The sequence below is a fragment of the Pinus tabuliformis genome, chromosome J (assembly GCF_031772625.1).
Source record: "Pinus tabuliformis cultivar Carrire ecotype Pingquan chromosome J, CPIR1, whole genome shotgun sequence".
Lineage (NCBI taxonomy): Eukaryota > Viridiplantae > Streptophyta > Pinopsida > Pinales > Pinaceae > Pinus > Pinus tabuliformis.
Window position 1 is genome coordinate 562,817,885 of NC_142295.1, and position 144,179 is coordinate 562,962,063.

Sequence of the window (144,179 nt, forward strand, 5' to 3'; positions counted from 1 at the left end):
AATAAAATGGAGAGAATTTTATCTCTAATGTTAGTTGGGATTTTATGTGTAGGCTCATGTTGGCTTGGCCTATAATACATGACCCTTGGTGGAGAATGACACCACTTATGAAACCTATAATTAAAGGTGAAATGGAGGTCATTAAGCATCCACAAGGGAAATGTCATCAAGAGAAGACTTCACAAGAAGACTGCAAACTTCAAAAGGAGTCGAATTAGCATGGAGAGGAGGACGTGTTTGGTTTGTTGTCTTGTGATCTAGCTGTTGAGTTAGTGAAGGTCTATTTGTGGTAATTTTGGGCATGACTATGTTCCATAAGTTTTGTGATAATATATGTGGTAACCGAGATAATTTTTATGCTTGAAGAGAGGTTCGATAACCTTGTTTGAGGTGGTATGCTAGGACGAGTTCTTCTCTAAGAGCAGTGAAGGAATATAGGTCTAGATGGGAGAAAATCACAATGTGTGAGGGACTATTTTGTGACTAAAGTAACCCTAGCTATGAGGGTCGTATAGGGTTGTGAATTAGGCCCAAAAGTTCAAATGGATCCTTAGGATCTCTGTTAATTTCTCAAGGAGGTATTTTTTTGGTCTTATGGTTGTCGAAATTTCTAATTGTGGTTCTTTGTCCATATGTGTTTTGGACAACAATTTATATGCCCTATAGTTACAATGATTTTATGATATAAGATCATTATTTTCTGGGTTCCAAGTGTGCCCTAATTGATGTGATTTTGTGTAACAAGTCATTGTTAAGTGGGTTGTCCTAGGAAGCCTCAAAGTAAAATCATCTTGGTGTGCAAGAAGATTATTCTAAGGATAGTTTATGCAAGCCCTAAGTACAGTCACCTTGCTGGAGCAAGTGGACAGTTAGTGGTTAGTTTGATTAAGCCTAAGTTCAAACATCTTGGGGTAGCAAGAATTTTTTTAGAAGGCAGTGGAAGAAGAACTTATGTTTAGTCACCTTTGGAGCAACTAAGGGATTGGCAGGCGAAATATTGTTCAACTAAAGATGCAAGAAATTATGGAGTATCAGAAGTACTTGTGAGTAGCAGTAGAAGTGGAAAATGACTTGCTAGGTGTTCAAGGTACATGGCCTGAAAGGCTTGGTGTGAACATTCATTTAGAAAGTAAGTCAAGTGTGTCTTATTCAAGGGTATATTGGTTGTCATACATTGCTTACATCAATCCCTAGTTGTTATTGCATCAGGGCTAATTGAAAGGGACATGATCCCTGGTATGAAAGTCTTATGTTTGTTGTGTTAAATTTGTAATACAAGTTTTGTGTTTGTTAAAATTATCTTATGTACTATATTGATTCACTATTATACATTTTCTATTGTGAAAAATTCTTGTGTTGTATCATTTTAGTGTCTTTGTGATCATGTTTTATACATAGCTGGATTCTGGAGTGCCAAGGAAAAATCAACACATGAAAGCATCCAAGAAAGTTGCTTCAAATCTAAAAGGATGTTTGCTACCTTCTAAATCCATCTATTCACTTTGAGCTATTTATCTTCTCAATAAAATCTCTAGATTTCCTTCCACAAGAATTCCTTCACCTCAATTAAGCTTGTCCCTGGTGATCATGCACACTCATGAACCAAACTGTAAAATCACTCTGATACCATTTGATCCAAGAAATTTTTGTAAATGAATTTGGTTCAAAAATCATTCAAGTGTGTTTTCATGTTATATCACCATTTAATTGCATTAACATAATAAAATTTTGAAGAACTTGGAGGAATTGTAGAAAACGTAAACAAGACAATAACACAAGTAAAATTCACAAGAGATTTGATAGCAAAGTTCGTCCAATGTATGGACTACGTCTCTGGTCCCTTGATCTTTAGTGAGGAGGCCACTTTTAGTAGCTTAAAATGTCTTAAAAAATACAAATGAGCCTCTAGATGGCTACAATAGCTTTTGCTCAGACTTAGGAACCTGCCATAATAGACGACTCAGAAAAAGGTTGAGTAGATCTCTTGAAAATGGCCTCCAAAGTTTAATGACTTTCATCGGTTTGTAGGCTTTTGTCAACCATAAAATCCTAAGATGCCAAGAGCACGTTAATCACATAACACAATAACGCATCCACAAGATCCCAAGTTATTGTTGTTATATTAATTTGATACTGGTTACATTGATACATGAGTGACCGCACTAGTTTTGGTCACGTACATGATTGGTTGCATCAGTTTGAAACCTTTAACGTGACAAGGACTTCCATATCTTCAATATGCATTAGACTAACCATGTCATAATACAAATAGGTGAGCATATTATATCAAGTAACATCATTCAATGGAATTGGTAAGGAAATTTAGTGATTTGTCCTTGGTCCTTGGTTTGAGTCACACAAGTCAACAAATAATAATAGTAATTTTATATATGTGGTCCATTTTGTCTAACATTTAGCTGACCACCAGTGGCCATCACTAGATATTCTATTAAGATGCACCTAGAAAAATATCTTTCATAAAATATTTAACTTGGTATATAGTTGTATATGATTGTTTTGGGTTTTAGGGCTCATTATTAGCCCAAATTTGATTCTGAAAGAAGTTTGATGTTCAAGAATCAGAGACAAATGTAACTAGAAATATGTGAAGTTCGTTTGACACTATTTTAATGGATAGAATATATTGGATATATTTTTGAGAATCTATGAACAAGATATATTAACTTTTATATGTGGTGAAAATAAAGTTCCAAGAAGGCATTTGAGTGGCCAGATTGTTGAGCTAGTTGAAGCAGAGTATGAGAAACAACAATGTTTACAGTTTTCAATAGTGACGATGTTTGTAGGTTGATGGAGTTTATGGTTCAAATAATAGTGCTTGCAGGTTGCAACGATAGTATGTGCCATTTGAGATGGTGGTATAGGTTGTGACAATCTCTTTATATGAAGATGTGGTCATATATGATGACAGTGGATCCAATTTGAAAATGAGATGAAATAGAGGTCCATAAGGAATTTGAAGAAGGAGGCGGGTGCCTCCACTGAGGATAGAGCCTCAATTAGGTTGCAACCTAGAGCAGGTTGAATCTGACTCATTCTCAAGGTTGGAGCCTCAATCAAGTTGGAGCCTAACCACTACTGAGGTTGGAGCCTAGAGCAAGTTGAAGCCTACTCATTCTTGAGGTTGGACCCTCAATCAGGTTGTAGCATACCATGAGTAGTTTCTTTCAATTTCAAGGTTGTTACCTCAATAAAGTTGTAGCCTACCATAAGTGGCAACGTGCAATCCTTGGGGGTAGTTGCCTCTAGTAGGTCAAAGCCTACAAATTGATGTAAATAAATTCAAGATAAAGAAGAAGAAGATTGTTGGTTTTCTCTCGAATGGGTTTCCACCTAAAAATTTATGTCTCTTTGTGATGTGATGGATTTTTGTTATATTTCTTATATGATGACGCATTATTATAACTAATGACATAATGTTTATGGTTCATTGTTAGATGGATGTATGATTGTGAAATTGTGGAATTGACCTCACACTGATTCACCCCCCCCCCCCCCCCCCCCCCAGTGTGACCTTTGGGATAACTTCCTACCACCGCCCCACTTGACCACTGGGTAGGGGAATGTGGCAACACATCCCCACAAATGGTACAAGTTGGTAGAAGAGAGCCTTATGGGATGTAATTTATGTCATGCCAAACAATGTATGCGATAAAGGGAATGAAGGGGGTGTGTAGTGTGAAGGTTAAGTTTGTTAGTCGATAATCAATGGAAAAGGAGGGGATGATCTCCCAAAACATACCTATAGACAGACTGGATTATTCGCTAAATTTAAGTAATCAGGTGATTCACCAAGGGTAGGTATGCCAACGAATGGAGATTGGTTAGAACCTTTGTGCGATGGATGGTAAAATCACGAGGTGTATATTTTCCATGCAGGAGGCATAGGCAGCTCGTTAATGGTATTAACTTAGAAGTGATGCAAGGTATGGTGCTACAGAGGGTGGCAGGTTGGATAATAAAAGGAGAATGTATAAATTTTAATGGAGTAATCATGAGGGTGCTGGAAAGGAGAGGCCAAATCTGAATCTAGTGTAGCTGCATTGCAAGGGGGGGCATCTCTAGGTGTTGAACACATAGTCTCAAGGGGGAGTGGGAGGCTAGTAGCCTCACACCTACTCATTGAGGGGAAAAAACAAAAGACAATGGCCTAGATGAAGGGGTGGTTCCGGAGCCAGTTGTATATCCTCAATACACGTCCCCTAGGTAACTAACATTCTCCCAGTTGTTGTAATTTAGCTTTGCAGTGTCATTGTCATTATTTTATCTGTGGGTTCAAGAATTGTTGATGTTAGAAGGGATAACAGGGGTAGAGCAGAACTAGATAGCTCACTCCTAGGCAATCTTCTTTAGCAGGCACTAGTTACAAATATTTGCTTGAAGACCCTTAGAATACACTTGGAATTATCTAGGAATAAAATCTTGGTTCCTCAAGGTTTAGAAGGGAGGGATTATCTTTTTCATTCCTTCCATCCTATAAGAGTGGTGTTGGAGGGAAGGGTGTGGGAAAACGTTTGAATTATATTTCTAGGTGGTTAATAGGACTTAGGTTTGGGGTCAAGGGCCTGAGACTAATCACAAGGTGCTTCGGGGAATTTGACTGGGTGAAAAAGGTTTGTATATGCCAACAAGTGGGAGCTAGACACAAATTACGATCACCCCCTACACTCTGGAAGGCTAGTGGACATGGCATATGGTCACAATATTAGATCTTCACCATAGAAGCACCCTTGGAAGGAGAAAAATGAAACCACATTGTCACAAAACTCAAGGTGTGGAACTGTCTAGTATGGAAAATTGTAATACTAGTATCCTTTCTTAGTTGGCACTGTTCAATCGTACTCAGAAAAGGAGGTCCCAAATCCCAGCATGCTCTTTAGCAAGTAGCACCACTATGCCATGAGAAAGGGGTTTTGCAACCTTAACATCACTACGCAGATGAGGTAACAACCACCTCCAAGACGGGGTGGAAGCAACCACAACTTGATACAGGGATCAAATCCCTTAACATGTATAGGAAGAACTACACCGTGTGGAACAAGAAGCAGGTAAAAAAAGTGCAAAAATCCTAGATGCAATGGTTAGGGTAGAATGGGAATCTTCGGCCCCATATATTGGCCAGATGCAAACCCAAACAAGTCAATATATGTAGGTTGTCAATATATATGGAAACTAAATTTTCTCTTGGATTAAGTGATTATGGATGACCAAGAAGTGAGAGGAGATATGATCTGGGCATTGGATCATCTTCATGGGTATTTGAAATGTAATGATTGTAGATTTAACAAGATGGACCGAACACTGGGTTGAATTGAACGACACTTGGGACTCCTGTCGGCGTCACCACAACCCCTTGGAGATCAAGTAAGCCCAAAACGAGTATCTGGTTCAAACTCAGAACCAATTCCTTGAGTTTATAATGTATTTTGTCTTTGTCTTTCTTTTGTTCACATCATGTGTTTGGGAGCACATGGCTATAAGTTCTAGTATAATCATGATTTGTTTCAACTAAGTTATGATATGTAGTTCTTTGTTGACCCTTTGAAGGGTACAATTTTAGGTTTGGTCTATCCTCCCCCCCTTCGGCCTCCCAAGGAAGAGCCCTGGACATATTTTGAAGTACCTTTGATGTAGAAATATTCCTTGTAGTAATAGAAATTCACCTTACAAATAAATAAATGAAGAAATAAATAATTCTCTAGAAAAATTATTCTTTTTATAATCTCATATATTCATCTAATGTCATTTGTTATTTGATCATTTGCATGGTTATTTTATACTTGTATTAGTAAATGTGAAAAAGTGAACATATATCCACATGACATTTTTTTTTTTTATAATTTGCATGGTAATTTCATAATTAGACTACGTAAATGTGAAAAGGTAAATTTATTCACACGATGCCATTTATTATTTCATAATTTGTATGGTAGTTTTATAATTGCATTAGGTAAATGTGAAAAAGGTAAACATAGATTTAGTGATGCAGTGTAGTTAATATTGGAAATTCCATCCATTGATATAAAGGAAACAACTATAACATACCTACATCTTTCATTTATGACCATAAGGTAAATATTTAGATTAAAAAAAAAATCTATGTTTAAATGGGAAAATATCTATCAACATAGTTAACTAAAACAATCTATTTAGAAGAAATAATTTTGCATAAGCACTCTACAACATAGTATGGGGGTGATGCTCTAGAGGTATAAATGTTTGTAAACATTTACATGTAGGCTCAATTAATAAATAATAAAAAATTAAAACTAAGATAGAGTCCAGTATGAGGGATATGTTGTAGTGTTAGTAAATGAATGTAAACATTTAGATGTTGGCTCAATTAATAATAAAAATTAAAAAGTAATCAGATTAATAAGATTAATTTTGTTATAATGTAATTTTGTTTATATTAATAAAATTACGAACCATCTTTTTGATAAAAGAAAATCATAATATACATATCACATTAAAATTATATAACATATAAGTAGTAGCTATAAATTAAGATCCATTTTATCACATAAATTAAAATAATCATTATGTAACCATAACCATATTTAAATTTAACTAATAAGTGCATAAAAACTCAATACTTACAATAATCATACATGATAACAATATTCTTAACCACGAATATTCATTTCCATTTTATCGTGGATATTATTAGCTTGTAAATAAACTTTGTGACAATATCGATACTAATGCCCAAAAATTTTAACTCATTGCACAATCAAAATATTTTATAAATATTTTATTTTATAAATTTTTTAATTAAATATAATTGCAAAAAATGTTATAATTACTTTTGAGATATATCTAAACCTTCTATCCCCCATTACTATAAAAAAATATTCCGTGGGTATTTTATAGTAATTAAATCAATATTTTAATCAAATTAAACACGAATATTTTTATATAGAGATGTAAAATTTATAAATATAATGGTATTATTAAAAAAAATATAAATCCATTTTAAAGTGTAAATTTATTTTCAAGTTATATTTTCAAAAAAAATTGCATCTTGAAAAATTTGATCTCTTGACTTATAATAAATCCCAAATTAAAATAAAACCATAGTTATTTTATTTATCGTATAAATAATTACCCTAACATAAAATATTTTTTAATATTATAACATAATTAGTTGAAATAGTACACTTAATATCAAACTTGAATTAACACACTTAACCTACATTTTTTGGGGATTGTTTATGAATATTAACCTCTAAAAATCGTTCCCAGGATTGCACACTCTGTGAATTACACGTATTATATCATGGAATCCCCCTCAAAAAAATGCACCATAAGAATCGTTTTGAAATTAAAAAAAAAAAGAGGCACTTTGAGAATTCTACCAAACATGTTATGAATTGTAAGTATTATATGCGGAAGCTAACTCAAACAAATTCATTATTGAATTTATATTTAAATATAAAGTTTTCGTTTTGAAAATTATATAAAAAGAATGCACTTTGAGAATTGTACCAAACACGTTATGAATTATAAGTATTATATCATAACCTAATTCAAAAAAATTATTATTGAATTTATATTTAAATATATATTTTTTTAGATTTTAAGGTATGTTTAAAAAATAAGTGCTATATTTTTAGTTAGTTTTTACTACTTATTTTAAATATAATTAAAATAGATGGAAAGGCTTGCACACATTAATAATAAATAATTAGATGTTCAAAGGTGGTTGATAAGAAAAATAAGCATGTTGTGAGGGTGTAGGGTCATTGATAATTAAATATTGGTTGAAAACGGTAAACAACAAATATATGCAAGTCAATATGTGCTAGAAAATATATGCCTAATAACAAATATGCAAGTTGTCAAATGTTAGATGGTTGTCCAAAAGAAAAATATGCTAGTTGTGAAGTATTAATAAAATGTTTACATTGACCTAAGAACATGGATATCCAAGTCAATAGCTAAATATATGGTTGGAAACATTGTCATCTATATTAACATGGATTGGATTTTGTCTCTAATATAACTATGTCCATTCCATTGGAGGAGATAGTATACATACTATTGGATTTTGTCTCTAATATAACTATGTCCATTCCATTGGAGGAGATAGTATACATACTTCCTTTTTTATAATATTCATCTTAATATTTTTAAAATGTGTATGTATTTATTTTATGTTTAAAAACGTATCTAATGTATCATTTTTTTAAGATTTGAATAAAATTAATAGGATATTTTTGGCGACCATTTTTATCTTATGTGGATGTCGTTCACTATGCTAACAAGATTCAAATTTAGCATATAACTATTTGTATATGAATGTGCGTTAATCATAGTTCTATTACAAATTATTTATTTCCAACCTAAATAAGTGTTAATACATTTTTTATAATATTAAAAATTGTAAAACTATAAACGTTTAGTATTAAATGTTATTAAAAAATGTTTTTATATAAATGATTAAATAATTAATGGTAAAGATTAACTTGACTTTATATCATGAAATACAAATTTAATTTATCAAATAATGATTTTTTTAATAGTTCTTGATTCTGTGTTCAATAAAAACTTTAAAAATGGGGTACGAGATTTTTATGAGATTTATTTTAAAACAAAAATAAATACCTTAAATCCATTTACTATAAGAGTCTAAAATTAATTCTTTTAATTATTAAAGTTGTGATTTTTTTTATTGAAAGATTGTGGCATTGTACTTAGAAAATAAATTCATTAGAGCATTACATGACAACTCTCCATTTACCTTTCCAATCGTCATTAACTTTTTCAAAAGTATGTTTTCAATTGTCATTTCAAGGTGAATATATTTTATAAAAAGAGTCAATTCACTGGGTACAAAGGATTTGGAAAGGAAAGGTGAAAGACTTATGTTATCACCAATGTTATACAACTAGCGTTGCCTTGGTACAAAGGCATTAAAGACGACACATTGTTAAGGTGGCAGTGAACCATGCAATTCTTTTTTTAAGAACCAATAGCCCTCACAAGATGTAATATAATAAGGTTTTATGACCTGACCACAAGTACATTATCATTATTGCAATAGTTTATTAAACTAGGCAATCAACAATAACATGTTCAATTTAATAGCCAATTAAATGACAGATAAATAAATTAAATTATTTTTAGAAAATAATAAATTTCAAAGTGAAATGTTCAACCATAGAAATTTTGCAAAAAAAATGGTCAAACCCAAACTAATACGAGTTTGACCAAAAACTCAATGCAATATCCATTCCCTACAATAGAGATGATAATAATAATAATAATATTGTAAATATAGATTAATATATTTTGCAAAATCTTATAAATGTATCTTATTTAGTAGTTATGACAATTTTATGAAAATAAATATGGTTAAAGGTGACCCAAAAAAATAATAATACATAATATTATAAGTACTAGTTAGACATTTGTATTACACCTACCACCGTCATAAGTGAGATGCCTAAACCTGGTAACAAAGAAGAGATTTTAGTTGTGTAATAGTTTGGTATTGTTGTGTATCAAAATCGTTTAAACAAAGAAATGAAGTGGCAATGTCATAATAATGATGGTAAATTGTATCATCATATTTAGCACTATAGGAAATTACGATGTATAGTCCAGCTTGACAAATCCACATATTTTTCAACTTTTCGATGTTTATCACATAATATCATCGTCACTCCTTTAAGACACTGCCGTCAAAATTAAATAAACAAGGCCACTTCACGAAAGTAGGACACATTAGTTATTATGTTGCAGGCTCTACATAACTAGAATTGACACCACACAAAGTAGATACACTAGTTATTAGCAATTGCTCCTAAAGGTGCAAAGATACACCAAAGGCATAGAATATTTGGGAAGATCATCTTGTCAAAAATAGCACTCAGTGCTAAATACATGCTCATAACTAAATTCTAAGTTCATAATTAAATTTTAGAATTGGAAAACAGTTAGATAATTTCAAAAAGTCTTTAAATAATACAAATACTCATAAATTTTTATTTATAAAATTTACAACTCAATCAATTTAATTACATTCAAAATAATGACTCAAAAAAAAATCTAAATATTATAATCAAAATGTAGAGTTTTAAAATAGTAATCAAGATTTTCACAATTTTACATACCAATATTTCCCAAACAAATAGTTGCAATTCATGCAAACTTTCATTTCTATTATAAGCTTAAACCAAAAATTCTTCATGTTAGCTTAATTTGGAAAACAAAACATAAATTCTTCATGATAGCTTAATCTAAGAAACAAATAAAGGTTGAACCTTATCTTTAATTTGGTTCTACAACTCAACAACACAAACACACTGGAGACATATGTTTTCAACCAACAAGTTAACCCCAACATAAGCAATAGAACATCAACTTCTCAACGTCTATTATCATTGTGATGAAAAATCTGTCACAAGATCTAAATGTAAGGAATCTAAGTTATTTCTTCTAGATATCCCCCCATTATGATTAGTTGAGGAAAATTCTAGAGAAATGCATCTCCAAGCTATATCTAACTGATGCAGGAGCATCTGGTCGACAGGGTGAGGAACGAGAGAGGGCGAACAAAATTTCTGAAGAAGATTGGGAGTGAGACACAGTTCACTGAACGGACAGCAAGTCTGTCAAATTTTTATGTTTTTGTTTTATTTCTTCCATGGTCAACTACACTATTAACTTTCTGTTATTTTAAATTTCTGTTCATTATATTCAAAATATTGTAATAGATTCTAGTTAGAGATGATAATAGTAGGTTAGGGTCAGTAGGTGCTTGACAACGAATCCCTATGGTAAAAAGGCAGGCAAAGTAAACTAATTGATAGCCAAGAAAATCATGCCTATGGTAACTGTAAAACAAACTGTAATTGAATAACTACCAGCAGTTAACAAACTGCCTAAAAACATTGTATAAAGAGACAAACAAGATAACCCAGAGGGGTTCAGCGACGGAGCATTTACATGAGAATAATAGAATACACATTTTATTTCCTTCATCTTATTCAGTGCACAAGCAAACAAACTGTTCATTTACAAATGTCCTCAGTAACAAAAACCTGTATATACAGTGCTGTGTAACTATTTCATTCTTTTATATCAACAGTGTTTACAGTATCCAAGAAGCTATGAACTGGCAGAGAAGAAAGTGAACAAAAGGCGGAAAGAACCAGCACCCTCAAAGGGTCGAACCAGACAACCACACTAACCGGGTAAGCAACCAGAATTCCCAGTGAACGAGTCTAACTATCATTTAAATATTACATTGTATTCTTCTGCTTAAAAATTACATAGACTGTGCATCGAGGTGTAGCCAAACAGGGTTACAACCGACTCATAAACCCTCCTACATTGCGGCCAAGGGTTTGACAAACCCAGAAAGTCCAGACCCAACGAAAAGACAGACATGTCATACAACAAACGACTGCAATCGTGACCAGGACCAAGAACCACTACAAGAAAGTAAAACGAGAGTAAGACTACCCGGAGGAAATCGACGGAAGCCACTGTGCAGTTACGGGAGCCGGCCACACCTGTACAAAACAGAGAAGGTGGGAGGTCAGGGTTACCTTCCCACAAAACCCTCGCACGGGAAATTGGCACCATAAGACTGCAAATGTAAACCCTGAGTGTGTAGAAAGAAGAACGAGCATACCTGATAGCGTGCCGGAGCAGTAGGCCAACAGAACCCCGAAACAGAGACCCCTGTCCACAGAGGGGCTGCAAATCGTTAGCCACGGTGCAAACGGAGGAGAAGAAACTATAGCAGGGAACCGTGACATACCTTGTCCAGAGAGCGAGCGCCGGAGAAGAACGAAGCTGGAGTTTCCATTGACCTGTGCGACTAACGAACTGGGCGGACGAAGCATTATTTCACCATAGCCATCAACCACAGATTTGTCAAGAAGGCCAGACCAGACAGTAACCACAAAAGCGAACCAGAGACAGTTCTTACGGGCACGAAAACGAAATGAACGCACGGTGAAACCATAGCAGCTTACCAATAAAACCAGAAGCCGAATAGACCCACACAGTAACGACAAGGCATAGCTGAACGACTTCATAGCACCACAGAACCGGCGGAAATCCAAAGGGGTTTCATCACAGACCGAAACGACTCAGAGGCAGAGCCAAAAACAATACAGAGACCTTTGCAACCAAGCGTCGAGCCAAAACAACACAGAGACCTTTGCAGCCAAACGTCGAAGGCAAGAATGACCATAGAGGCGCGAACCGGGTAACCAAAAAGTGAGGTAGGGTTTGGCAAGTTCGAGGAGGACAGTTGTCCAACGGAGGATCAACACCAAGTACAGCAAGTTGATTGTTAATTAAACCAAAATCACTTTTCAATTACCATAATATACGAACCAGTTCAATAGCATAAGTCCACCTAAGCGGAGGCAAGTGGTGACCACGTGGGCTGGCCCCATCACTAACACAAACTACATCTATTAAAATGCCCACTTAAGAACCCCCATATGTGTAATCTGAAATTCCCCTCCATACTTTTTGGTGAATTATAATTCCCTTGATATTATATTTCCTTGGACATGTCAAAATAGTGAAATTGGTTATTTAAATTGAATGTAACAACACCAATAATTTCATCCATCATTAAATAGTAAAAAAAATATATTATTAATTCAATACTATACATAATTTAAAATAAAAGTATTGTAAAATATCTTGATAAAATATGAGAATGTAAAATTCCAAATAGAAAGATCTTTCATCAAATAAAATAAGAGATTGTGATATTTAAACCTGATTACAATCTATTTCAATGACTTATATACTCACTTCAAAAAAGTGCATAAATACACATTGAAACTTTTCAATGTCAGTTCACTGCATATAACCATCTCTAACTCTGTAAAACTCACAAATAAGAATCACTAAAACATTATTTTTGACCATTTATCCATTCAATACCATCCAATTTGTATTAAATATTCACCATCCAATTTGTATTAAATATTCATCTTAATTTGTAATTGGTTTCTGGAAAAACATTAGTGGCTTTAAAACATCCAATGACTTACCCTCCCATAAAAATCATGATCATGAAATCCCATTAAATGGAACTAGTGTTCAAATTGGCAAAATCATGATCAAGAAATCCCATTAATCTATGGAACTAATGTTCAAATTGGCACCTTTACTGTAATTGATTTACATGGAAATATGAAACCTAAAAAAACAAATGAAACACAAAAGAAGTCAGATACATCTGCTACATGTCCTAGAACCAACCCTTCCTCCTTGATGGTCACAGATTTAAAGAAAAAACATGTGTCTGTAATTCATAGGAATTTCTATTGCGTAGTAGAAGCCTCAAGAACATCGTCGATCTCAGTGTGCACTAAAAATAACAAACAAAATCCTTTCACTTTCTTCCGCCTTGTGAATAAATACGAATGATTTGTTGTGGGCATTTTAATTGACTCGTATTCTCTGAACTTCTTTGTATTTTTTGGAATTGTTTATACTGCCCGTTGCTATAAAATAAAGACACGTGTATGGATATTCGTACTTTGCAGATATTTTTTCACCGTATTTGGCTCTGCTTGCAGAATGGGATCATCGGTTGGACGGTTTTTGATCCATGCCATAGCTCTTGCATGGCTATGGTTAAACATTTCTGCTATTACGCAGGCTTCCATGTGATGCATACCATTAACTCAACCAACTCAAGCGTTGAACAGCGGTATCGGACAACCTACCATTTTCAACCTCAAAAGAACTAGATGAATGATTTGTATATTCCATCCTATTCAAATTTGATTTCACATTTAAGTATTTTGTTTTGGGATTTAAATAGATCTTCTAACTCTCTTTTCGTTTGTAGAGCTAAGGACAGAACTTTCAAATACAGTTAAGAAATGGAAATTCTTTCAAAACAAAAGGATTTGAGTACAAATACAGAAATGCCAGCCTACCTAATGGCATGTAACTCTGTTGAATCACTACAGTAGACTTATCATACTGTCCAAAACAAACACTAAATTTTCTATATGATAATAATAATAAAATTTAGAACTCCAGCATCTTAGAGTTTAAAAGAAATACTGAAATACTAGTCCAATGAGCCCTCGCAACATTGTTGCTTAATTAATTTAACAATGAAGCATACACAGGATCACTTTTAAAATTCTAAACAAGATACTGAGAACTTCAAATCTTGTTTTGAAACATAAAAGTGATAGGTTCGTCAAAGCCCGGAAGGCTTCAATATCAGCCCCAGATGAATAAAATTCCTATGGTACTATCGAGTGCCAGTTTTCCTCAAATCTGGTCAATCATTCCACGATTTCAAAAACTAAGAACCGCCAAATGATTATGGAGATAAATCGGTGAAATACAGAGTTTCCAAAAAGAAAACAAGGTATAAAACGGAGAACGATGAACAAAGGTGGTAATTATTGAGAGCGTGAATGCAACGACCCAGCTGCACGAGTTCTGTATCGACTTAGTTCTCATCATCAAAGTTTGAAGGTCCCCAACAGGTTCTGTTCGCCATTAGCTAACTAAGCCATACAAAACTTCTGCATTTTTATGGTGAATGTGTGCTATAGGCACCTACTGTGGATTCAATAACTAGACTCTTTCCATGACCACTAACTTTGCGGCACCTTTTGCGTATTTCAATTATGATACTTATAGCGGATTTCAACAAACCAACGGTAACACAGTGAAACTCAAGGTTTCGAGACTCTGAGGAATATTATGATTATGATAAATCAGACTGTGTGATAAGCCAAATTCTCTTTTGACATTCTAAAAAAAATCAATTATAGAGCAGAGTATCTGATTGACCGAATAGTACTTAAAAATGGCAGTTAATTGGTATATTTATGAGGTTACAGAATTGGACATATACTTTGCATTGACTCTTTCCTTTTTCATTTTCAAATGCCAGTGCTACAAAATATTTCCAAAAGTGCAATGATTCTGAACTTATGCAGATAAAGTATCACAATAAGTTCACATTTATATATGGATTGCCCAAAGTTTATTATTTTCTAAAAACCTATATCACATGAGTATTTCAATATTTCAAACCAAGGAAGCTTTATTATTCTCTTAAATCGCTATCATTGGGAGTATTTCAATATTGCAAACAATAGGCAAATCCCGTTATTAACGTAGAATAACTTGTGATCTTAAAAATGTTGGTACCAATAAATATCGAGGTGAATTATTCTGTATCTTGGTTTAATCATGTAATTTTGTTTCTACATAGGCACAACTTCAGTGCTTCCAAATATTAAATTAGGTTTACAAATTTAATCACTGGACCCATTTGCATAAATTGGAGATTTTGAGAGAGGGTCTCAAGGTACAAAGGAATTTGAAAGGGCTCTGGAATGTTTGTAGTTGTATTTGATTCACGAAGATGGGGATAGTGCCATTGGGCATGTTAACTGCGCAGACGAGAGGCCAGTTTTCGTGTTGGGAAATGTTGGACGTGGCATCAATTAACTGTGCAGACGAGAGGCCAGTTTTCTTGTTGGGAAACGTTGGACGTGGCATCAATTGCATAATATTCTCCTCACTGAGTGCAGTCGTCTCGACTCAACGTTGCCCACATATTAAAATGGAGTCAAATCAACCCTCGAAAATAATGACAACTGTTTTTCTAATCAACCGTAGAAAATGAAAAGGTAGACTAAAGTCGGTGGTGTTCTTTAATTATGTTGTAGGTGGTATGAAGTCATCATTACAGAATAAGAACAATATGAAAAGAACCATCAAATGTTAAATAAATTAAATTAATATATTTAAAAAAATAAATGATTTTTGCTTTACAATGTAAACATTATATGTTACAATTCAATTTTTTCAATCAAAGCAAATTAATGGATGGTCAACACAATATCTATTATGTTATACTTGCCAACAACTGGATAATAAGAAGTAAGATGTACTAGAATATAATAATTCATTCATTCATTATTTGTTTTAACAACAGTGAGTACTTTTCTATTAAATCTGCATTCGTATGCGACAAAATACTCAGGTAATTTATAATTAAATTACATCAATGGGTGTCAAATTCAATAGTTGCAAACAACCAACCCATGCCCAATTTCCACTACTAACTACAAAAACAACAATACTCTAATTATTCTAATAGTATAGACCTCACAAAATTGTAATATAACAAGAAGGGTGTAGTAGAAACCAACCATTACGCTTGCAAATTATTCATCAGGATCTATCAGGAGATTTAAGTCAAAGCCTGAGCTCTTGTCTTCTTTCTCAGGTTAGCCACCTAAAACTGGAGGTCTTCTATCATGCTTCAGTGTGCCCTGACCTCATCCTCCAAGTGAGCAATTTTTTTTCTCTTAGTTTCAATGATGTCCACATTTTAGTGGCCACATCGTTTTGTCTATGTAGCAGAACTTGGAGGTCAAAGATTTCAGCCCTCATCTTTGCATGCTCACTAATGCATTTGTCATAGACCGAGGAAATCAAGGGTGCAGAGAGAGGGTACGTCCTATACATGGAAAAATTCTTTAAATTACTTCTCACCACCATGCCTGAACAAGCATGGTGACAACCCCAAGAACCAGAAGCCATGGAAACAGAGCACCACTCTAGAGAAACACAAAAATAGAAGGGAGGTAGAGGAACTTGATTGGTTCCTTGACACTTTATTTTCCCATTAAGCTCCTCTTCACTAGGCCAATTTTCCTGCAGAGACCACTGAGATCGAATCACAGAGCTGGGAACTGGAGCTTATAAGAAACTCAAAGAGTGGGAAAATTGAAGCAACTTTGAAGAATTTCAACCCGTGAAGCTCTCTGGGTGAAGCAAAAAAACCCTAGTAGAGAGGCACAACCCAGAACTAGTAAAACTTCTTCTCGAGTACATGTCTCGCCTGACTTCCCCTCATTGAGAGAGTGAAACCAGATCCTAGCTAGTCTCATACTAGACCTATAATGAATCATCAGAATGGGAAAATTATAACAACGCAAGATTGATTTAAAGAAATTACCATGCGTGTGCCTGTGTGGTGATGCAGAGAGGAGCCCAAACCACCAAGATCCCAAGGCGGCTCCATTATTATTCTGTTAAGTACAGGTATTTCCTCCTCACGCAACTTGTATCTCAAATGGTTGGGTTGTCTAATCTGATCCAGGGAGAGTAAATGCAGAGCACAAGTTGAGGGAGTTCGCATGAGGTACCATTGAAGATGTTTGAGATAAAACTTGGATGATGGAGAGGACATGAATGATCACACACTTAGCAATATATTTGGCTTGGGAAATGTCACATGGGGACTGGAATGAGTGCCTCGCATCATGGTGAGAGGGGAGGGAAACATCATGCAAACGAGCGGGGAGGAGAAGTGGGTTGATGTCATGGAGTGACAAGGCAGCAGGATGGAGGGGAATGATAAATGCACCTTGTGGGGTGGTATTATAACCAGTTTGTTCCTTTTACGGGTGGGACTAGGAGAGGGGAAGTTAGAGTGGGACACCATGGGAACTATTTAGTGGATGGGTGAAAAACCAGTAGGCCCATTGACTTCTATTTTCCCTTCTTTCAAGTGGTAGGCCTTGTTTTCCAATAGATCGGCCTATGAGTTAAGGTTCCTTAAAATATGCAAAGTATGAGAGTTGGTGAATGCGAGGAGAATATCTTGAGCTTGTTGTTGCATCTGTTTTAGATTATTATCTTGAGCAGGGGAGTTTTTCCATAAATGCCTTATGAAAAGAAAGGAATCCCCTAGGATTGTGATGTCACTAATTCCCCTCTTCTGGGCTAAGAGGAGCTGCAGGTGGAGACCATAAACCTTTGCTTGATTTTTTGTCTTTCTTCCTAAGCCTGAAGCATACTTGTCAATTAATATTCCTTCGAGATTGCAAAGAATCCCTCCCCATTTTGTCACCCCTAAATTCATTTTTATTACTTTAGGTTAGCACCCATGGGAAATTTGAACCAGTGACCTATCACAAGGAGTACCTTAATAGTAATCCCATTCACCATCAATCCAGAACACCATAAGAAATTAATTAATTTATTATTAAGAATATATATAATTTTAATTCATTATTAAGTGTATATTTAGATATAATGATTTTTTCTTATATTTTAGGGTACACTCTTGAGTAGAATGTAGTAGAATAAAATTAACAATAAACCTATAAACCTATTTTAAATGAATTCCATCCCTAATCAATAAATTGGTTGCCCTCCAAGTAGTTCGTGATTTTTATATTAGATATATCACCCTTGTGACTGTCAATTCAAGTATCAAAATCAGTCACACATAACTATTTGACGAGAATTATAATTATGAAAGGTACTTATTTTAAGTTTCTTAAAGTAAAAATAATTTCAAAATTGTAAATTTTGGTTATAATTTTTTACTAAAAGATTAAATATCGATATTTTATTCATTTAAAATTATTGATGTAATAATAATTATTGTAAAAGTAATGTAATAATAATAATAATAATAAAATAAATAACTATAGTTTATAATTAAGCCGATATTCTTTTTATTATGAGGTTCTTCCTCATGAAACTATAGCATATTCGTCTTAGAAAGAATATACCAATTCGACGGTGGTTATTGACTTGAGTTATTGAATCAAAGTTTAAAAAAGGACCCAAGGATGAAGCCGATATTTCTTCCCCTTAACCACTTGAATTCCCCACTTTCTATGGCTGGGAGTGATCAACTGTGGTGGCCTTAGTGGTGTTCCAGAATTATAGTTGCCGACTCATCCATCTCTTAACTCTTCTGCTTTACACTATTAGAACCCAATATGTCTTGTAACATTACCATAGTGCTATATGAGAGCTTTAACTCACCGGAACTTCATTTGCAAAGACATTACAAATCACCGAGTTCTGATGTCCTTAGACCTTCTGCGCTTAGCTCCTCCCTGCATTTCTCATCATAGGACCACTGCCTATGACCTTCCAGTGCCTATGATTATAGGTGCCAGGGCATTTTTTTCCCGCCAAGGGATATTTCTCCTTTGTTAAGTGCTTTATGCCCTGAGTCCTTTAAATGCTTCTCAACCATGTGCTAGCCTAATATCGGAGCCCCCTTATAAGAAGTTTCCAATTGCCAACTGTTATAAAGTGTCGACATCTTCAACCTCTGATATGACGACCTCCGATATGATGACAACATATTCAATGTGGCACCTTGTGAGTGGTGTCACGTGTCACCTAGATTTGACCCCTTAGACCCCTCAAAACGTCGAAACTACTTGCCACATGTCCTGTCGTACTGTCATGTCAAGTTGACGTCAGATACCATTGTAGCTTTATTGAAACCAATCATATGCTACCATTTGTAGCTTATTAGAACCAACCATATGTTTCCACGTGTCCCGCTAGAGGACAGAGAAAAGGGCCCATCAACCTTTTGTTTTGCGATGAAATCCTTTGTTAATATTTATTGGCACTCCTCGACGCTTTTTAACTCTATTGTCACTTTATTCATATTGCAACTTTTTAAAGGTTGTCACCTTAAGAAGTTCTGATTTTCCAACCTTTCAATGTGTCAATGCTGCAATATTGTGATGCGCCGATGTACCTGATGCTCCGATGTTGCAATCATCGATATGCTGAACCTCTTATATGTGATGCGTTGATATGTAGGACCTTCGACATCCTGACCTCCAATATGCTGATATTGTGATCTTCAACCTCCAATATGCGACCTCCAATATGACATCATCATATTCCACATGGAACCTCGTGAGTGGTGCCACATGTCACCTAGATTTGTCCCCTTAGGCCCATCAAAACACCAAAACTTCCTGCCACGTGTCCTACTGTATTGCCATGTCATGCTGATGTTAGATGCCACTGTAGTAAAAACTACCTGCCACGTGTCCTGTCATACCGACATGTCATGCTGACGTCAGATACCATTACAGCTTTATCGGAACCAATCATATGTTGCCATGTGTCTTTATCAGATCCAATCATATGCTGCAATTTGTATCTTCTTGGAACCAATCATATGCTGCCACGTGTCCCACTAGAGGAGAGAGAAAAGGGCCCGTCAACCTTTGGTTTTGTGATGAAATCCTTTTTTAATCTTTATTGGCACTCCTCGACGGTTTTTAACACTATCGGTACTTTATACATATCACAAATTTTTAAAGCTTGTCATCTTAAGAAGTTCTGATTTGTCGAACTTCCGATGTGTCGATGCTCCGATATTGCAATATGTCAATGTATCTGATGCTCTGATGTTGCGATCACCGATATGCTAGACCTATGATATGCAATGTGCCAATATACAGGACCTCCGACATCTTGACCTCCGATATGCTGGTATTGCAATCTTCAACATCTGATATGCCGACCTTCAATATGATGTCATCATATTCCACGTGACACCTTGTGAGTGGTGCCATGTGTCACCCAAATTTGTCCCCTTAGGCCCCTCAAAACGCCAAAACTTCCTGCCACGTGTCCTACTGTACCACCACATCATGCTAACGTCAGATGCTACTGTAGCTTTATCAGAACCAATCATATGTTGCCATGTGTCTTTATCGGAGCCATTCATATGCTTCCATGTGTAGCTTATTGAAACCAATCATATGCTGCCACGTGTCCTGCTAGAGGAGAAAGAAAAGGGCTTGTTAACCTTTGGTTTTACGATGACATCCTTTGTTAATATTTATCAGTGCTCCCCGTTAGTTTTTAACATTATTGGAACTTTATACTTATCACAAATTTTTAAAGGTTGTCACCTTAAGAAGTTTTGATTCGCCAACCTTCTGATGTATTGATTCTTTGATATTGAAATGTGTCGATGTACCTGATTCTTCGACGTTGCAATTTCCATTATGTTGGACCTCTTATATGTGATGCGTCGATATGCAGGACCTTCGATATCCTGACCTCTGATATGTGATGCGTCGATATGCAGGACCTTCGATATCCTGACCTCTGATATGCTGATATTACGATCTCCAACCTCTGATATGTTGACCTCCAATATGACGTCATCATATTACATGTGTCACCTCATGAGTGGAGCCACCTATCACCCAGATTTATTCCCTTAGGCCCCTCAAAACACCAAAACTTCCTGCCACGTGTCTTGCATACCACCACGTCATGCTGACGTTAGATGCCACTGTAGCTTTATCAAACTAGTCATATGTTGCCATGTGTCTTTATCGGAGCCATTCATATGCTGCTATGTGTATCTTATCGAAACCAATCATATGCTGCCATGAGTCCCACTAGAGGAGAGATAAAAGGGCCCATCAACCTTTGGTTTTGTGATGAAATCATTTGTTAATCCTTATTGGTTCTCCTGCGGCAGTTTTTAACGCTATCAGCACTTTATGCATATCACAACTTTTCAAAGGCTGTCATCTTAGGAAGTTTTGATTCTTCGATTCGCCTACCTTCCAATGTGTCTATGCTCTGATATTGCTTTATTCCCTAGGTCCTTTAAACACTTCCCAACCATGTTCCAACCCAATATCATAGCCCCCTTAGCGGAAGTTTCCAATCGCCACTTTATAATATACGTTTATTGAAAATAACCACATTAATATGATGGATCGGACTTTGAGTTTTAGAGATTTCCAAAAGGATTCTTCTCATGTCAAAGTCTCAATGCCCAAAAGCTCCAATATATATTTAATCAATATGCCACATTGTTTAATGATTAAGGCTTAAAGCCTATGCACACATCTTGGTCTCGGGGGCTATTTTATTCATTAATCTAATTAATGGACCAACTATGTGCATTTATTCTGACTTTATTCTCACTTGCAAGAAGATCTCTATCATTAGTAGCACCAAGCTCTATGTCATATATCATTACTCTCATTTATTTCTCCCTCTTCTTAGTTGGTGGACAGACGTGTGCTCTATTTAGCCTCTTCACCTTGATCTATTCTGTTTCTTTTTAGGTTGAAATTTTTGTTGCTTCTGTTGTGTTGTTGTTTCCCTCTTGATGTTTCTGGTGCACGCCTTTCTGCTACTGCCTTCCACAGATACGTGTCCCAGAATTCCATTAACAAGTAGGTGAGAATCGAGAACGCGCTAACCATATCGCCTTGTAAAATTAGATTCCAAGTATTAATGTTGTCATGTTGTATATATAGCTTTCTTTTTGCATGTTTCTACTATAAGAAGAATATCTCTATGGCAAGGTGTATCGGCATATCGGAGCGGGAGGTTATATCACTATCGAAGATCGGAGGGAGTGTTGTATGAGAGTTTTTAAAAGCTTGTTCAGTCGAAACTTTCCTATAACTTTTGAACCTATTGGGAGCGGGAGTAATGATGTGGAAGGTAGGTCCTCCCATCGGCTATATGGCTGGATTTTAGATTTTGATTAATTTTTAATATTTTCCATAAGCCATATAAATATGAGTTCAGACTTTGAATATTTTTAATATAGCTTTGATGCTATGTGTGTGTCTATGTGTGTCTGTGCCACTTGTTTTAAGCCTTCGACTATGACCACTTTTTAAATGTGAAAGGTTTAAATCCACTTTTAAACATTAAGCCATTACATAATAAAAGGCTTGGTCTTGGGAGCTATGAAATGCATGATACAAAATAAAAAATAATATTTACAAAAAAGTAATTATTTACAAAGAGACAAATTTATAACATAAAAGTTAAAATACATTATATATGGCCAAAGTAGTGAAAAACATCTAATTTTCAATTAGGCATTATTTGCAAACCAAATGTCCAAATGAGATCAAATGAGTTTTGATAGAAAAACAAATTGAACTCATCAGAACAATCTGATTTCTCAATAGTCAAATAGTAATATGACCAATCATTCAGTTAAAGAGTCCCCATAATGAGAATTAAGTGAATAATAGAGGGGGGTGTTTTTTACCACAACATGGTCTTAAAAAAAAAACTAACCTAAATTAACAAAATGAATGTTTTTAGATATTCTTCTTATAGTTGGTAAGTTGTTAATTAGAAATCCCCAAGAACAATCGAAGTGAGGATTCAAAGAACCTCTGTTGCTTCCCAATAAGTAGAGGTAAGGACTCCTTAGAGAATTACTCTTTTTTTCCAGGAAATGTAGTTATTCAAGTTAATTTCATTGATATTCTCTGGAAATGAAATTAGGTTGTTGTTACACAACTTCAATGTAAAGTCATATGGAACACAAAATAATATCGACTCTTAGATAAGTCAAATTCATGTTCCCTCAATGAAATGCAAAGCCTTGCAGGAATACTATTTGAGAAAAAAAATATAACATTTATATTAGTCAAAGTTGGTAACCAACTTGCCACATAAATCTAAGAACTTACTCCTTGCTTGGGTTTTACACCTCTGTTGTCATTAAAAGCTAATTTGAATTAGCTACTTAACCAATATTACTTTTATCATTTAAGGTAATTACTTCCAGTTTTACTTATTAATCTATATTACTAACATTAGAAAATTGTGAAAGCATGTCAACTCAATAAAACCCAGGTACATTTACTTAATAGGCTTATAATTTACATTATATTAGTGTAATATGTATGAAATACATACCTTAGGGTTATAGTTTAACTTTCATTTATTCCTGTATTATACACTTGTTGTGTAAAATGATAACTAGTCCCATTATACTAGTCAGAACCACCACTTAAATAGATATAGATCTAAGTCACAAATATTTACTTCATGGATTTCCCCAAATGTTGATCGAGACATTTTTCCCGATCAACACTGCCGAATAAAACAAATATGTGCTGACAATGTTTTCCAATGTTTTATCTAGAAAGATTCAGTCTGATGTATCATTAACAGTAAGATCTTCCATTTTGTAGTCATATCAACATGTCTTTGCACCCTTCTGGTGAAAATGCTAGTTATATTTTAATATTAATAAAATTAATCATAGTTTAAGATACTGTTTGATTTTTTTTTAAATAACAATTTTAGGTGATGTGAAAGCACACTATATAAATATATTCTAAGAGTTACAAGTAATTAAATATCTAATTAAATTGTATTATATACATTATTAAAATTGTAATTAAGTGACTAAAGTATGTATATATATATATATATATATATATATATATATATATATATATATATATATATATATATTGAGCAACCTTACTCATCTTGTGAAGGTTGAATAAATATATTTTGATATGTAATTTTAAATTAATTATGCATTGTATGTAAATGTATAATGAGTTGTTAATAGTGAAAAGAGTGGCAATCAGATTAAGTTCAATACATTTAGGTCTTGGATCCATTTATTTATTTTTCATATTAAATTTTATTAGTTGTTTTAAATATTTAAATTTAAAATTAATTAAATCTTAAACCATTTCTTGTGCAACATAATAAGGATAAAAAGAAAGGAAGGGTAGGTCTAAAGGTTCAAGTGTACATCCTCCATTGCAACATATACCTTCACATTACTTGACGAAAGAAAAGAAACACATCTAAGAACAAAAACATGTGTTATATGGAGAAGTGATAACCATGATGTGTTCATTTCAAAAGATGTCAAATTCCTTGATAAATAGGTTAGAAAGGGAATAGGGATGTGTTACAATACATGCATAGGGAGGTACTAAAGTATATGCATATTTATTAATCGAAAATATCACTATTGGGATCACCAATGACATTTATAAAAAATCAAGATCGATCATGGATACTTTGTAGTATTAATCAAAATTTAAACAAAGATACAGTAAGAAATTAATACCTATCAGCTAGAATTGATGATCTCTTCAATCAAATGGAAGGGATAAGGTGTTTCCCATTGGAATATCATCAATTGAGAATAAATAAAGAGGTTGCTTCTATGACAACATTGAAGATTCATTTTGGTAATTATGAATCTATGGTGTACCCTTTGGGTTGAAAAATATAGTTGGTGTATTTATGAGTCTAATAAATGAAGTATTTCAACAATATATTGACAAGTTTATGCAAGTGTTTTTGGATGATATCTTAATATTTTAGGAGATCAAGGGAGCATAAGGAATAGTTAAGGAAAATATTGAAATGTCTTAAGGAATTATATGGTAAACTCTTTAAATGTTCATTTTATGAATGGAAGATTCATTAATCGAGATATATTATTTGAAGAGAAGGAATCATGGTGGATTCCTATGGAATGGGTATTTCCCACTATGTATATGAAGCCCATAACTTTATGGGCTTGGAGAAATTTTATTGAAGGATTTTCAAAGAGCATGAATCCTATTATTGAATTATACTAGAAGAATAAGAATTTTTTTGTGGATGGAAGGATGTGAGGAAGAATAACTTAAAGAATTATTGAAAACTACTCTTATTAGAAGTATTAAGAATGTATTAAGATTTCTATTATGTATGGATGCTTCAAAAGGAGGATTAGGTGGAGTACTAGTTAATAAGGTAGGGTGATTACCTATGTTTTGAGAAATATTTGATTGCATGAAGTAAATTATGTAACGCGTGATTTGGAAGTTGCAAAAATGGTTCATGCATTAATAATTTGCAAACATTACTTAGTTGGAAGAAAATTTAAGTTAAAAATAGGCCATCATGGACTTTAATGTATATTTACGAAAACTAATGTGTATGCTAGATGAAAGAGATGATCAAAATCATTGAGTAAAATTTTGACATATCATTCATTAAAGGAATACTAATTAGAGTGTTAGATGCTTTAATTTCAAAAAGCATGTATTCTCACAATTTTTCCATTAAAGACATTACTAAAAATTATAAAGAATTTATGCTAGAAGAAAAATTGTATAAGGAAGGTAAGTTGCAATTAGAAAATGAAGTGATCAAAATTCTACAATATGAAGGACATACCATAGATGAAGATGACTTGTTAGGATTTTTTGAAGAATTTACATACCATCAAATGATGAAATATTGATAATCTAGGAGAAAGAAAATTTACATGGATTTAAAACTATTTCTCCCTTGGAAGAGCTAGATTCCTTAAATGTCAATGAGTGAAGGATAAGCATTTACATCCAATGGAACTAATGCAATCGTATGCAACACTTGATTCAAAATGGGAAGTAATTTCAATGAGTTTTATAGTAGGTTTTCCTATGACATCAAGAAGATACAATTCTATCTTTGTGGTAATAGACACTTCAACTAAAATTGTGCATTTTATTCTAGTAAATAATGCTTATTAAGCACCAAATATTGCAAGAGTGTTCATCAATGAGATAATATGACTTCATAGAATTCCAAGGAAGATAAATTTGGATTATGGATTATTATTTATAGGAATTTTTTGGACACATTTTCAAGAGGCATTGGGAATGCAACTTAATTTCAATTTAGTGTAACATCCAAAAACTAATGGAAACTAAAAAATAAATTACAAATTAGAATACATGTTCCACATGTACATAACACATTAGATAGAAACTTTAGGTAGGATTTCTACTAATTTTTGAATCTCTATAATAATAGTTATTAAAGCTCAACTAATATGGGACCATTTGAATCTTTGTATGGTGGATCTTGTGGTACACAACTTAGTTGGGATATTCTATATGATAGAGTCCTGTTTGGACTAGACTTAGTCCAAGAAATGGAATAACAATTGAAAGTGAGTAAAGGCATGTTAAAAGAAGTACAAGACAAACATTGGAGTTATGCAAATGCACATGGAATCAAAAAAATTGACAAAGTTGGGGATAACTTATTTTTGTGAGTAAGACTACAAAAGAGCTCAATTAAACTTGGAAAGGAAGCTATGTGTCATCATGGTATGTGGGACCTCTTATAGCAAAATCTAGCACCCTAGTGTAAAGCCTCACTAGGCAACCTAGATCAAGTGCACCAATGGGGGTGTATTCATTGTCATCTCAACAACGACTACCCTCATTTTAGTGATAGACAAAATCCAACACAAGGTAGGATTCCCTAGAAAATATTATAGATCAAATAATGCAATTACTTTAAGCTCAATACCCTTTGAGGTTTCAACAATAATTTCCACCCAAGGATAAGAATAGGAATTAGAGTTTAGGATGAATTAAAGAGAAAATTCAATATTTGAATTCATAGGTTTACATGCTCAATCTAAAGGCTTAGGTCAACCAATCAGGGCTCAAATAGATTCCTAAACACATGTAATCAGGAAATTACACTTGGTTGTCATCAACTAGATCTTTACATCAAAACTTCAATAGTACAATAATTTTTACAAAGAAATAATTTTAGCCATAGAAACTATGATTATAAAATGTAAAATGGGATAAAATTATGAATAAATAAGAGAGCAAATTATAGCAATTTTATATCTCTAAAAAAATGTCTAACAAAATTAATAACCTAAACATTAACCCTAATTAATGGTTGGAAATTGCATATAAAATGTGCTTTTTACTTGTCCAATCAAAGCCTAAACTACTCCTAACCCTAGGACATCAATGTTATAAATCAATAAATGCTAAAAATGTATGTTTTGTTGAAAATAATTTTTTATCACACTAGAGGAAATTTTAGGGGGCTAAATTTTGCAAATGGACTAATTTTACATGGTTTTTTTTCCAAAAAGTGATTCATTGATCTCTATTTTTTCTAAAAATGATTCACCCAAATTTTATAGGGTAAAATTGTTTTATCTTAAAAAATTCCAAAAATTTATAAAGATTATATAAAATCATCAAATTTTATTACTTTCACAAAAATATTGTCAAACATTTTATAGTTTGATTATTAGGGACTTGTAAGATTTGCCAAGATTTCTACACTTTAAGATAAATTTACATCCTTAGAATTTTCCTTGTATCACACAAAATGGTCACCCAGCCAAAATTATTAGGTGAATCCAAATACACCATGTTAGTATGGGTTTTACACATTAAAACCCACTTTCACCTAATGCAATAGCCTAAGGAACCATTTTTCTTAATGTATTTCCATTAATTTACCCATTTACATGAGAATAACCCATAGATTCATTAATTTTATGTTATTATCATAATTTTACCTATTTATGTGAAAATGATCTAATTATTTCAATGATTTCATTTATTCCCATAGAAATAAGTTATTAAATCATTTATTTATTAATTATTTCAAAATATGCTAAACATTCTCATGAAAATAATTTATTAAATCATTATTTATTATTTCCAACTAATTTACTCTTGCAACTTAAAATAATTTAATAAATCATTTATTTATTAATTATTTCTAACTATTTTACCCAATCAAATGGAAATATTTTAATAAATCATTTATTTATGGATTATTTTCATTAATTAACTCAATAAATCATTAATTTTTAGTTAGTTATCCAACTAAAGGTCATTAACCAATAATTTTGACATTTTTCTCTCATAAAAAATAAGAAAATTACCAAATTAATTAGATCTTGATTTAGTGCAACAAATATTTTTCTTTAATATTTGACCTCATCAGATCTAGCTAGCATTTTATTATAAATAGGAGAGATTTTTCTCTTCATTTCACCATGACCATTATCATCATCCTCGTTATAATATAATGAGAATTGAGCTTTCTCCAATAGTGAGCTCAAGATTTTTCTTTTTATTTTTTATATTTGTCCCATCTACTCATTTGGGAGAGAGGAACCATTGTCTTGTAGGTACATAATTTGTCGCAAACCCTCCCAAGGAGGTGGCCCACCAATCATAGCTATGATGTCTCTCCACAAGTGTCAAGAATTTAATAAAATCCATCCTTGGGTAGATTGGTAATGCTACATATTCTATGTAGAGAAATTTTGTGTTTTCTTTATAGTTAAGATATGTAATAAGTCCATATGAATGTGGAGCAATTTTTACATTTTGGAATCTCTAAATCTAATTTAATTGTTGGACTATTTGTAACCCATAAAGTAGCTTTTTTAATAACACTTGTTGCAGAAAGACACCAACAAACTAGTGAACAAACTGGGGATCAAAACATTTCATGTCCTAGGTTGTGATCTATAAGGATTTCTCACCTCTTTCCCCCATTCATTATTTCCATTTTTTATAATTTTGGATTACTCTGGTACTTGTTTGCCCTTTTGAATGTCTTTTAGGTCACAGTGCATGGATAATCAATAGACAACAATCCCTAAAAAGTGGAATTTTTTGGCACCCAATGAACTTTTTGGGCCTTTTTCTACACTTACAATGCACTTATAAGGCCATTTCTACACTCACAGTGCACTAAAATGTCAAAAAACTACATCAACTGAATTTTCCATAAATGTTTTTTTGGTTTTTATGGTTGTTTGTCTGTTGTAGGATTTAAGGATTCTTTTTCACAGTAATACCATCACAACCCTAGATAATTTTAGCTCCAAAATATCTAGGAGAAGAAAGAGATTCTTAGAGGGATTCTAGTACTTCCTTGTCAAGTTAGATTTTGGGGGTTTGTTATGAAACCAACTCACAAAAAGATAGAAAAGATAGATCAACACCTTAGAATTCAGCCTCTTCGAGGGGGAAACCTCCTTTACATTACACAAATGAACAATTCTTAGATGATACAAATGACAAGACCTCCTTTCTGTATATAGGAGTCTAAGGGGTCATAATATAATCAGAGCCGACATAACAATAATAATGTAAGGGCACAACAATAACAATAGTGGGCTTCTATGGGGCACGATAGTAACAATATGGGGACTACATGGGTACAACAATATAATAAGGGGGTTGTACTAATAACAATAAGGGGTTACACTATTAGTATAGGGGCCTAACATGCCCCTCTCCTTCAAAAAGTGTTATCCTCAATGCTTGAGTAGTTCTTGATGCTTCTATATAAAATTTTGTCCTCGCATGTTGAATCTTTAGCAGGTAAGTTCTTCCACTTGATGAGATACTCTGAAATTGATCGATTTCGTAGCTGTCAGGTTCTTGTTTCTGTGACTACTCCAGGTTCCAATATGATTTTTCCTTGCTCTTCAAGTTCTAGCCATATTGTTTGAATTGGGATTTTTTGCAAATTTTGAATGAGTGGCCACACTTCTTCATCCTTCTTCCATTCATCCCTTACTTCGTTTATCTAATCTGGTTGGATAATAGAAATAGCACAAAACAATGCTTCCACATCCTCATCCTTTCTCGAGAGTGCATTTGCAACAAAATTTTGCTTCCCTTTTCTATAGATGATGTCAAAGTCATAACCCGACATATTTGTGACCCATTTTTTCTATTCTTCTAAGGATAATATTTGTTCTAAAAAGTATTTAAGACTATCATGTTCCATTTTTACCTTGAAATGTCTTCCCATTGGGTAAGGTCGCCATTTCTTAACTGCATGTAGTATTGCCAACATTTCCTTCTCACTTGAGATGTAGCTGTAAAAATACCCAATGACCTACATCAAAACATTTTTCATTGTGATGTTTATCTACCTGTCTTTTCATTCGATTCTGCACCAAAGTGGCGTTATCCTTTAAAATTTGGAGAACTTGTTGTTGATGCTCGATGTGATCTTTCACTGCTTGAACCTTTTTCTTCTTGATATGTCCTTCTATCTTTAGAGTTTGAAGAGTGGTAATTTCTTCCAATGCTTTACAAGATATGGTTGGATTCATTTCTTGATGCTTGATGTGATATTTCACTTCTTGAGCATTTTTCTTCTTGATATGTCCTTCTATCTTGATATTTTGAGGAGTGGTAATTTCTTCCAATGATTTACAAGGTACATGCTCGATGTGATCTTTCACTTCTTGAACATTTTTTTTCTTCATATGTCCTTCTATCTGGATAGTTTGAGGAGTGGTAAGTCTGGCCAATGCATTACAAGATATGGTTGGAATCATTTCTTATTTCTTGATGTGATATTTCATTTATTGAACCTTTTTCTTCTTGATATGTCCTTCTATCTTGAGAGTTTTAGGAGTGGTAATTCTTGCCAATGCTTTAGAAGATATGGTCGGATTCATTTATTCTTTCTCTAGGGTTGGGTCCTGGTGTATATCCTCTTCTTTTGATGTTTCTTGATCCTTTTCTTCCTCCTTTTCATACTCTATGTAAAATAATTTCTTCTCAGCACACTTATGACCTTTAGTGCATTTGCTATCACAATTGTAACAAAGCCCTTTTTCTCTTTTTTCTTCCAATTGTTGTGGTATAACCCTTGTAGGTTGTGGAAGGCTAGGAGAAACAATACTTCCATCTTTATAGTTGTGACGGGTAGAATTACTTGTTGCCATAATTTTACTTTCCACTTTGCAACAAAGCCCTTTTTCTCTTTTTTCTTCCAATTGTTGTGGTGTTGCTCTTTGTATTCTCATAATGTGCTATAATTTCCTCCGTGAAAATTGACCACATAACAAGTTGTTTATGAGAACAAAGCCCTTTATACCATAAAAATTGATCTTGTTCTAAATATGAAGATGCAATACATACCTTTTGTAATAATGGTACACCATGTATATCAAAATATTTCTCCATCTGTAGTATCCAATTTACTGGATCCTTGCCATCAAACTTCCTCATCTCGCTTTTTCTTGATTTTAGGAGCTCGATCTTGAAACGACTGTAACTCTGTACTTTCGGATCTTTAAGTTCTGAAATTGCGATCTACAGTAGCCCTCTGTGTCCTCTTTCCAATGCCACCAGTCTGATCGAATTTAGATTCTCCAAGAAAGATTTATGCACAATCTCCCAAGATAACCTTATTATATACCTTTTTAGAGGAGCGAACTTGTATGAACTACCACGTGTAACTGTTTTGACCTTAGGATCTGAAAAATATACACAGGAAACTACAGTCCGTCATCTTTCTGTAACTTCTTACGAAATTTCAATCTGATGCTCAAGACACAAGTTATGACTATTTTCCCTAGGTCACCTGTTTGGAATGTAATTCGGGAGTTTACAAAAAGGCCAACTTCCTCAGATCATATCTCTGCAAATATAGCACGAAAAGCTCTGAAATTTGGACCTGCGGATCAAAATGATTTCAAGCCAAATGGGTTTTTTTTTTAGCATCTGAAACGTTGCAGAAAAGAAGTTATAGTGAAATTTCCACGATGACCAGTTTGGAGCAGTGAAACCCTAGAATCCAAAGCTCTGATACCAAATGTTATGAAACCAGCTCACAAAAAGATAGAAAAGATAGATCAACGCCTTATAATTCAACCTCTTCAAGGGAGCAACCTCCTTTACATTACACAAATGAACAATTCTTGGATGATACAAATGACAAGACCTCCTTTCTATATATAGGAGTCTAAAGGGTCATAACATAATCAGAGCCGACATAACAATAATAATGTAAGGGCACAATAATAACAATATGGGGACTACATGGGCACAAAAATATAATAAGGGGGGTGTACTAATAACAATAAGGGGTTGCACTAGTAGTATAGGGGCCTAACAGGGTTGAATAGGGAGATTTTTGTTGTAGACAGGTAGAAACCCTATCACCATATTTTCTAGATCAGTTCACCTACTTTTCCTTAGATTTTGTGAGCTAAGAACACCTCCTTTGGATTAATATTAGCATCCTTTTTGTTTTCTCTTTGAATCCCCCTTCATGTTGAGAAATCAATAGGGAAACAATTCAGATTATTTCTCTTTACTTAATAATTTCTTATGAAGTTATGTTGGCTTATTATTACTTTTATTATGTTCTTTTCATCAAACAATTACCAAATTAACCATCAACTATGAAGATCATAGAAAGGAAATGAACACAAGATGTAGGCTCCAAGCTAGGGAAAACCCCTTCCAAGGGGAAAAACCCGTAAAATATTATCTTCTTATAGAATTAGATCAAAATGAGAAATCCAAGACCCAAACACCAAGACCAAGACCTCCAAAAAGACCCAAATCAACCTTCCTTCTAAGCTCTTCCAACAAGTCAAATTCAACTCAAGTCAAAGCCTACCAAATCTGGTCAAATATTTGATTTTCAACCCCTGTAATTACCTTGAAACTTCGCACATGTGAGAGATTTATGGCAAAAAAATAATATTTAGACCTTCGTTCTCTCTCTCTCTCTCTCTCTTTTGTCTTCCTTAAACCTTCACTATTCTTTCTAGTCTTCTTTGCTAGTATTTTTCTTTCTTCTTGGCACATGAATTGAAATTGCTCTCTTGTCTCTAAATGAGGTCGAATTTGTTGGCATTGTGATGCATGTGTTGTCCTTGATGAAAAATCACTTGTAACATAACAAGTATATGGTAACTAGATTAATCCACAAGTCAGTTCAGAGGTGAGAAAGTGATGGAATAGAATAAGAGAATGATAAGACAAAGGTTTACAGATCGGAATAAGAAGTTTGATAAAGGTGAATGTTTGAATATCTATACGTGGGTTTGTCAAGGCCAAGTCACGCATACATGCAGGAACAAAGAAGAAAAGTCACGTACATGTTGGCACACTAATTTAAGAATACCAAGGGTCCTTACCATGGTATTAGCCCACAATATTGAGCGCAGTAACGACTACTTGATCCCATCCAAGATTACCACCGACACTGGTGTAGTTTTAACTCATGGTATTTACTAAGGCTCTAACTATATAAGGAGGTGAAGATCAAAGTGCTAAGTGTGCATGTGAAAGAATTTTTGATGAATGCTTCAATCTGAAGTGTATTTGCATTGTAAGGGTCATAGTTGACACATAGATCTGAAATAATTATGCACCGATGAATACAATGATGAATCAGGAACATGAGACCTGAAATGACTTTCCATTGTATGATCTTCTCATGGATTGACTAGATCTAAGTATTGACGCATGCTTTTATCTCTAAATATTATGATCTGGGTCTTTCTGAAGTCCTGAAGAGTTGCGTAATTTTAGGTCAAAATTTACAAATTTGTACATAGGTTGGTCTTGGTTAAGTTGTGTATACACGTAGGTTCATTTCTTCAAAGTCACGTACATAAAGGAAGGGATTTTGTTCATAAATGACTGATCAACCTTATCGGTGATGCTATATCTCTACTATTTGTCAATGATGTCCTCATGTTGATTTGGGTTGAGTGATAATGTCTGAAGTAGATCTGATTGAATGATGAAGTTGAATCCAGTTACATGTTGATTGGTTGAAAAGATTATTGATGTTGCTAACTCTATGAGGGTTTTGTAAGCTAACAAAGTATTTTAGAATAACTCTAGTCAACTCTTTTTCTGATTGAGAATTATATTTTTTTAGTATATTAAGATATGTATGTAGGTTTCTCTACAAAAAAGTGTGTATACACGCGGGTTTCCTTAAGTGAAGTAGCGTATACATGTTGGCATCTGAATGATCAGGGTTGCAGTTGATTCTGTGTTTTGATGAAGTATTCTGAGTTCAGTTATGTGTTCAGATTACAATGATCTCATTGTTATGTTTGAATTAAGTTGGTGTTTGCTTCAATTGATCTACAAGTTGTGATGTATTAAAGCAGGTGGATCCAATGTGAAAATTTATGAAACATAGTCCACAAATGTTGTTGAGGGTTGGAGCCTTCAATGATCAAGTCAAAGCTTCCTGCCAGTGGTAGCTGCTAATCAGATTAGGGGGTTGGAGATCCATTCTAGTAGGAGTTGGAGAACGAGTGAAGGTTGTAGCCTTCAATAGGTGGGTACCTGCGTACTGGCATGAGTCAACACCAGTACAAGAATTTAAGAAGTTCTTGATATTAATAAGTTTGAAGACTGAAACGAAAACAGTGGTTATTTTCTCCCACATTGGGTTTCCACCTTAAATCCTGGTGTTCATGTGTGTTTCTTATGTGTGATACTTTATTCTATTCTTACTGCACCTTCTTACTACTTATCAAATGCCTAATAAATCTCTTACATTCTGGTTTAATTTTAACAGATAAAGAATTAGTTGTTTTACAAGTTTGCTAAGCATATGCTAGTTTATTTTATAACAGTCGCGTACATACGCGAGTTGGGTTCAATAAAGTAGTGTACATATTTCAGAAAAGAAAATTATTATTGTGAGTTTTTAAAATATTGATTCACCCCCCCTCTCAATATTTTTCCCAACAAAATTGTCCTCTATTTATACATATCAAGGAGGTTGAATGGGTCCCTTCCAAGGCCGACTTGTTCTTGTGGGGACAAAATTCACAAATTTTCCTCAAATAAAATTATTTTTCAACTTTCTTTTCAAATTCTAAATGGGAATTGACTCTATAACAATAATTTGGCTCATGAAAAATATTCTTTTGATTCAATCAAACCTAGAAGCATGAAGAACATGCTTGACCTAGATAACAACCTGACTTGAGCATGAAACCCATGCTTAAAATTATTATTTTTTCTTCTTTTTTCCTTTTACATTAAATATACAATGATATAAGTACAATAATAATTATGAAGACCGAACCTAGTTAAATTTTTCAACACACCCTCTTAACTAGGGATGTATTCATAGTTACACAATCGGTACAAGGATACTCTCAAATTGAAATATTCTCATAAGAAGATTCAAATTGGTAAGCCATTTTCAAAAATCAACATTATGAATAACGTTGTAAATATGCACAATAGCAAGGCCTTGACTAACAATCTCTAACTCTCCACTAGATTAGAGAACAATGCTAGGAGGAATACATATGGACACCAACACCATAGCCTCTTCAAGGCACATACCCCATCTGGATGTTCACTAAGTATGTCCTTCCAGGACTATTCTTATCTTGGATTCCCAATCCTCAAAGAATATTGGTCCTCTTCCACTACTCTTATCTTGGATACCCTATCAAATCCTCAAAGAATATCGGTCCATGAGACTACTTCTTATCTTGGATTCCCATTCCTCAAGGACTACTGATCCCAGATGCTTATCCAATCCTCCATTCTCCCTACCAGTGCCTTCACTATACTTTTGATGGTTAGTCCTAGTCTAGTGAATGACACATGGAGAATATTGTGTCCCACATCACTCCCTCTCAATCAAGGAGGTATTCCTCATTCCATCTTAAATATATAGTATATCCTTGCTCCATCTCAACCAAGGAGACATCATCACAATCTTTAGTTGGTCTCATATTTCATCAATACATCAACTAATTATTCTTCCATGGAGATATATTTGTAGCTACAGGGCTCCTTTCTCACATCATAATTGAACTTTGACCTTCTTGGATGTTTATGAAGCCAAACTCTTTCTCAATCTGTCTTCATGATAGGGTTCTCGCCATCAGTCTTTTACATCACTTTCCCTTAATCAGCATTCATAGTATCTTTATCAATAGAAGTATCTTGTCAAACCAGTCAATGGAGAGCTAATAATAACTCCCTTTTTCCATCTAGAAAGTGAATATTAAATCCAACATGACTAATAAGCTATCTTGTGACTTTCTACTTTTTCTACCTTTACACATTTATTCCATATATTCTTCTAAGCCAATACCAGTGTTGTCCATTCAATCCATATGCTCTTTGAATTGAGTTAAACCAAACAATTGTAGATACATAATAATATCTCAATTGTTTCTTTCCAGTCTATACTTATGCAATATGTTCTTCCAAGTATCCAAATCATATCTCAAACAAATCATCAATATCAAAGTTACCAAGTCATGGTAACCTCTTGTCTATATGTCAAGTTATGCTAGTTTCTTCCTTCTGAGGTCAACATCCCTTTTCATGGTCAATATTCATACTAAAATCCTTCTTCATGTTGTTTTCCTTTCAATCATCAATATATGTGTTCATGGAATGAACCAACAAGCTTCGATATCACATCCATTAGAGTTTATACAAATCCCTCTGAAGTTATCAATATTTCATTCTTCGAGAGACCATATAAGATATTGATCGATATCATCATGCTTATCTATCATGCTTCTATGTATCGAGTAACCAACTGGAATAGTTCTATCTTATCCAATATTATTCAAGACATACCATGCTTATGCTACCAAGCACCTTTTTGCAACCAAATCTTCTTACAATATTTCTGAAGACATGAATTCTACATTCTAATCAATAGCTCTAAAGATATGCATACTTTTTCCTTCATACAACCATTTAGTCAACTTCTTTTTGAACAAGCTGCTTCTTTCCTTGAATATGAGACTCCTTCTCTGATAAGATAAATGCTCCAATTATGCCTTCTTGTTGCAACTCAACTATCTTCATACCTTTAAAACTTCTAGACTACTTTTGATATTGCTTCCATGATCTTCTAGTGGAATATACTCTTGCCATGTCACAACGATTCTTCCATATACTAAATAACTTTCTCATAAATATGGTTATGTTACTGTAAGGGATCCTTGTGATCCTTTCCTATTAGAAGACTGTTTCTATAAAAACATGATGCCAAAAGGTAGTTGCATGAATTGTGGAGTTCTAGATGGTTCAAATACTTCTATCCTTTCTAGATGCTTGCTACCAATGATATGAAACTGACGATGTAAACTCTAATCCTTCCAATGATTCTTTCCATGATTCCATACTTTTCAAAAACCAAAAATCTTCAAATGTAATTTCATATGCTACTCTAACTACCATTTTCTAATAAAAGAAAAGATTGCAAGTAAACCTGGGAGTGGTGGGGTTCTTCAATAATAGAGATCCTTGTGATCTTCACTCTTCAACTTCTTTTTAGGTTCTTCATTTCTTCATCTATATGAGCTCCACATATTTCCTTCCTCTTATTTTTTCCGTGTTTTGAGGATCCTAGGGATAATCTCTTTTAAAATGTCCATATTCATTGCATCCAAAGCATTGTACTTTGAACATATCTTGTCTTCCTCATGGTTGATTGTTGTTTTTGTTTAGACAAGGTTAAAACTTTACAAACTTCCACCTCTTCTTCTTTAATCTAGCAACAAAATCTTGAGACTTTTCATTACGTTTAGTGTCATCGTTTGCCTTAAATATTATCTCTTCTAGAATACACAAATACCTTAGCTCATCAAAGTTTGGAGTGTGCATTTTTTAATATATTCTTGTCACAAAACTAGTCCATTTTGAATGTAATGTATTGAGTATACAAGTTGTTAATTCAGAATCAATAAAAACTTCTCCAAGCCCTTGTACTTTATCCTTAAATTGAGAGACCTTTATAAGATATGATGCCTAATTCTTCATCCTATGATAACCTTTTTTTGTAAAGTCTATTCCTCTAATATATTTTCTCACGTGTCGTACTCATAGAATATAATTTTACCACCTTGTCATAGATTTCTTTAGATGTACCCAAATCTGCAACAAATGGAATAAGATGATATTTGATGGATTCAATTAGAATCCTTTGAGCCCTAAGTTCTCATTTAGTGTTCTTGGGCCATTATTGAGTCTTATCCTTCTCTAGTTCTACAAATTTTCCTAGAATGTAGTCCATTATTTCATTTTCTATGAGCACCAAATCTATTCTTTTCTTCTGTGCATGAAAGTTTGTTGACCCTTTGAGTTTATTTCCTTCCTTGCAAAATGACATCATTGATTTGAATATTAAGACATAGAGAATAATATATTACTTACTTTTCAAAAGTGTGTTTTACTTCATGATGATGTCTTCAAATATTTTGATGCTCCCAAGACTTCAAAGAGACTTCAAAGATGTCCTTGAATGATGACTCCTCAAATGGATGGCACAATAATGTCTTCAAATTGATTCAAAGATGAATAATGATTCCTTTCAAAGGTGTAGTTGATGTTCCTAGGATTCTTGATGCTTCTTGAGTAAATATTTCTATAGAGATGCCTTCCAAAATAATTGATGATCAAAGAACTTCCAAGAGAGAGAGATTGATCTTCTTCAAAGAGATGATGAGTAACCAATAGCCTTCAATGATAGAGAGAGATAGATGATAAGTTGTAGTAGCCTTCCTTCAAGATGAATGATGAGCTTTAAGTCTTCTTACTTGTTCCCTACCTTGTATCCTTCCTCATAACCTCTGGAAATAATGTCTTCCAAACTAACTTGTATGAGTTTCTTTCCCTTGTGCCAATAAGATTGATCTTCAAGCCACCTTCTCCTTCACCTTCGCTCTGATTCCATGTTATGAAAACAATAGGGCATCAATTAGGATGATTTATCTTTACTTGATAATTGCTTTTGAAGCTATGTTGGCTTCTTATTACTTTTATATGTTATTTTCATCAAACAAATACCAAAACCATAAACCATTAAGATCACAAAAAGATAATGAACACAAGATGTAGGCTCCAAGACAAGGAAAAGCACCTTCCATGGGGAAAACCTAGTAAAAATGTTCTCTTCATATAGAATCAGATAAAAATGAGAAATATAATACCCGGACACCAAGACCAAGACCTCCCACAAGGCCCAAGTTAACCCTCCTTCCAAGCTCTTTCAACAAGTCAACGTTGGCTCAAATAAAAGCCTACCAAATATGGTCAAATCTCCGACTTTTGGCCCTTGCAAGAGAATTTTGTCCCCTACAACTAGGTCTACAACTTTGGCCCTTGCAATTACCCTTCAAATTCACATGTGTGAGAGATTTAGGGTAGAAAAATAATCTTTAGACCTTCGCTTTCTCTCTCTCTCTCTCTTGTCTTCCTCAGACTTTTGCTATACTTTCTAGGCTTGTTTGTTGGTATTTTTCTTTCTTCTTGGTGCAAGAATCAAAAGGTAATTTTTGTCTCTAAATGAGGTTGAAACTTCCTCTATTTTTACACATCCAGGAGGTCGAATGGGTCCCCTCTAAGGCCAGCTAGATCTTGTGACGAAATTTCATTATTTTGACTCAAATAAAATTATTTTTCCGCTTTATTTCAAATTCAAAATTGGACTTGACTCTAGAACAATAATTTGACTCATGACAAATATTACTTTGACTCAATAAACCCTAGAAGCATGAAGAACATGCTTGACCTAGATGAAAATTTGACTTGAGCATGAAACCCATGGTTAAAATTATATTTTTTTCTTATTTTTTCTTTTTACATCAAGTATACAATGATATACGTACATTAATAATTATGAAGCCTGAACCTAGTTACATTTTCCAAGACTTCAATTTGTAGGTCTTTTAGAGGTCCATTAGCATCTTAGAACCACTTTTTTCTTGTTGTTATCTTTATAAAAAGTTTGTTGTAGGTTAATATATTAGATCTCATCATTATTCTTAGTTTTTTTCTATCCATTTTTGCCTCCTTTTTCCCCCTCTTTTTCATCTCCTTTTATATGCATGAAACCCTCATAGGATAGGTAGTTACTTGATCTTAGATCTCATCATTATTCTTAGTTTTTTTCTACCCATTTCTGCCTCCTTTTTTCCCCTCTTCTTCATCTCCATTTTATATGCATGAAACCCTCATAGGATAGGTATTTACTTGATTAATGGTGAATGTGTGTTACTCTTCAGTTCTATAACTATATTTATTATTTTTAAGAAGTTAATTACCTATAATTTTATTGCAAAGAAATTTCATTTTCAATTCCAAAACATTACACTTGCACACAATTACACATCACTAAATTAAATGCATGGTTCATGACCCCAAGTTGAGCCCCTAAAATTAATCTTAAATTAACACACATTGAGTAATCCCACATGGACACCAAAATAATATATTATTTAGTTTAGGGACAATGTGTTGGGCATCCAAATAACAACCATCAGTTGCTATACATTAAAACATAGTGATTATATTTAGGGAACTTAAAATCATTCACTATCTAGTGGCACAAAACTAGTGCACAAAAGGAACCCGTGAAGTAAGGTTTCAACTGAAGATACTAGAAGTTTCCTTGAGGCTTCCAAATATTTGTCGAGAATCCAATTCAAAAGTTGACACCCAGAAGTTGGGATTCTCTCACTGCACTGGGTGAAGGTAACCTTAGTGGCTAATACTCTAGGGAAACTTCCATATAGGTGGTGGTTGTGGGAAGCAACTGCACCTAACACAAATGTTTGTGTGTATATTGTATTTCATCACTTGAAATGTATAAGGGTAATTATCTTTGATACTTCACTTATTATTATTGCGCATGATTACCGAGCACTTAGGTTGTTTGGAAGGTCATTTTAAAATCTATTCTAGGACCTATTTGAGGAGAAGTTGATCTATTAGGCTAGAGTACTTTTATTTTATAGAAGGAAGTTGCTTGAGTTAGATTGGCATAATCATCACATAGAAAACCACGTTTCTCCACCTATGCATATAGTTTTTTCTTATTGTTTTTTAATTTAATCCACTTCCTTATCCCTCTAGCACCCTAGATTCAACTTAGTTTTATTGTGTATAATTTGTTCTAAGACCATAGCTCTCATAAAATGTCAATTCCAAAGATTGAGAGGAATTATTGCTAAGTTTCCTCTTAGACAATTAGTTACACCTCCTCGAAAAGTTAGGGTCCCTATCCCTAGTCCTCTTTTGGGCTCTAACTCTTCTGATTCATTTAGTAGTTCTTCTTCTTGTAGTTCCACCCACCACCAACCCACTACTAGTATAGCAAGTGTTAACCTGACAACAATGTCAAACCCAACCTGGGTGATAACTTTGGAAGTAATGTCAGTGTTAATTTTGAACTAACATGGGTCCCACCATAGGAAAAATTATTGGAATCACTACTAGAATGAACATGACATTACCTTTCCTTGCATTCATGGCTAGTTTGAATCTCCCTAATTTGAGCTAGCTCATCAATGATCCTCTCCTCCATGATCCAACATGGCCCCTTATGCCAACCAAGTTTCCCTAACATATCCCAAAGTTTGAGGGTAATATATGAGAGGACCTCACCAACCACATTTAATCCTTCCATATATGGTGTTCTTCAAAATCCATTATCGGAGATTCAGTTCCTCTTCATCTCTTTTAATACATACTAACAGGTGTTGCAATGAAACAATACATTAACCAGCTCCATGGAACCCATCGAGTGTTTTCCGTTATTGTGAATTCTTTCCTATCACACTTTCAATTACTTATCCACCATGATACTAGCATTAAGATGCTGAATTCGTGTTTCCACATCACTGCAACTAACATTACTGATCACATTTAAGAATGTTGTAGATGGAAAATCTTGTGCAAAGCTCTATAACTTAATGACCACTTCTTCATGTATTATCTCCTCAAGTCTCTCCTTCCTCCCATTACCAAATATGTTGCTTCAACATTCCCTCAAATCGAGGAAGAGTCCATCCACAAGACTAGGCAATATGATATAATCTATGCCCAATCAGGATAACCTTACACCATCATCCCTAACACCCCACACTTGCACCCAAGTGACACTTCAACACCAATGGCATCCCATGTTATGGATGGCATGATTGGATATGCCTCATACCATCAACCTTCCCCATGTCCATCAGGACAAATGGGATATGGCTAGCTCCAAGAGGGAGCCAATACCTCCTACAATTGTTCCCCTCCTTGTCCCTCTCATGTTGCCTCACAAGAGGGAACTAGTACCTCATACACTATACCCATCCACATTAGCTTGTGGCTAGTTATACTTGTATAACTCCCACCTGCCAAAGTGAATGGTGAATCCTTATTATTCTTTTCTATAGTCAAGTGCTCCAACTCTTTAGATACCTACACCATAGGCTCCCATGTCTCAAAAATGCACCACCTCAGCAAGTTGAAGTGTATTCCAAAAAAAATGTCACTAATCCCCCTAATTTGAAGAAAAACAATATCAAAAAGGGAAAAACGATGCCTATAATTACGGAAACATAGGAATCCATGCCAACAACCCAATGCAAACAATGGACAAATTTCAAATACCACAACTCAACAATAGGGAAATCCACCCAAGTTGAACAATGTTATTCTCACAAATAAGCCTTTTTCCTATTGTGGTGCTTATGGTCATTACACCCATGAGTGTCCTCTTCTCCCAAAAATGCATTAGGAATGGGAAGCACAAGAGAATGCTATACATGGCAACCAACCACCTTACACATCAACTCAACCCTCTTCATAGTTGACTATGCTTACAAACCCATTTCCTAGTCAAGGATATATGGGCCACCAACAATGGCCAAATTGATCCACCTATTCCAACTCATAATCAGCCTAGGAATGAAACCTACAATATTTTGATGATGAAATCTGCAGATATCAACCTTTCCACTCAGTCACATCATTATGGTCCTCCATCTAAGACTCAACTAATGCCATCGACAAAGCCTCTATTATCACCAAATAGAACCCTACATATCCATCAACCATTGGTTGAGGCATAGTGTAAGATCAACAAGGGTCCTTTACGTAAAAATCCAACAATGTCCATGCATGGGATGCCCATAATTACAACATATTATATGACTTAGCATAATCCCCTATTTTTATGTCCATTATTGAAGTCCTTCAAACACGCCCTTAAAAATGTAAGGCTCTACTCTCTACTTTGGGTATTATTCCATATCACCCCCCGTTTATAGCTTTCTAAGTGTTAGAGCCTAGATTGACCTCAGGTTGAAGGAAGGCAATCCTAGGATAACCACAAACCAAAATTAACCTGGTAGCTAGCCCTACCAAGTCAGGAGAGGGCTCTCTCCTTATGGATCTCAGTCAAGATGACTCGATAAAATATGGATTTTAGGCTAGGTATAGTAGCTCTAGGGTTTTTTGGTTGATTTTGTTGGTTTTGTTGCTGGATCAAATGGAGCAAGGCAGTTTTGGGTCCGGGAAATCAAGCCAAGATGCAGGGTGTTCTATGGGGTGAGTTAGGTAGGTGATTTGGCACTTGAAATTGAGTGATATGATAGGTCTAGGACTGGTGAGGAGATGAGGAGGGAATGCATAGCTTATGTATCCTTCTCAAACAGTGGAAAACATTAAAAACTGAATGGCTTCCCAAGGTAGAGCACTGTAAACCATGAATTCTACCTATCTATATTGATTTCATTCAACTAGAAGCAATGAATTATATTATGGCATACATAAAACATGTGAAAAACTAATTACAGAAGAAGAAACTATACAAAAACACCATACCACAAGTCTCCCATAAAAATAGCTACAAATCCTGTATATTTCCTTGCCAAACTGCTGATAATGATGTACAATGTAGCTCAAAGAATCCAAGTGAGTCCAACCTCAACAAATGACTAATAAAACACTTGATATAGGCATTAAAACTACTCATATTGACCATCAAGTGTTGAATCCATGAGAAGAGGGGCAATTTCAACCATTTCCCAACTAAGAACTGGAATATAGGCAATCAAACAACTTGCTTCTATAAGTAGGGAAACTAATTCATTAGCCTCAAACGACCTCAAAATGATGAATCTACCCTCTAAGATCATTTCATTATTACATTTACATACCAAGGCATTAATTACAATCATAAAATCATCCATGAAGAGAGAGAAAGTCAACTTGCAGTGAAAGTAGGTGAAATTTGATTTTCTAGCAAACTGGCCCAATGCGCAGTTCCACTTCAGACCCACTTTTGGAGGCCTTCCCCTTTGCCAAATCGAGCCCAAGATAGCTCATTAGAAAGGTCGTCCTGTCTAGTTTTTGGAACATCTTGAAATTTTTTCATTTGGAGGTCATTTTCCCCCTCAAAAGTGAAATCTCCCAAGAATTCTTCTGTGTGTCGAAAAAGAGGCAGACAGGTCATTGTTTGGTAGTTTTATGACCTTTTGGTGACCTAGTTTTGCTCCAAAATTGCTGAGATTTTCTAGGTTTGATGCTCTCATCATGATGAATCCAACTATATAAGACTTTCCTCCAAAATGTTCTCCAGGGAAAAGTGCAGTGCCACATCTAGGCCAATTTCCTGTTTTCAACATTTCAAAATTTGAAAAAGACCAAAAATCATCAAAACTTTCCCAGATTTGGCATGGCACACCACCATTAGTTGCTTTGACAGGCTAGTGAGGCTTCAACCAAGATTCTCAACTTTTCTTGCTCCTTTTTTCTCTTTAAGGCCTTCCTCAACCTAGCCTTAAGCTTCCTCATCCTTATGTTGCATATTTTGTTGCGGGTCATGTAGTGGTAGGCCATGTGGCGAAGCATCTTCTTATCTTTGTTGGCCTTCTCAATCAGCCCCTCAAGGTGTATTCTGACCCTCTCTAGCCATGTTTCCCTATCATTCTCAATCTCTTGCTCAATTGGGGTCAACTTGACATTAACCTCCTTGGCCTTTTGCTTGTTTTCTTTGATCATTTGCAACTCCATGAGGACTTGCTTGTCGCTCAATTGTTTGTTTTCTTGCTCTAAATGTTTGATGATCCACTTAGCTATCTCTAAGTTATCTGAAAAGGATTGTATTTCAACCTCTTGTTTCTTTATGATCATGTCTTTAACTCTATTTGGATTCTATGCTTCCAAATCAATAATGTCAACTCCATGATAAGTGAAATGCTGTTGTGTCTCCTCATGATCAACAATATTGAAATCTCTTTCCTGGTCATCACTAAGATCCTTCTCTTGCACCTTTTTCTTGCCCTCACTTTTTGTTATGAAACCAGCTCAAGAAAAGATAGAAAAGATAGATCAACGCCTTAGAATTCAGCCTCTTCGAGGGGGAAACCTCCTTTACATTACATAAATGAACAATTCTTGGATGATTCAAATGACAAAACCTCCTTTCTATATATAGGAGTCTAAGGAGTCACAATATAATCCAGTTGACCTAACAATAATAATATAAAGCCACAAAAATAACAATAGAGGGATTCTATGGGGCACAGAAATAACAATATGGGGGTAATAGGGGCACAACAATATAAATAAGGGGTATAACTACAATAGTAATGGGGTAATCACTAGTATTATAGGGACCCAACATGCCCCTCTCCTTCAAAAAAGTGTTGTCCTCAATGCTTGAGTAGTTCTGGATACTTCTGCATAAAATTCTCATCCTCCCATGTGGAATCTTCAGTGGATAAGTTCTTCCACTTGATAAGATACTCTGAAATTGATCGATTTCGTAGCTGTCGAGTTCTTGTTTCTGTGACTGCTTCCGGTTCCAATATAATTTTTCCTTCCTCGTCAAGTTCTGGCAATATTGTTTGAACTGGGAGCTTGTCGCCTATAACCTTCTTTAAACATGAAACATGGAAAACTGGGTGCAATCGAGAAGCTGCAGGAAGCTCCAATTTGTATGCCATAGTACCAATCTTTTGCAACACCTTGTACGGACCATAATACTTTGGTGATAATTTATTATCCTTCTTAGCTTGCTTTAGGGACATTTTCTTATATGGTTGTAGCCGTAGGAATACCCAATCACCTACATCAAAACTTCTTTCACTGCGATGTTGATATGCCTGTTGTTTCATTCTATTTTGTGCCAACACGAGGTTATCCTTTAAGAGTTGGAGGACTTGTTGTTGATGTTCGATGTGATGTTCCACTACCTGAACCTTAGAATTTTCTCTTAAATATGATGTGATGGATGGTGGTTGATACCCATAAAGTGCCATAAATGGGGTCATTTTTGTTGTTGTATGGAAGGAAGTGTTATACCACCATTCAGCCAGAGGCAACCATTTGACCCATTGTGTCTATTTATCAGATACAAAGCAACAAAGATATCCTTCCAAACATTTGTTTACTATCTCAGTTTGCCCATCAGATTGAGGATGATAAGATGAGCTATGAGCTAACTGAGTACCAAGACAAGAAAATAATTTTGTCCAAAAATTTCCAGTGAAAATGGGATCTCTGTCACTTACAATAATCTTTGGGTTTCCATGTAGCTTTTGAATTGTTTCCATAAATGCAGTAGAAACTGTACTGGCTTTAAATGGATGTGATAATGCACAAAAGTGTGCATACTTGGTAAGTCTATCAACTACCACCATGATGACACTCTTTCCCTCAAACTTGGGTAAACCTGTGATAAAATCATTGAAACCTCCTCCCAACATTGGCTTGGAATGGATAAAGGTTGTAATAGACCCGGTGTCTTAATTGTTTCAACTTTATTTTGTTGGCAAACCAAACATTCCGCCACAAACTTTTGAATATCTGATTTAAGGCCATCCCAAAAAAATTCCTTCTTAACCCTGTGGTAAGTTTTTAAAAATCCTGAGTGCCCTCCTAAGGGAGAAGTGTGCAATTCCATAAGAATCTTTTGTTTTAGTTGGGAATTCTTACAGAGGTATAAGCGATCTTTGTACCATAACGAATCATTTTGCCAGCTAAATGTATCAGACGTACTGGAATCTTGTTGTAGCTTTCGAATAAGTGCCCAAACTTCTTCGTCATTCTTCCATTCCTCCCTTGCTTCATTTATCCAATATGGTTGGATAATAGAAATGGCGCACAACAATGCTTCCACATCCTCATCCTTTCTTGAGAGTGCATCTGCCACCACATTTTGCTTCCCTTTTTTGTAGATGATTTCAAAGTCATAACCCAACATCTTTGTGACCCACTTTTGTTGCTCTTCAGAGGATAATCTTTGTTCTAAAAAGTATTTAAGGCTATCATGATCCATTTTTACCTTGAAGTGTCTTCCCATTAGGTAGGGTCGCCATTTCTTAAGTGCATGGAGTATTGCCAACATTTCCTTCTCATAAATAGCTTTGCTTAAAAACTTTCCCTTGATTGGACAACTTTCAAAAGCAATGGGTCTTTCATCTTGCATTAGAACAGCACCAATTCCATTTCCTGAAGCATCACATTCCACAATAAAGGTTTTTGTGAAGTCCGGTGTAGCTAAGACCGGTGCTTGGCACATTGCCTCTTTAAGATGTTCAAAGGCCTTTGTTGCTTCCGGAGTCCATGAAAATGCATCTTTCTTCAATAATGTTGTTAGAGGTGCTGCTATTCTCCCATAATTCTTAACAAACTTGCGATAATACCCTGTCAACCCAAGAAATCCTCACAGATGCTTTATGGATGTGGGGATTTTCCATTCCTTAATGGCTTTAATTTTGCTAGGGTCTACCTTAACTCCTTCATGAGATACAATATGACCCAAATATTCCACCTCCTGGACTCCAAAGAAACATTTGGATCTTTTTGCATATAATTGTTTCTCCTCCAATAGTTGTAGCACCCTGTCAACATGTTCAACATGATCCTTCCAAGACTTGCTGTAGATTAGTATATCATCAAAAAATACTAACACAAATTTTCTAAGGAATGGTTTGAAAATTGAATTCATCAAACCTTGAAATGTTGAAGGTGCATTGGTAAGGCCAAAAGGCATGACCAAAAATTCATAATGACCCTCATGAGTTCTAAATGTTATTTTCGGAATGTCTTCAATCTTCATTCTGATTTGATGATATCCCGAACGAAGATCCAACTTGGTGAAGTAAATTGATCCATGCAATTCATCCAGTAATTCATCAATGACAGGAATGGGGAACTTATCTTTAATAGTGAGCTTGTTGAGCTCCCTATAATCTGGACACATGCGCCATGATCCATCCTTCTTGTGCACCAATACTACTGGAGCAGAGAAAGAACTTTGACTCGGTTGAATTATACCAGCCTCTAGCATTTCTGCAACCATACGTTCAATTTCACTTTTTTGGACATAGGGATATATGTACGGCCTGATGTTTGGAGGAACACTTCCTAGAATCAGATGAATAGCATGATCATGATCACGCATAGGTGGGAGACCTTTGGGAGTCTCAAATACCTTGGAATGATTGTCCAGGACTTTTTGGAGATCTGGAGAAATAGATGATTCCGATGTGGAAACATCTAGCAAACATAATTGTGCAATTACACCTCTTTGCTCCTTTTTTAGAAGCTTTGTCATACCATTAGAGCTGATTATCTTTCCTGGTTTCCCTGCAATACCCCTTAATTCAACTTCCTTTCCTTCTGTAGAAAATTTGATGAAAAGTTCTTGAAAATTAAAAGCTATTGTACCCAAGGATTGTAGCCATTGGACTCCTAGTACAACATCAGCACCTCCCATTGGAATGGAAAGCATTGGGCTAGTCAATACATATTCTCCCATGGATAGCTTGATATTATGGCACTTTCCAGAGAAATTTATTGTTCCTCCATTTGCAATCATCACTTGACACTCTGGTGCTGGATATAGGAAGCAATTCAATTCTTTTGCTACCCTACAATGAATAAAATTGTGGGTGCTTCCTGAATCAATCAACACTATTACCTTTTTCTTCTTGATTTGTCCTTCTATCTTTATGGTTTGAGGAGTGGTAATTCCCACCAATGCATTACAAGATATGGTTGGATTTAATTGTTCTTCATCTAGGCTTTTTTCCTGGAGCATATCCTCTTCTTTTGACCTTTCTTGCTCCTTTTCTTCTTCCTCTTCACAATCTATGTAGAATAATTTCTTCTCAGCACACTCATGACCTTTAGTGTATTTGCTATCACAACTGTAACAAAGCCCTTTTGCTCTTTTTTCTTCCAATTGTTGTGGTGTCAACCTTATAGGTTGTGGAAGACTAAGGGCAACAACACTTCCATCTTTATAGTTGTGAGTGTTATGCTTCCTAGTTGCCATAATTTTGCTTTCCATTTTTCTTGCTAACCTGAATGCCTTCTCTAATGAATCAGGTTCCCAAAGGTGAACATCATGTTGGATATTATCCTTTAAAGACCCTATGAACACATCAACCCTATGCTCCTTTGGAATATCTTTTACCCTTATGTTCAATTTTTGGAACTCCTCAATGTGCTCCATTACTGAACCCTTTTGTTTGAGACTTATCAATTGGCTAAAAAAATTGTTTCTTTTTGTATCCTCATAATGTGCTATCAATTCTTCCGTAAAAATTGCCCAAGTGATAAATTGTTTACGAGAACAAAGCCATTGATACCATACAAACTGATTTGGTTCCAAATATACAGTTGCCATACGTACCTTTTGTGTGTTTTGCACATTATTGAGATCGAAGAATTGCTCCATCTGTAATATCCATGTGGCAGGATCCTTGCCATCAAACTTCCTCATATCGATTTTTGGAATATGGTGAGTCTTCGATCCAACATTAACATCTATGGAATCATGATTAACATTTCTTTTATTCTCATCATGAGTTTCCTTTAGTACCCTTTCATCCTTAGTGCCCATTTCTTGTAGCAACTTATTCATATTTATCTTCAATTCGTCCATGTCTGTCTTCAAATCTGCCATGTCTCTCTTCAAATCTGTGTTTGAATCATCCATCTTAGCTTCCATGCCCTTTATCTTAGATTCCACGCCATTTATCTTAGCTTCTGTTAGCTTTTGTGAGCGTGACATTTGTTGCACTTGTTCTTGTAATTTTGATATATCATGTAGCATTTCTTCCTCTTCTTCATGAGTCATGCTAGAGCTTTCAGGTTCCTTACTAGGTGTTTGCATTTTCTTTCCTCGGGGCATCAGTTACCGATAATAATTTTTTACTATGCCCTTTGAATTCCTTCAAACCAAGCTTATGCAAAAATTAAAAAAAAACTACACACCTTTTTTCACTTTGTAGAAGCCTGATATTGAATCTGATGTATCTCTGTAATTTCAGATCATTCAGTTTCGAAATTTTGACCTATAGTTTCCTTCTGAGTCTCTTTCCAATGCCACAATTCTGACCCAAATTGGTTTCTCCAAGGAAGAGTTATGCGAAATCTCCCACAGTGACTTGCTTATAGACTAGTTCAGTAGAGCAAACTTGTACGACATGCCACGAGTCATTGTTTCGACCTATGGATCTGAACAATGCATACAAGAAACTACAGTCTGTTCTCTTTCTATACCTTCTTACGAAATTTCAATCCGATCCTCAGAGAGAAAGTTATGACAATTTTCCCCAGGTCACCTGTTTTGAATGTAATTCAGAAGTCTGCACAAAGACCAACTTCCTCAGATCATATCTCCGAAACTATCGAGTGAAAAGCTCTGAAATTCGGACCCAAGGTTCAGAGTGATTTTTTCTCAAATGGGTTTTTTTTTTGACTTCTGAAACGTCATAGAAAAAATGTTATAGCGAAAATTCCACGATGACCTGTTTGGAGCAGCGAAACCCTAGAATCCAAAGCTCTGATACCAAATGTTATGAAACTAGCTCAAGAAAAGATAGAAAAGATAGATCAACACCTTAGAATTCAGCCTCTTCGAGGGGAAACCTCCTTTACATTACATAAATGAACAATTCTTGGATGATTCAAATGAAAAAACCTCCTTTCTATATATAGGAGTCTAAGGAGTCACAATATAATCCAGCCGACCTAACAATAATAATATAAAGCCACAAAAATAACAATAGAGGGATTCTATGGGGCACAGAAATAACAATATGGGGGTAATAGGGGCACAACAATATAAATAAGGGGTATAACTACAATAGTAATGGGGTAATCACTAGTATTATAGGGACCCAACACTTTTGCCCTTGCATTGCTGCTCAACCTGTACTTGTTTTGTTGAAGAAGAAGGCAAAGCCCCTTCCACACCTTATGGAGATAGCATTTTCCGGTGGCCTGATGATGAAGGCGAGACCCCTTGCACACCTTGTGGAGATAATACTTGCCTAGAAACTGTAAAAATTTTCCTGGTACCCCTCTTATATGTCACAAACACTGGGACTCCAACAGTTTTAGTCTCTTTGACTTTTTCATGGCTTGAAGGTCCACCTTCTTTATGATGTATTGATGAAAAGATTTGTGGGCTTTGAACATCTCATGAGAAATGAAAGTCTCCCATGGCATGCTAAGAAGGTTCAGCTGATGTAGAACAATGATTTTAATCAGAGAGTAATGGAAAATGCTATTTAACTGTTGGGGGTATGGCTTCCTCTTTACAATATGTGCCATCTTCTCAATGTTTCTGAACATGAAGTAAGGGATATTCATCATCTTCACTCTAGTGAAATGCATGAGAAGTATAATGTGGTAGGCATATAACCGAGAGAACCTACCTTCACAAGTGAAATACTTGATAATGATTTTCATCAATGGAGCAAACTTGTCTTCCAAAAACTTGAAGGAGAATACTCTCTTCATTTTGTCTTTGTATCTAGCCTTGATGTAAGGCTCATAGTATTCCTCATCAATATCCTGACCTTTGTTCCAATTTTCACCTACATCTGGAATACCTGTGGCCTTTGAGATGACAGCTGGTGATATGGTGAATGTAATTCCAACAAGGGTTACTTCATTATTGTGCAAATGTGTCACAAACAACCTTGCCAACTCATGATGAAATTTGACTCTTTCTATCATTTCAAAGAAATCAAAGCATCACTGGTGTTTAAAGCAAGAAATGGCAAGTGGACAGGCTTACAACTCCATCAAACTAATGGGCTCTTCTCTGATAATTCTTCCTCCTTTATGAGGCTTCCTTTGTTGTATGTTTCTCTCCCTGGAACTGTCACTAAGGGTGTCCTCTTCAAACTCATACTGACTGTCTCTTTCCATTGCTTTTTGTAGCTGTGAACACTTGTGGTCAATGATGGGAAGGGTGGATGAAATAAAGATGAGTATGAAGAGATTTTTATGGAGGAGTAGGGTTTAGGGAGTGTAGGGTTTAGGGAGAGTGTAAATGTATGAGGGGAATGGGATTTTAGAAATATGTAAATGGGATTGGGTTTTGGTCTAGGGAATAATGGAAAGGATAGGGTAAGTAAAACAATGGAGAGATGATGAAAACTAGGGTTTCACCCTAGAAGCTAGGGTTTCAATTTTAAAAATGATAAATACCAAGCTTAGCAATCAAAACCCTAGATCATAAGATATGATGATTGTACTTACTTGCAAGAGAGTGAATTGGTGACTTTGAGGTAAATTTGGAAATTGTAGAGCATTTTGGGCAGTTTGGAGCTTGGTTGGGTAGGTGCGCAGTGCCTCACACAGGTGCACAGCGCCTCCCAGATGCGCAACGCCCGTGTAAATTAGCACTGGGAATGATTGCCAGGTGCGCAACGCTGGCAATATTTTCTCCAAAAACGCAATGACTTCACTCTTTTTGCTCAATGACATTTGAAAATTGCTTCTTAGCTCTCCTTTAGCACTTTGAATTCAACATTAGCATAATGAAATGATCAATAGAGGATGGGCTTTATATGTCTTTTACTTTTTTGATCTTTTGATGGTGAAAACCCACTTTCATAATGTCTATTTGTTTTTTTCAAACACTTTGTTTTTGGATGCTTGATCTTTTTGCTTTTATAGGTGGACTAATGCTCAAACTCTTTTGATTTTTGCAATGGCAGGGACTTGGCAATATCACCGGGTGACCAGGAGCATCATGGAACCATTTATTACATATGAGAACAATAAAGTTACATGAAATTAAAAAACAAATATTCAAATGCTCTGTTTTCACCTCTAAATCAGTTTTGAGGTGATAACTTTATTAAGCTTTCCAAATCAAGAAATTATGGCTTTCTGATCATTATTATCATCCTCATGTGTTCGCTGACGATTATTAGCAATAATCACTGAATTTTTGACCATAGTGAACACCCTAAGACCTAATGAAACTGAAACCCTAAGTAATTGATGAAATGAACTGAAAATGAGCATAAATCATTGACTAAAAGTATGAAAGGAGGTCAGCAAGTACATATCATGAGGGAAAAACTGAAATAAACCCTACCATCAGTAGATCCATGACCTAATGGAATGCAACCTCATCGGAATGGGACTCCTAGTATGAAATGCAAAAGAGTATATTTTGATCACTGATGGCAGTGTGAAGACACTGACACTAACACTAAGTTCCAATATCCATCAAGAATATTTTTTACAAAGGGGCATCCACCTATGTGATGAATGTCGAGGCCTACAAAATCTCGGTTCCACTAAAATTTTTCCATCTATAATCACATTATGAGCATATGATGGTCACCCCTCACAATTGAAAGGATTCTACTAAAATTTCCCTATCAAGTTGCTTGGCAAGTATGTCTTGCTATATTTTGGGGTTATTTATGACCCTTTAGACTATAATCTCCTCAAAGGATGTACCTTCATGTATGCCATGAAGGAAGTATGCTCTTCTAAATACCGTACCATGATCTTCCCCTATAATGGAAAGATAAATACCATTGACCAACTCACATCCTACACTCCTAAGCTTCAGTTTAATCCTGAAAAAAGTTATCTCCTTGATGGTTGGTAACCAAGTTATGCCTTCTTTAACTAATATTATCCCCATATTTATAAATACTACTCATTACATGGGGCCTACTATATCCCAACACATCATCACTACACTTAGCACCTCTCAAATATGCACGGTCTCCAATTCCAAAACTTCCCAATAGCATGGGTCCTTCATCCAACATCCAACTACTTAGTACTCTACCCCTATGAATTCAACACATGTAACTCAGGGTGTTCCCCCTGGTCACTATCCATATAGTCATAATTTATTCTTATTCCCACCACCAAGAGTGGTTGAATTTTCCAAACATAATTATTGAGATTCTAGTTCGATACATGTATCTTCTATATGAAAACCTACCAAAATAAATCAAACCTTACATGGATTTCAAACATGTTCAACCAATTCTAACTTCCACTACTTTAGTTCTAATTCAACTCCAACCGAAAGCTACTTTGGTTGTGCAGGAATCTAAAAATGGGGACAAGGACAAAAAGAACCCTACAAACTCCAAGACCTCCACCCAAACTTTTCACTGAGGCCTCCACCACCTTATGCTTCATGTGATCTTCATGGTTTGCCACAAACAATTGTCCTTCTCTCCCAGAGCTCAAGGAGCTCATCAACTTAGATGAAATTCAACTAGACCTAATCATTTCAAGAGTGCAAGTTAGTCTACCTTAATCATCCAAAAAAAACATATATTTATGCATAAATCACCCATGTGATTTTTGCAATACATATGGACAATACTATCATCATCACCCTCAAATTCCATAGGTTCACAATGCCCTCATTATTGTTCATGAATTTAGTGCCACATAATGGAGTTTCTACTCCTCTAATTGCAACCCTTTATGCCTCTCCTCTACCACTGTAGGGAATCAATCCACCAATAATTGAGATTGGTTCTCTTGATGTTGAAGATGGCTAATAATATCATACACTTCCTTTATCTATCATCATCCATGAGATTGACCTATTTATACCCCCTTGTAGCATCTAATTGCATAAATCTAGATATACCTTCTATGTCCTATTTCACTTCGGTCTCAATGTCAGTGGAGTCTTCATCCACTAGTCATCATTCTACCCTTGTAGGGATTTCACATGTGAATCATGTTTCTTTATCCCATGGAAATGATTTAGGATTCACTTCACCATTAGTTTAATGTGGAAGTGTTGACTCTAGTGTCATTATTATTTCCCATCATGAATAACTTCTAGAGTCCCAGATGACTCCATACCATCTTAAGGATGATCCACATAATTATTCCTACTTCTTACCTCAACAACCGGGTCCCTCTAACAATTGTGTTGTTGATTCACAATCTTGTCGTAGTGATCATTTGTTCATTATATCCCAAGCCACTCCTTGGTATGGTGACACCTCTTTCCAAACTAAAAAATTTAGTTGCATTGACTCGTATATGTAGTACCATGATAGGTTGGAAATCCATCATTTTCTTTCTCCTATTGCATCATTTCCTTCATCCATAAGAATATAATAACACCACAAATTTGGATCTCACAAAGCATAAAAATATGTTTAACCATATTATATAAACATTATATAGAATTGTCATCAAGAAAGTGTTTAGATTCCACTACTTTAAATAAATCTGACATGTGCACAACATGCTAAAACATATGGAAGAACAAAACATTATCTTACAGGAAGGTCCATAGTTCTAGGGATAGACGGGGCTCTTCACCACTCTGTGGTTCCAAAAATTTGATGCAAACACTATAATTGTATCAAGGATGTCGGTTTGGGTAACGCTACATAACCTCCCTCTTCATTTCTGGCAAGATCAAGTGCTAGAAACTATTGGAAATATATTATGATGATACATAAAGACTGATGAGAAAAGGATGGAAGAAATAATATTTAATTTTGGACGCATATGGGTGGAAATGGATCTCAATAAAGTCCTACCAGATCACATTCAACTGATAGACAACAAGAAATGCTTGACTCAAATCCTGGACTTAGAGAATACAACTTACATATTTCGAACGTCTCCAAACAAGACTTACAAAACACATGCCCAATTGCCAAGAAAGAACAACGAAGAAAGAAGAAAATAGGGAAACAATCAAAAGGTTTAGAAAACAATCTTTGGGATTAATCACATTGTAAGGATTGGGTCAAAGTTTCAAACCTTGTCCCGAGGATGAACCACATTAGTTTGTTCAAAATGTTGACCCAATCCTTACAATGTGATTAATCCGAAAGACTATTTTCTAAATTATGGATCACAAAAGTCTTAGATCTAATTCAAAAGGTTGGAAATTGCCCCCAAATGACTCTGATGAGGAGGAAGAAGAAGAATAAGAAAAGGACCCCACCACGAAACAGGAAGAACAAAACATAACAAAAAAACAAAGAACAAGCTAGAAAGACACACACTCCAACAGATTGACAAGGACCCACAAATAAGCAAATCGCGATATCTGAAGGAGAGGACAATGGAGGAATAAAATGTCAGCATGCTTCCGATAACTAAAATTCAGACAAGGAAGCCACAAGAATAGAAGAAAATCAACTATCCATCGTCTCATCTTCACCAACTGAAGGAGAATGGTGGAAGGTTGAAAAGATTAAATGGAGAAAAGTCTAACTTTTCTCCTCTTCTTTTAATTGATTATATATGAACTTATGATCATCAGTCTCTAACTAGATGAAGGACATTTTTTAAGTAGCTACAACATGTGATTTTATTTTCATTAATAAAATTACGATTTTTTCTTAGGAAAAAAAACATGATAAAACATAAGTACACAACTTGGGGCCACACTTTCCACCTATCTAATCCTCCTTAGATGGAGGGCCCCATGCCAAGAACACCACATCATTTCCAAAGCTTCACTCCTAGTGCATATGTGTATGACCACCACCTGGGGCATGCCCCTAACATGCAATATACACACCTAGCAAGGAGGATCATTCCTTCCTATACATATCCAATTAGTTCATTCATCATCATCTTATAGGGGGAAACATATAATTCTTGGAAATATGACGGCCGATCTAGCGAATTTTCCCTTTTATTATTATCCACTCTCTCCCTAAGCCCCAAAGGTCTAGGAAAGGTATATTATGCTATCATTCCTTGGGTAGTTTGTCTTACCAACCTCTCTATTGAGCCATCTACACATTGCATATAGTTGATGACCAGTATTGTGTATTGAAATATTTTACTCAATGTGATTCCACTTCCCATCTACTACCCATGTTTTACTTGGTGGGGGGGACAACTCTAGCCCCCCTTTAGTAGTTCAACCCCTCATTCTTTGTTGCTTTGATTCTTCACTAGGCAACATATTTTCACAAAGAATTATGGAATTTTTCCTTCGTCCCTTTGGCCCTTTATGAACAATTTTGGACAAATAAGGCCACCAAATTTAAAGTCACCAATACCAAATCCAGTAGTTTGATTTTCCACAATGATATCGCCAAGAATTAGGTCCTTCTCCTCCTCTCCAACCTCTCCACAAGCCAATGCACAAATGGCTTGGAATTGGAGGGAAAAACTCTTTTATATAAAATTCCACCATTTTTCACTTGGCCATTAAGAGCTCATCCTAGCTCCATTTGATGAACCACTTACACTGTTGGAAATCTCTTTTTGAACCCTCAAATGGGTCTTCCTCAAATTTTAAACTTTGATACTTCACCAAGAAGACATTTTTTTCATGAGATGTTAAAGCCTTATTCACCCTCAAGATTGAATTATCTTAAGTTTTTTTAATACTTAGTCAAATTTTATGTGTTCAGAGGAAAGCTTGTATCCATTGCTATACACATGTATTCCCTCCATGCGTGCCCCTGGCTCCGCACATCTCCATCCAACACAACCTTCCATATACACACATGTTGCCCCACATACTTTCTTCCTCGACACATATCACTTCTCACATGTGTCCCACTCCACTATTAATTTCTTGTATGCCACCTACCATGATCATAAGATTTCATGCCATAATATTTATCTCACCTCATTAACTTTCCTTGTCATTCAATGGTATTGATATCAAGGGTATTAAAAGTTGATCAATATCTTAATTATATGGACATGATGGTTTTAAAAAATTGAGATTTATTTCCACTATCTCCCATAAACAAGGGCCTTAATCTATTAAACTTATATTTATTAGCCTATCCCACCCAACGAAATTCACTCACAAGAGAGTAACAACTAGTAATTATATAGGGGAACGAGGAATTTACAGCTAAGTGGAATTATAAACATCAGTAATTCATCATGTATTTCTAATTATAAATGGAAAATGGTTGGCAGAGGAAGGAAAGAAGCAATTTGTGGTGATACCTCAACTCACTTTCCTATCGAGATAATAAATTTCATTGGTCAATTTCATACAAATGGTATATGAACTTACTGGCTGAGCAGAAAAACAACAACAAAATTTGGACAAGTGGACTGTTGAATGTTGCATCCGCTCTTGACGTTTTTTATTCCAAGGAAATTCTTTATCTTGTGTAGATATTTTTTTATCTGGGGTTGAGAAAAATCACACTATGAGTGAAGGAGAACCCAATTTCTCTCACTCCCAAAGAATTTAGAATGATATTTAAGCTACTAGAGTCAAACGAGTTCTTGATGTTGTGGGAAGCTAATAGTTTCTTGGACTCACAAGTAGGCGAGATGAACAAAATTTAAGAAATCATTTGACCAGCTTCCTAGGTTCCTTTTGATGTTTCCTTTTTAGATATTTCTTTGTTTAAAAATCCTTTCAAAGATTTTTCTTGGATTTTCACCCAGCTGATGAGGTGAGAAACTACAAATAATGTCCTGAGATCCATAATATATGTTCTCTACTATTCTTATAAAATAGACTTTGTATTTGACTGGGCATACCTCATTTTAAATAAGTTAGCTTGCTAGTTAGTCAATTTGTTGAAAGCCCATAGATTTTTTATGATGGCTTACATGATAATATCCCTTGTGTCCATTCATGTTTTCCATTGTGTACCCCATAAGGGTAACTTTCATCCTGATGAAGAACCAACTTAGTTTTGGTATCTAATACTGTGAAAGCACAAAGCTCCTTTTCATTTTTTCCAAATACAAGATTTGTTTGTGAAGGAAGTCAAATACATCATAATTGGACAAGAGACTATGAGAATGTCAGGACAGGCCTAATATTTCTTATGGGGAAAAGGTGTTTGTGAAGAAAGGGAGAGACATACCATAATTCAAGTATATGGATTTTAGGACAATCCACTACTCTTACCCAAACTTGTTGTAGATAAGTATTTTGTTGTTGAAGTTTGTAGAAAATATCACCCCTAGTTAATTTTCTTTGAATGGAAGAATAAAAAACATTTATTTTCCTTTCCATTTAATATTGGAGAAGTGACTATAAAGAATGGGACCCACCTTGCAAATTTTTCCTAGTCTTTAAATTCTTTTAATTTAACTGAAACTGAAGTTGTTCAAGGTTTTATTTGGAAGGAATATCTTCTAGTCACTGACTGTAGTCAAATATAACAACCTGTTTACGAGAGTTACAGAGGAAATTGGAGAAATTCACATTAGCCCATTGAGAGACAAATAGCTTCCAAGTCATATTGAAGACCTTATTGAAGAAATCAACACAAGTATGGTAGGAAGATACAAACAAAGAGGTAAAAATCCCATAGATCCACATCCAACCTCCACACCCCAAACTCACCTAAGTTCACCTTCAACTCAATGGAATAAAAATTCTAATTCAAGTGAAAGTTAGTGTAATGATAGGCTCTTGAGTGGCAGAGACGAGGAAGAGCCCCCTCCCAAATTGACCCCTAAAAGGTCACAAACTACTTAGTTAGAAAAAATCAGATGTTCGAAGAAAACACCAAGTGCAAAAGAAATTATGGATGTTGAATTTGATACCATTGCACCACTAGATTAGGTTATAACTTGTATGGATGAGAACCAAAGAATGATGGAAGGGATTGATAAGGATACAACCACTTTTGATGTTCACTTTGTCGCATTTCAGAATGCAAGTTATGACAGGAATAATAAAAAGTTAAAAATTGGAAGGGTGAAGGTTCAGAATAAAAGAGTTACTGGTCAAAATCAAACATATATTTATGTTTCTAAAGTCGGAACCACTTGGTTCATGAAGTTACATCAAACCACACGAAAAGCACTAACTCATTCAATCATGGAGTAGGAATTAGAAGACTTGAGGCTTAAAACGAAAATAAAAGAGCTAGAAGAAATTGTTCATCATATTTGTTTATCCATGACTCCTCTCACCATAAGGGCACCAGTAAAGGAAATATCCAACCCTAACACAACCCACTAAGTTAAAAAAGCAACCCACCTCCTTAATGGAATTAAATCTTATATTGTTAACAATATCAGTAAAAGATTGAAACGTATTGAAGATGTATGGGATTAGCTTCCCATTTGAGATATATGGCACAAATAATTGCCTCATTTATTGATTGGCTTAAGAAAGACCTCGAGCATGATAGGAATTTCATAGATAAAAACTTATCTACTTCCATTCAAAAGGTCAGTTCACTCAATGAACTATGAAGATCACAAAAATATCTCCCTGGCCCTAAAAGATTGATGCAGGTCCAAGGTGGATGGTTTGTAAAAATCAATATACTAGAGGAGATTTATTCTGAATGCAACAAAATTAATGATAACAGAAGTAATTCCTTTTCAAGGAAATGAAAATTGTTAATGATCTACATGGAGCCTACATGATAAGACTCTGGGATAATTCCTAAAAACATATTTAATGATGAGTTGAATGATCTAAAATATTCAATGGGGGTAGAATTAGACAATATAACCAACTTTACTAAGGAGGAAATTAAGAAGTGGTTGGTTACTTTTGTTAATGTTAATGAATATTAGATCTATCTTAGTTTCACAATTGCAAGAATATGCTCAAGAAATCAAGGAGGATATATTCAACCAATATGTCAAAATGGACATTACAACCCCTTTGATGAAATATTATATCCAAGAATGGCTAAAGCAATTGCTCCAAGAATTCCTTAATCTAAGTTAAATGTCAAACCATTATTGTAATTACTTCATCATCAGAAATAAAGGTAACTCAAACTTCAATAACACAAATTCCATCCTTCCACATTTTGTTAGCATTTTTTAATTCTTGAAGCATTCCCTTCCTTCTTCCCAACATTTGATTATCACTCTTTCTTGATTGTGTTTTCCATTAATTAATCTAATCCTTGGTTACAGTGCTTATTTTTCTTCTAGGTATCTTATTTATCTTACGGTTCATCAGAGCCTAATATGAGGCCCCCTTGGGATGAATGCATTTACATTTCTGATTAATTATTAATATTTTGTTGAGTTCTTTAGGCACCAAACATTTTTAAAACCTAAATTTGTAAAAAAAAATTGTTCTCGCAGAAATCCCCCTTTCAGGAAGGTATTTTATTTGTGATTCATAAACTTATTTAAAGTTCTATAAGTGTTTTCCCATGCTCTTTATTATTTTACATGAATGAAATAATTTTATAGCTCTTTGATATTTGAACTTCATTATCTCATGTCTACCTTTTATATGCTTCAATGATATTTTCTTATTGTGATGGGATGGATGGATGTCATATTTGAATTTTAGTCTTTATACCTTTCACTATTTCCTTTCTTTGCATATTTGAGAAAACACCTAGTCCACTCACAGGTGCACATGTTAATGTTTTAATTTTACTTCAACTATTTGAGTGTGTTCATAAAGAGGAGTATGATCTCTATAAAAAGGTAGAGGGACCTAAATCTAGGTCCTAGGAGGTTGAATTTTTCCCCTAATCGGAAAAAATATCAACAAGCCTCCTCCATTAAAGTTGAATTTCTTCGTATTTTTCTCCCTTACTGTGACACCACCTTATATTTTGACTTGTTGAATCATGTATGTAATTTCATCATGAGTAGATGACCTTTACTCATGTTTATGGGGTTTTCTTTGGGCCCATACCCCGTGGATTCTTGCATATTAACAACATCACCTCATTCATTGCATTTTTGTATCATTCAATGGAAATCACCTTAGGAACACCCATACTTTGGTAGATGGATTAGGCCATCCATCTATTGCATATGTCATCTATCAATTATTAGAGCCTCCCCGACATGGGAACTCCAACACCATTTCCCTTTTTCATTTTCGATGCCTATGTTGTTCAATCCCCTTCAGATTTATAGTCCATCTTGTCTTCATACCAAATCCAACATCATGTACATTTCTCATTGATTTGATTGACTCATTTTCCACCATTCTTAGAGCCCACCACATGAGCCTTTGTTCAGTTGGCTTATTAAGATCTTATGAACCCCTTCCTATTTAGCAGGGCTTCTCAACTTCTGACCACCCCCTTCGATCGACATGGGAGAATGTGGTCCTTTATACCTACATCAACAAAAATCATGATATTATTATTGGTCTCCCTATTCCAGGCACATGTATATGGGACTATGTATTTCATTGTACTACTTTTTGGCCCATTGATGCCAACACATTCATGTACTCTATATTCTTTTTCTTAGCCCCATTGTACTGGGAACATTATTATTATTTTTACTAAGTTATCTCAGCAACTACGGGTATGCCTCCCCCACCTCATGAAGATAAAGTACACCCACTTTAATACTCGTTCTTGATGAGTGGTAATAGTCTCCTCCCTAAGCTATTTGAATCCTTGCAACAATCTCTCTCTCTCTCTCTCTTTGACAACCAATAGTGTCTCGTGAAAGAAAACTACAATGTATCTACAATGTGTTCCCTCCCTCTCTCTCTCTCTCTCTTAATGACAACCAATAGTGTCTCGTGAAAGAAAACTACAATGTATCTACAATGTGCTCTCTCTCTCTCTCTCTTACTTAATGACAACTAATAGTGTCTCATGAAAGAAAACTACAATGTATTTCGATCATACAATGTGTTCTCTCTCTCTCTCTCTCTCTCTCTCTCTCTCTCTCTCTCTCTCTCTCTCTCTCTCTCTCTCTCTCTCTCTCTCTCTCTCTCTCTCTCTCTCTCTCTCTCTCTCTCTCTCACTTAATGACAACCAATAGTGTCTCGTGAAAAAAAACTACAATGTATTTCGATCATACAATGTGTTCCCAATACTCATACATTGGGGGTAAATCTATTATCACAGAAAAAGTGTACACTATCGACCTTGATTACGGGGCCTTTACATAAGGGAATCGAAGAGAGTCGAACTAGTGAACAACAACAACTAGAAAAAATATCAAAGAACTTAATGTCTAGCTCTAGACCACTTGAGCTAACCCTTGGGTATTTTATTGAATCATTATGTGTGAATTATTTTCAAGTAATTTACCATTACAACTAGAAATAATATAATAAATCATTTATTTATTAGTTATTTCAAATTATTTTACTAAGTCAAATGAAAATAGTCTAATAAATAAGTCTCACTAGCACAACCTGTTGAGGATGGGCCTCATTAGCAAGGCAAACTAGGTTCACGCCTCACGAGGGATGGTTGTGCCCTATGTTAGGAGGAGGGGACATGCTAAAAAATCCAGTTAGCTAAGGGCTGGTTTGGCCCAGGTCATGTGCGATCCTCGGGTGACTTTGATGGCTTAGATGCCCTTGGTTTACGGCTTCTCAAGCCACAAGTCAATCCTAGAGGATCACAAACAACTTGACAAAAAAATGAAAATAGTCTAATAAATCAATTATTTATGGATTTGTTTTATTAATTATAGAAATAAATTATTATTTTAAGTTAGATACCCAAAAAAATGTCATTAACCATTAATTTTGACAATTTCCACTCACAAAAGATGATAAATTACCGAATTGGTTATATCTTGATTTTGTTTAACAAATATTTTTTTAATATTGGCCTCATCAAATCTAGCTAGCATTTTATTAAAAACATGAGTTGTTTTCTCCTCATTTCACCATGACAATTATCATCATCCTCATTATGATCTTATAATAATTGAGCTCTCTCCACTAGTGAGCTCAATATTTTTTTTTTCTTTCTTATTTTTTTCGCATCTACCCATTTTGGAGAGAGGAACCTTTGTCTTGTAGGTACAATATTTTTGACGAACCCTTCCAAGGATGAGGCCCTCCAAGCATAACTACAAGGTCTCTCCACATGTATCAACTATTTAGTAAAATTCATTCTTGGGTAATTAGTGATATTACATGTTATATGTGTTATATTTATATGTTTTCTTTATAATTCAGATATATAATAATTCCATTAGAATGGGTATCTATTTTCAGGGTTTGGAATCTCTAGCTCTATTTACAATCCATAGTATAGTTCTTTTTACTAACCCTTGCTACAAAAAAATGTCAACATAAACCCTAATTTACCCTAGAACCAAAAAAAATGATTTTCGGGTTTTAAGCATTGTCACAATATAGAGAGAGGACTAGTTCCTTCTCAATCTAGAGTTAATGGAGTCTAGGAACATACAAAATTAGGGAAACTTTTAAAGTAGAAACAAGATTTTAAAGAACCGAGACAAGTTAACATACTTACCCCAAGGTTTGAGTTAAGACTCTTGATCTTTCAATGATAAATTAAGGGAAGGAGCTAATGTGCTACTTCCTCAAATCCTTGGAAGAAGGATTAGATTTTCAAGGATCATGAAACAAGTACCATGCTAACATGCTTAATACATGCATCATCCATCTAATAAAACCTAAAACTAAGATAAAAGAAGTTAAACTACTTGTTTTACCATGCATTCATCCAAGGTTCACCATGAACACCCATGAAAGGAGATCAAATCCACATCCAAGATGTCTTCAAGTGAGTCACTCAACTAGTGTCCCATAATGAATTAGAGAAAAGATATGTAGCCCAAGAGATGTGTGTCTCTTAAGTTGTTGAATGAATAAATTAAATAAGTGCTTCCCTATTCTATATGAGGGAAACCAAGTACTTTAGTCCAATTAGGATAAACTGCCTTAAAATATAAAAACCCATGATACAAGGTGGATAAGACATCAAATTGACCACCAATACAACATAAAATGTCAAAATCCAATTAAATAACATGAAAAATCCCTTAAAAAGGCACACATGTGGGTGTAGATGCCTAAAAAGGGTGACTTTATCCTCAAAAGACATTTCCCTCCATCAAAAGGTGTAATTAATGGTCTGATCGGCATGTGTCCTCATTAAATGATAGGTCTCATCATCAAAGGTGCTCTCTCAAGCCCAAAATTATCCTCCTCGAGTCCATGTCATGAAAGAAGGTGACACATTATCAGTACATTATCATTAATGAGCAATGTACTATCTCCAATGGGTATCATCCAAGGTATTAGAGGTGGAGGAGTGTATTAGGGTACATGCCAAGTTATCATCAAACTCAACATCCATTAACGTATGTGCAAATTCCAAGATACAATGTAAGGCCCTCCAAAGGATGTCTCATCAATGTCCAAGAGATATGAGTGAAGCATCATCAATGTACTCCAAAGGACTATAAATCATCATCAACTAAAATATCAAAAGAATCAAGTAAAGTTATTCTAATATTGACACAAGAGTCATTGACGTAATAAAAGGTGGACCATATTCAATGTTAGAGCCATATAAGTATATGAACACAAAGTGTCATCTTCAAACTTCACACTAGCTTATGACCTTATACGAGTTGCCATATTTAAGTGTGGGAGGATAATCAAATGTCCCTATCACATGATCCCATCCCTAAGGGGAGAAAACCCTTTATTCAATAGATGTGAATGATAAGTGATATGGTTTGAGGTGTAATTCATGAGAGGTATCATAGTCTTATACATAGGTTATGCAAGGCCATCATGCATCAATACCTTTGTGGAGGGAGAATTAGAATTATGTGAGTTACCTTTTCCTTGGAACTACTCTTTCCACCCTTAACATAGCATTTTTCTTTGCTTTACTTCGCTTACTTAGAAACAATTTATTTTCATTTCAATCCCCTTTTATTATGGGAAGTTTATCACACATAGGGGTTGGGATGGTTCGTTAAGTTCCTTTTACTTTGACAACCATGGGACTATGATCATGGAATCATATGAGGGGGTATAAATAAAGTTACTTGGACTTTAATCATCATTCATATCTTGCCATTTTTTTGCATTTTAAAATTTGGAATATGCTTATATAATTCCTTTTTTGTAGCTACATCAACCTCTAAACATTTTCTAAGACCCTCTTCATGTAGGATTAGGAAAACTAGGAACCAATACAGGTGACTGACGACAACCAAATAAAATAAAGGAAAATGGATCAAGGATAAAAGGAAACTGTTACATATGGAGGTGTGTGGTCACACTACATAACTCAAACCCTCCTATCTGTGCCCTTCCTAGACAATTAAAAAAATCCTCAAGGAGTTTGTACTTTACCAGAAGAAAGAGATCCTTATAGGTTTTAACCTTGTACAATTATTTACTACAAACACATTCTTAATAAATAAAAAAAGATACAAAAGGAAAACACACACATAAACACAAATATTTTATCATAAGAACTAAAAAATGAGACTAGATTTAATTTTCGATATATATATATATATATATATATATATATATATATATATATATATATATATATATATATATATATATATATATATATATATATATATATATATATATATATATATATATATATATATATATATATATATATATATATATCGCACATCATCCATAATCCACCAGCACATTTATCATGGATTATAATACAATCATATTTCCTTAATAGGAACTACAAAACTATGGAAAAAACCACCATGTTCCATAAAACCACTAAAGGTGAAAATTGTGTGTTGATAACTGTAAAAAATGGACGTAGAAAAACGTCATAATTTTTTTGTTCATGGGTTCTGCTCCTGAAACCCCATGCAATGGAGCTTCTGCCCCTCTGTGACACCCGTACTTATAACACATGACAATGATCGTGCAAAGAATATAACACATACTCAAGATTCTCCCACTTGTTGTTTTATTTACACTCAGGGGGTCACATGAGTACATAATCAACAATCTAGGGAAGTAATTCCCATTGTTTCTCTACAGCAAGAGAAATTCTTAGTGCTCCTAAATTTTGACAATGAATATGTAACATTCTTCAAAGTGTCCACCTTCACTAGCAACCCCTTATTTTCTTTAAACATATCTCTGATCCAGATTTATGTAGAAATGCAACGAATTACAAATATAACCATAAATATAGAGATGTAGTAGAAATAACACTTCATTTCATTAATATCAAATACTGAAATATGTTTACAAACAGAATGGAAATAAGACTAGCTCAGGCGATGGTAGCTTATCTATGAGAAGAGATGTGGTGGCTACATGCCTCTGAACTGAGTTACAATGAGGATCAAGGGCCTTTTTATTATTGAACAATAAGAGAAAACCCTAAACAACCAAAACCCTAACTCGAGGAGATGTAACACCAAGAGTTTATGGGCCTTGTTGGGGTTAGTTGGGCAGTGAACTTCCCGAGGTCGTAACTTGGTCATATTATCTCCATTTGATGCGTATGATACCTCGTTCAAAATATCTCTCTAAGGACTGCAATCGTCAATGCGATTGCTATAGTAATTTATAAAGCAATTTTTCCAAAATAAAAACGTCATTTAGGGCCTCAAAATGGCTCCAGAAGTTTACGACCCAAAGAACTGCCAAAAATAGTAAATTGTGCTACAATTAAATAAAATAAAAATTTAAAAGAAACAATGGTGAGGGTTCAAGTGGAATAAGTGGGTGGATACCAATATCTACTTGGATCATTCCTCCCCCCTTGGAAAGCAGTGGTCCCTATTGCATTGAGTTCCTCAATGAGATGAGGAAACTTTTAATAATCATAGAGAGAGGTCTAGACTCATATACAAGATGCCGCTTCCACAAGTCTTGTTGTCCTAATAATACATCACAAACTTCAAGAGGAGAAACATCACAATATACCTCAATTGTGAAGGGCTTGATGTTGTAGGGTAGGTGGCACTATTGGTTGACTCGGAGATCTCGTCTTTGGTGAAGCCACCTGATACTGTACGACTATGAGTGTGGTGTAGTAAGTAGGCCCAACCACTTTATGACCTCTACTGAAATGAGGTTCTTTGGCTCCCATTGTCGACAATGAATTACAATGGCGAACCCTTCACCCACATCTGTGAGTGGAAGAGACATTCCCCTTCCTCTGGATCTTCAGGCTCATCCTTTTAGATCTTGGAGATGACAACAAGAATGTTGGGCTTCACATCAATAATTTGCTTCCCTTTTTCATTCCTATTGTTGGGTTCTGACTCACAGTCGGAACATGCATCTAAGTCTTTAGCCTTCAACTCAACCACTAGCGACTGCTTGGCCCAACACTCACTTGTGTTGTGAGTGGGGCTCTTATGGAACTCACACCACTTTCCTATGTCCTTCTTTGACTTCGTGGTGGTGTTATTTTCTTGCAACTTCGATGGGTTGTCTTGCGTCACCCCGTCTTTGCTTGCTCCCTTGTTCTGTGGTTTGGGGGCGTCTTTCCATTGCTTTGGATTCACTGATCCAAAGTCTCACTTCTTCTATTTAAACTTTTGCTCAATCTTGACAGTGTATCGGTACACCGTGTCGAGCGAGGAGATGTCCAGGAACTCCATCTCATCCTGGATTTACCTGTGTAGGTAGTCATGGTATTTGAGTACAAATTGTTGCTCAGAATCCCTGAAACCCAACTTCATGTGAAGGGTATGAAAAATATTGGTAAACTTTGTCATGTCTTGGTCCCTTCCCTATCACAACGTGGTCCGCTTTATGTATTTATCCTCATATCTCCTGACAAGGTAGTATTGTTCATTGATGGCATCTCAGAATGAATTCCAAGTAGGTGCGTCTAAAAATAGTGAGGGTTCACTCTCGTCCTTTTGTTCACAGTAGGTTTCCCACTAGTTCTTGACGTGCGGAGTGGCTTTAAGAAGTGAAAACGCAATCTTTTCCCGATTGGAAAATTCATGAACTAAAAAATATCCTTCTAATATATTTAACCATTTATCTAGAGCATCTGCATCTATCAAGCCTTCTAATATGGGAATATTGAACTTAACTTGTACCTTAAAGGGAGTGGCACTACTAGAATAGCTGCTGGAAGTAGATACGCCCCTGGGTAGTCGCTGAAGGATCTGGGCAAAGTTCTCCATCATTGCATTCCTTTGTCGCTTGAGGGCTTCTTCAAGCAACATTTTGATAGGATCTTCTACCCCCTCGTCTTTATTTTCATTCGCCATGGGAGCCCGTCAAGATTTTGCGAGGCTGGTCTTGTAAAGGTTCGAACAGTTCAAGCCCTAACTCCTTATATCCCGACCTCAATGGGGACATGCAAAGAAAAACAAAGAAAGAGTAGACTATTATGATACCAGTGATCCGGATTTATTCAGGAACGCAAACAATTACAGATATAACCATAAATACAGAGATGTAGCAGAAATAATACTTCATTTCATTAATATCAAACATTGAAATATGCTTACAAACAAAATGGAAATAAGACTATCTTGGGCGATGGTAGCTTATCTCTGAGAAGAGATGTGGTGGATGCATGCCTCTAAACTAAGTTACAATGAGGCTCAAGGGATTTTTTATTATTGAACAACAAGAGAAAACCCTAAACAACCAAAACCCTAACCTAATGAGATGTAACACCAAGAATTTATGGGCCTGATTGGGGTTAGTTGGGCAGCCAAAGTCTCGGGGTCGTAACTTGGTCATATTATCTCCGTTTGACGTGCATGATACCTTGTTGGAAATATCTCTCTTAGGACTACATTTACTGACATGGTTGCCTTCAAAATCAACAAATCAATTTTGCTAAAAAAAAATGTCGTTTGGGCCTCAAAATGGCTCTGGAAGTTTAGGACCCAAAAAACTTCCAAAAATAGTAAAATGTGCTACAATTAAGGAAACTAAAAAACTGAAAGAAACAATGGTGAGGGTCCAAGTGGAATAGGTGGGTGGCCACCAATATCCACCTAGATTAGTCCTCTCCCCTTAGGAAGAAATGGTCCCCATTGCGATGAGTTCCTCCATGAGATCAGGAAACTTCTGTTGAACTTGGTCCCGGGTGAGCCATTTGCCTTGGTGAAGGACTTGGCTGACTTTGACAAATCAATATAGCTATATCCTATTTTGTTGAGTGTTCTTAATATGTATGTCCGTGATCTAATCAGTTGTGTTCTGTTCCGTGCAGTCTAGGTTGGGCTATGTTGGTGTGAGTTGTTCTGCAATGTAAGATGTGTCCAACAAAGGTGGAAAGTATGGTCGAAGGCGATCTACATTTAACATTGGGTGCAGACAAAGGAATGGTGAGATGCTGAGCTTGAAGGTCCATATTGGAGTAGTAAAATCTTGCAGTGGGGTCCAACAAGGCGCTCCTTTTGCAAATGAAGCCAAACTTTGTCGCCCACCTGGAACAAGCGGGTGGCCACAACTTATATCTTGACCTTGTTGGGGACATGCAAAAAACACAGAGAAAGAGAAGACCACTCGATAACATTGATCCAAATTTATGTAGGAACGAAAAAATTACAGATATAACCATAAATGCAGAGATGCAATAGAAATAACACTTCATTTCATTAATATCAAATATTGAAATATGCTTACAAACAGAATGGAAATAAGACTACTCAGGTGATGGTAGCTTATCTCTAAGAAGAGATGTGGTGGATACTTGCCTCTGAACTAACTTACAATGAGGCTCAAGGGCATTTTTATTATTGAATAATAAGAGAAAACCATAAACAACCAAAACCCTAACTCGATAAGATGTAACACCAAGAGTTTATGGGCCTTGTTGGGGTTAGTTGGGACGCCAACTTCTCGAGGTCGTAACTTGGGCATATTATCTTTGTTTGATGTGTATTATACCTCGTCGGGAGGATCTATCCAAGGAATAGAACCACTAACATGATTTCCATGTGATTCCCCAAAGTTTTTTTTCCAAAAAAACGTCGCTTAGGGCCTCAAAACGAATCCGGAAGTTCACGACCTCAAAAGCTGTCAAAATTGTAAATTGCGCTGCGATTAAGGAAATTGAAAAACTGAAAGAAAAAATGGTGAGGGTCCAAGTGGAATAAGTGGGTGGACACCAATATCCACTTGGATCAGTCCTCACCCCTTAGGAAGCAATGGTCCCCGTTGTGTTGAGTTCCTCAATGAGATGAGGAAACTTCTGTTGAACTTGGTCCCTGGTGAGACATTTGCCTTGGTGAAGGAGTTGGCTTGGTTTGACAACTTGATATAATTCTATCCTCTTTTTTTTTAGTGTTCTTGATTTGCGTGTCCATGATCTGATCAGTTGTGGTCTGTTCCATGTAGTCCGGGTTGGGCTCTGTTGGTGTGAGTTGTTCTACAATGTGAGATGTATCCAATAATGGTGGAAAGTTGGCTGAATGCGATCTACATTGAACATTGGGTGCAGACAAAGGATCAGTGAGATGTTGAGCTTGAAGGCATTGTCAGTGACAGCCTTGGTGATGGTGTATGGCCCATATTAGAGTGTTCAAAGCTTGTAGTGGGTTCTATCAAGGAACTCCTTCTCCAAATGAATCCAAACTTTTTCGCCCACTTGGAACTTGTGCGACACTCAATGTTGATCATGTCGCTTCTTGTACTTAGAATTTTTCATAATGGATCGATGATATATTGGCCTGTTGGGTAGAGGTGCTCCGAGAGTCAGATCGAACGAATGCTTGACCTGATAGTGAAACGGTACCTCTGTGGGTGAGGAGAATATGCCCTTGTATTCTTTCGTGACTGTATCCACTTGCTTCTACTACATGGAGGAACCCTTCCTGGGGGCCATCGATGTAGCTACGATATTCTCCTTACTTTGAGAGAGAACCAGAAAGAAAATGAATTTCCTAGTCTAGGAGATGATCTTACTATATTTCTTAGCAGAGATCAAAGAGGCAGTGGTAGGTGGGGTTACCTCTGGTATCCTGTATAATTAATTACCCAAAGAAATAATCATAGAGCGAGGTCTAGACTCAGATACATCATGTCGATTCCACAAGTACAATTGTCCTAATAATACATCACACAATACCTCATCTATGAAGGGCTTAATGTTGTAGGAGAGATGACAATGTTGGCTGACTCAAAGATCTCGTCCTTGGTGAAGCCACCTGATATTGTAAGGCTAAGAGTGTGGTGTAGTCAATAGGCCCAACCACTTCATGACCTCTACTGAAATGAGGTTTATTTGGCTCCCACTGTCAACAATGAATTGCAACGGTGAACCCTTCACCCATATCTGTGAGTGGAAGAGATGTTCCCCTTCCTCTGGATCTTCAGGCTCAACCTTTTGGATCTTGGTAGTGGCAATAGTGGCACCGGGCTCCGCATCAATAATCTACTGCCCTTTTTCATTCCTCTTGTTGGATTCTAACTTAGAGTTGAAACATGCATCTGAGTCTGAATCCTTCAACTCAGCCATGAGCGACTGCTTGGACTGACACTCACTTGTGTTGTGTGTGGGGCTCTTATGGACCTCACACCACTTTCCTATGTCTTTCTTTGACTTCGTGGTGGTGTTCTTTTCTTGCAACTTCGATGGGTTGTCTTGGGTCACCCCACCTTGGATTGGTCCCTTGTTCTTTGGTTTGGGGGCATCTTTCCATTGCCTCAGATTTGCAGATCCAAATTCTCGCTTCTTATGTTTAAACTTCTGCTCGATCTTGACATTATATCAGTACGTTGTGTCAAGTGAGGAGATGTCTAGGAACTCCATATTTTCCTAGATGTGCCTATTTAGGCGGTCGCAGTATTTGAGTACCAAATGCAGTTCAGATTCCTTGATACCCAACTTTGTGCGAAGGGTATGAAAAATATTGGTAAACTCTGGCACGTCTTGGTCCCTTCCTTGTCGCAGCATGGTCCACTTTATGTATTTATCCTCATAGCTCCTGACAGGGTATTATTGTTCCTTGATGGTGTCCCAAAACTAATTCCAAGTGGGTGCGGCTAAAAAAAGTGAGTGTTTGTTATGCTCTTAACCTGCAAAATGATACCCAATACAGAATATGCGAAGAAAAGATACCCAGAACACAGAATAGCAATGATTTTATTATTCAGAGAGTAATTTTCACTTGCCTCTTCGAGGGGGCAACCTCCAATAGAGCAGAGCTCGATTACAAAATAAGACACGATACTCCTCGCAGGGAGTCTCTATCCTTTATATATGACTCATACATGCAATACCATGGGCCAATACCGTGGGTTTTATTAATACCATCTATCTAATACTACGACCCATTTGCAACTAACTGTGGTCCCGTTATTAATTGCGGGTTAACCACTTACAAATATTAATATGGGCTTTATTGACTCTTGACTATGACGTGATCCCATGACATAAATAAGGGGGTTAGGGTGGGACCCTAACATGCCCTCCCCCTTAAGACTAGCCTTGTCCTCAAGGCTAAAGCTGCGGAAACTGCTGAAGAATAGTGGCTGGTTCCCAAGTTGCATCTTCCGGAGAGGTGTCTTTCCATTTGACGAGGAATTCCTTAATCATGCAGCCACGTAGGTGTTTGTCTCTTATGTCTAGAACCTGTTCGGGTTGAAGCCAGATTGACCCTTCTTCGTCCAATTCAGGTAGACTGGTTTGAGCTCGGCAATTGTTCCCGATCACTTTCTTGAGGCACGATACATGGAAAACTGGATGGATTTTTGCAGTAGGTGGCAAAGCCAACTTGTAAGCCACTTCTCCAATGTGTTGAAGTTCTTGGTATGGTCCGTAGAATTTTGGAGATAGCTTCTGACAACCCTTGTCTTTGAGTGATGTTTGCTTATATGGTTGCAGCCTCAAAAAAACCTAATCCCCTTCTTGAAATTGGCGCTCTGAGCGATGCTGGTCTACCTGTTGCTTCATGCGGTTCTGAGCTTGATGAAGATTCTCTCTAAGATGGGCGAGCATGGTTGCGCGGTGTTGTAGGAGTTGATCCATTGCTTGTACTTTGGAGCACCCCTTGAGATAAGAAGTAGGGGAAGGCGGGAGTTGACCATATACTGCTTCATAGGGAGTCATTTTGGTGGTGGCATGATAGTTGGTGTTATACCACCATTCCGCCAGCGGTAACCACTGTACCCAAAGGTGTTGCTTTTCTGAAGTGAAACACCTAAGGTAGGTTTCTAGACATTTGTTGACGGCTTCAGTTTGACCATCCGTTTGCGGATGATAGGAAGTACTGAGTTTTAGTTGAGTGCCTTGTATCCTGAAGAGTTCCTGCCAAAAATTACTGGTGAAGATCGGGTCACGATCAGACACGATAGAAGTGGGCATGCCATGCAATTTGAAAATCTGATCCATGAAATATTGAGCGACCAAAGTTGGTGTAAATGGGTGGGGTAGGGCGCAGAAATGAGCATACTTCGATAGTCGGTCCACAACCACCATGATGACTGACTTGTTCCCGGACTTTGGAAGACCTGTAATGAAATCCATAGAAACTTCCGTCCAAATTGATGTCGGAATGGACAATGGTTGTAATGTGCCTGGTGTGTTGACAGTTTCCCCTTTGTGGTGTTGACAGACATCACATTCTGCTACAAAAGTAAGGATGTCCTTTTTCATGCCTGTCCAAAAAAATGATCTTCTGGTGCGAGCATACGTCTTCTGAAAGCCCGAATGTCCTGCAATGGGCGATGAGTGCAATTCTGCCAAAATGCGACTTTTGAGGGTGGATGTTGGGGATATTACGACTCTGTCCCTGTAGTGAAGAATATCATCCTGCCACGAGTAGCCCTTGATGGAATTTGGATCTACCTACAATTGAGAAATGAGTTGGGATAGCCCATGGTGTGAAAACCATTCCTTGCGAGCCTCTTCAATCCATTCTGGAATGGGGAGGGAAATTGCTAGCAGAGTACTTTCTTCCTCAAATTGGCGAGATAATGCATCTGCTACACTATTGTCTTTCCCTCTCTTGTAAATGATCTCATAATCATATCCCAGCATTTTGGCGAGCCATTTATTTTGTTGTGGGGAGGATAGGCGTTGCTCCAAAAAATATTTAAGGCTGTGATGATCTGTGCGGATTTGGAAACGTCGCCCCAATAAGTAAGGTCGCTAGGTCTCGACGGCATGTAAGATGGCCATCATTTCTTTTTCGTAGGTAGATTGGCCCAGATTCCTCCCACTTAGTTGTTGGCATGTGAAGGCCAAAGGTCGCCCTTCCTGCATTAAGACCGCCCCAATACCGGTCCTCGAAGCATCACATTCAATGACAAAGGATTTGGTGAAGTCAGGTAGTGCTAAGACTGGAGTGGAACACATGGTGTTTTTGAGAGCGGTAAATGCCTGTTGTGCTTCCTCATTTCAGAAGAAGGAATTTTTTTTTAGGAGTTGAGTGAGGGGCTTCGCTATGCGGCCATAGTTGCGGACAAATTTATGCTAATAGCCTGTGAGACCCAAAAATCCTCTCAAGCTCTTCAAGGTCTTAGGTTGAGGCCATTCTTGCTTTGCCTGGATCTTTTTGGGGTCCACCTTGACACCTTCCCATCCCACAATGTGGCCCAAATACTGAACTTCTTCCATGCCAAACGAACACTTGGACATCTTGACAAATAATTTATGCTTGCGGAGCAGGTGTAAGAGTAGATCTACATGCTGAAGATGTGCAGCCCAAGTGCCACTATAGATAAGGATGTCATCGAAGAAGACAAGGACAAATTTCCTAAGATATGGTTTCAGAATGTGATTCATAAGGCTCTGAAAAGTAGAGGGGGCATTACAAAGACCAAATGGCATGACGCGGAACTCATAATGGCCTTCATGAGTTCGGAAAGTAGTCTTGGGAATGTCGACTTCCTTCATGCGAATTTGGTGGTAGCCTGAGCGAAGATCCAGCTTAGTGAAGAATTGAGCCCCATTGAGTTCGTCCAACAAATCGTCAACCACCGGAATGGGAAATTTATCTTTGACTGTCAACTTATTGAAGGCCCTGAAGTCGGGACACATCCGCCACTCCCCATCTTTCTTGAGCACCATGACTACTAGGGATGAATAAGGACTAATGCTGGGATGAATGACACCTGCTTCCAAAAGTTCCTTGATGATTTTTTCTATTTCATTCTTTTGGGTGAACGGATATCTGTATGGCCGCACATTTGGGGGTTGGGCCCCTGGAACCAAGGTGATGCTATGATCATGTTCCCCTCGGGGTGGAAGCTCATGAGGCTTGTCAAAGACCGGCAGACGGTTATTTAAAATCTGTTGCATCTCCGGATGAATTGACAGAGACTTGGTTTCGATGACCTAGATGGCATTAAATTGAGCTACCACTCCATGATTGCCCTTTTTTAACAAATTTTCCATCCGATGCGAGCTGATGATAGAGGGGGCTCCCGCCTGGAGTCCACGGAGGGTATGTGTGTAGTTGTTCTGCTTAAAAATCATATATAACTCCTGAAAATCCATTGTGATTGGCCCAAGAGTGCAGAGCCATTCAGCGCCGAGGACAATGTTGCAACCCCCCATGTGTATGGCAAACATGTGGGTTTTCAACTGATAATCCCCCATTTGAAGTTTGACATTTTCACAGTGGCCTTCACATTTCATTGTGCCCCCATCTGCAATTTGGACTTGGAAGTTAGAAACTGTTCGTACAAAACAATGCACTGCTTCTGCGATTTTTTGATGGATGAAATTATGGGTACTTCCACTATCAATCAAGACTACTACTGGGCGATGTTTAAGAAAACCCCTGATTTTGAGAGTTTGAGGGGAAGAAATCCCTGCCAATGCATGCAGCGAAATAACTGGTTCATTAGAGACATTCTACTTTTGGTTGTCTTCTTCTAGCGCCTCATGTTCCTCAAGTGGTGGATCTTCCTCTGTTGAGCTGTAGTCAGTGGCATCTATTTGAAAAATTTGGGCTCCTTGCATTTATGACCTGGGGAGTATTTTTCATCACAGTAGTAACATAGTCCTTGCTTCCTTCTTTCGGCCATTTCCGCAGGTGACACCTTTTGGACCTTAAGTGTTTGAGTCGTGTTGTGAGCCTGTGGGGGACGACCTTTAGCGGGGAAATTTGGGCGACTGTATTGGGTTGCTAATGCACGTTCCACGTTATGGGCTACCTTGCAAGCCTCTGTCCAAGTGGGAGGGTGGTGCAGTAAGACTTGAGCTTTGATGGCTTCTTTAAGACCACTGATAAAACATTCCGTGTAGAACACATCTGAGAGACCCCAAGTGCGGAAGGCTAAGGCTTCAAAAGCTGTAATATATTCATCCACTGTACCTGTCTATCGGAGCTTAGTAAGACGACCCAATAAAGATTCCTCCTGTTCAAAGCGATCTCGAAGAGCTTTGGTAAATTGGGTCCAAGTCTTAAAAGGTCCATTGCAACGTTGATGCCATTCCCACCATTGCCACTGTTCATTGTCCAAGTACATGCTCCCCAACATAAGCTTAGTCGCATCATCTAAGATACGATTCAGTTTGAAATACTGCTCCATTTGTGCTATCCATGCGGACGGGTGAGAACCGTCAAATTTATGCATATCCAACTTGGGAGGTCGCTGACTGGGTGGTGGGTGGGTGTGCCAGACGTGAGGACAGTGGCTAGACTCACCCTCATTGTATTCATTGCCATTATACGCCTCCTCGTGGGCTTGCTCCTTGCCCTTCGGGATTAATTGCTGGACCTGGAGAGATAGTCCAGTAAGCTGATTATTGAGGGATTGCATGGATTCTTCAAGTTTGTCCATTCTTTCATTGGCCATTGCTTGAGCTCTAGTTTCTACCATACACCAACCTGATGAAAAATTGGGACCGCCTAAAAATTTTCACTAATAATTGAATGGTACCACCGTGCTCAACTCGTCGTCCTGATTCTGATGGGCTAGATCACCAATAAGCGCCTCGGAAGATCTCAGACTTCTGAAAACTTCTAACGGAGTTTTACTCCCTGATCAATACTGCAGTCGCCAAATCCTCAAAATGTCAATGTGGCCAAAAGTCCTGCGAAAATTATACCTCGGTATAGGAACCCTTCACAACAACTCCAATCTGGTGGATCTGAGAGATCTGAATGGCGGATCGGATAGCTCTGGGCTACAGAACAGACTGCTGCTGTAGATCAGTTGGATCTAATAGATCGGAATGACTAATCTGCGAACTCGAGACTACGGGACTGATGTTGGCTGTTGCTGCACCCCATTGCACCAGCAGATCTAGAATAGATGATGTGCGATCCCCCGATAGAAAAGGGAACTATGGTCTTAAGGAGTGTCAGGTGCTACAAATCGCAATATACATAAGGGTCTGGCAGTAGTACTCGGCCCAATGTTTCAGGGCTCTAACTAAGGAGGATCGACCGTACCCTTAGCCGTACAACCCGACTACCCTATCGTATGGGTGAGTAATCTCTCCGAGTGCTGTTCTCGGTGTATTGTAGCCACAAGACGGCCGACGGTTTATCTATGGCGAGGTTTCAAGGGAGCCTAGGGGCTTCCGATATACCTAGAGGGTACGTGGAAGATAGTTCGTGCGCGGTTCTGTCTAATGCACTACTACTCGAAGGGGTACCCATAGGGGTTACAAGGGAGTCCAACGGACGTGACCACTTCTTGTATTTCCTGCATGCATGCCTCCCCAAATCCGCAGGTTTATGTGCTCAACAACAGATCCCGTGGTTTAAAGACGCTGGAACACGTCTCAAGCCAATTTTTTTTTTTGCTAAGAATTGGAGATCCCACCGGCCCTGGAAAGTGCTCTGATACCACTTGTTATGCTCTTAACCTGCAAAATGATACCCAATATAGAATATGCGAAGAAACGATACCCAGAACACTGAATAGCAATGATTTTATTATTCAGAGAGTAATGTTCACTTGCCTCTTCGAGGGGGCAACCTCCAATAGAGCAGAGCTCGATTACAAAATAAGACATGATACTCCTCGCAGGGAGTCTCTATCCTTTATATATGACTCATGCATGCAATACCATGGGCCAATACTGTGGGTTTTATTAATACCATCTATCTAATACTACGGCCCATTTGCAACTAACTGTGGTCCCGTCATTAATTGCGGGTTAACCACTTACAAATATTAATATGGGCTTTATTGACTCTTGACTATGACGTGATACCATGACATAAATAAGGGGGTTAGGGTGGGACCCTAACAGTGTTCACTCTCATCCTTTTGTTCACAATATTTTTCCCACCAGTCCTTGATGTGTGCAATGACTTTGAGGAGTGCAAACATAATCTTTTCCCAATTGGAAAAGTCATGAACTGAAAAATACCCTTCCAATAGATTTAATAATTTATCTATAGCATTTGCATCTATCAAGCCTTCCAATATGGGAATATCAAAGTTAACTTGTACCTTAGAAGGAGTGGTGCTTCCAGAGTAGCTGCTAGAAGTAGATGCATTGCCCCTGGATAGCCGCTGAAGGATATGGGCAAAGTTTTCCATCATCGCATTCCTTTGTCACTTGAAGGCTTCTTCAAGCAAGATTTTGATAGGATCTCATGTCCCTAATCTTTTTTTTCATATGCTGTGGGAGGCCATAAGGATTTGTGAGGCTGGTCTTGCAAAGGTTCGACTAGTTCAAGCCCTAACTCCTTATATCCCGACCTCATTTGGGACATGCAAAGAAAAATGGAGAAAGAGAAAACCGCTTTGATACCACTCATGCAGATTTATGCAGGAATGCAAAAAATTACAGATATAACCATAGATAAAGAGATGAAGCAGAAAAAACACTTCATTTCATTAATATCAAACACTTAAATATTCTTACAAATAGAATGGAAATAAGACTAGCTTGGGGGATGGTAGCTTATCTGTGAGAAGAGATGTGGTTGCTACATGCCTCTGAACTTAGTTACAATGAGGCTCGAGGGCCTTTTTATTATTGAAAAATAAGATAAAAACCTAAACAACCAAAACCATAACCCGAGGAGATGTAACACCAAGAGTTTATGGGCCCCGTTGGGGTTAGTTGGGTAGCAAACTTCCCGAGGTCGTAACTTGGTCATATTATCTCCGTTTGACGCATATGATACCTCATTGGAAAGATCTCTTCAAATGAATATAGTCACCAATGTGATTGTTATGTGATTTTTGAAACACTTTTTCCAAAAGAAAAACATTTTTTAGGGCCTCAAAACGACTCCAGAAGTTCACTACCCGAAAAACTACCAAAAATAGTAAACTATGTTTACTATCCACCTGGATCATTCCTCCCCCATTAGGAAGCAATGGTCCCCATTGCGTTGACTTCCTCAATGAGATGAGGAAACTTCTACTGAACTTGGTGCCTGGGGAGCCATTTTCCTTGGTGAAGGAGTTGGCTTGCTTTGACAACTTGACATAGTTGTATACTTTGTTTCCAAGTGTTCTTGATATGTGTGTCCATGATATGATTAGTTGTGGCATGTTCAATGCAATCTGAGTTGGTCTTTATTGGTATGCGTTGTTCTTCAATGTCAGATGTGTCCAACAATGGTGGAAAGTATGGCCGAAGGAGATATAAACTGAACATTGGGTGCAGAAAAAGGAATGGTGGAAAGCTGAGCTCGAAGGCATTGTCACTAATGGCCTTGGCAATGGTGTATGGTCCGTATCGGAGCAGTCAAAGCTTGCGGTGGTGTCCAACAAGGCACTCCTTTTGCAAATGAAGCCAAACTTTGTCACCCACCTAGAACTTGTGCGACACTCGATGCTGATCATGGTGCTTGTTGTACTTAGAATTTTTCATAATGGAGCGACGATATATCTGCCTATTGGGTAGAGGTGATCCAGGAGTCAGATTAAATGAATTCTTGACCTGACAGTGCAACAGTACCCCTGTGGTTGAGGAGAAGATGTCCCTGTATTCTTTCATAACCGTATCCACTTGCTTCTATTGCATGGAGGAACCCTGCCTGAGGGCCATGGATGTGGCTACGATCTTCCCCTTCCTTTGAGAACAAACCAGAAAGAAAATGAATTTCTCAGTCTAGGAGATGATCTTACTGCATTTATTAGCAGAGATCAAAGAGCTAGTGGTAGGTGGGGCTACCTTCATATCTTGTATAATGAATTACCCAAATAAATAATCATAGAGCAAGGTCTAGACTCATATACAACATGTCGCTTCCATAAGTATGGTTGTCGTAATAATACATCACAAACGTCAAGAGGAGCAACATCACACAATACCTCATCTGTGAAGGGCTTGATGTTGTAGTGGAGGCAACACTATTGGATCACTCGGAGATCTCTCCCTTGGTGACGCCACCTGATACTGTATAGCTGCAGCTGTGGTGTAGTTGGTAGGCCCAACCGCTTCACGACCTCCGCTGAAATGAGGTTCTTTTGGCTCCTACTGTTGACAATGAATTGCAGTAGTGAACTCTTCACCCACATCTATGAGTGGGAGAGACGTTCCCTTTCCTTTGGATCTTCGGGCTCATCCTTTTGGATCTTGGCGGTGGTAGCAGTGGCGCTAGGCTCCACATCAATAATCTGCTTCCATTTTCCATTCCTCTTGTTGGGTTTTGACTCAAAGTTGGAACATGCATCTGAGTTTGAAGCCTTCAATTCGGCCACTAGTGACTGCTTGGCTTGACACTCACTTATGTTGTGTGTGGGGCTCTTATGGACCTCACACCACTTTCTTGTGTCCTTCTTTGACTTCATGGTGGTTTTATTTTCTTGCAGCTTCGACGGGTTGCCTTTCTCACCCCATCTTGTCTTGGTCCCTTTTTCTGTGGTTTGGGGGTGTCTTTCCATTTCTTCAGATGGATCCAAAGTCTCGCTTCTTCTGCATAAAATTCTGCTTGATCTTAACAATGTATCAGTACATCGTATCGAGTGAGGAGATGTCTAGGAACTCCATCTCGTCTTGGATGTATATGTGTAGGCAGCCACGTATTTGAGTACCAAATGCCGCTCAGAATCCTTGATACCCAACTTCATGTGAAGGGTATGAAAAATATTGGTGAACTCCAGCACGTCTTGGTCCCTTCCTTATCGCAACGTGGTCCAGTTTATGTATTTATCCTCATAGCTCCCAAAAGGGTAGTACTGCTCCTTGATGACATCCCAAAATTCCAAGTGGGTACAGATGAAAACAATGAGGGTTCACTCTCATCCTTTTGTTCACAGCAGGTTTCCCACTAGTCCTTGACATGTGGGGTGGCTTTGAGAAGTGTAAATGTAATATACTTCCAATAGATTTAACCATTTATCTACGGTGCCTGCATCTATCAAGACTTTGAATATGGGAATATCAAAGTTAACTTGTACCTTAAAAGGAGTGGTGCTTCCAAAGTAGTTGCTGGAAGTAGATGGGTTGCCCCTTGGTTTTGGTAGACATTGAAGGATCTACGAAAAGTTTTCCATCGTCGTGTTCCTTTGTCACTCGAGGGCTTCTTCGAGCAAGATTTTGATAGGATCTTGTTGTGGCCACCAACAACCCCCCTCCTTATTTAGTATTAGCAATAACACTATGTAAGTGGGGACCCTTAGTCAAAAAATTAAAAAAAATCAATTAGTGCTTATATGTCACTCCTTAAGAAATATCGCATCGCGCCAAGAATGATAGGGCATTTTCTTATAAGTCAAAATGATAAAATGCGAGATTGCGATGTGAACTCCATCGCATCGCGTGCATTAATAAAGACTCACATTGGAAAACCTTAAAATCTCCGATATGCGATATCGCATATCGCATATCACAAAATCACATAAAATACACATAACAATTAAACGATTAAGCGATCCGCGATCTTGCGATATTGCGATCTACGATCTTTGCGATATTGCGATCAAAAAACCTTGTGATAGAACAGCACGATGAAATTGCGGTAATGCGATACAGCGAAATGCAATACTGCGATGCAAATCGCAGAAACATTCCATCGCAGATTTTCCTGGCTCAATATTCAAGAAATTTTTTTTTCCATGAACCAAGAATTGGTTACGCACTTTAATGATAATTAATGAATTACACGCCAGTTGTTAATAAAATATGGTTTTGTGTTTTTTGAAGAGCCAGTTCACATCAGATGGCATGTTTTTGCATATCCGTGGCATTTAAAGCTTTCCTGTCATTATTTATTATCATTACTCTCTCCTCACTTGTGAACTGCAGGAACGAAGAAAAAAAGTTACACAAAGCAATGTGCAGGAAGCTATGGGGAAAAAGGGTAGGGCTCCAATGTTCAAAGACAGAGAAAAGGCGCCCTTATAAACAGATACCACATGCAACAGAGCCACAGATTCACAAAATGCTGCTAAGCCATCCATTACAGATCTTTCATATACAGCCATGGTTAAATGGGTACTGAGCGATGCTGATATCAGAGACAGATAGTTTAATGCTCAGGGTCAAAATCTCACGAGATCATTATTTTTACAAATTTTGAGCTTTATACTCGATAAAGAGGAAGAGGTGCAAAAGGTGAAAAACGCATCAGAGAAGCCCGGATCAAAGAACGCAGGCAGTTTCCGATGCGCGATTAGCGCCTAGCGCTAAGCGTGCATTGCTGAGAAAATTGCTCAAGAAGGAAAGCCTCTAATTGCTCAGTCACCTGTAAGCCCGAAAATTGCAAGAAAGCAATGATAAAAACAAACTGGAAATAAAAAGCTAAAGAAAAGGCAGACGCAATCCAAAGGGTTAACCAAGTTGAACTGGGATTATTACTGGGCATACACGGTAAAGCCGCATAGTCAGTGGATGACTCTCAAGTATATCATCGATTTTACTGAGAAGATAGTGCCAGCTCTTGCCAATTCTGTTTTCTTAGCTCAACCAAAAGTGGAAGATAGTCAGCCGACTCTACTCAAGCAAATACTAAATTCTTGCAATGTTAAGGAGAAAATGCAGAAATAGTTAGATATTAGATTTAATTTTTAGAAATAGTTTTGCTTTATTTTTTCTTAGAAAAAGGGCGGTCATTCAACCGCATCCTGAATCTTTGTAAATAAGTTATTTAGTTAGTAGTATTTAAACCCTTCTCATGCATTTAGAGAAGGGTCCAGAAATTTATCAAAAACTTGTCCTCAGAACATGCACTTTTGCACCCTCCGAGGAGGTTTTGATGAATGAATGGAACAGGATTTGTTGATGTTTGCATTTGATATCTGCTATTGATGTTGCACTTCTATACTCTTAGTGGATGTTAGAGCAAAGAGAGATAAATCATTGTCGCTTGAAGCTCATGAGTAGGACTAGTTATAAATGGTACTTTTATCTCTTAACCATTTCTTCTTATGTGTTAAAGTGATATAGAATTTTTAGTTATTTATGTATTATTGCATGAATGCCTGAGTTATCAATTGGCACTTTTGTACGGTGATAGCTATTTATTTATGCTTAATGTATGAATAGCTCATTATGCGATATGTTTTTCACAACAGTTTTGTCTAACTTTTTATGTGAAGTGGTTCATCCTTATTGATTTCTTTTCTCATAATAGCTTAATGATCTTTATTACCAGTTGTTATTTGAAATCTTTTTAGATCGCATAATAGAAAAATTACATCCCGGGTTAGTATAGACTTAGATGTTGCTGCTTATTAGATTACAATAGTATAGCATTAGATTAAAGTTAAAATTAGAATATCTCAATTAGGAACTGTTAGATCAGGAACATCAAATTCTACACACACACACTCATAGATTGGGAAACTGGTCCCATATCCCCAGTCGGACCCGCTATACCAAACGGATAAGGAGCTACCAACCAAGGTTCGGACTGGGCGGGTATCCCCCTTATTGTAGACCTGATTTTCAGGGCTTCAACATATTTGGCGCTAGAAGGAGGGCCTGAACTATGAATGGCAAGTAAATCTAAATCTGAATACCATTCTGAGAGTAAATCGCCCTCACCATCTCCCCCGACTTCTCCATTACACTTAAATCCAGAGTTAGAAGTCGCTGGAATATCAATCGCTGCTACAAACCTTGACAATTCAGCACAATCTACCATTGAACCTCCTGAAGTCAAATCTCTGATTCACAAACTTCAGCGATTTTCTATTTCTCCTCAAAGATTTGATAAATCTCAAGGCAGTGTGACTTCACAATATAACCCTGCTCATCCCCTGACCAGATTAAAGAGTGAAAAGTTTGGTGTTAAACCAACCGAATTACCTCTTCCCACAAGGAAAAGAGCAAGGAAATCACCTAAGGAGTCCGATAGCGAGACTCTTTCATCATCATCATCCATCTCAACTTCTTCACCGCGAAGTCAACCATCCACTCTGCCACTTCAGATCATTGTCCATCCGTCCATTGGAACCCCTACAACTCCTCCTCAATCATTTGTAATCGTAGTATCCTCATCTTCCCAACCGCAGGGATCATCTTCTGCACTTTCCTCTGTTAGTAGTTCAGCAATGGCCCACTCTCCATGGAATAACCTTAGGGCAGTCTTAATGCCTGCACCCTTGAGTCAAATACTGGTCCATCCTGAGAAATGGTTGCCTAAATTTAATCCCGAGGCAGGCATGCTAGCAGAAGAGCATATAAACAACTTTATGCTATCCATTAATCTCAATGGGGTTACTAATGAAGATGCAGTTGTTCGACTTTTTCCTTATACTCTGCAAGGAACAGCCGGATCATGGTATTTCTCATTACCCTCCAGATCTATCACTAGCTGGGACATCTTCCAAGAGCAATTCCTGACCAATTTTGGTGATGACAGGTCTATGACAACGCTAATCAACGACCTATCTAACCTTAGAGCTGAGTCAAGGGAACCTATCAAAGATTTCAATTTACATTTCAATAAAATCCTAAACAAAATTCCTACTACTTCCTAGCCCAGCGAAGAAGTATGGAGTGAATGGTATATCACTGCTCTACCATCAAACATAACAATCTTCATGGACAGGGCTAATAAAACAACCTTAGCCGAAAGCATGAAAGAAGCAATAGCAGTAGAGAAACGTATAATAGCCCTGGAAAATAAATCCGTGATAGAGGAATGGAAATCCAAGAAAGTCACCTTCAAGGAAGATTCCAAGAAGAAACAAACAAAAGATCCATTCGATTTGGAAGGATTGCAGAAAGTTCTGAAGACCATTTCCAATGAAATGGTCGACATCAAGAAGCAAGTAGCAGAAACTTCTTCAAAAAAGCCCTACAGAGCTTTTAAAAGAGGCCCTTCAATGGATTCAAAGCCACCCAATGCTATTTCAAATGCTGAATCCGAAGAAGAGGAAGAGGAAATTGCCACTGAAGGACAAACTGATAAAGAAGAAGTTGTAGAATTACAAGGAATGTGGGATTTCATCCTCCCATAAGAAGAAGATCAAGAAGTATTCCCAGTTAGCACACGAAGTAAAAATCAGCTTGATCCCCCCCAAACTATCCCTAAGCCAAAGAGCGCAAGCTCTGCAATAAAGGATAAAGTCGCAACAAAGAAAACGACATCTAAAGCGACTCAAACCAGCCCAATCCAAACAGATGCATCAACTCCATCTAAAACACTGATCGTGTCGGATGAAATGGAGTACAATATTATAGAAGATATGAAAAAGACTAGGGCCAACATCACTCTTTACGAATTGAGCAAGTTAAAGCATCAACAGAAGATAATGTTGAAAGAATTACATGTTGTGCCAGTTGCACCTTTGCCTGCCGCTGTACTTTCTCAAGCTTCTCATAACATGGGAAGACCTCCAACTAATGCGATCAATAAGATTGATCCAAATGACATCACTCTAATTGGAGGAAGATTGAGATCTCATACTCCCCCGTTTCTCCTTACTTATGAAATTTTCAATAAAAATGTGCACAATTGCTTGGTGGATCCTGGTGCTTCATCGAATATTTTACCAAAGTCCATATGTGCCAAGTTAAAAATTCAACCACAGAAATCCATTGTGCGCATAGTTCAGCTAGATCGATCTCAAGTCGAAGTGATTGGCGAACTAAATCAAGTAACCATAAGGCTGTCATCCAACCCAAAGGTATGTCAAGTTATTGACATTTTAGTTTCTGATATTCCAGAATTTTATGGCTTAATTCTTAGCAGGGATTGGTCAGAAAAACTTCATGGATACTTCGCAACTGACTGGTCGCACATGTGGCTGCCCTACAATGGTAAACCGAATCAAATAAAAGTTGAACGAGAACTACATCAGAAATACATAGTAACGGAGCTAGAGGGGGAAAATGAACCAGTAACATATAACAGTAGCATTATTGGCAATTACTCAGTAGATTCTTTCCTTGGCAATTTCAATGCTCACATGTCACCCTATTTAGAACACTCTGTTTTGTCCCATGTCGAAAATTTTTCTCGAACGGATAGTTCAAAATGTATCAATTTTTTAGATAGTCCTGTAAATAAATCTTTGTTTTGGAAATTATTTTTTGATGGTTCTAAATCTAACGAAGGAGCAGGAGCAGGATGCGTTCTAATTAGTCCAGAAGGAGATAAAATTATGCTAACATGTAGACTCGAATTTGATTCCACCAACAATACAGCAAAATATGAGGCTTTGTGTTGTGGGGAAAAATGCCTATGCAGGACGATCCTATCCACTTAAGGTGTGACAGTGCCTTAGCAACAAACAGAGACAGCTATTCTAGTATTCTTCCTTTATGAAATAAGAATGAAGAGAGATGGATGGACTAACCGGTGTCTTCCGTTTGTCCCTCGATCCGGTTTCTCTTCTCTTTGGGAGTTCCCAGCTACTTTCCTTCTTGCTCGCCCAGCTTCAATAGGTCCCTGCAAGATCACAAGAAGAGAACACTACACAAAGACATAGATTCATATTCATAACTAGTTCAGGATTAGGAATAAACTAAACATGCTAATGCAATCATACATCAAAGACACATCAGCATATAGGAGAAACCAAGATAGCTTTATTAATGAATAACAAGGTTCAGGAAGAGATACAACCAAGAAGGCTCCAATCCAGCATCTCCTTCCCAGCAAATGAAATTCCTATCTTCACCTCCCTTCAAAGCATTAAGCACCCAATGATTCCAATCTCAAACCAACAGCGATTCTTTGCAATAACAAAATTCCAGCCTCTAGATCTCATGGAGGAGAGATCCATATATAGATGTTTGGAGAGAGGATGAGTCAGCTTGAGATCTGACTAGTGTCCTCTCCCTCTGTCAGTTCTTGCTTCCACTTGGAGGTTCTTGCTTCCACTTGGAGATTGAGAACCTCTTACTCATCACTAGTCGAATTCACTGAGGCAAGTGTCATTGAGGAATATTCTGGAAGCTTCCAGGGTCTTGACACCTTGTTGAATGAACTTGCCATTTGTCAATTCCCGCTCAGCGCACCCTGGTAGTGCTTCTACCTGCGTTGCAGTGCAGGTAGCCAGTGCAGACTTTGCATTTCAGCGCAGACAGCTAGTGGAGCCTCTGAATTGATCTTGAATTGACTTGTTTTTGAGCAGTTTCTGGTGGAGAACTTCTGTGAATTGCTGTGGTTTGTTAGCCTTGTTCCTCTAGGGGTAGGAACAACATGTTTAGGGACTTTGGATCCCTTAGATTATGGACATTTCATGCTTATAGCCGTAAGGCACAAAAATGTCTATAACAGTTGCCCCCTAAAGTATGAGGCCGTTTATCGGGTGAAATGCTTTATCAGGAGGATCCGAAGTTCATTCATTGCTGGGAGGAGACCTGTAATAAGATACAATACAATACATTATTTTTCATACTGCTTTCATGATCTAGCTGAGGCGGGCATTCCCATGCTCAGCTTTATAAATTCATTTTTCTGTACATAGAACAGACAATCGTCTGATGGTAGACTGATAATTTTGATGAAATTATCATCCTTTGGGTAGGATGATTATCTGCTGCAATGATGTACATGTCAATGTCTTTATCTTTCCTGAATATATATCGCAGCCCGGATGGATGAAACTAGATCTGGGGTCTTCAATCTCGTCCGATCTTCACTCTAAGTACAAGTCGATCCATGTGAGAATTGTTCTGAAGTCGAACATGGAAAGACATCGCTTGATTACCGATCAATGAGGTAAACCGTTAACAAGCGCGAGAGGAATCACCGATAATGATAATGACCCTCAAGGTACTGCAGTACAATTCACGTGGTGTGAATAAAGGACTTGGCGTCGAACACCACACAAAATCTTTCGGTCGAAGGTCATTGATGTATACCTGTCGCCGGAAGTGAGAAACTTGCCATTGAGGCATGCAAGCTTCAAAGTACTGAAGGGGTTGTTCCTAGATCAACTTCTTGGATAATGAGCTGACGTCGACAAGAAGTGATCCGTCAAAGGAGGGCCTTAATGAATCCCACATCAGTGACACGGAACGGAGCAAATGATTTTGATAGAGGTGAAAACGATCTGATGACATATGATTCAGGGTGGCGGTCATGAAAGGATGAAGGATAATGTATGGTAGTGGATGGGACACGGTTGACTTCTCTGAACGACTTCTCTTGAACATATGGCAACACTTATGCGATGGATCGGTAGCATTACCCCAAATATGGATGGTATGGCGAGACCATGGTGATGTGACCGGTGAATGAAACAACCCAACCCGATTGTGGCATGGAGGAAAAGTGTCATGTTCAAGAGCGACTTTCTACCATCGAAGTTTTCTTGAGTTTCTCCCAATTTTTCCCCAGTCATTGCTGACCAGTACCTCTTTATTTTTGTCAAGCTTGAGGAGGATAACATATGCTTATTCTATAACTTTCCCTTCGGGCAAGCCCATCGCTATGTTTTAACAAGCCTAGCGATAGTGAAACTCGTTCTCGTCTAAAGACAAGTTTGTCGCTATTTAATGCTTTTAACGAGTCTAACGACAAGGATAACTCGGTCCTTTTCATTTTTAGAGAGTCTGAAAAGGTACGTAAAGTTAACTCCAAAAGTCCTTTTTCGTCATCTAATCCCTTAAGTCCGAAAAAGTATAAAACAATACAGAAGGGATGAGTTTTCGATAGTTTTAACGAGCCGAACAAAACAAGCGCTCGATCTTTTTGTGCAATAATCCCTCAGGTCCAAAAAGATTAAAATCTAGAGGAGGGATAGCTCTTCCGGTCACTTTAATGAGCTGGAAGGCCAAAACTCGGCAATATTTTCATATTTAACGAGTCAGATGAAAAGAGCTTAAAGAAGACTCGTCTTTTGAGGAACGAGTGATGAAATGTGTTATCAGCTCATTCCAGGTAAGGCTTGGAATTTTCCAATCACGGTAGTGTCACAAGGATGGCTAAGTGAAATCACTCTTCGCAACTGTTCCTCAAAATGGGTAAACAATCAAATGAAGGTGAATGATCGGCCAATGGAAAAGTGGAGGTGACGGTGCAAACACGACCAAGGCTTTAATGGCTGATAATTTAAGTTCGCAGTGGTTATTTACTGGGTAGTTCATTTTTTAACGAGCTTAAACGCGGATTGAAACACTTGCTCGGTCTTATGTTTATTTTTTAACGAGCATGAACTATGTGCTAAAACTGCTCGGATCTTGCATTTATTTTTTAACGAGCATGAACTGTGTGCTAAAACTGCTCGATTATATGGTCAAATTTTGATTTTTTACCATGACTAGCTTTGCCCTTTTCAAAGATAGTACTATATCCTCAATTACTGCATCAAAATAGTTAGAAATGAATAACATTTTCTTGAAAATGAGATTAAAACCCTAATATTTCGCTTTGAATTACGTAAAAAGCAATTAAAAAGTGTTTTTACCTCTCATTTTACCATTTCATTTGAACTTGGTTTGGTTGGAGCTTTGGAGGTGCCTCTTTCCCCTTGATTTTCATCAGCTGATTCCGGGAGATTCTGTGGACGATTTTCGGCGCCGTCTGGACCAGGTAGGAGCTGAACTTGAGCTCTTTAATTTCATGGTTTCTTTTCTGCATTCTGTGCTTGTTTTCCTATTTTCCTGAGCTCCTGGGGTTTTATTGGGTCGCTCTGCCATCAGCGCACCTGGTTCACTCGAAACCTGCGTTGAATGTCAAGCTGCATGAAGGAAGTTTGACCTTCAACGCAGGTGGAACACTGGCTAGTTGCGCTGGGCACAGAAAAATAGTTTTGTTGCACAGTTTTTGATGAAAATTTTGCCAGTTTCTCATCAAATCCAGGATATAACTCCTCTCATGTTTGTTTTTCAGAGATTATTGGAGCAAAATGACCCTTACATGGCGAGAACGAGAACATGAGGAAGAGGACATGATTTCCTTACATGACCCTGTCACGATGAATGCGCTGCGGAATTGTGGTCTGCTGAAGTTCTTCCGTATCTCTAGTATGAGACAGTAGATCTCCTTATTGCAGTATATGCTTTGATGCTTGGGATCCTATCAACCAAGTATTTCAGATTAGGAGCAAATCTATCCCTTTGACTGTGGTAGACATTTACTTCTTGACTGGCTTGTCGAGGCGGGGTGCCCCCATTTCTTTGTCAGGTTTAGCCCGAGGGAGTGACTCTGTGAGATATTATGTCTGCTAGTATTGCAGGGAAGGATCTCAGCCGAGCAGAGACGGAAAGATAGTTATCCGTGAGATTGCTGACAGGTCTCTCAGGTCCATTCTATATACTATTGGTAGGATGGCCGGTAGTGCATCTCTTCATGTTGCCAACAGATCTTATGTGCAGCATGCCTTGGAGTGCCTCCAACCGAAAATATTCAACTGGTGTGATGCAATACTTCTTCAGATGAAAAGTCAGTTGACCAAGGTAAAGGACGGGAAGTTGAAGAACTTTGGATTTGGTTCTATTTTGACTGCCTTTGCCTTGGAGAAGATACCACTGATGCAGCCTCAGTACATTGCACTCGACTTGCCTTCTCCTACCGAGCCACGCATGCAGAGATGGGTTGATCACATGTCTAGGCATGCTGGTCATTCTCAGATTTCTTTCACTGATACCTTCTTTAGGTGGTTCGAGCGTCAGGAGATGGTCTATTCCGAGTATCCATATGTTGGCATGGATTTCCGAGGTGATCCGGATTTGGTATTGCCGGATGGCGAACAGTGGGGCGCTATTGGTAAAATCTTCGACCATATCACTATTTACTGTTTTTATTTGTAATTTCCTTGTGCTTTATTCTATCAAGACTTTAATCAAACTCATGTGTGCATGCAGATAATGGTCCTGATCGTCCAGCAGTTCGCCTGAGAGCGCCAGTCGCCGCCCCAGCAGGGAGACTGCTGGGAGGGTTATTCTTCACGACCTTGATGTGGCCGAGACCCTTACAGCTGTGTAGGACTAGGTTGAGAGCCTTACTCTTGGCATTCCAGATGTGAGGATCGACGAGTTACCTCTACAGTTGCAGCGGCATACTACTGGTGTGCCTAGACGATGGACTCGTCTCTTACGCATGATTGCACAGGCCGTGACGTGCTATCATGAGCATCACTAGGCTAGGGTGCCCCCTAGCATTTTGAGTTTTTGGGTCATGCGACCGATTTTTGTCTTGGTTACAGAACATTATGTGTAAACGATAAACAGCTTATATATATATATATTTTGATTTTCGGGGTTTTATTCTGGTTGAGTTATGTGATCCATATGTACAACATTGATGATGTGTCTCTTTTTATAAATGTCGCAAATGTCTATCTAACACATAGTTTGCTAATGAGTCGGTTAATGTGTTTAAGTTTCTGGAAATATGCTGGTATTGAATTAAATCAAACTGTCTTTCCAAAATCTTAACCCTTAGAAACATACGATAAATAGCTGGATTGCGGACGGAATATACACCATTGAGTTGTAGTATTACGAGTTGTGAGTCTAGCCTGACGATTAGTCGGCGTATACCATGGGTGATGGCATCAGAGAGTAGTTCTATCAACGCGCTATACTCAGCGATGTTATTCGTTGATTGCCCAATACATACACCTCTGAAACTTACTAACTCGCCACTTGGATCGAAAATGGCCCAGGCTGCGGAGGACAGGTTCCGCGAACTACGACTCGCTCCGTCGGCATATCCAACACATGTCTCCAGAAGGTTTGACATCTGCAATAAATGTAAAAAGGTGGATTACTCGACCAAAACAAACACTTTAGCGAAAACAAAATACAACAAAAGCATACAGGTTACTATTTAAGCATAGTAACACTTGAGGTACAACCCATTACGGGGTTGCGCCAGTGGAATTCCGTCATAATCCATTAACTCGTAGGCTCCTTTTGCTAACACTCGTTTAACAATATAGGGGCCCATCCATAAAGAATTAAATTTACCTGCTCCCAATTTATCGGATTCTTGGTCATAAAGCAAGACCAAGTCACCTTCTGAGAAGACACGGGGTTTGACATTTTTGTCGAACTGCGCCTTGACTCGTTTCTTATGGGATTCGTTAGCCAAAGTGGCATCACGACGGGTTTCATCCAATTGGATTAATTCCAAGAAACGGGCCTCTTCATCTGAAGTTTCGGGGAGGAGATCAATTGCTAGTTTAAGAGACGAGATTTCACACTGGATCGGTAGGACTGCTTCTAGGCCATAAACCAGTTGGAAAGGTGTGAACCCGATCGCATTCCTTACCGATGTTCGGTAAGCCCACAAGGCTGAGTACAGGATTAAGTGCCACCTTCTTTTGTGAACTCTGATCATCCTTTGCAACATACGCTTCAAGACTTTGTTGATCGCTTCAACCTGTCCGTTGGCTTGCGGATAATACGGGGTAGAGCTGTCGTGAGATAGCCCTAGCTTGGCAGCTAATTCCACCATCATGTGATTGCGAAAATGCGATCCATGATCCGTAACTATAGCCTGTGGTACGCCGAATCTGGCGACTACATGATTGAAAAAGAAGAGGGCAGCTGTTTCACCAGTATTATCTAATGTAGGCATCGCCTCGGCCCATTTGGTAAAATAGTCAACGGCGACTATAATATACCCATGCCCCCCGGTCGAGGTGGGGTTACATGTCATGAAATCGATGCCCCATTTGGCGAAAGGCCCAACAGCAACTATTGGCTGTAAAGGTGCGGGTGGTCTTCTGGTTTTGCTATCAAAAATTTGACAAGCATGGCAGCTTCTGACTACGGTTATGCAATCTTTGAACATGGTTGGCCAGAAGTATCCTGCTCGTAAGATTTTCTATGTTGTAGCATATCTAGATTGATGCCCCCCACACGCACCTGAATGACACTCATTCAGGGCTTTTTCGGCCTCCTCATGGGTGAGGCACCTTCTCAGAACTGTATCGATACCACGACGGTAAAGCGTATCACCGACGATCATGTAGTCTTTTGCTTGGTATCGTATACGTTTCTGTTCTGAGTGAGAGGTGTTAGGCCTGAATTTTTGGGTTTGGAGATAAACGATTATATCTCCATACCACTCATCGCTTGTGGATATCAGAAACAAACTTTCGTCCACGATTGATTCTTCGGATGTTTCATCGTTGGACGACGATGGGAGATCGCACAATAATTCCGCGAAAACTAAAGCTTTCTTTGATTTGGATTTTACAAATTCCAAATCAAACTCTTGAAGGATCGGTATCCATTTTGAATATTTTCCCCCCAGCAACTGTCGCGACAATATATAAGTCATGGGGTTGCAATCTGATAGAATGGTAGTTTTCCGAAAGAGGACATAATGTCGAAATCTTTGTATCGCTTGAACAGCAGCGAGTGCTAGCTTTTCAACGTAAGAATATTTTATTTCTGTATCATTCAAGTTTTTACTTAAATAATATATAGGATGTTCAATTCCATCGACTTCTTGAACTAAAACCATCGCAATGGTCGTATCCGCTACAGCCAGATACAGGTTAAAATCTCTTTGATAGTCCGGGGCATACATTAATGATGCTCTTACTAGAGACTCTTTCAGAGCGTCAAAAGAAGCTTGCGCCACCTGATCCCAGAGAAAAGGTACATCCTTTTTCAAAAGACGAGTATAACCTTTAGCAAGTTCTGCGTAATTTGGAATGAACCTCCTCAGAAAGTTTGCTTTCCCTTGGAGTTTCTGAATCTGAAGCAAATTTGAAGGTGGAGGCAAATTGATGATTGCCTGAACCTTGCAAGGGTCGAGACGAATCCCATCCTTGGAGACTACAAAGCCAAGTAAACGACCAGAACTGACGCAAAATACACATTTATGTGGATTGAGTCGTATCTTGTAGTGTCGGAAACGTAGAAAAATCTCTCTTAAATGCTGCGGATGATCAGTCCGCTTTCGCGAATGAGCCGGAAGGTCGTCGAGGTATGGTTGAACGATGTTCTTGATGTCATGGAAGGCGTAATTCATTGCCCTCTGAAACGTCGTCCCTGCGTTCTTTAAACCAAAGGGTAATTTTCGATACACGAATGTGCCCCACGGACAAATGAATGCAGTCTTTGACTGGTCCTGTGGGCGGATATTTATTTGATTATACCTGGAAAATCCATCCATGAATGAAAAGATTTCACATCCGGCGCATTCATCAATTATCTGGTCGATGAAGGGTGTAGGGTAGTTGTCTTTCGGACAAGCTTGGTTTACATCCCTATAATCGACACACACTCTAATCGTCCCTTGTTTCTTCATAACAGGGACAATATTCGATACCCAATCGGTTAGAGGAACCGGGTAGATGAAACCAGCATGGAGAAGCTTTTCAACTTCTGCCTTGATGGCAACGACTTTCTTGGGGTGCACCTGCCTGAGCCGTTGTCTTACCGGTTTGACATCTGGATACATCTTAATTTCGTGTTCAACGATACTTGAGTCAATGCCTGGCATTTCATCATATGACCAAGCAAAGACATCTCTGAACTCGCGAAAAAGAGCGTTATATATTTCCAGTTCTGAAGGAGAACAACCTTTGCCGACATAAATATTCTCTACAACATTTGTTTTAGTTGAGATATTTATGGCTATAGTCACTTCAATATTGGATAAGTTTCGCTCGGAATCCACCGTATTTACAGTATTTGATAGGAATTCAAAAACTGAAGGGTGATAAAGGTAATGTTGAGTATCTTCTTCATAATCCGGAAGAAGGGAACGATGGTGGCAATCATTCCATGGTGCGCCCTCGATCAACATTGATTGTAGGATTCCTTCGTCGGTTCCATGCACTCGCGACCAAGGATCTAAAGGGGTACCATATTCTCTAGACCTATCTACCCAAACGCTTGATGAGCGTTGACTTGGGTTCGCCTCCCATGCCAGAAACATTGATTGCTACAAAATTTCTATCGGGCTTGGGGGAAAAACCATTGCACGATCCATGTCGATATCGTCTTTTGAGATCTTCGTGGAAGATATCATATTGCAGGCTCCTACCAATGCTACTTCTCCTATATAGATTGGAGGTGGAAGTGCGAAAGTTCCCATTAATGTGGGGTCTTTCAGTAGGCCTTCTCCAATATCTTGAAGCGAATGGTTGCTCCCATGGATCATTGGAATGCTTCCCGTAACTTGAGAACCATTAGGGAGGAAGTTTTGTTGGTCGACGATTGTAATCCCTCCTTGAAAGGGGAATGCGATCTTTCTAAAATAAGTCGACACAACAGCTGCCATGGCATAGATCCACGGTCTTCCTAGTAGGATGTTGTAATCAAGATTCCCATCGATGACTTCAACATCTATTTCTACCGTTTTTCCCCCTAGTTCAGCCTTCAAGTTATTTAGGATACCATACGGGGTATATGTCCTTCCGTCGAATGCTTTTAATGTTGTCGATGATCACGACAAGTTTGGAGATCCTAAATTTTTCCAGCAACTCATCGACATAATACATGTAGATGCCCCCTCATCAATAATTGTTCGGTGAACAGTTTTGTTGAGGGCTTTCACTTGGATAAGGAAAGCTAGTTGAGCTGGTAACTGGGGATCGTATCCTTTGTGGTCAAAGAATACAAGATTGGAATCCTTAGGATCAACCCCACCAATGGCTGATAACAAAGCCTGCCTTTGGGATGGGCAATTTTGTAGTACTTCAAGAGTCGACATAGCGGATGGCGATTGGGCCAAATCTTCCACTATGTTATAATGCTGCGCTGCTCTGGCGCAAGGATTAAATGTCGACTTGTGTACTACTCCCTTTGGCGGTTTTATCGTTAATTCAGGAATGATGGGTGGTACAACTTCTGTTGAAGTTGTTGTCAAACTGCTTGGTTGATCTTTATCCTTGCCGTTCGACAGCTGCGGATTCCCGTAATCTTTGTTCCTTGTCGAAATCAAAGCATCATTTTGTTGCTTGGAAATCGACAACATAAGCACTTGCGACGGGGAAGCATTTCCACTATCAACCAGATTTTGACCTAGATTTGGAAACGGATCAGTTAACACAGCTGAGGTTTGCGAACTCTTGAAGAACCTTTTAAGCTCAGCTTTGTATGGACAATCTGCAGTCCAATGATCCTCATCGCATATATAACATGGATTTTTTGGTTTCCTATTTCCAGGAGGGTTTGAAGAAGTTTTTTCAGGGGATGATTCACCCTGTTTCTTCTTCTTCCCTTTGTCTTGCTTCTTCTTGCTTCCTGGTTGTTTGGTTTCTTTGCCTTTATCTGCTGATACGACATTTACTTCCGAAGCAAGAATTTTGTCTTTTGCATTTTGATCCGAAATATTACGGGCCTTCTTGGTGTTGGCCTTTGTCGATTTCGCGTTTTTCGTGCCAATCACGCCATCGCCGGCATGAGAGTCATTGTTTGATTTAGGAGGAGGAGGAATCGAGAATTCCGGTCTAGGGGCGTCGGGTATTTTGTCATAGAGCGTTCCAGACTTAGTATAGACTAAGTCTAGATACTGCGCACGAGCGATAACTTGCTCTTCCGTTACGACTCCCCCCTTTGCCACATCTTCCGTTATAGCAGGAAGTAACGACTTGATAAACCATTCAGCTAATAACTGATCGGGAACGTATGTTTTTACCATCCTACGACGACGTCACCACTCATGTATATGATCAGATATGTGAGTGGTCGTCGTCTGTTTGAAGTTGGTTAAGATCTCCGTTCCCGTTTCATACCTTATTGGTAATTGAAAATGGGTTAAGAATGTCGTGGCTAAGGTGCTGAAATTGTCGAACGAAGCTCTAGGTAATTCAATATACCATTTAGCCGCTGGACCCGTTAACGTCCTCTGAAAGAGGCGAAGCCTTATCGAATCATCGTTTAAGGTGTTTGATGAACACCATAGATGAAAGGTCATCACGTGATTCGATGGATCTTCACCCGGATTTCCATTAAATTTAGGAATGTCTGAAGGAAGTTTGTGAGGAATCGCTGGCCACCAAGGGGCGTAAGAAATTGGATCGTTTGTTAACCGGTGTAAATCGGGTAACTCTAAAGTTGCCACGAATGGTAACTGTTGATTCAGGTTAGGTGAAGCATACCCAGGATACGATGGGATCGCCTGAGCAGTTGGCCTTTGCATACCAGCATAATGTAATTGATGTTGGTATGACTGATACGGTTGGTGGACATGACCACCGTAAAGTGGTTGATTTTGACCGTTTTGAATGTACAGTTGTCCACTGTTCGCAAAGATCTGCTGCTCAGAACCTTGGTATACTTGTTGGAATTGTGGTTGTTGATATTGCACCAGCCACGGTTGCGAAGCCATGTTCTGTTGTGCTATACTAACCATTGGACCAAGGTGTGGGGTAATTGTACCCGTTTGGACCTGTGTCGCCCCACCAGTAGGCGATTGTGGTTGAGTCACAGGGTCAAGGGGCTGTTGCACTACAACCTGAGAAATCTGAGGTTGACATACAACAGCCAACATTTGAACTTGCGACACTGTCACAATAGCCGGTGTGGTCGGGATGTTCGACATAGGTACACATTGTTGCATAGAATACACAACCCTTGGTTGTTGAGGTAGCATAGGTACCCAACCACTTGATGTAACTCCAGTATAACCTGAATACTGTTGTGAACTCCCGTATGGATACCCTCCCGGAGGGGGTAATGAAAGGGCATACTGCCCGCCATACGGTGGCAACCCGGAACTCAAGGGGATTGTTTGTCCTTGGGGACTGGATTGCCCAAATTGTCCTCCAAACGGATCAATCTGGCGAGTTTCAACATAAGAGTTGCCGGATATTATTCTGGGGGAACAAATTGGAACGGACCACACTGTCGAAATAGTACCTGGGTGGACTCCTTCTAGCGGTTGTGAGCTAGTCGGGACAGATGGTATGCCGGCAAACATTGTCGGAGTGACGGCAGGGAGTTCTGCTGTCGCTGTGTCATTCGACACAGTCCTAGATGTTGATGGTTGTTCAAACATTTTGAGTCTATCCAAGAGATTACCTAGCGATTCTACAGGAACTTCCACTGGTCGTAGACTAACTTCTGATGTCGAAGGAAATAGAGTGACCCCGACTCCAAAATGTGTTGGAGTACTTGCTTGCGGATCTTCTACAATTTCCTCTATCGCAATCAAACCAGGTGGAAGGGGAAGACCGTCAGGTCCGTAAAATATTTCTGGTGCCGAAGAAGGGGTTGAATCAACAGCGACAGATGTTTGAAGAACAAGACTCTCTGAATCGGTTACAGATGGAATTGGTTCAGTAACACAAGTGTTTGTTCTCAGACTAGGATCAGTATCACTGTCCTTCTGTGATTATTGAACTTCTTCTATAGAGGCAGGGTTTCCAGAAATGTTTGGAGTAACCGAAATCTCAGATGTTGTTGGAACACTTGTTCTAACTTTGATAGGAGATTTCAAACCGGTTAAACGAGTTCGCTTTGTCCGTACTGTTTTCAATTCCGGAGACAAAGACGGTTGACTCGTAAGCCTCTGCGAACGACGGGGTTTCAATTGACTTTCTTCCACGATTGCGGATTACTCGATCAACCAAAATACAAAAAGGGGAAAGTGTGTTTCCGAATTAAATGAATTTTTAGACGCTTTAGACACAACTTGCTTTTTCAATTTTAAAGAGTCGAGAAAAAGCTAAAGATGACTCTAGTCTCCTTCGATGTTTTAACGAGCCCGAAGTGACAAATGCTCCGATGGACTTTTTCTGTTATAGAGTCTGAAAAAGGCCAAAAGGAACTGCTCTGGAGTTCTAGGTAGAGGGTGTGCCAAACTTTTCGTAAAACCGCAAAATACTTTTTAAGGTACGGGCGGTCAATCTTCCTGAATGCTGTGTTCAGTGCATTGCGATCAGTAGGGCGGCCGACACGGCTTCCTAAGGATAAAGGTTTTATGCCTATAGGGGTCTCCCAATATATACTCGACGGTACGTGGGAGCACAATCCATACTGGCGCTATCGTCCCTCAGGAGGAATCACCCACCATCAGCGATATCGACAGTCACCAGGTTTTACGACGCCGGAACATGTCTCTAGCCTAGACCTCTATGTTGTGCGTTAAGTTACAAAGCGTTGTTAAGTTCATTCAATTTATTTTAGGTTGATCTTTTTTAGAAGTTTGCCTTTTGAGGTTCACCACGAGATGTATGATACAATTCCTAAATGCAGTCTAAAGATGATAAGCAAGCTTTATATCTTTTCAACTATGAAAATCCTAGCTACAAAGGGAAAAGAAAGACACCATCTTTTCTCAAAGAGAAATCAGCACACTCTAATGCACTTTTCCTAAATCAAGCATGCAAACTATCAAGATGCAAATGCACAATGCAGGTGTTTGTTTTCCGCTTTCTTAATATTGATGCCTAAAAAGAAAGCTTTTTGCACAAATTTGAATTTGCTTTTAAATGACAAATACAAACAAGTTTACTTTTTCAAAATCAGAAAGGGTAGAAGAGAATACAACACTTTACGACTTTCGAAATGAATACTTGTTTTGACACTTAAAAGAGACAAACTCAAACCAAAAGCAAAAGTAAATATATAATCAACTGCAAACAGCCAATGAACTCTCTCCTAAGATCACAATCAACAGATCTGAATCAAGGGCTACAGGATGATTATTTCACTCTTGCAAAGGAAAACTGTATATGACACCACAAACACATAAAAACACTCACAGTCTTTTTGTACAAAAGGAGGCGGAATTGAATCAGAGAAAAGGAGTTATCATACAGGTACCTATGCTGGTTACAGGCTGCAAAAATCAGAGATCAAAACAGGGCAAAACAGAGCAGAGAACCCCAGCTACACAAGGCCTAACTGGATCAACGCACCCTCAACACAGAGGTTTTGACATTCAGCGCAGGTAGCCTTCACGGGACCTGTGTTGAAATGCAGAACCTCTTCACAGGGTCTGCGCTGAAGGAGAAACAAGAGTTTCTCACTGGGTTCTGGGTCACAGTTTGCTATTTAATCTACAGTTTCAGGCCAAATCAAAGCAACAAACAAGGTACAATCAAAGGGATTCTTTGAGGAAGGGCTAAGATCTATCACAAAGGATCATCAAATCATTTGTGAGTCCATTGTTCAGATCATAGACAAATCCAGTGATTGGATCAAAGCAGCAGCTGTCTACTTTGCATCTGAGAATAGCAGATGCAGTTCGATTGTTGTTGTTGAGTCTATGAAACAAACAATGATAGAGACACAAATAAAATGACTAAACATATCTCCCTAGTGGAGTCACCAATTTGTTGTGGGGAAATACCTATGCAGGACGATCCTATCCACTTAAGGTGTGACAGTGCCTTAGCAACAAACAGAGACAACTATTCTAGTATTCTTCCTTTATGAAATAAGAATGAAGAGAGATGGATGGACTAACCAGTGTCTTCCGTTTGTCCCTCGATCCGTTTTCTCTTCTCTTTGGGAGTTCCCAGCTACTTGCCTTCTTGCTCGCCCAGCTTCAACAGGTCCCTGCAAGATCACAAGAAGAGAACACTACACAAAGACATAGATTCATATTCATAACTAGTTCAGGATTAGGAATAAACTAAACATGCTAATGCAATCATACATCAAAGACACATCAGCATATAGGAGAAACCAAGATAGCTTTATTAATGAATAACAAGGTTCAGGAAGAGATACAACCAAGAAGGCTCCAACCCAGCATCTCCTTCCCAGCAAATGAAATTCCTATCTTCACCTCCCTTCAAAGCATTAAGCACCCAATGATTCCAATCTCAAACCAACAACAATTCTTTGCAATAACAAAATTCCAACCTCTAGATCTCATGGAGGAGAGATCCATATATAGATGTTTGGAGAGAGGATGAGTCAGCTTGAGATCTGACTAGTGTCCTCTCCCTCTGTCAGTTCTTGCTTCCACTTGGAGGTTCTTGCTTCCACTTGGAGATTGAGAACCTCTTACTCATCACTAGTCGAATTCACTGAGGCAAGTGTCATTGAGGAAGATTCTGGAAGCTTCCAGGGTCTTGACACCTTGTTGAATGAACTTGCCATTTGTCAATTCCTGCTCAGCGCACCCTGGTAGTGCTTCTACCTGCGTTGTAGTGCAGGTAGCTAGTGCAGACTTTGCATTTCAGCGCAGATAGCTAGTGGAGCCTCTGAATTGATCCTGAATTGACTTGTTTTTGAGCAGTTTCTGGTGGAGAACTTCTGTGAATTGTTGTGGTTTGTTAGCCTTGTTCCTCTAGGGGTAGGAACAACATGTTTAGGGACTTTGGATCCCTTAGATTATGGACATTTCATGCTTATAGCTGTAAGGCACAAAAATGTCTATAACACTTTGGTCCAAGGGTTGTACAAAGCAATCGGGTTAGACGTCAAGTACCTTCAAGTTTTTGGAGACTCTGAGATTGTGGTCAGACATGTACATAATACTATACATTTCTTATCAGGTCATTTAAAACATTATCAATCCTTAGTTCAAGATCTGACTGAGCATTTTATAGCATTTAATATTTCTTCAATTCCCAGACTCCAAAATGCAAGTGCAGACCTTTTTGGCTAACGTAGCTTCTAAGCTTATTCCTTCAGAAGATTTTAGTCCAGATAGATGCTCAATAGAATTAATCTTTAGACCATCTATTCCTGATAACACCACAAATTGGAGAGTATTCAACGATGATCCTGATATCGTAAATTTCCTCACATCTGAAGGATCCTATTCCAATCAAATAATTGACAAAGACCAACATGATCGACATTTGCAACAAGATAGCACTAACAATGCTATACCTAAGTCGGTAGTCAAGTTAGAAGACTTGTACGATTTGAAAGATTGGTTTAAAAGGTCTACCAATTCAAAACTCCAAAGTTCAACATTGAACTACGAATTAGTAAACCTAGGAACCGATGCCAAACCACAAAACATTAATCTAGGTCTCGGCCTAGCCCCTGAAGAAAAATTAGCGTATATTTTTCTTTTGAGACAATATAAAAATGCTTTTGCCTGGAATTATGATGAACTCAAAACAAACGACACTTCCATCATCCAACATACTATTCCAATGATCGATAATGAAAAACCTATCCAACAAAAGCTGAGAAAGATCCATCCCGATTTAGAGAATCAGATAAAAACTGAACTCAATAATTTATTGAAAGCCAGAATAATCTTTCCCATCAGACATTCTAAATGGGTCTCCAATATGGTACCTGTTAGGAAGAAAAACAGAGATATTAGGATTTGCATTGACTTTCGAAACCTTAACAAGGCCTGCCAAAAAGATAATTTTCCTTTACCACCTATGGAACAGATATTGCAAGTAGTGGCAGGCTCATAATTAATGTCTTTCTTGGATGGATTTTCAGGATACAATCAAGTGTTGGCACATCCTGATGATCAATTAAAAACCACATTCATTACTAAATGGGGCACATATACATATCGAAAGATGCCATTTGGTTTGATTAATGATGGTGCCACATTCCAGAGAGCCATGGACATCGCATTCAAAGGTTTAGTCAATAAATCTGTAGTAATTTATTTGGATGATATAACTGTGTATTCCAAGAAACGAAGTGACCATCTTAGATATTTAAAACAAATCTTCCAACGGTGTTTAAGGTATGGAATTTCACTTAACCCGAAAAAATATTTTTTCGCATTAAGTGAAGGGAAAATTCTAGGATTCATAGTGTCAAAATCCGGAATTCACATCGATTTCGACAGAATCAAAGAGATTTCTGAAATATCCTTACCTCACAACAAAAAAGCCATGCAATCTTTCCTTGGTCAGATCAAATTTTTAAAGAGATTCGTTCTAGATTTTTCATGAATCGTGTCTCCTTTGCAAGCCATGATTAAAAAGAACTCAACTTTTAAATGGGGCCAAGATGACCATGAAGCATTCAACTTGATCAAACAAGCTATTATTAATGCTCCATCTTTAGCAACTTCAAATTTTTCAGAGCCTTTTATTTTATATACATTTGCCTCAAATAGGTCATATGCTGTGATACTCACTCAAGCAAATCAAGAAAAAGCGGAAGCCCCAATTGCTTTTTTAGTTCAAATTTATAGTGCGCTGAATTAAATTATTCAGACGTGGAGAAACAGGCTTATGCTGTTTTCAAAGCGGTCAAATACTTCAGACCTTTTTTGCTCAAAACCCATACTAAAATTATAGTACCGTTTCCAGCGGTAAGGAATCTTCTAGTACAGAAGGATGTGGGTGAGAAAAGGGCTAATTGGGTTACTGCCTTACAGGAATATGACATTGAAATTAAACCAGCAAACATTGTAAGACGCCAAGGCTTTTGAAAAATGCTGGCTGGAGCATCGCAAATTTCTGAAATTCCATCTACAGAGGTACAAATGTGCGAGGTAAGCCTAAACGATGCAGAGTCATTATACGCTGATATCATTTATTATCTTAAGAACGGGTATGCTCCTTCACACCTCGATCATACTAAGAAAAGAGCTCTAAGGTTGAAAGCCAAACAATATCAGCTCATAAATGATATTATTTTTAGAATAAATTATGATTCTGTTCTTCTTAGATGTCTTGAGAAATCTGAAGCTGAAAAAGTTTTGCAGGAACTCCACGATGGGCCAGCAGGTGGACATTATGCTGGAGATGCTACTGCACATAAAATCTTGCGTGCAGGGTATTACTGGCCCACGTTATTTAAAGACTCGCACAGTTACGTGAGGAAATGTCAAGTCTGCCAAACTACTGCTGGAAGACAAAATAAGCCATCCTTGCCACTACAGCCGGTTAAGATTGAGCAACCTTGCAGGGATTCAATTGTAGAGTTGAGGCTTCTGTGATCCATAACAAGTTTATGATAGATTTTTCGGCGAAAATCACATGAGAAATCATTTGTCGACGTGTTTCGAACCAACCAGTGTGGTTCATCGTCAGGACAAGTTGAAGAGCAGATCCAGCTTAGCCTGTTTAAATAGCCAGAGCAGAGATACCAACGGTTACCTGGGCAAAAGGTTGACTTAAGGAGCAAGGTAAAAATTAGTTATATTAGGTAAATGATAAATTATAATATAATAATAAATAAATAAAGATAAATAAATTTATATAATATAATAATAAATAAATAAAGATAAATAAATTTATATATAAAAACTCCATTACTGTGGGTTCTTCGATCAGAAATTCAAATAACACAAACCACAGATCTCTGAAATCCAATATAAATTTAGTTATATTAGGTGTAAGATGAATAAATAAATATATAAATATAAAAAATGAAGAATTATAAATTATTAATAAATAAAAATGAAATAATAATAAATTTATTTATTTATTATAAATATATGAATAAATAAATAAATATAATAGTAAAAATAAGATAAAAATAAATGGTACAAATTTAGTTATATAAGGTGTAATACAAATAAACAATTGAAGAATTATAAAAAATAATAATGATAAATTATTCATTTATTAAATAAATAAAAATATAAATGAATAATAATAATAAATTATTTATTTATTTATGAAAAAATATAAATTCATAAATATAATAGTAAATAAATTATTCAATTAATTTTTATAAATGAAAAAATAGAAATGGAATCATTAGTGAGGTAAAATTAAAGGGGGAAGCAGTTACGCACCGGGTTAAATTAGTTAGAATTAAATAAATTAAATAATCCATTAAATAAAAAGGAAGAGGAAATAAAATAACTTAAATTATAGTTAGTTATAGGTATTAAAAACTAAAAGGAAAGGGGGTAAATAAAATACATAAAATTAAAAATTAGTTAAAACTATTAAAAGTAATAATGGACCTTTCCTTATACTAAACAAATGAAGATGGAAAAGATAGAATACAAAATAATAATAATAATAATAATTATAAAAGAAAATCAATAATAATAAATAAATTGATAATAATAACAAGAAAAACGATTACTAAATAATGGTTTATAAAAATAATAAATAAATAATAATTAAGTTCATAATAATATTCCTAATAATAATAATAGAAATAAGTTATTAAAAATAAATAATAAAATAAATAAAGACACGAAAAACAAATATTAGTTTATTATTATTATTAATAATAGTAACTGTATAATAAAGTAATTGTTTAATAGTTTCTTATTTGAAAATTTAATAGAAATTGTCTAAAAAGTACTAATAAAATAAAATATAAATAATAAAAAGAGACCGAAAACGACTAAGAAGAAAGCGCTGGAACCCAGCACCTGCTGATTTTCCAGCCATCATCTCTATTGAGATTGTTGGGTCTCTTTTCAATCTCAATAGCTTCCCTAAATTTCCGATGATGGAAATGCGAGACCTTAGCGATAACACTAGCTTCCTCAATGCAAACATGATGATTGGTTTTTTCAACATGCTCAGCCAAAGCGGAAGATTTAGCTCTCCTATGTTTAAGGTCAGCAGCGTGCTCACAAATCCTCTGATTAATGGAGCGACTGGTTTCACCAATATAAGGGGTCCCACAGGAGCAGGGGATCATATAAACCCCTTTCATATCTTTGGGGTCAATAGGATCCTTAACTAATCTGAGGGACGAACGAATTGTGTTAAGGGGTCTAAAGGTCACGGGGACACTATGCATCTTGAGAATCCTTGCAACCTTATCAGTGGTCCCTTGAACGTAAGGAAGATGAACACCTGGAATCCGTTCCTTCGGTTCCCTTTTTGTCAGAGAATTCATGGTGGCTTTTCAGAAAGCCTTCTGACCCAAGTATCTATTGTAGCCATTCTCAATAAAGACATCAAGGAGATGGGATTTTTCTTTCTCAAAACTCTTATTATCCGAGATCCTTCGAAAAAAGTTTTCATCCGGCGGTTTCCTCAGAAAGCGGTGTAGCTGCGAACGCTGTTGGAACGGTCTCGGTTGAAAGGAGTATTCCTCGTTCATTCCCTCCTTCACCTTATAAGCTTTCCGGGCCCGTTAACTTTATTAAGAATTTTCAATTCGAGAATAGCTTTGAGAAGGTGAACGGTTTGGACATTGATTTTGGTAAGGCGATTAATAAACATAGTAATAATTATGATAATTATAATATTGTTAAGGTTATTAATATGGATGATAATATTAATATTAGTAGGAATAGTGTCGATATTAATATTGATAATGTAGTTAATAAAGATAGTATTAATATTAATAATTATGATATTGATAAAGCTATTAATATTGTTAATAATATTAATTATGATAACAATAATAGTGTAGATAGTAACAATTTTAATAATATTAATAATTCATTTAATAATAATAGTTATAGACATAATAATAATTCTAGTAGTATTAATATTAATAATTATGATATTGATAAAGCTATTAATATTGTTAATAATATTAATTATGATAAGAATAATAGTGTAGATAGAAACAATTTTAATAATATTAATAATTCATTTAATAATAATAGTTATAGGCATAATAATAATTCTAGTAGTATTAATAAGATTTATGAGGATAGTTATATTCATAGTTCTTTTGGCAATAAATTTGGTAAAGAAAATATTATTAGTAATAATAATATGAGGATGGAGATTAAGAAAGATATTAGGAATAATTCTAGAAAAGGGTATAATAGTCATAATAGTAATAGTATTAATCTTCCTCCTTCCTCTCATAACAAGGTGATCAATCTTTCCAGTTTCTCTTTTCCCCCGGGCGTCTTTAAGGTTTTGAGTAAAGGGCTAAATTTTGCCTTAGCCCCTAAGAAGATCCCTGTGGATGATATTATCTGTGACATAGAATTTGGGATCAGAGGTTTACCTGATAGGATCAAGGATACTATTAGGCAAGACTGTGCGGTTGTCTTAAGGAAGGCTAAACCCCCTAAGAGCAACCTTAGCAAGGAAGAGTCAGCAGCTCTCAGGTCCTTAAACGAGAACAAAGATATCATTGTTCTTAAGGCTGATAAGGGTGGTGCTGCTGTCATCCTCAACAGGGCTGATTACCGCAGCAAAATGTTGGATCATCTTCTTAATAGTGGTAGCTACAAAAAGCTTCCCAAGAATCCTTTAAAGAAGGTTTCTAGGAATGTGGCTCTTGCCATTAAATCCATTAGTTCGTTGAGTTCCCTTCACCATAAACTCATTGAGAGCAACCCTATTACTCCGAGGATCTATGGTCTCCCCAAGATTCATAAGGAAGGAGCTCCTTTGAGGCCCATCGTCAACACTATTGGCGGTCCTACCTACCTTCTTGCTAAGTTTCTTGCGTTAAAGCTTAAGCCCCTAGTTGGTCGTACGGAGTCCTTCGTTAAAGACTCTGCTTCCTTCATTGATGAACTTAAGGACATCAAGCTTGACCCTGGGGACATTCTTGTTAGCTTTGATGTTGTATCCTTGTTCACTTGCATTCCTATTAAGGAGGCCTTGGAGGTGATCTACCGCCTAACTGACCCTGACACAGCTAGGTTGGTTGAGATCTGCCTCACTTCCACCTTTTTCTGTTTTGAGGGGGAGTTCTTCGAGCAAACCTGTGGTGTCGCCATGGGTTCCCCCCTGTCCCCTGTTGTCGCCAATCTCTTTATGGAAGATTTTGAGTCTAAGGCTCTGAATTCTTCTCGTCTCCTTCCTAAGCTCTGGAAAAGGTATGTGGATGATACTAATGTCATTTGGTCTCATGGCCAAAAAGAATTAGATCTTTTCTTTGAGCATCTCAACAGTCAATCCTCTGCCATCAAGTTCACTAAGGAGCAGGAGGTTGATGGGTGCCTCCCATTCCTTGATATTCTTATTTCAAGGAATAGTGATGGTTCCATCGCCCACCAGGTTTATCGGAAGAAAACGCATACTGAGCAGTATCTCCATGCCAGTTCTCACCATTTCCCAGCTCAAAAGATGGGTGTTCTCAACACCCTTGCTACTCGGGCCCTAAGGATCTCGGATAATAAGAGTTTTGAGAAAGAAAAATCCCATCTCCTTGATGTCTTTGTTGAGAATGGCTACAATAGATACTTGGGTCAGAAGGCTTTCCGAAAAGCCACCATGAATTCTCTGACAAAAAGGGAACCGAAGGAACGGATTCCAGGTGTTCATCTTCCTTACGTTCAAGGGACCACTGATAAGGTTGCAAGGATTCTCAAGATGCATAGTGTCCCCGTGACCTTTAGACCCCTTAACACAATTCGTTCGTCCCTCAGATCAGTTAAGGATCCTATTGACCCCAAAGATATGAAAGGGGTTTATATGATCCCCTGCTCCTGTGGGACCCCTTATATTGGTGAAACCGGTCGCTCCATTAATCAGAGGATTTGTGAGCACGCTGCTGACCTTAAACATAGGAGAGCTAAATCTTCCGCTTTGGCTGAGCATGTTGAAAAAACCAATCATCATGTTTGCATTGAGGAAGCTAGTGTTATCGCTAAGGTCTCGCATTTCCATCATCGGAAATTTAGGGAAGCTATTGAGATTGAAAAGAGACCCAACAATCTCAATAGAGATGATGGCTGGAAAATCAGCAGGTGCTGGGTTCCAGCGCTTTCTTCTTAGTCGTTTTCGGTCTCTTTTTATTATTTATATTTTATTTTATTAGTACTTTTTAGACAATTTCTATTAAATTTTCAAATAAGAAACTATTAAACAATTACTTTATTATACAGATACTATTATTAATAATAATAATAAACTAATATTTGTTTTTCGTGTCTTTATTTATTTTATTATTTATTTTTAATAACTTATTTCTATTATTATTATTAGGAATATTATTATGAACTTAATTATTATTTATTTATTATTTTTATAAACCATTATTTAGTAATCGTTTTTCTTGTTATTATTATCAATTTATTTATTATTATTGATTTTCTTTTATAATTATTATTATTATTATTATTTTGTATTCTATCTTTTCCATCTTCATTTGTTTAGTATAAGGAAAGGTCCATTATTACTTTTAATAGTTTTAACTAATTTTTAATTTTATGTATTTTATTTACCCCCTTTCCTTTTAGTTTTTAATACCTATAACTAACTATAATTTAAGTTATTTTATTTCCTCTTCCTTTTTATTTAATGGATTATTTAATTTATTTAATTCTAACTAATTTAACCCAGTGCGTAACTACTTCCCCCTTTAATTTTACCTCACTAATGATTCCATTTCTATTTTTTCATTTATAAAAATTAATTGAATAATTTATTTACTATTATATTTATGAATTTATATTTTTTCATACATAAATAAATAATTTATTATTATTATTCATTTATATTTTTATTTATTTAATAAATGAATAATTTATCATTATTATTTTTTATAATTCTTCAATTGTTTATTTGTATTACACCTTATATAACTAAATTTGTACCATTTATTTTTATCTTATTTTTACTATTATATTTATTTATTTATTCATATATTTATAATAAATTAATTAATTTATTATTATTTCATTTTTATTTATTAATAATTTATAATTCTTCATTTTTATATTTATATATTTATTTATTCATCTTACACCTAATATAACTAAATTTATATTTTTATATATAAATTTATTTATCTTTATTTATTTATTATTATATTATAATTTATCATTTACCTAATATAACTAATTTTTACCTTGCTCCTTAAGTCAACCTTTTGCCCAGGTAACCGTTGGTATCTCTGCTCTGGCTATTTAAACAGGCTAAGCTGGATCTGCTCTTCAACTTGTCCTGACGATGAACCACACTGGTTGGTTCGAAACGCATCGACAAATGATTTCTCATGTGATTTTCGCCGAAAAATCTATCATAAAATTGAGCAACCTTTCAGTTAGTGGGGATTGGACATAATAGGTGAGATCGTTCCTCACTCTTCTAAGCAGCATAGATATATCCTTACAGCAACAGATTATTTTACTAAGTGGGTAGAAGCAGTTCCACTCAAGACGGCTAATGCTGAAAATATCATTGAGTTCATAGATCAATTTATAATCACCAGGTTTGGATTGCCTTCCGCTTTAATGTTTGATCATGCATCATACTTTTCTCGAAATGCAATGACTGAATTTGCACTTAAAAGAGGATTCAAACTTAAATATTTGGCCAATTATTACCCGCAAGGCAATGGGTTAGCTGAGTCTACAAATAAAAACCTAATCAGGATTATCAAAAGAACAATTGACCAAAATCATAAAAATTGGCATAAGGCTTTGATATATGCTTTATGGGCAAACCGAATAACGCAAAAAGCTTTTATCAGTACTTCTCCCTTTAATTTAGTTTATGGGAAAGAAGTGGTTCTTCTAACTCATTTAGAAATTCCCTCTTTGTCTCTAGTTCAATACATTGATGAAGTACCCACTTCTTCCTTACAACTAAGAAAAATGGAAATAATCAAATTAGAAGAACAACGAGAACAAGCTAAGAAAACTCATGCTCATCATCAAGCACTAGTAAAATCCTCTTTTGATTCAAACATAATGACCAAAAAAGATTTTCAGATGGGAGACTTAGTTTTAAAATGGGACAAGGCTCATGAAGAGAAAGGCAAACATACAAAATTTCAAAGAATGTGGCTTGGTCCTTTTCAAATTGTAGAAGTCATAGGTCCATCAACATTTGTGTTATAGGATTTAGCAGGTAAGAGAGACTCTTTGCCTGTTAATGGACAAATTCTCAAGAGATATTTTCCATAGAAGATTATTCTTCTATTTTTTAGAGTAGTTGTTTTTCTTTTCATAATAAAACCAGTTGTGAGTGGTTACATTAGGCATTTATGAACAAGACACCAATTCTCTTTCAGATTTTGATTTTTCGCTTGTATAAATAGCAAATCTTTTGGAAAATTGATCTTTATTATTGATAGATACAGTTAAAAACTCTAGCCTAGATATGATACTAGTTTCAAATTCATAAAGTTTGATGAAAACAACCTTTAGTGAAGAAATTTTTTTATCTCAGTACAATGAAAGGTATCAATAACAAAATAAAGATTCTCTGTAGAACAGCTATGTCCAAAAACTCTATTTTTGTCGTCCAGAGCTATCTTAAGGAAACAATGACTTCCTCCCTGCTAAAGAGATCACAACTTTCAGAGGAACAACCCAAGGATACACTTCATCTTGAAGAATAAGAGGTCTCATCATGAGTCGGCTTATCATAATCACAGATATTATAACTTGCTGACTTTGCCAAATACTGTACACCACAACAAGGCAATGACTCAAGATTGTTGCAATCAAAAGACAAGGGGTCTCATCACGAGCCAACTTGTTCAGCAAAGTTATAAATCAAGTGAATGACTGTGTCATAAATTGGCTATCAAACCAAGACATTGTTCTTTAAGAGTAAAAATAAAATCAAAGCAATAAGTGTGGATGTGGATTCTTCTTTGAGAGTTGTAGGTTGCTTTAAGTAGGACACAGGATCATTGTTGGGTAACAAGTAACCCTGTCGAGGCTATAAACACCTGCTGGCAATAGAGGCTCTACCTACGACAAATGAGCATATTTAAAACTGGTTTACAGAGAAGACTTTGTTTTATCTTTAAAAGACCAAGTAATAACTGATGTAAATACAAGGGCTAGCTTGAGGAAGAAAATAATCAAAATTGAAAATAGTTGAAACAAAGTGTCATTGACAGGTTAGAGCATAATGTACTTTATCTTTCCATAATAAAGTTTAACTTTCTGAAAAATTTTCTGTTTTGGAAGTTTAGAAAATTCAATAGAAAAACAGAGATAACTAGTTCTTCCAAGTAAATCGCCAATTGTTGTGGCCACCAACAACCCCCCTCCTTATTTAGTATTAGCAATAACACTATGTAAGTGGGGACCCTTAGTCAAAAAATTTTAAAAAATCAATTAGTGCTTATATGTCACTCCTTAAGAAATATCGCATCGCGCCAAGAATGATAGGGCATTTTCTTATAATTCAAAATGATAAAATGCGAGATTGCGATGCAAACTCCATCGCATCGCGTGCATTAATAGACACTCACGTTGGAAAACCTTAAAATCGTCGATATGCGATATCGCATATCGCATATCGCAAAATCACATAAAATACACATAACAATTAAACGATTAAGCGATCCGCGATCTTGCGATATTGCGATCTGCGATCTTTGTGATATTGCGATCAAACAACCTTGCGATAGAACAGCACGATGAAATTGGGGTAATGCGATACAACGAAATGCGATACTGCGATGCAAATCGCAGAAACATTCCATCAAGATTTTCCTGGCTCAATATTCAAGAAAAAGTTTTTTCCATGAACCAAGAACTGGTTACGCACTTTAATGATAATTAATGAATTACATGCCAGTTGTTAATAAAATATGGTTTTGTGTTTTTCGAAGAGCCAGTTCATGTCAGATGGCATGTTTTTTCCTATCTGTGGCATTTAAAGCTTTCCTGTCATTATTTATTATCATTACTCTCTCCTCACTTGTGAACTGCAGGAACGAAGAACAAAAGTTACACAAAGCAATGTGCAGGAAGCTATGGGGAAAAAGGGTAGGGCTCCAATGTTCAAAGACAAAGAAAAGGCACCCTTATAAATAGATACCGCATGCAATAGAGCCGCAGATTCACAAAATACTATTTAGCCATCCATTACAGATCTTTCGTATACAGCCATGGTTAAATGGGTACTGAGCAATGCTGATATCAGAGACAGAAAGTTTAATGCTCAGGGTCAAAAGCTCACGAGATCATTATTTTTTAAAATTTTTAACTTTATACCCGATAAAGAGGAAGAGGCGAAAAAGGCGAAAAATGCATCAGAGAAGCCTGGATCAAAGAACGGAGGCAGTTTCCGATGCACGATTAGTGCCTAGCGCTAATCGCACATCGCTGAGAAAATTTCTCGAGAAGGAAAGCCTCTAACTGCTCAGTCACCTGTAAGCCCAAAAATTGCAAGAAAGCAATGATAAAAACAAACTGGAAACAGAAAGCTAAAGAAAAGGCAGAAGCAATCCAAAGGGTTAACCAAGTTGAACTGGGATTATTACTGGGCATACACGGTAAAGCCACATAGTCAGTGGATGACTCTCAAGTATATCATCGATTTTGCTGAGAAGATGGTGCCAGCTCTTGCCAATTCTGTTTGCTTAGCTCAACCAAAAGCGGAAGACAGTTAGCCGACTCTACTCAAGCAAATACTGAATGCTTGCAACGTTAAGGAGAAAATGCAGAAATAGTTAGATATTAGATTTAATTTTTAGAAATAGTTTTGCTTTATTTTTGCTTAGAAAAAGGGCGGTCATTTAAACCGCATCTTTAATATTTGTAAATAAGTTATTTAGTTAGTAGTATTTAAACCCTTCTCATTCATTTAGAGAAGGGTCCAGAAATTTATCAAAAACTTGTCCTCAGAACATGCACTTTTGCACCCTCCGAGGAGGTTTTGATGAATGAATAGAACAAGATTTGTTGATGTTTGCATTTGATATCTACTACTGATGTTGCACTTTTGTACTCTTAGTGGATGTTAGAGCAAAGAGAGATAAATCATTGTCGCTTGAAGCTCATGAGTAGGACTAGTTATAAATGGTACTTTTATCTCTTAACCATTTCCGCTTATGTGTTAAAGTGATATACAGTTTTTAGTTTTTTATGTATTATTGCATGAATTCCTGAGTTATCATTTGGCACTTTTGTACGGTGATAGCTATTTATTTATGCTTAATGTATGAATAGCTCATTATGCGATATGTTTTTCACAACTGTTTCGTCTAACTTTTTATGCGAATTGGTTCATCCTTATTGATTTCTTTTCTCATAATAGCTGAATGATCTTTATTACCAGTTGTTATTTGAAATCTTTTTAGATCGCATAATAGAAAAATTACATCCTGGGTTAGTATAGACTTAGATATTGCTACTTATTAGATTACAATAGCATATCATTAGATTAAAGTTAAAATTAGAATATCTCAATTAGGAACTGTTAGATCAGCAACATCACATTCTACACACACACACTCATAGATTGGGAAACTGGTCCCATATCCCCAGCCGGACCCACTATACCAAACGGATAAGGAGCTGCCAACCAAGGTCCGAACTGGGCGGGTATCCCCCTTTTTGTAGACTCAATTTTCGGGGCTTCAACAGTTCTCTTGCCCCTTCATCTTTCTTTTCATCTACCATGGGAGGTCGTCAGGATTTGTGAGGCTGGTTTTGCAAAGGTTTGACCTGTTCAAGCCCTAACTCCTTATATCCTGACCTCATTAGGGACATGCAAATAAAAACAGAGAAAGAGAAGGCAACTCTAATACCACTCATTTGGATTTATGCATGAACGTAACAAATTACAAATATAAGCATAAATATAGAGATGCAGTAGAAATAACACTTCATTTCATTAATATCAAATATTGAAATATGCTTACAAATAGAATGGAAATAAGACTAGCTTGAGTGATGGTAGCTTATCTCTAAGAAGAGATGTGGTGGCTACATGCCTCTAAATTGAGTTACAATGAGGCTCAAGGCCCTTTTCTTATTGAACAATAAGAGAAAACCCTAAACAACCAAAACCCTAATCCAAGGAGATGTAACACCAAGAGTTTATGGGCCCTGTTGTCGTTAGTTGGGCAACAAACTTCCCAGGGTCGTAACTTGGTCATATTATCTCAGTTTGACGCGTATGATACCTTGTTGGAAATATCTCTCTGAGGAATACAATTTCCGATGCAAATTCTATTGCAATCACCTAAATTATTTTTTCCAAAAAAACGTCATTTAGGGCCTCAAAACTGCTCTGGAAGTTCACGACCTGAAAAACTGCCAAAAATAGTAAATTGTGCTACAATTAAGGAAATTAAAAAACTGAAACAAATAGTGGTGAGGGTCCAAGTGCAATAGGTGGGTGGCCACCACTATCCACCTAGATCAATCCTCCCCCCTTAGGAAGCAATGGTCCCCATTGCGTTGAGTTCCTCCATGAGATGAGGAAACGTTTGCTAAACTTGGTCCCTGGTGAGCCATTTGCCTTGGTGAAGGAGTTGGCCTGCTTGATGAGCCTCATCATTGAGTAATTATATGGGCCTTAACTGACCTTAATTCACCTCCTAGCTTAGTCAAACCAACTATTCTCACAACTTATTGCATACTTTTGATTATATTTTTCTTATGAGATGAGTTAGAGTTGGATATTTTTCTTTGTGGTCTAATGTGCATGTAATGCAAGAATAAAGGATAAAAGCAAGGAAAATGCAGGGATAAAAAGATAAAAGAAAGTAACTATGGTAAAATACCTTGGTAAAAACTTGAATGGGACAAGGGAGATGAATTATAGGAGGTAAATCCTCCTTATTCACTTCCCCTCCATTTGAATATTCCTACATCAGCTGAAAGTACAAACAACCCCCATTCTAGATGGAAGCCAAGCAAGTGAAGGTGAAAACAACCAAATCAAGAGTACTAGAAGGCAGCCAATAAAGTGAGAACACAAAACAAGCCAAATCATGTGTACTAGAAGGCATCCAAGCAAGTGAAAGTATGATTTTATCTTGAGTTGGGAGCCAAGCCTCCCTATTAGAAGGCAGCCGAGCTAGTGAAAGGGAAAACACGAGTTTATCATTGAATTGGGAGTTGTGCCTCCTTAATTTTGAAAGAATTCATTGGAGGCTTCAGATGTATAAGTAGAGAGGCTTAGGACCTCGGTTTTTTTAGTTAGTTACTAACAGTTACCAAGAGTTAGCAAGAATTCTACTTTGTTTTCAAGCTGCAAGTCTTGTAGTAGTTTTTGATTTATAATGAAGATGATTTTTGTTTTTGAGACAACACTTAGTTAAATTAGAGGGTTGAAGCTCTTGGGTTATGACCCGACCCTAGTAGCCAAAGATCCTCTTTATTGTATTTTTAAGTAGCATAGCTTCCTGTTTTCCATTCATTTACTTTAGTAGTTTATTTCCATTACAGAGGTTTATTATTTAACTATTCATTCGCTTAAATAGTTGCAGTCTCATTATAGTAGTGCAGAGTAGATCATTTATGCTTTCATTCAATTAGCAGGTTGGCAAAGAAAAGATCCATAAGGTTTTCCATAGGTGTCTCAGCCTAACATGCTCCCTCTGGGACCATGACGTGAGGAAGAAACCTTGCAGCAACCCCAAAAACACAGAGTTTCAGTTTTGCATGGAGTTTGTTGTTTAATATAGTTACGTGGTTCATTACATTGTTACTTGGTTCATTTCATGGTCACCTATTCCTCCACCCTCTTTCCTAGATCTCACTCATACGCCCATTCTCACATGAAATACTTAAGCGGAAGTTGTTAATTCACGGTTTAAATGGTTTTTACCCATAGATTGCCTTTCATTGCAAAACCTGACCAATCACTGCCTGATTCAATTTTAACGCTGACTTTTTGCACTTTAAATCCCCACCGTCGATCTGCCTCATTAGATCTGATAGTTATCATGCACTTGCTTGCCAACTAGCTCGATCAAATCTCCACCATTGATCTACCTCGCTAGATCCGATGGCTATCGCACGATATCGCGTGTATTTCTATTCGATCATTATCTGCCCGAGGGCACGCGAGAAGGGTGGTTTCCCCATGCTACGTGTCGCCCAGGGAGGCTAATTGTGTGAAATTTTACAAAATAGCTTACAGCCTTGAGGGCATGTGAAATACAACTTACTGCCCTCTAAACCCGCTCCCTCATTTCCACACATTCTTTTATACGCTCCAATCTCCACCGTCAATCTTCCACCTGATCTGATGGCCCTCGCATCACCTGCTTACCAACTAGCTTGGCCCATCTCCACCATTGATCTGCCTAGCCAAATCCGAGGGCTATCATGCCATATCACGTGGATTTATGTCCGATCGTTATCCACCAGAGGGCACACAATAAGAGTGGTTTCCTCATTCTATGTGTCACCTAGGGAGGCTAATCGTGTGAAATCTCAAAATACAGCTTATGGTTTTGAGGGCACATGAAATACAACTTACCACCTCCGCCAACCCGCTACCATTTCTGCACATTTCTTTTGCCCGTGATCTAATCTCCGCAGTCCATCTGCGGATTAATCCTATCCATCCATCTCTTCACTTAACCTCTACGATATAATCTCGGCCGTCCATCCTGTTAGTTAACCATGTTCGCCCATCTACCTATGTACCCTCCTGCGATCCCATCTCAACCGTTCGTTTACCTTTCACCTACCTGATCCAATGGTTCTTATGCACTGTTGCTCATTACATCCTCTTTTGACCAATTTTGATCTCCGACTACTCTTCCGCTTCAACATAGACTTAGCTTAGTTTACCTTGCTTACCCCTTAGTCTAGTTTTGATTCTTTTACTTCTGTAACTTAGAGAATTGGCATTAGATTAGTGATTGATATAGTAATTCTTCTTAGCATAGTTGTTTAATTGGTCAGCTAGGGTCTGGTGTGAGTTTAGCATTCCATGATTATTTTCTTCATTACTGCAGTAGAGTAGCTCTCGCTTAGAATAGATTTGCTCTTCTTCCATCAAAATCAAGCTTCTTCTGATCCTATTGAAGTCTAGCTTGGAACCCCTAGGGTCTCTTTTCAGATGAGCAATGACAAAAGGCAGTACCTTCACTTCTAGTTGTGCATATAGCACTATCACCTGCAAGTTTGTAACAACCCTGGGTTGATAAGTAAAGCTGGTAGCCCTGGGAGTTGCAGCATTCTTGCTGCAATACCTAGGCTCATCACCTTTTGGTGCCGTTGTCAGGGAGGTGTCAGAGTACGATGTGGATTACTATTCCTTCTTCTATTTCTAGTCTCTAACTTTATTTTGTTCTACTTCTAGTCTTCAATTTTCTTCCATTAGTTTATTTCTGCAAAAGTAATATAGTTTCTTTCTTTCATTTGTCATTTATCTGCTTTCCTTTCCATTCTGCAATCAGCAATTTCAATTCAGCAAGTAGTTTCCTTTTTGTTAGTAGTTTTTCATTCAATTAAGCAATTTCATTCTGCAAGTAGTTTTCTTTCTGTCAAAAGTCTTTCCATTCAATCAACAATTTCATTCTGCAAGTAGTTTCCATTTTGTTAGTAGTTTTTCATTTAATCAGCAATCTTCTTTTTGCAGAGTACTTTCCAAATTTCAAGAAAATCTTACAAAAACCAACCCAAAAACATTTCCTTTCATGCCTCGTAGGAATAGGGATAATTCAGGAAAATTCTTGCCAAATGCCCCCATTACATCCAACAGTCAACCTTCTCTCTTCTTCAATGACTGTGAATTTGAAGAACCGTTAGGTGAGCAACCTAACATATTTGAAGAACCTACAGGGGAAGAAGAAGAGGAAGAACCCATTCCTATTGAACCAATGGTTGAAAACCAAGATGACAGAGGAGATAGAGAAATAATTGAGGGTGCCTTCCCCATTGGGGAAACCAATGGGGACACTAAAATGAAGAATATAAGCCCCTCTACTCTACCTCATTTCCATGGCTTGACCACAAAGGACCCTGACAATTTCCTATTTGAGTTTTCTGTTATATGCCAAACCTATGACTATACAAAGGATGAGAAAAAGTTAAAACTGTTTCCATCTACCCTCAAGGATGCAACATTGTGCTGGTTCATGGGTTTACCTGGAGATAGCATCATAACTTGGGCTTAGATGCAACAGGCCTTTAACAAAAAATATAGGGATTACTGTAGGTCAAAGGAAACTAAAGAAGAGATTTTTAGGATGACCATAGGCTAGGATGAATCCTTAGAAGACTATGAAGAAAGATTCTAGCTTAGTTATAAAAGGGCCAAGTGGACACTTGACCCTAAGTCACTGAAGTTGGTACTTCTTGGAGGAGTAAGGGAGGATATCCTAGATAACTTTCATTTGTTAACAGGAGAAGATATCTACCAACTACCCAGCTATGAGGATATCAACACTGTCTTTAGAAACCATTCTAGGTCAACTAGGAAAAAGGGTAGGAGTAGTCAACCTATGGCCAGTACATCATCTTCCAGCTCATCCATCAAGGGTGAAATTGGAAATATGTTGGAGGACTTCAAAAGTGAGATGTTGCAAACCCTTGCCTTGCAATTGGATACCATGAATATCAAATGGAAGCAAGAGGAAGCAGAGAGAGCCTTGGACATCTTTTGTCCTAGATGCACTAGGAGGCATCCTAGGAATGAATTCCCATTGAAATGTATTGAGATTTGCTCAGTCTATGAATAAAACCACTCCATAGACAAGTGCCCTTCTTTACCTGGACTCATATATGTATATCAAGAAGTTGAATGGGTCACTGAGCAACTTTGCTACATCAACCAAAGGAGACCTCCTGGGCCTAGACCATACCAGTAGGGTATGTAAGGATCATCCCATGCATATTATAGACCCAACCAAACCATAGATATACCTTCTTGGGACTCCCTTCTCATCCTGCCTGGTCTACACCCCCTCCTTGGTCCTATGCACCTTATTATCATTCCCAGTGAGCCAGCTAGCCAGCCAGTCATTTCAACCTTACATTCAGCCACAACATCAGTGGAATACCCCACCCCAGGGGTGGAGACCCCAATTCAACAATGTTCTAGCCCTATTGCCTCCACCACCTACCCAACCACAATTCCTGCACTCTGCTCCACCTAAGCAACCCTAGATGCCTGCCCAGCCAAATCCAAACCCAAACAATAGGCAGGCTCAACAAGGATACAGTGGAGAGACATCATACCCAGCTTATGATGTAGAGATCCAGGAGATCAACCTAATATATGGGAGAATTCTCCCAGATAACCAACCTCCCTCTCCACATAGGGAGGTTGAGGAAGAAAAAGAGGAAAGAAACCTTAAAGCAAATCCACCCTTTCCTGAAATATTAGCCCAACCACTCTAGCCTACCCCCAAAAAAAATTAATTTTTGGGAGAATTGAAGAATCTATGCGTAAAGATCCCCCTTCTCCAAGCAAACAAAGATGTTCCTATCTACAATAAGTTGAATAAGGAGAAGTGCTTCAAGCATCCAGGAAGAAGAAAAAGGGATGCCCCTACCATTAATGTCATTGGGTAGTTATCTGACTTAATGCTGGGGTAGGTAATATGTCCAAAATACTTAGACCCTGGAAGCCATGTAGTAGATATGCACATCAATGGCACCATTGTCCCACACACTCTGATTGATCTTGCAGCGTCCATTAATGTGATGACCAAGGACACCATGCTCAAGCTTAACCTCCAAGGGTCATTAAGGAAGACCACAATAGTTCTACAACTTGCAGACTGTTCCACAGTCACCCCTGAGAGAATTGTGGAGGATATGATGGTGTCCATTGATTCCTGGGAGTACCCTGCAGATTTCCTAGTTCTCCAGCCTAAGGCTAAGCTTACTGGTTACCCTCTCATTCTTGGGAGGCCATGGTTGGCCACAGCTAATGCCTGCATTAGCTGCAGAGCTGGGAATATGACCATCAAGAATGGGCATATGTCCAAACAATTAGTCTTATACCCTCCTGCTCAACCCTCCCTAGAACATGACTTACCTTTATGGTTGGAGGAGGAGGAAGAAGATGAAATTTATTCTACCCAGCGTTATGCTTTGGAAGCAATCATAGGAGGAATACAACAAGAGGAGGATGAATTAATTGAACTGATCCGGATTTAAATTGGAACGCAACAAATTACAGAGATAACCATATACACAAAGATGCAGTGGAAATAATACTTCATTTCATTAATGGAAAATATTGAAATATGCTTACAACCAGAAATGGAAATAAACCAGCTAGGGCGATGGTAGCTTATCTCTGAGAAGAGATGTGATGGCTACATGCCTCTGAACTGTGTTACAATGAGGCTCGAAGGCCTATTTATTGTTGAGAAACAATGGAAAACCCTTAACATTCCAAAACCTAACCCTAGGAGATGAAACGCCAAACTGTGGGCCCCGTTTGGGGTAAATTGGTACATCAACTTCCCGGGGTCGTAACTTTGGCATATGATCTCCGTTTGACGCATACAATAGCTCGTTAGAAAGATCTATCCGAGTACTATCATTGTTGGAAGGGGCAACATGGTCCATTCCATGGACCAATGTTGCACCCGGATTCCCCAAAAAACGTTGTTTAGGGCCTCAAAACGGCTCCGGAAGTTCAGGACCCGAAAAACTGCTAAAAATAGTAAGTTGTGCTACAATTAAGGAAACTGAAAATGCTGAGAAAGACAATGGTGGGGGTCCAGGTGGACTTGGCAGGTGGCCACCAATATCCACCTGGATCATTCCTCCCCCCTTAGGAAGCAATGGTCCCCATTGCGTTGAGCTCCTCCATGAGATGAGGAAACTTTTGCTGAACTTGTTCCCTGGTGAGCCACTTGCCCTGCTGAAGGAGTTGGCCTGCTTTGACAACTCGATACAGTTGGATATTCTGTTGGCGAGTGTTCTTGATCTGTGTGTCCATGATCCGATCAGTTGCAGCTTGTTCCATGCAATCTGGATTTAATTCTGTGGGTTTGAGCTGTTCTGCAATGTCGGATGTGTCTAGTAATGGTGGAAAGTATGGCCGAAGGCGGTCCACATTGAACACTGGGTGCAAGCCAAGGAATGGGGGAATGCTGAGCTCAAATGCATCGTCTCCCATAGCCTTAGTAATGGTGTAAGGACCATATCGGAGTGGTCTCAATTTCCAATAGGCTCCAGTAAGGCTTTCCTTTTGCAAATGCAACCAAACTTTGTCGCCCACCTGAAACTTGTGTGGATGTTGATCATGTCGCTGCTTGTACTTGGCATTTGATTTCTCAAGAATGTCATGGACCTGCTGGCGAATATGTTGGATGCGCTCAATGAAGCTGGTGGCCTTATCTGTTTCGGACTGGACATGAGCTGAATTCATGTGAGTAGCTGCAAGTGGCATGGCCACATCAATGGGGCATAGTGGCTGGAATCCCAAACCCACCTGAAAAGGGCTATGGCCAGTGGAGCTATGAAGAGCTCGGTTGTAGCTGTGCTGAACATAGGGGAGGCTCTCGTCCCATGTGCGTGGATGCTTTGAGTTATACATGTGCAGAATGTGCACAATCATCCTATTAACAACCTCTGTCTGGCCATCAATTTGAGGATGGAAGGCTGTGGACTTCGTGAGTTTGGTGTCCAGCATTGACCAGAGACTGGACCAAAATGTGCTGAGAAACCGACTGTCCCGATCTGAGATGATAGACTGTGGGATCCCAAAGTGCACCCAAACGTGTTCAAAGAAGAGTTTAGCAGTGGCTTCTGCTATGATATTCTTCTTGCAGGCCACCATAATGGCCATCTTCGAGAACCTGTCGATGACCACAAAAACACAGTCATTTCCATGCTTAGTGGAAGGAAGGCCTGACATGTAATCCATGGAGATGGATTCCCAAGGTCGACTAGGGGTAGGCAACGGGGTATAGAGGCTGTGCTTCTTAATGGTCGGTTTGGCAATGGCACAGGCAGTACATGATCGGATGTACTTCCCAACATCTTGTCAAAGATTCGGCCAATAGAAATAATTTTGCAGTACTGCCACTGTTTTCTCGACCCCGAAACGCCCAGCAGCCCAATTGTAATGTGCTTCCCAAATCATCTTGGCACGCTCGCTTGAAGGAACACAAAGGTGACCGAGGTGGCATAATAGGGCATCCTGGAGGTGAAAATCTGCAACATGCCGACCCTCCAAGAGTGTCTGGTATGTGTGGCCGAATTCTGGGTCGCGTTTGTAGAGAAGTGGCCAATCAGAAGTCTCGTGCCCACAAGAGTTGAGCACGGTGGTTAACGCCATGATCAGTGGTAGACTGAGGAAATCTGCAACATTATTGGTGCTGCCCTTCTTATACTTGATATTCAAGTGGAACTGTTGCAGGTATGTAGACCACTTCTGATGGCGACCATTCTGTAATTTCCCTTGGGTCTGTATGAACTGCAGGGGTCGGTGGTCTGTGTGGATGACCGTTTCCTTCCCCAAAATGTAATGCTTCCATTGTCGGCAGGCCTGTACAATGGAATACATCTCTTTATCATAAGTGGGGTACTTCCGGACTGTGTCTGAAAGTGTTTCACTGTGATATGCCACTAGATGTCCATGTTGAGTAAGGACTGCCCCAATAGCATAGTCAGAGGCATCTGTCTCGACCTCAAATGGTTGTTGTAAATCTGGTAACGTGAGCACTGGTGCCGTGCAGAGGCGATCCTTCAACTCCATGAATGCCTTCTGTTGAGATTCAGACCAAAAGAATTTTGCTTTCGCCCCTCCCTTGGTGACTTGACTCAAGGGCCAAGAAATATGAGAAAACCCCAACACAAACCTGCGGTAGAAGTTGGCAAGACCTAGAAAGTTGCAGAGCTCTGTTAGAGTGGTTGGAGACGGCCAATCCCGAATGACTTGGATCTTGGCTGGATCGACATGCACCCCCTGTTCATCAATGATGTATCCCAGATACTGAACCTGGGTCATGCCAAAAGTGCATTTCTCCAAATTGGCACATAGCTTGTGTTGCCGCAGTGTTTGGAGAACCTGTCGGATGTGGTGGAGGTGCTCTTCCCAACTCTGGCTGAAGATCAGAATGTCATCCAAGTATACTACTACAAAGGAGTTGGTGAAAGGCCGCAAGATGTCATCCATTAGCCTCATAAAGGTTGCAGGAGCATTCGTCAATCTGAAAGGCATGACCAACCATTCGAAGAGGCCCTCCTTGGATTTGAAGGCAGTCTTCCACACATCAGAGGGTTCGATTGGTACCTGGTGATATCCTGACTTCAGATCGATCTTGCTGAAATATTTCGCCCCCTTTAGTTGGTCTAGGAGGTCATCAATCCGCGGGATCGGGTACCTATTACGGACAGTGATCTTGTTCAGCACCCGATAGTCAATACAGAGTCTCCACGTCCCATCCTTCTTCTGTACCAACACGATCGGGCTCCCACAGGGCGATGAACTCTGACGGATGTGACCTTTCTGCAGGAGCTCCTGAATCTGCCTCTTGATTTCATCGTTCTCCAGAACGGAGCGCCGATAAATTGGTCCATTGGGTAGCGGCGCACCTGGGGTCAGATCTATGGAGTGCTTAACTTGACAGTGCAGAGGAACCCCTGCCGGGGAGGTGAAGATGTCCTCGTACTCCTCCACAATCTTGTCCATCTGTAGTTGTCGTGCAGAGGGACCCCGTCTGGAGGCCGCGACCACTGTCTTCTTCTTTCCTTGAGGGCGTATCATCAGGAAAACAAATTTCCTGGTTTTGGAAATGATCTTACTGCATTGTTTTGCAGTAATCAAAGAGATGGCGGCAGGTGGTGCTACCTCTGGTATCCTGAACAACTTATTTCCCAATGTAATAATAATAGCACAGGGCCTTGATTCATACACAGCATGTCGCTTCCACAAGTATGGTTGTCCTAGTAATACATCACAAACTTCAAGGGGAGCAATGTCACACAATACCTCATCCGTGAAGGGCTTGATGTTGTATGGAAGGCGACACTGCTGGCTCACGCGAAGATCTCGTCCTTGGTGAAGCCACCCAATGGTGTATGGTTGTGGATGTGCTGTGGTCGGTAAGCCCAACCGCTTCACGACCTCTGCCGAAATGAGGTTCTTTTGACTCCCGCTATCAACAATGAACTGTATCGGGGAGCCCTTTACCAACATCTGGGAGTGGAAGAGACGCTCCTCCTCCTCTGGATCTTCGGGTTCATTTTTCTGGATCTTTGCAGTAGCAACAGTGGCGCTGGGATCCGCATCAATGATCTACTTCCCTTTTTCATACCCCTTATCAGGTTCTGACTCAGAGTTGGAACATGCATCTGATTCTGAAACCTTTAGCTCAGCCACCAGTGACTGCTTGGCTCGACACTTACTTGTGTTGTGAGTGGAGCTCTTATGGAACTCGCACCATTTTCCAGTGTCCTTTCTCGGCTTCGCGGCGCTGCTCTTTGCTTGCAGCTTCGGCTGGTTGTCTTGGGCTGTCCTGCCTTGGCTTTGTCCTTTGTTCTGTGGTTTAGGGGCACTTTTCCCCTGCTTTGGATTCGCAGATCCAAAGTCTTGCTTCTTTTGTTTAAACTTCTGCTTGACCTTGACGACATATCGATATGCTGCGCCGAGCGAGGGGATGTTTAGGAATTGTATTTCTTCCTGGATGTACTTGTGCAGGCAGCCACGGTATTTGAGTATCAAATGTTGCTCCGAATCCTTGATACCCAACTTTGTGCGAAGGGTATGGAAAAGATTGGTGAACTCCGGCACGTCTTGGTCCCTTCCCTGCCGCAGCGTGGTCCACTTTATGTATTCATCCTCATAGCTTCCGACAGGGTAGTACTGCTCCTTGATGGCATCCCGGAACGAATCCCAGGTGGGTGCGGCTGAAAATAGTGAGCCAGTTCTTTCATCCTTCTGCTCGCAGTAGGTTTCCCACCAGTCCTTCACGTGGGGGGCTGCTTTGAGAAGAGCAAAAACAATCTTTTCCCGACTCGAAAATTCATGAACAGAAAAATAACCCTCTAGCAGATTTAACCATTTATCTACGGCATCTGCGTCTATCTGACCCTCGAATATGGGGATTTCAAAATTAACTTGTACCTTAAAGGGTGTGGCGTTTCCAGAGTAGCTGCTGGAAGCCGATGCGTCGCTTCTAGGTAGCCGCTGAAGGATCTAGGCAAAGCTGTCCATCATCGCGTTCTGTTGTCGCTCGAGGGCTTCTTCGAGAAAGATTTTGATGGGATCTCCTGCCCCCTCGTCTTTCTTCTTGTCCGCCATGGGAGGCCATCAGGATTTGCGAGGCTGGTCTTGCAAAGGTTCAACCAGTTCAAGCCCTAACTCCTTATATCCTGACCTTGTCAGGGACATGCAAAGAAAAACAAAGAAAAAGCAGACCGCTCTGATACCACTGATCCGGATTTAAACAGGAACACAACAAATTACAGAGATAACCATATACACAAAGATGCAGCGGAAATAATACTTCATTTCATTAATGGAAAATACTGAAATATGCTTACAACCAAAAATGGAAATAAACCAGCTAGGGCGATGGTAGCTTATCTCTGAGAAGAGATGTGATGGCTACATGCCTCTGAACTGTGTTACAATGAGGCTCGAAGGCCTATTTATTGTTGAGAAACAATGGAAAACCCTTAACATTCCAAAACCTAACCCTAGGAGATGAAACGCCAAACTGTGGGCCCCGTTTGGGGTAAATTGGTACATCAACTTCCCGGGGTCATAACTTTGGCATATGATCTCTGTTTGACGCATACAATAGCTCGTTAGAAAGATCTATCCGAGCACTATCATTGTTGGAATGGTGTTGCCCCTGGATTCCCCAAAAAACGTCGTTTAGGGCCTCAAAACGGCTCCGGAAGTTCAGGACCCGAAAAACTGCTAAAAATAGTAAGTTGTGCTACAATTAAGGAAACTGAAAATGTTGAGAAAGACAATGGTGGGGGTCCAGGTGGACTTGGCAGGTGGCCACCAATATCCACCTGGATCATGAACACCTGCTCCAAAGTCCAATTCCTATTTCATTACCATTAGAAGAAGAAGTAAAGGAAACACTGAAAAATCATCAAATTGATTTATGCTTGGTCAATTCCAACCCACTCCGAGTCAAAACCATAGAATTTGGCCCAGAGAAAACTTTGAAAATCAACCCATCTCTGTCTGCTCTTGAAGAGGAAAAGCTATGCAATATGTTGAAAGAAAACCTAGAAGCCTTTGCTTGGAGCTACAAGGAAATGAAGGGAGTACACCCCTCAATGTGTACTCACCACATATACATAAAGGAAGGTTGCAAGCCAGTTAGACAACCACAAAGGAGAATGAATCCAACCCTTAAAGACATTGTCAAAGAAGAACTGCAAAAACTGTTAGATGTAGGGTTCATTTACCCTATCTCTGATAGTGGGTGGGTCTCTCCTTTCGTATTAGTTCCCAAGAATAATGGTAGGTGGAGGATTTGTGTCGATTATATGGAGTTGGACAAAGCCACAAAGAAGGATCATTTTCCCCTACCCTTCATTGACCAAGTGCTAGATGGCCTGGTAGGGAAGAGCTTCTTTTCTTTCCTAGATGGATTCAGTGGGTACAACCAAATCCAAATTTTCCTAGAAGACCAGGATAAAACCACATTCACCTATCCTTGGGGTAATTTTGCCTATAGGGTCCTTCTTTTTGGCTTATGAAATGATCCTGCCACTTTCCAGAGAGAAGTCTTGAGTATTTTTGTTGAATTAGCACACGATGTTGTAGAGATATATATGGATGATTTTACACCTTATGGTTGTGATTTTCAAGAGTCCCTAACTAACCTAGGCAAAGTATTACGCAAATGCATTGAAATGAACTTGTCTCTCAGTCTAGAAAAATGTGAATTCTTAATGGCTGAAGGGACTGTGCTAGGTCATTCCATATCTCAACAAGGACTGCAGGTGGACCCAAACAAAATAGCCATCATCCAAAGGGTCCCACCTCCACAAAAGCAGAGAGATGTTAGGAGTTTCTTAGGGTTAGCTAGATACTACAGAAGGTTCATAAAGGACTTCAGCAAGTTGGCCTCTCCTTTGTTTGGGTTGTTGGCCAAAGATTTTGAATTTATATGGTCAAAGAGCTGTCAAGAGGCCTTAGACATTCTAAAGGGGAAGTTAACCATTGCACCAATTCTCAGAGGCCCAAACTGGGCCCTCCCTTTTCATATTCATGTTGATGCCTCACACAAAGCCATAGGAGTAGCCTTAGGTCAGGTAGAGGAGAAATTTCCCTACGCCATCTATTTTACCAGTAAAAACCTGTCAAAGGCTGAGTTAAATTATACTGTGACCGAAAAAGAACTCCTGGATGTTGTGCATTCATTGAACAATTTTAGGCATTACATTACAAGCTATCAGACATTTGTGCATACTGATCATGTTGCAATTAAATATTTAATGAACAAACCAGATGTAAATGCTAAAATCATAAGATGGTTACTTCTATTATAGCAATTTGATCTAACTATTGTTGATAAGCCTACTAAGGAGAATGTTGTTACTGAATTTCTATCTAGGATGAATCTTCCTGTAGGTGAAGAAGGAATGGTGGATGATCAATTACCAGACGAGCATTTGTTTTCTATTTCAGTGCTCTCCCCATGGTTTGTTGATATAGCAAACTATTTGGTATCAGCACAGTTCCCACAAAACCTACCCTCCAGAGAAAAGAGCAAGATAATCAGGAAAAGTGCCCCTTAACCTGGATTGGGGGCAATCTATTCAAACTTGGCCCAGATCAAATCTTGAGAAGGTGTGTCAGGGAAGAGGAAGTTTTTGACATCCTTCTGACCTGTCATGATGGGCATTGTGGACGTCACTTTGCAACAAAGAGGACAACATTCAAAGTGCTACAAGCAGACTATTATTTGCCTAATCTTCATTAGGATGTGAAAAAGTACATTAGTCAATGTGATCAATGTTAGAGGATGGGAAAGCCTACTCCAAGAGATGAAAAGCCCCTACAACCTCAAGTGACTTTCAATCCATTTGACAAGTGGGGCATGGACTTCATTGGGCATATCAATCCTCCTTCAAAGAAAAAGCAACACATTATTGTGTGCACCGATTACTTGACTAACTGGGTTGAAACCAAGGCAATTAAGGTAGCAACATAAGAGAAGGTGGCTGAGTTCCTAAGGGAGAATATATTCTCCAAATTTGGGTACCCTAGAGAGCTAGTCACAGACCAAGGCAACCAGTTTACCTCCAGCATGATTGAAGAACTGCTCAAGCATCACAAAATCAAGCATAGGAACTTTACTCCTTATCATCCACAAGCTAATGGGCAAGTGGAGGTGACCAACAGAGCACTGGAGAACATCCTAACCAAGGTAGTGAATAGTAGCAAAAAGGATTGGGTAGAAAGACTAGTTGAGGCCACCTGTGCCTATAATACGACATGGAAGACCACCACTGGATTTACACCCTATGAGCTGGTCTATGGGAAAATGTCTTTGTTGTCCATTGAATTTGAATAGAATACAATGAGGATGGCAGCCCAACTAGATTTGGATCTCAATCATGCACAGAAAGAAAGATTGTTCCATTTGAATGGCTTGGATGAATTCAGAATGTAGGCCCTCCTCCATACAGAGATAGTTTAGCTTCAAAGGAAGGTTTGGCATGACAAGCATATTAAGGATAAGTAATTTCAAGAAGGAGACTGGGCATTGTTATATGACTCGAGGTGTAAAGACTTCAAGGGAAAGCTAAGGACAAGATGGCTCGGACCTTATGTGGTGGAAAGATGCCATGACAATGGTTTAGTGTAGATTAGAACTATAGATGAAGAAGCCATTCCAATACTATTTAATGGACACAGATTGAAAATGCACAAGAGGCCTTTATCTAAACAAGAGTTCATTGATAGTATCAATAAGACAGTGATGATGGTGGAGAAAGTTCCAGCTCCTCCCTCATCAGGTCACTGAAAAAGAAAGAAAATAGAATAAGGATTCTGGTGAAAACCTCCATGAGGCACCTGAGTCCCATCTTTTGGTTGAAAACCTCCATGAGGCGGCCCAAGGATGAGAAAATTTGAAATAAAAAGAAAATCCTTAGGTGAAAACCTTCCTTGAGGCACCCAGGGAAAATATCTAGGGTGAAAACCTCTCTGCGGCAGCCTAGGTGTTTAAAAAATAAAAATAAAAAATAAATTGTTATTTGCAAGAGGATGAGAAAGACAATAGGGAGCAAAGAGAAGATCCAAAGGGAGCCCCGCCTTACATATGTTCATCTCCTCCACTCCTTACCATGCATCCTTCCATAAATTCCATTGTTTTTCACCTCATTGCTCCAATTCAGGTGAAAATTGTGTTTTCTATAGGATCCCCTAACTGGTAGATTGGTAAGATCCCCAAAATTCATTCTAGACATGATCTGACCCCTCACCTCATCCATTACCATCATCCCTACATCCACACACACTCATACTCCCTCTATCCATTCAACAACATCAGATTTGTAGTCACAGACACCATCAGCAGACATCAGAGGAGGAAGAAATATGACCATAAAGTAGCAGCAGTAGCATCAGATTTGCAGTCAAGAAACCATCAGCAGACAATAGAGGAAGAAGAAGAATGACCATCAGTAGAACCTCTGATCTTTGACAACTACAGTGTGGCATTAAGGCCACAGGTAAGTATCCTACTCACTCACTCATATGCATCATTTGATCAAAAGTTGTAAAGGTTAAGAGGTAGTTGGTTTGTAAGTAAAAAGGTGGCCAGTTTCCTCTAGAAAGCTAGTGGATTACATACACAGGAAACTTTGTTTTTTTTCAAAGAATTTTCTTATTTCCTCCTCAAGCCTCACAAGCAAGATGCTCATCAAGTATATCTCATGTGAGGGTAGATACAGTGTTGTTTATGGCTACCATTTTAGAGAGCTTGAAGAATTAAGATTTGGGGTAAAAACACCAATTCACCAAAAGACTTTACCATATTTTCTGATGCAGTCACTCATGGAATCCAACAGAAAACAAAAGACAGGAAATTCCCAATAGTTAGTTCACCATGAGTTGACCAAAATCCCCATTGAGGATGCCCTCCAAAACCTGAAGATCCCTATAACATGGTCAGTCTTCCGAGACTTACCAGCAGAGGATAACATCAAAACTCATTTATGATGTTAGTCCTTCTATTAGTAAGGAGGAGGAAAAATGAGAAGAAGAAGATACAGATCTAGATGGGGATGAAATGGATGAAGAAGGAACTAATACAAAGGATTATGCTGAAACAGAAGAGAAAGAAGGCATTGAAACAGAGGAGGAGATGAAGCAAGAAACTGATAGAGATGAGAAAGAAAAAACAGGGAGGAAAAAGGCATTGAAACAGAATGGGCAGAACAAAAGGAGGAGTCACCTAGGGTGTCTCCAGAGATCCTTGAGTAGAAGGTAGCAGCTGCCATCACTGCTCTCAGCACACCAGTCACGCAAAAAAGGAAAAGAAGGAGGCAAACCCCTCTTCAATTCAGAACAGGAAATAGCAGTAAGAAACAAAAAAGTTAAGTGGCTTCAGGGATAGAGAAGCAACTAAACAATCAAATCCCACGACCCTAATCAGCACCCATAATCTAATTGTAAATAATCCTCAGTTGGCACCTCGATATCTTGCTACTCAAGGACAAGAAATTTCACATTTCAAGGACATGTTTAGGGTGCCAAGAAATGATAATATACATGCCTGCATAAGGAGATGGAAAACAATGCTACATAGCTTGAATATCAGAGAATATCAGTGGGAAGAAGTCGAAAGGAAAGCAGGCTTCTATAAACAAGAAGTAGAGACCATAACAGAAGAATGAGATGTCAGAGAGGCTAGTAGGGCCACTAAGTTGCTCAAAGGATGAGAAACACTTTCAGTAGGGGGTGATGATGGGCCTCATTATTGAGTAATTATATGGGCCTTAATTCACCTTAATTCACCTCCTAGCTTAGTCAAACCAACTATTCTCACAACTTATTGCATACTTTTGATTATATTTTGCTTATGAGATGAGTTAGATTTGGATATTTTTCTTTGTGGTCTAATGTGCATGTAATCTAGGAATAAAGGATAAAAGCAAGGAAAATGCATGGATAAAAAGATAAAAGCAAGGAAATATGGTAAAATACCTTGGTAAAAACTCGAATGGGACAAGGGAGAAGAATTACAGGAGGTAAATCCTCCTCATTCACTACCCCTCCATTCGAATATCCCTCCATCAGCTGAAAGTACAAACAACCCCCCATCTAGAAGGCAGATAAGCAAGTGAAGGTGAAAACAACCAAATCAGCAGTACTAGAAGGCAACCAAGCAAGTGAGAGTGCAAAACAAGCCAAATCATGTGTACTAGAAGGTAGCCAAGCAAGTGAAAGTATGATTTTATCTTGAGTTGGGAGCCAATCCTCCCTACTAGAAGGCAGTCGAGCTAGTGAAATGGGAAAGCACGAGTTTATTATTGAATTGCAAGCTGTGCCTCCCTAATTTTGAAAGAAGTCATTGGAGAATTCAGATGTATAAGTAGAGAGGCTTAGGACCTCAAGTTTTTTAGTTAGTTACTAATAGTCACCAAGAGTTAGCAAGAATTCTACTTTGTTTCCAAGCTGCAAGTCTTGTAGCAATTTTTGATTTATAATGAAGATGAGTTTTGTTTTGAGCCAGCATTGAGTTAACTTAGAGGGATGAAGCTCTTAGGTTAGGGCCCAACCCTAATAGCCAAAGCTCCTCTTTATTGTATTGTTAAGTAGCATATCTTCTTGTTTTCTTTTCATTTACTTCAGTAGTTCATTTCCATTATAGAGGTTTATTGTTTAACTGTTCATTCTGTTAAATAGTTGTAGTCTCATTATAGTAGTGCAGAGTAGATCATTTGTGCTTTTGTTCAATTAGTAGGTTAGTAAAGAAAATATCCATAAGGTTGTCCACAGGTGTCTCGGCCTCACCTCCTCCCTCTGGGACCATGACGGGAGGAAGAAACCCTGCAGCAACCCCAAAAACACAGAGTTTCAGCTTTGCATTGAGTTTGTTGTTTAATGAAGTTACGTGATTCATTACATTGTTACTTGGTTCATTTCATGGTCACCTATTCCTCCACCCTCTTTCCCAGATCTCACTCATATGCCCATTCTCCTTAAGCATGAAATACTTAGGCGGAAGATGTTAATTCATGGTTTAAACGATTTTTACCCGTAAATTTCCTTTCATTGCAAAACCTGACCAATCACCGCCCGATTCACTTTTAACGTTGACTTTTTTCACTTTAAATCCCCACTGTCGATCTGCCTCGTCAGATCCGATGACTATCGTGCACCCGCTCGCCAACTAGCTCAGTCAAATCTCCACTATTGATCTGCCTCGCCAGATCCGACGGCTATCGTGCGATATCACGTGGATTTCTATCTGATCGTTATCTGCCCGAGGGCACGCGATAAGGGTGGTTTCCCCGTGCTATGTGTCACCCGGGGAGGCTAATCACGTGAAATTTTAGAAAACAACTTACATCCTTGAGGGCACGCGAAATACAACTTACTGCCCTCTAAACCTGCTCCCTCATTTCTGAACGTTTCTTTATGCGCTCCAATCTCCACCATCGATCTACCACCTAATCTGACGGCCCTCGCATGACCCACTCACCAACTAGCTTGGCCCATCTCCACCATTGATCTACCTATCCAGATCTGACGACTATCGCACCATATTGCATGGATTTTTGTTCGATCGCTATCCACTTGAGGGCATGCGATAAGAGTGGTTTCCCTATGCTACGTGTCACCTAGGGAGGCTAATCGCGTGAAATCTCAAAATGCAGCTTATGGTTTTGAGGGCACGTGAAATACAACTTACCACCTCAACCAACTCGCTACCATTTCCTCACGTTTCTTTTTCCCGTGATCTAATCTTCGTCATCCATTTACCGATTAATCATGTTCGTCCATCTCTTGACTTAACCTCTGCGATATAATATCAGGCGTCTATCCTGTTAGTTAACCCTTTTCACCCATCTACCTACGTACCCTCCTATGGTCCGATCTCAACCGTTCATTTGCCTTTCACCCACCTGATCCAACGGTTCTTATGCATTGTTGCTCATTACGTCCTCTTTTGACCAATTTTTATCTCTGATTGCTCTTCCGCTTAAACAGAGACTTAGCTTAGTTTCCCTTGCTTACCCCTTAGTCTAGTTTTGATGCTTTTACTTCTGTAACTTAGATAATTAGCATTAGATTAGTGATTGATTTAAAAATTCTGCTTAGCGTAGGTTTTTAATTGGTTAGCTAGGGTCTACTGTGAGTTTAGTATTCCATGATTGTTTTCTTCATTATTGCAGTAGAGTATCTCTCCCTTAGAATAGATTTTCTCTTCTTCCACCAAAATCAAGCTTCTTTTGACCCTATAGAAGTCTAGATTGGAACCCCTAGGGTCTCTTGCCAGATGAGCAGTGACAACAGGCAGTACCTTCACTTATACTTGTGCATATAGCACTATCACCTCCAAGTTTGTACGAGCCTCGGGTTGATAAGTAAAGTTGGTAGCCCTGGGAGTTGCAACATTCTTGCTGCAATACCTAGGCTCATCACTTCCTTGACAACTCGATATAGCTGTATCCTTTATTTCTGAGTGTTCTTGATCTATGTGTCCATGATCTGATCAGTTGTGGTCTATTCCATGTAGTTTGGGTTGGGATTTGTTGGTGTGAGCTATTATGCAATGTTAGATGTGTCCAAAAATGGTGGAAAGTATGAACGAAAGAAATCTACATTGAACAATGGGTGCAGACCAAGGAATGGTGGGATGCTAAGCTCGAAGGCATTGTCACTAATAGCGTTGGTGATGGTGTATGGCCCATATCATAGCATATGAAGCTTGTGGTGGGGTCCAGCAAAGTGCTCCTTCTGCAAATGAAGCCAAACTTTTTCACATGCCTAGAACTTGTGCGACACTTAATTTCGATCATGGCACTTCTTGTACTTATCATTTTTCATAATGGAGAAATGATATATCAGCCTCTTGGATAGAGGTGCTCCAGGAGTCAGATCGAACGAATGCTTGACTTGACAGTGCAATGGTACCCCTGTGGGTGAGGAGAAGATGTCCTTGTATTCTTTAATGACCATATCCAACTGGTTTTGTTGCATGGAGGAACCCTTCCCGAGGGCCATGGATGTGGCTACGATCTTCCCCTTACTTTGAGAGCGAACCAGAAAGAAAATGAATTTCCTAGTCTGGGAGATGATCTTACTGCATTTCTTAGTAGAGATCAAAGAGGTGGTAGTAGGTGGGGCTACCTCGGTATCCTGTATAATGAATTACCCAAATAAATAATCACAGAGCGAGGTCTAGACTCATATACAACATCTCTCTTCCATAAGTATGGTTGTCCTAATAGTACATCACAAACGTCAATAGGAGAAACATAACATAATACCTCATATGTGAAGGGTTTGATGTCATAGGGGAGGCGACATTGCTGGCTGACTCAGAGATCTCGTCCTTGGTGAAGCCACCTGATATTGTACAGCTATAGGTGTGGTGTAGTCGGTAGGCCCAACCACTTCATGACCTCTACTGAAATGAGGTTCTTTTGGCTCCCACTGTCGACAATGAATTGCAACACGGAACCCTTCACCCACATCTGTGTGTGGAAGAGACGTTCCCCTTCGTCTGGATCTTTGGGCTCATGCTTCTACATCTTGGTAGTCGAAACAATGGCGCTAGGCTCTGCATCAATAATCTAATTCCCTTTATCATTCCTCTTGTTGGGTTCTGACTCAGATTCAGAACATGCTTCTGTGTCTAAAGCCTTCAACTCAGCCAACAATAACTGCTAAGCCCGACACTCACTTGTGTTGTGAGTGGGGATCTTATGGAACTCACACCACTTTCCTGTGTCCTTCTTTAACTTCGTAGTGGTGTTCTTTTCTTGCAGCTTCGATCGGTTGTATTGGGTCACCCCATCTTGGCTTGGTCCCTTGTTCAGTGGTTTGGGGGCGTCTTTCCATTGCTTTGGATTTGCGGATCCAAAGGGTCGCTTCTTCTGTTTAAGCTTATGCTTGATCTTGACATCTTATCGGTACATCATGCTGAGTGAGGAGATGTCCAGGAACTCTGTCTCATCTTGGATGTACCTATGTAGGCAGCCGTGGTATTTGAGTACCAAATGCCACTCAGAACCCTTGATACCCAACTTTGTGCGAAGGGTATGAAAAATATTGGTAAACTCTGGAACGTCTTGGTCCTTTCCTTGTTGCAGCATGGTCCACTTTATGTATTTATCCTCATAGATCCCGAAAAGGTATTACAATAAGAGAAAACCATAAAAAACCAAAACCCTAACCCGAGGAGATGTAACACCAAGAGCTTATGGGCCATGTTGGGGTTAGTTGGGCATCCACCTTCCCGAGGTTGTAACTTGGTCATATTATCTTCGTTTGACGCGTATGATACCTCATTGGATATATCTCTCTCGGGACTAGATTTACTGATGTGACTTCCTTTAGAATCAAGGAAGCAATTTTGCCAAAAAACATCGTTTAGGGCCTCAAAACGTCTCTAGAAGTTCAAGACACAAAAAACTGCCAAAAATAGTAAATTGTACTACAATTAAGGAAACTGAAAAACTGAAAGAAACAATGGTGAGGGTCCAAGTGGAATAGGCAGGTGGGCACCAATATCCACTTGGATCAACCTTTCAGAAAGTGATATTGTACATCGATATGCTTTATATTAGAATGATATGTTGGGTTCTTTTCTAGGAATATTGAACTCTATTTGTCACAATCTATCCTTACAACTCATTATACCAACCCAATACCTGAACATAATTTCTGGAAGCATACAATTACCTTTCTTACATGAGTGGTTTCCATGTATTCAATTTCCTTAGTTGAAAGTGCTACTATAGATTGTGTCTTGCGCATCGAACTGATTGCTCCTCCAAATAGGTTAAACACATACCCACTTGTAAATCTTCCACAATCCAAATCTCTAGTCAAGTATGCATCAACAAATCCAAGTATCTCCAATACTCTGTCTAATCTTGGTCTTCGTTGATAGCACAATCTATAACTAATAGTCAATGCAAATGCTTGAAAACTCTCTTTACTGCTATCAAATGCTCCTTCCCTAGTTTTGACATATACCTGCTCAATGCTCCCACTACATATGCAATGTTTAGTCTAGTACAAACCATTGCATACATCAAAATTCCAACCACACTAGTATATGGAACATAATACCTGTCCTCTTCCTCTTTTTATGGATTGGGACATTGTTCTACATATAACTTTATACCTACAGGAATAGGGACCTTTACCTGTTTACATTATTTCATATTAAAACTTTGTGAAATTGTCTCAAAAAATTTCCTTTGATTTAAACAAAGTTTCCTATTTGCCCAATATCTTTTAATTTCCAAGCCCAAAATGAAATTTGTAGCTCCAAGATGCTTCATGTAAAATTTAGAGGACAACTGATCTTTCACTTCATAAATGATTTCCTTGTCATTTCCAACTAGCAACATATCATCCACATATAACACAAAAAATTAAGATGATCACCAACTAATTTGAAATACACACAGTGATTTTCTTTGCTCCTTATGAAGCCACGTCTCAATATATAAGTATCAAATTTTTGATACTGCATACTTGGTGATTGATTTAACTCATATAGGGACTTTTTCATATTGCATATAATCTCTTTCTATCTTTTAACAACAAAACCTTGTGACTTCTTCATGTAGATTTATTCTTCTAGATTCCCATCTAGTAACGATTTCTTCACGTCCATCTAGTCTACTTCAATATCAAAACTAGAAACAACATATAAGAAACCTATTAACTTGGAAATAACAGAAAACTATCACCAAATTCAATTCCCTCTACCTGGGAATAACCTTTTGTGTTTAATCAAGCTTTCCATTTCTCCACCTTACCTTCTATGTTCAACTTCTTCTTAAACACCCATTTGTTGTTAATGGGTTTTCTTCTAGCCGAGAATTTGCTAGATCCCAAGCCTCATTTTTGTCTAAGGCCACCATTTCTTCAACCATGGCCTTTTTTAGAGTTCTCTATCAATTGAATCCATTTCCTCCCTAAAAATTATAGGATCATCATCAGTAATAAAAAAAAAAGCAAAATTTGATGAAAATTTAGGTGGATTATACGTTTCTAGAAACCTTCTTTCTCGAACCAATCTCCTCAACACCAAAGTATGTGGTTCTTCTTATTATAATTCCTCTTCTTCTCTAGAGCCTAATTCATCCTCCTTCAATCAAGCTCTATCTTTTATATTTTTTTCTCCCTTGGTAGGACTTCCTATTTGACAACATCTTTGACTTCTCATATAATGCATCATGATTATACACTACCTTCTTATTTTTTGGGTTCAGGAGCTTATAACCTTTCATACCATCTTTACATCCAATAAAGATACACTATTCAACTTTCTTATCCAATTTACTCCTATTCTCCTTTCGGATGTGTACATAAGAATCATAGCTAAATAACCTAAGATGTTTAAGAGAGGATTTATTACCAATCCATACCTCATGTGGAGTTTGTCATCGACAGCTGATGAGGGTGATCTATTTACCAGGGAACAATGAATGTCCACTGCTTCTGCCTAGAATACTTGTCCTAATTCAACACCACTAAGCATGTTCCTTAATTTCTCGATCAACGTCCTATTCATCCTTTTTGTAGCTCCATTATGCTGAGGTGTGTATGGTCTTTTTCCTTGTTATATTGCACTTATTTAAAAATTCTTTGAATTCATTTCCACATAATTCTCCATTGTTATTTTCCTCATCACCTTGATTTTATACTCCATTTGATTTTCCATAAGATCCTTGAACTGTTTTAATTTCTCAAAGACTTTATATTTCATCCCGAGGAAATAAATCCATGTATTCCTCAAGAAGTAATCTATAAATAATACATAGTAGACATATTTACCCAAGTTGAAAAACATTACTATGCACCAATTGTAATGTTCCCTCTAAATTTGTATAACCATATGATAATCTTATCTAATTATACTTCCCATATAAACAACATTCACATAAATCAAAATCCATAGAGAAATTATATATACCTTCTACCATACTTGTTATGTCCTTATAATACTATTGTATCCCCAATATTGTTATTGCTGTGCATCATAGAAGCCCACTATTGTTATTGTGTGCCCTTACATTATTATTGTTATGTAGGCTCTAATTATATTTTAACCCTTTAGAATCCTATATATACCAAGGTGGTATTGTCATTTAAATAATCCAAGAATTGTTCAAAAAGTAGCTTTCCCCCTCGAAGTGGATTATTTTCTTGTTGTTGATCTATCTTTTCTTCTGTTTTTGGTTACATAACATTCGGTGGTAGATCTCTGGATCCTAGGGTTTCGTTGCTTCAAGCAAGCCTTCTTGGAATTTTAGCTATAATTTTTTTTGTACAAGGCTTCAAAAACTGAAATTTCGACCACATGGACAAAAAATCTTGATTAACATCATGTAAAAAATTCAGATCTTTGTTCACTATATTTTGGGAGTTATGGTTCATGGAAGTTAGGGTTTTTGTATGCTCCAGAATTCAGTCTCAATAGGTGACTCGGGGGAAATCATCATAACTTTTGTTTTAGACATCCATTTAATTTTGTAAAAATTTACTAAAATTGTACAGACTATAGTTTCATCGGTGTTATGCTTAGGTCTTAATGTGGAAATAGTGACACGCGGCATGCCATATAAGTTTCCTCTACTAAACCAGTCCATAAGAAGGTCATATTAGGATATTTGGTCTAACTTTATCTTGGAAAATCTAATCTCACTATAACTAATGGGGTTATAAATAGGACACAGAGGGATACCAAAGGATGCAATTTTAGAGATACAAAAGTTTCAATATCAACCTATCAATAGCTCGAAATCAAGCTCTAAAAGGTGTGTATTTTTAAATTTGCATAAATTTTATCTGAAAAATCAGTTTGAAGTGATTTAAAGGGCATCGTGAAGCATATATATCATTAATTGGTTATAAAATGCCTCCCAAAAAAATAATTCTACACCCATTAATCCCTTATAAATATCTACTATGACACATGAAGAGGAAGAATTGCAACATGATATATCAGTATTACGGGACCGGGTGCAACAAATTTCACTCTTACAAAGAATAACCAAAGACGGTTTAAAAGGGGACATGGATGGTTTAAAAGAAGAAATAAAAAGGTGACATGGGTGGTTTAAAAGAAGAAATAAAAGATGATACGAACAATTTAAAATCATACATGGAAGTTTTGAAGGAAGGTTTGGCAAAGTTGCTACAAGAAAAACTTCCTAATGGTGAAAAGGAAGTCCATGAAACTCATGATGAAAACAAAAGGAACGTGAACCATGATTTTAGAGACTCAAACTTTGGGTTGAAGATCATCCACATTCCTAAGATTGATATGAGGAATTTTGATGGAAAGGATCTGATGACATGGATACTACAAATGGATAAATTCTTTGATCTACAGGATGTGCAACACACACAAAGGTACACATGGCATTTTAATCTTTAGAACCCAATTAGTTTATGTGGTATCGATGGATTTTTTATCATAAAACACTTGTCACTTGGTCAATTTTTATGAAGTAATTTATAGCACATTATGAGGATACAAAGAGAAACATCTTCTTTATCCATTTGATAAATCTCAAACAAAAGGGTTCAACGGCGAAGCACATCGAGGACTTCCAAAGATTGAATATCAAGGTAACTGATATTCCATAGGAGTATATGATTAATGTCTTCATAGGAACTTTAAATGATTACATCCAACATGAGTTCTGTCTTTGGGAACCTAGTTCATTAGAAAATACATTATGGGTGGAAAGACAAGTTTAAAGAAAAATTATGGCAACAACGAGGTCTACCACTCACAACTATAAAGATGGAAGTGTTGTTTCTCGTAGCCTTCCACAACGTACAAGGTTGACACCACAAAAACTAGAGGAAAAAAGAGAAAAATGGCTTTGTTATAGTTTTGATAGAAAATAAAATAAAGGTCATAAGTGTGCCGAGAAGAAATTAATTTACATAGATTGTTGAAAATGCAACAAGAAAATCCTAATTTAATTTTGTCCTTGAATTAAATTAGGAATCAAATTGTATTTCCACATCACAAGGCAACTTGTATGATTTAACTAAGTTAAATTGACTTAGTTGGATCAGTTAATTTGAGTCGAGGGTTTAACTTGAGTTATGTAGAGTGTCTCCTACATTATAGGAGCCCTTGTTGAGTTTATTTTGAGTTGTAATTAATTAATTTAGTTTAACTGAGTTAAAGTCAATTAAACTAGCTCCAACTAATGGAGGAACTAGTAAGAGGTCAGACAGTGGGGTGTTGCTTCATGTGTTCAACCAGTTAAATGATGATTCACTCATAAATAACTCATGCATGTCATATCTGAGAGTTACACAATTGATATTGGATTTCAAGGACAATGAACTATTAGTTGTATAATCATCTGAATTGTACAGGTGGTGCATGTAGTCAAAGGAAGGCCTATGATGGATTGCACAATTCTAATTGAGGAATTTCCCTAATTAATAGGGTGCTAATTCCCAAGGAAACACCGCAAGGAAATAGGGACATGGGAAAGCTTGGATTTGGTTAAGTATTGACCAGAGCTTGTCTAAGAAGTTTTGAGACAGGTAGAGATAGTGCAGAGGCTGCATGGGCTTGAGCAAAGCATTGTAATCTTCTCATATTTTCTGACTAATGCAATTTACATATAGAGGGGGTTTTTAACTGTGGCTTTCCCTCAAAAATAATTATGTAATGTGTTTATTGAATTCTTTCTCTTGTATGCTTCGTGATTTTGCGATCATTTAATTGTTTCCACTGATGATCAGAGTAGATTCAAGTCTATTGTTTTAGTAAATTACAATTAGCATTTTGAATCTACAAGTAATTTTTACATGGTATCGGAGCAGAAATAACACTAGAGAGGAGAATACAAGTTTGTCTTTTGTAGGTGAAATTGAATTTGCAGTATCATTCTTCAGAGCCAATAGGATATTGTTCTATGGATTGAGACTTGAATATGCCCTTAAGGGTAGTTAGAACAATATTGCTTGGAAGGAAAGGATCGAGACAATGTTGGAAGACAATGGGTTGAAGGAATTCATAGACACTGATATTCCTAAACCTCCAACAACAGATGCTCAAGATTTCACAAAGTGGAAGAAATGTGTTGCAAACAAAAGACGGATCATACTAGAAGGAGTTAGAGATTATATTGTCTCGAATCACCATGGGAAGGGGACTCCATATGCAATGCGGAAGGCCTTCACAAACCTATTTTAGAAGAATAATTACGACAAGAAGTTGGCATTGAAGGACAAGCTTAGGAAAATCAAGATGGAGAAGGGTGACAAAATACCAAAGTACTTGACCAAGTTCACCCAATGTTAGGATGAGCTTGGAAGTGTTGGTGTTATAGTTGTTGAAGATGATCTGGTCAGCCTAGCACTTCTAGGCCTTCCCAAGAGTTGGAATAACTACCAGGATTTGGTAAATGAGAGGGAGAAGCTGCCAGAGTGGGAGAGGTTGTGGTCTGACTTGGTGCAAGAATACATTCGGTGGAACACTAGAGATGGATCCTTGTCCAAGCATGATGATGAGGAGAACTGTGTCTTGGCTGGAAAGGCAAATAAAAGGAAAGGGAAGCCATCCCATTCCAAATTAAATTCCAATCAGGGTGGTGAGAAGAATCACTTATTGAAGATTAATTGTTTTCACTATCATGAGTTGGGAGACTATGCCATGAAGTGTCCGCACAAGAAGGTCAGAAAGAAGCCCTCAAGAGGAATGATAGATGAAGATCTTTCTTCACAATTAGAGTTAGATTTCACCCTCATTGCTTGCATGGTGACATCTTTGATGGGTAGTGTGTGGTATCTGGATAGTGGAGCATAATTCCATATGACCGGCAACAAATAAATATTCAGTGACTTGGAGGAGAAGGACCTCAAGATGCACATCGAAATGGGTGATGATGGAAGGTATAGTGCAACCAACATCGGTATGGTTACTTTTTAGAGGAAGTCTAGTTCTCCTTTCACATTAAAAAATGTCATGTATGTTACGGGTTTGAAGAAGAATTTGGTTTCAGTTTCTATGTTGAAGGACCATGGCTAAGATGTGATATTTAGCAAAGGAAAGGATTTCCTTTGTCACATAGCCTCAAGAAAAGTGAAGTGGATCAAGGTTCGGGTGAAGAACCTCTACAAATTGGATGTAGAAGATTGTGCTTCTTTGAGCATAAAAGAAGAGAAGGTGTGGATCCGAGACATCAGTAAAGTTTGGCATAGAAGATTGGGTCACTTGGACCACAGAGCTTTGAAGATAATGCAATAGATTTCTACAAGACTTCCCAAGGGTACACTAGAGTAGAGAGATACATGCAAAGGATGTACACTAGGGAAGTACACCAAAGCCACCTTTCATGATAAAGATAGTCGAGTGCAAGCAATCCTTGAAAGAGTTCACTCAGATGTGTGTGGACCATTCTCAACAACCTCCACGTCCAATCATAGGTATTATGTAATATTTGTAGATGATTTCTCATGTAAGTGTTTGGTTTTATTCATGCAGAAGAAAGATCATACGTTCTCTAATTTTTGTGAAT